Source organism: Amia ocellicauda, unplaced genomic scaffold (genome assembly GCF_036373705.1).
Source record: "Amia ocellicauda isolate fAmiCal2 unplaced genomic scaffold, fAmiCal2.hap1 HAP1_SCAFFOLD_108, whole genome shotgun sequence".
In the NCBI taxonomy this organism is placed as follows: Eukaryota; Metazoa; Chordata; class Actinopteri; order Amiiformes; family Amiidae; genus Amia; species Amia ocellicauda.
The window spans coordinates 119,339-260,795 of record NW_027102673.1 but is presented as its reverse complement, the minus strand read 5'-3'; the positions used below and the strand labels follow the sequence as shown (position 1 = coordinate 260,795).

Sequence of the window (141,457 nt, the reverse complement as noted above, 5' to 3'; positions counted from 1 at the left end):
AATATACTACTTGAGGCTCAGGAGAAATTTATACCAAAACTTAGCAAATTGAGGACCAAAAAACATTGGCCAAAATGGTTTAATGGAAGTATGCAAAAAAATTTGAAGAGAGAGAAAATGTGGTATAGCGCATACAAAAGGGATAGAGACTAAACAAAATACAAAGAATATGTTGAACTGCAAATAGATCTTAAGAAAGGGATCAGGAAAGCAAAGAGGGAAATAGAAAGAAACATAGCTCTATAACTAATGCAAAGAGCTTTTTTCAATACTACAACAGCAAGAGGTCAATAAAGGATGAAGTGAAACAGATAGAGGGCAAAAATTGAAGTATTTTGGAAAATGAACAAGATATGGTAAATGTTCTAAATGAGTATTTTAGAGGTTTTTACAAAAGAAAAAACAGATAACATGCCACAGGATAATAACCAGTCCAGTCAAACCCTAAGAGAGATCAGGAAAAATGAGGTGGAGGTACTACAGGGACTAGCAGAATTAAAAACAAACAAATCACCTAGGCCAGATGGTATATTTCCAACAGTACTTAAAGAAATGTGGGAAATTATTTACAGGCCGCTAACTCAAATATTCCAAAAGACACTTAGAACAGGGGATGTGCCAACTGACTGGAAGATAGCAAATGTCATACCAATCCACAAGAAAGGGGACAAAACTGAGCCAGGAAATTACAGACCAATCAGTCTCACCTGCATTACTTGTAAAATGTTGGAAAAAATGATTAGACAGAAATAGAGGAGCATTTTAATGAAAACCATATTCTTGGAGATAGTCAACATGGGTTTAGACGAGGCAGATCATGTCTTACAAATGTATTAGAGTTTTTTGAACATGCAACTGCAGCTGTAGATCATGTGAAAACACATGATATGATATACGTACATTTTCAAAAAGCTTCTGATAAGGTTCCACACCAAAGACTGATCCTCAAATTGGAAGCTGTAGGCATTCAGGGTAATGTAAGTAGTAGATTATGAACTGGTTGATGTAGAGGAAACAGAGGGTGTCGATTAGAGGAGTTGCTTCTATCTGGAGTGAGGTTGTTAGTGGAGATCCACAGGGATCAGTGTTAGGGCCATTGCTTTTAAATCAAGGGCAGTGATGTTCAGACTGTACGATGCACTAGTTAGAGCTGATGTCCTACTGAGATGTCCTACTGAGAGACTGAGGAACTGAACCTTTTCACCCTGGAACAGAGGAGACTACATGGGGACTTGATTCAAGTCTTCAAAATCATGAAAGGCATCGACCACATCAAACCAGAGGAGCTTTTCCAGATCAGCAGAGACACAAAAAGAAATTGGGCTTCAAAGCATTCAAGACGGAAAACAGGAGACACTTCTTCACACATAGAGTTGTCACAATCTGGAACAAACTCCCCAGTAGGGTTTCCAAAATCGGGGGAAAATTCCAGGCCAGGGTTTTTGGAGTTTAAATTTCATAAACCCTGGGTCCCCGGGGCATCTGTGATTGAAGCCAGATTATCTCATAGGCATATAAATTGAATAAATAATCAAAATGGAAACAAAATTAAATAAATAAAAAACACACTGTTAGACACATCAAACGTATGCTTGAACTCCTCGGATCTTAGTTTTCCCCCTTATTTTAATCATTAAACTACAACCTGGCCATATCATCAATGTTATTCTAAATAAGTAAAATAATACATGTCATTTTTGTGTCTGTATTTTATGTGAAGCTAAAATTAAACACGAACTCAGTTCATTCACAGAGTTATTATGTATTGATCATTTGTATGAACTGAAGTGACCTTGTAGAGCCCCCAGCTGTTTGCAATACGTTGTTTGCATACTTTTTGCATTTGTAGGAAGTAGAACCAAACCGAGCTTGGATCAGAACATTTTTTTTGAACTCCTCGTATTTTGCAACAGTGCTCAATTATATTGTAGGTTACGGAATGAACATCAATCTTCTCACCGAATGAAAAAACACAAGAGCTCACTGAGGCTCTGTGCACGCAAGTATGATTTTTGTTGGTTTGTTTCTCAGCCCCGGTTTTATACCCATGCCAAACCCGGGCTTGTGAGATTGACAAATCGTCCGGGTTGCCCGGGTTTTCGGTACCACGGGTCCCCGGGCTGGAAACACTACTCCCCAGTGATGTGGTTGAAGCTGAAAATTTGGGAACAATTAAAATCAGACTGGATAGGATCCTTGGATCACTTAGTTATTAATGGACACCAAACGAGCACGATGTGGCAAATGACCTCCTCTCGTTTGTAAACTTTCTTATGTTGTTATGTTAAATATTTGAAAAAGATTTGGAAATGCTTGTGCTCTGTGCAACGGAAATGATAACAGTGCTACTCTTGGGACAAGAAAAGGTTCACATATATGTCGCTTATGCTCACAATGTATTTAATTTACCAGCAATTCAATGAATTGTGCACTGTGCGGTAGATATACCAGATCACAGAGTGTGGAGGGGGTGATGTGGGGAAGTGTGGGCCCCTGCTTTGGACCCTGGGGCCCTGCAGAGGTCTGCGGCCCGGTGTGGGTGCCTAGGCTGGTGTTGGTGCCTGCTGACCACTGTCCACCCTTGACCAGGAGACGGCGCTACAATCAGGCCCTATTTAATGCATGGGATTACCGGCGCAGTTCTGTCCTATCAGAGTTGGTTTCTCTGCTTGAAGGTGGGACTAAGCAGACTGACAATCCAGAGAGCCTTTCACGGGTTCAATTACTGTAAAGACAAAGCGGGGGAAAGTAATAGCGAAGTTTGGAAACAGGACGGACATCAGCTCTCATCTCAAGAACCCCGATCCTGTGCTGTTGCTTCAGAGGAAACACTGCGCTGATCTAAGAGGATTTCACAGACGCAATGTCTCATTTCAAGGGATATATCAAAACTGCAAGCGCCTTGCTTCAGTCACTGCGTGAAAGAAGCTGCAATCTGTGGCCCGAAGGTGGACATTGCATTGCGCATATATGTCACTTTCCCAGTTGCGTGGCTGTGCAGGTCGCTCTGTGTGTAACCCGGCCTGTGCAGAACAGGGCGCCTCTACAGTGGGGCTGACAGACTGAGCGCTCACTCTGAAGCCCTTAAAGCACCACCTGGGTTTTGGTGACATCATCAAAGACTTGGCTTCCTGAAAATCCAGAGGAAAACACATGTAAGGTAGGCCCTCTCTCTAGACTTACAGCCTTGTATTGATGAATAGGGTTGTTCCGCTCATTTTACAGGAGGGGGTGCCAGCCTACTAGCTCTGCTGTTGATCGGGAGTTACAGGCCACTCGTGTGTGTTGTGGACTTGGACTGAGGGACACTTGTGCTGCTCGTTGCTTGTTGTGTTGGCGCTGATGTGATAAGCCATGCAGATCAAATGTTGATCCTTAATGATCAGTAGTGCGACTCTTCACCAGCAAAAGACAGCATCCAGGGAAAGCCACGCTGCCCGCCTCTCAGACTCGGGTCGGGTTGTAAAAGTGCGCAGTGTGAGCCTGGCTGAGGGACTGATTCTTTTGTGAGGCGATGCGAACCGATTGAGTGACTCGATTCAGTGTGTTTGGACACAAATGGAAATTGGGCTTCAAGCCATTCAAGACAGAAAACAGGAGACACTTGTTCACACAGAGAGTTATTACAATCTGGAACAGACTCCCCAGCGATGTGGTTGAAGCCACAATTTGGGAACATTCAGAAATAGACTGGATGTGATCCTTGGATCATTTAGTTATTAATGGACACCAAACGAGCTGATGGGTCGAGTGGCCTCTCGTTTCTGAACTGTATTATGTTGTTCTGATATGTGTTGGGTATGACGTCAGTTGTTGTCAGTTGCATACGTAACAGTTGCTGGAATTCGATTCTGTTTGCTCTGTGGATATTGCCTAATTAGAGCTGATAGTGTGTTTGGAGACGGAGTCGTACGGTTGATTGATTTTACCTCTGAGTAATTTCAGTGTTCCCGAGAGCCTTTTGGTTGTATTGAATTCAAAAGCATGGCAGCGATTGCAAACTTCAAGTTTTGTCTTGAAGACTCCGCAAGATTCAGGTAGGCCGTTTCATTAATCTATCTTTTTCTTTTCATTGCAGCAGGGTATGTATAGCCTACATTTTTTTAAATGACATATTGTGAATAATAATGTTCTTCACCAGTACAAGATCGTGTGAATTGCTCCTAAGCATAGGTGTGTAGCTACAAATTGAACCATTATTCTCGTTTATTGATTACTGTATGAGAGGATGTGAATATGGTGAACTGGATATGGTATAAATACAAAATAAACCTGGGTCATTTCAACGCCGAATGGTAGGGATTTTGAGCCGACGTCTAAAATGTATTGCTTTCATTATTTCGTAATCCTCGGCACAACCAAGACTCCTGTGGAAATGTTGTTGCTTTCAAATTATGTTGCAGGTGTAATTATGTCCCTGATGAGAAGGAGAAAAATGAGCGTCAGTTCCTGCTGGACTTAGAGTTCATCTGTGACAGGCTGCAGAAACTCCGCATTAGCGATGTGGTCCTGGCTAAGGTATGCAGCCCCCTGCTTGTCTAGGAGACCCTAGAGTTTTATTTTCATGTTTTTATATATAAATCCTTCTGATTGAGATGGTTACCTGCATTGTTCTGATGGATCTGTTTAATGCTGATCTTGGACATTTGTCTCATTTGTACTTTTTGTCAACTGCTGTCTAATTGCGATTGTTATTTAGATGACTGTATGTGTGTTACCTGCCTACAATTAAGAAGGCTCCCACAGTGGGTGATGACCCCGAGGTCATTAAGACCCAGGTATGTAGGAGCAGAGGACACGGTTCATGTTTGGGGGGGTGGGAATAATAATTTGCTAGTCTAGTAAAGGGGATTGTGGGTAAAATTTGAGCCCCACTGATGATCTATTTGTAGTGCATTGGTGTCTGGGCCACTGACCTCTACTGATGGAGAAGATGAACTGAGGGGCTGAGTACGCTCACATGCACCCACCTCTCCAGAACAAATAAAAACACGGACTTGGCCGAGGTTTGCAGAACTAACTCTTTTTCCTTCCTTCCCTCCTCCCCCCTTTCCCCTTCAACAGGAGCTCTTCCGCAGGGTGAGTGGTATTCTGAACAAGCTGACCCCACAGATGTTCCAGCCGTGGATGCGTCAAGTGAACGAGCTGACCATCGACACGGAGCAGCGACTCCAGGGTGTCATGGAGCTCATCTTCGAGAAGGCCGTCTCCGAACCCAACTTCTCCGCCTCATACGCCAATATGTGCCAGTGCCTTCTGAGGGTGAGAGAAGGAGGGTGACGGGGAGAGTGAAGTGAAAGAGGGAGGGAGGGAATGGTAGAGGATTGTGAAGATGCTATTTGTGTAAATTTGAACTTGTAAAATGTATTACGACTTGAACTGCTCTGTATTATTGCACTTTGTATTGCTCTTATATTGGACAAGGACATCTGCTAGGAAATAAATAATAATAATAATAATAATAATAATAATAATAATAATAATAATAATAATAATAATAATAATACATGGATCAGATTTGTTTAGCTCTGGAATTGTAATTTGTGGGAGTTCAGTTTTGAATGGACTAGCAGATGCCTGTCTTGTGATGCGCATATCAAGAGTTTTCACTCCGATACCTATTAAAGCTGGAAGCCAGCCTAGCACACCATCTTGCTTAGGGTTTATGTTGTTCCTGCTCCCCTTTCTGTAGCTCAAAGTCCCAGCCGTTGACAAGCCGGGAGAGACGGTGCCTTTCCGCTCTCTGCTTTTGAACCGCTGCCAGAAGGAGTTTGAGACGGAGGAGGATGGAGACGAGGTCTTGGAGAAGAAGCAGAAGTTGCTGGATGCATCCTTGGTGGTAGGAACATTTGAACGTATTTTTAGGGCTGCCTCGATTAATCAATTAATCGGGTCTATGAATCAACTAATTGAATTGACGATCAACATTTTTTCTATTTAATCGAGCTGATTTAAAAAACAAAAATGTCATAATAGTGATATACGGTTAACAGTAGAATCACAGAGTTTTTGAACCACCTACAACAGCCGATAGCTCTTTAAATGCTGTGGTATAATGAAAGGCAAACAATCAAATAAAACTAGCATAAGTAGTATTTACATTTAAATATGAACATAAAACATTCAAATGATTGGTATAAATAAGATCAAAGCACTTTGTTTTCTGAAGGCGTCCACAGCACAATCAAAACTAAAGAAACAAGTGTTTAATCACTCAATCTGACTACACCTGTAATGCTATACAATGCGTGTGTTTTTCAAGCACATGAAAGACTGTAGACTGTAGGTGAGGTAGAGATCGTGACAGCTAAAACGCTTCTTAGGCATATTTGATACATATATTTAGTAAAAGTAAAGAACGGGTCTGCACAGAGTATTCAGGAACCCAGAGTAATTAACATTAAATCAGTCAAACTGAGCAGCCCTGCGCTTGTATAGTGTTAATTATAATGATTTAGTGTTTTTTATTTAATATTCATTTATATATTTTTCTCCTTTCCCATTCAGCATTGTTCTACTGTATTATCAATGACTAGTATTTATTAAAGTATAACTGTGTGGCACAACCACTTAAAGACTGTAACACTTATTGTAATTTGAATCGACTGACAACCCAAGTATTTATTTTAAATATAAACAGGGTTTGTACGCTAGTCTGGATGTCTGGAAAAAGTCTGAAAAAAAAAAACTGATTTCCAGTGCTTGAAAATGCTTGTAGAATCATGCCTCTGTTATGATAGTATGTAATTAAGTGCCGTGTGTGCGCAGGGTGAGGAGTGGCAGCGTCTACGTGACGAGCTGCAGGAGGCCAAGTGCAAGGCCCAGCAGCGCTCACTAGGCAACATCAGGTTCATTGGGGAGCTGTTCAAGGTGAAGATGCTGATAAAGACCACCATGCACAATTGCATCGTCAAGCTGTTGAAGAACCACGAAGAGTCCCTGGAGTGCCTGTGCCTACTCCTCTCCACTATCGGCAAAGACCTGGACTTGGAAACCGCCAAGGTAAGGCAGTTCCGGCCGTCGTGCCAGACTGAGCCCTGGCTAAACATCCAGCAACGTGATGAGGCCTATTGACAGTGGTCTGAATAAGTGTTTCTGAGCATCTGCAGACGCCTTCTTGAAGGAATGCTGCTTCACTTGGTGGTATAAAGTTACTTTTGTACCTGCTGTCTGCTCAGTTTTCTAATCGACCTTTTCACCAGCCCCGCATGGACCAGTACTTCAGCCAGATGGAGCAGATCATCAAAGAAAGGAAGACCTCCTCTTGAATCCGCTTCATGCTGCAGGACGTCTTGGACCTGAGAAGAGTAAGTCATGAGTGTTGGGAGAATAGAAACCTTCCTTGCTTTCAGCTTCCCAGCCCCCCAATCCCTGTCTGCCTCTCGTTCTCTCTCTCTACCATGGTCACTGACTCTTTCTCCTCTTCTTCAGGATAACTGGGTGCCCAGGAGGGGTGACCAGGGTCCTAAGACAATCGACCAGGTCCACAAGGATGCAGAGCAGGAGGTGCACCGTGAGCAGATCAAGGTGCAGCAGAAGCTCATGATCAAGATGTACAACCGACGTGAAGTGAACTCCAGCGAAAGTGTCCTGTCACGCGTCGGTCAGGCCTGAGCAGAGCAGGCCAGGAAGAGAGGGCCTTTTGTGAAAGCACTAGAAATAGAAGCACCAGTCCTTCTCTGGCGAAGATGAAAGCATCAACATACAATCATTACATTTCTTTCCCTTCTCTGTCTAATCTACAAAATAAAATGAAAATGGATATCTATATCTATACTATATTGAATGGTGGTGCACTGTAGATCAGAGTGTGGAGGGAGGACTGTCTTCACAGCACCAGCTGCTGGTGGGTCAATCCTGTTTAAAATAATCTCGGTACAAAGAAGTACGTGGGGAGTGAAATATGTGTTATAATGTGGAGTTATTTCAAGTACAACAACGTTTCAGATACAAGCAGGCTACATATGTAGTTCAGACTACAGGACTTGCAGAAATAGTGTGATGATCACTGGCCAGAGATGTAAACTCAGTTTCACCGACCTCGGTTAGCACTAGTCTCGGAGTTCTCTACCTCATATAAAATCTGATAGTCAGAGACAAGTACTAAACTGTGTTTGTGAAGCCACCGGTAAGAAATTGTGAGCAGAAGCTCAATAGATGTACAGGGGGACAGGAACTGCTACAAATTAGAAAAAGGATGTTTTAAGACCAATTCAAATAGTATCTAATGAATGTAAGCAGTTCAGCATGTTAAATGCCTTTTAAATAATTGTAGCTTCAAAGCAGCTTTATAGCTTTTTTCTGGAAGGATTTATGAGAGGACTTTGAATTTGAGCTGACAGGAAGGTCAAAGGTCATCAGAAAGGGCATTTTCAGGTACATACATGGGTTCCTATATGTGCTCCATTGTAAGTATGAGCCTAAGTGCACTATGAAAGGAGTTATGAGTTAGTTCTCACTTTGATCTTAAGTAGAGGTCAATGGTCACAGTGGAGGACATTTGTGAACAGACCTCATATGAGTTACTATCTGAGTTCTGTAGCAATCATCAGCCTAAAGGAAGGGTCAAAGTTCAAGCATTTATTCAGAAGAACATATTTGGCACTTTATGACATGTATGATGACTGTGATGACTTTTGAAAGCTGTAAGCCAAAAATCAAAAAATCACCTTTGACCTGAAAGGAAAGGTCGGAGGTGAAGTTGAAGGTTGAAGAGCCGTTATTAATATTTTATATAAACTGTATTATGTTTTATATTAATAATAATATGCAGACAAGCAAAGTAAATGTATTATGGTAGCAACAACCATTTTGTAAGTTGTTCAGGGCATACCCTCTAGACATTCCTGTCAATAATAGAAAAGATCAAACTGCAGAGAGAGAGGGCCCACAGATGTTTGTTAAAAGTCTGTGGACTTAATCTTTTCTCCAGATAGGCAGGAACTGTTTTTGTTAATGAACGATTGACAGTTGTTAAATAAGATCCGTGGGATCGGACCTTTCCTAGTATATCAAAGGAAGACATCTGTTCTTTGAATCCCACACCTCTACCAAGGAAGACTACCATGAACATTACAAGGGTCAGAAATCTGACCTCAAGATAACACTCTGGCAAACCCCCAGTGACAGACTCCGGCCACAGACCCACATGTCCTGCAATGTATATAAGGCTGACCACTTGTGCTGTTCAATAAGTCTCTGCTGAGGTAGAGTGCTTCCATGCTGGGCCCCTTTCAGGCCTGGCATGTTAAATAAATAAATGTACCATCTATGCATCCAGACTGGGTTCTTCAAAGGTCATGCTTGGAAAGAGCCCATCTGGTTACATATATGTGTTCTATAGTGACAAACATTATATCTGCCACCCGTAAAGCGTTATAGGCTGTCAAATGTCAAAAAATTTTTTTTTACAGTATCCCATGATCCTTAGCTCCGATAGCAAGCTAGATAGCATTTTTGGAAGCTTCATACACACTTTTCTATCTATGTTCCATTCATATTACTCTTAAATGCATGCTGGAAGGAGAAATGAGATGTTCAACATCTGAAAACAAGTTCTAACATAAACAGCATGCAGTACTTGGCTCTCAGTGGGTCAAAGGATAGATATATATTCAGAAAGATAATCTATGGTTTACTATTAGTGTTAAATTGTAAGTATGGTGCTAAAAGTAAGCTATCAGCAGTTATTAGATGTAAAAAATGTTAGGGTCCTTGGGGGCCTCAAGAGGATCTGGACCTGGAGCAATAGCATACATTCTCAGATATTGTACAAAAAGTGTTTATCGTGATGTTTGAAAAACTGAAGGAGGAGACGCGTTTAAAAAAGTGGTCAGAAACGAGAAGACGGAAAAATTATTAAGAAACCAAGAAAGAACGAGATAACTAACTTAAATCCAATAACTATAACTAAATACAACTAGGATCAAAAATCGTTAACTATTAGTGTAACTATCCGAAAACCCATAACTAAACAACACTGCCCCTTACCAGGGGATTGAGAATGACTGGATGAAACCCAAGACAGCCTCCCAGGACCAGGATTGTGTGACAGCTGTTTCCTCTGAATCTGTCAGCATGACACATGTTAAAAAAAAGAGACTCATCCTGAGTTTTTGCTTTCCCTCACAGGAAAAGCACTGTAACTTCGAAGGTCACCTGGGATGGATTTCCTGGTATCACTCAACTTGAAGAGTGTAATTTTAGGACAGAATTGACCCATGTCTAAGGAGGTGTTCAGGCTGGCTTGTCCCCCACTAGGATGTCCAGAGTAAGGGATCCTGGCTCCTGCAGATGAGGAGGAGAGAATCAGGACAGTCAGGACCTCACACAGACGTCCAGAGGCCCAGAGTGGCCAACATGCTCTGTTGTGCACATCTGCCTTAAGCACAGAGAGCAGTCTTACACATCGCAGCTGTCTGGAATCAAGATACGGACCTGCCCTCCGCAAATCACCAAACCTCTTTGCTGGAATTTTTGTTTGGTGATGTTCCAATCCTGCAAAATATAAAAACATAGAAGCACTGAATGTCATTGCCAGAAATGATGGGACAGATGGGACTTCTCATTCCTGACGTTTAAATTACTAGACTAGATGGGGCGCTGTTGAGCATGGTTTCGGTGTAGACGTGTGAAGAGAGCTCCTGCGATATTTAGATTTTTTTTTCCAGCAAACAGGTTATTTTCTTTTATTTATTTTAAGCAATAAGCTGCAGTATATTATAAGTGTATTATTGTTTTAAAAACATGTCTAAACAAAAGAGCAAGAAGGGGCCAGCGACAGAGGCAACTCAACCCGAGTTAGATTCAGGCCTGACAGGGGGTGGCAATCCCTCACCAGAGAGTGGCGGAGACCTGGCCTTTCTTGTCGCAGCGGTGAGCAAAATACAGAGCTCCATTAAATCGTTTCAATCTGAGACGCGAGAGTCTATTGCTACTCTTCAGGGCTCCGTCGATTCGTATGGCAGCCGACTGCAGGAGGTAGAGAGATCTCTGAGCGACTGAAGACTCTGTATAGGAAGTTGAAGAAAGTGTGTTGTGATTATTATATAATGTTTTATATTAATACTAGCATTAGAAGTAGTTTTGTATACAGACTGAGCAGATTCGATTTAGCAGGACAAGTAAAGGGTCAACAAGGTCGATTTGTTAGAAACTCCTGTCAGTAATGAAAGATCACACAGTGCCGAAATAGCCTACAGCTGTCTGCTGAGAATTTGTTTATGACTTAATCGTTTCTCCAGATAGGCAGGAATTGTTTCTGTTAACGAGCGATTGACATTAGGTAAATGACGACCGTGGGATCGCATCTTCCTAGTGCACATCAAAGACGGACATCTGCTTTGGATCCATCACCTCTTCAGGGGAGAACAGATCATAAAACGGACCCGGACATGTATCTTCTGATTGGATGAACGGCCATAAGATGTTACGTCATTTTCCTATAAAGTTGTACTCATGTTTGTAAACATTAAGTCTCACTGAAGGAATTATTTCTGACGTGGAGCTTCCGAGCGGCTCGATTAAAGTTCTATTTGCTTTATCTCCACGACTTCTCCACTTATTTCCCATACGGTTCTACACATACATATATATATAACAGATCGGGCTTTTTTCTGGAAAACCATAACTCTGGTCTTGTCCAGATTGACTGCCAGGGCCCATTTCTGACAGTACTGCTCTAGTAGCGCCAGGTTCTGCTAAAGCCCCTGCTCTGTGGGCGACAGCAGCACCAGGTCGTCTGCGTAGAGCAGGAACTTGATCTCTGTGTCATGGAGAGTTAGGCCGTGGGCGTCAGACTGCTCCAACACTGTGGCCAACTCATTGATGTAGATGTTGCAGCCCTGTCTCACTCCCCGCCCCTGAGTGAAGAACTCTGTTCTTGAGTTGCCAATTTGAACTCTGCATTTGTTTTCAGAAAACATTGATTTAATGATGTCATAAACTTGACCCCCTACACCACTCTGTAGAAGTTTATAAAATAGTCCTTTGTGCCAGATTGAGTCAAATGCCTTTCTAAAGTCTACAAAACAGGCAAATATTTTTCCTTTATTGTTTTGGGTATATATATACATATATATATACGTATATATGTATATATACATATATATATATATATATATATATATACATATATATATATATATATATATATATATATATATATATATATATATACATACATACATTCATACATGCTAGAAAGTCATTACTATGTTATCTTAAAGGCTAACTAAGCAGAACATATATCATTATAGAACAGAGTTCATAGGTCTACACATGGTTTTAGGGAACAGGCACGTAGGTCATACCGTTTGACATTGTCTCCAAGGTTCTCATCGTTAAAATAACAAAGTGAAATCAAACTACCTTATGGCCTCCTGACCTTCTAGCTTGACCTTATCTTTCTGGAGTATGCAAGAGAGAAAAACAGGTGTGAGAAAAGAATTTCTAACTTTCCTTCCATATATACATACATACATACATACATACATACATACATACATACATACATACATACATACATACAGAAAATAAATAATAGAATTATGAATCACAATAAGATGTAATGAAGTACAGAAAAAGAAAATGTAATAAAAGGTGATCTTTAATACATACAAATAAAGAAAATAGGTTTACTATTTCCAGATTCCTTTTTTGAAATACAATGACATGCATTACAAACGAGTATTTACATTATAATTACAGCCGGTGCTCATGTGTCACTGTGTCCCTCAGGCTGTGGTAGGCGCTGACATATTGGGCAGCCAGGGTGGCTGTGTGTCCCTCCCCCAGGAGGACTGAGCGTTTTTCTTTTTTCTCAGTTTTGTCACAGGTTGGGTGGGCATCCATTATGTTGTTACAGAATGTGTCCCTTATTTTGGGCTAAAGTTTTCCGTGGAGGGGAACGTGAATCAGTTTGTACCATTTTTGGGAGGATCTGCCTTGTTGGGGCGGAGCTGTGATCCAGGTGAACAGCAGATCGGGCATAGGTGGGCATGTGGGCAGAGGAGTAGGAAGGCCGGTCAACCAAATAAGCTTGCTAAGGTACGCAGAAGCAGCAAACAGCCCCCCCATCCAGCCAGCCAGCCACTCTGGCTGGCAGTGACTGAGTGGTTGACAGACGGCAAGCAACGGAATGTACGTGCTCTGTGATGTCATAGCAGTCAGCTGAGAGAGGCTCGTGATGTCATCGCTGAGCTGGCTGGCTGGCGGGCTGGCTGGCTCTGTGTTTGTGTGTGTGTGTGTGTGTGTGTGTGTGTGTGTGTCTGTCTGTCTGTCTGTCAATTCATTTCAATTCAATTCAAAGGTGCTTTAATGGCATGATCTATCACAATATTGCCAAAGCAGATACAAATGTTCTATCAAACAAGACAAAACATTGCAATACAAGATTCAGTGGAACAAATATCAAACACATTGAAATAAAATTACGTAGAATATAAACCATATTTGTTGTTTGTATCAAAATTTGTGTCATGACATCAGAAAAATCACTGTTTTTATTTTGTTTTGCAAATGGAGTCCCACAGGCTGGTGTCTACACACTATCTCGCAGGCTGTGGCAGGTGGATACATATTGTGCTGCTAAGATGGCAGTGCGCTCCTCCTCTCCCAGCAGGACGGGGAGTTTGCAGCAATCGGGGATCATGTTGAACTCAGGGATTTGCATTTTGAATATTTTAAAGTATGTCTCCCTGATTTTTGTGTATTTAGGGCAGGACAGCAGGAAATGCGCCTCTGTTTCGACCTCCCCTAGGTCACACTGGCTGCACAGCCGCTCTTCTCTGGCAACCCAGAATTTTCTGTTGCGGCCTTTTTCAATGGCGAGGCTGTGGTCAGTGAGCCTGTATTTAGTTAGATTTTGTCTCTCTTTTATATTTTGGATTTTTAAGTATTCAGCCAATGTAATGTTTCTATTCTGGGCCCGGTAGCATTCTAATTTGTTTTGTAATTCTAATTCGTGTCTCCATTCTTTTGTGTATTTGCTTTTCAGGTACATGTCAATTTTCCCAATTGTTGTTGTTTTGGTCATTGTGTGTTCGGGCTCTGTGAGCCTCAGAGCCAGCCGGCCAAGGGGGTCCTTGTCTGGGGAGAGGTGGTTGCTCAGTGGAGCCTTGTATTGTTAGGACTGGGTCTCTGCTGTGTTTAGGTGCAGCCAGAACTTGGCTGCTCTTTCTTGTGCAGAGTGAAGAGTCCTAATTCGGCTCTGCAGGCGATGTTGGGGGCGTTTCTGTGTACGTGTAAGATGTTTTTAATAAATTCTAGGTGGAATATTTCCATGGGGCTTTTGTCCCAATTTTTGTTATTGAGGTTCATGAGGGGACCCCACACTTCGCTCCCATATAGCAGGATTGGTTAGATGATGGAGTTGAATATTTTAATCCAAATAGTTATTGGTATTGTTGTTTTCCCAAATCGTGTCTTTATGGCATAAAATGCCCGTCGTGCCTTGTCTTTTAATGCGTTTATATCCAGGCTGAAGCTCCCTGACACACTGATGGTCAGGCCAAGGTAGTTGTATCTGGTGCAGTGCTCAAATACAGTGCTGCCCAGAGTGAAGCAGTACCTGTTTCCCTGAGATCGGGCTTTTTTCTGGAAAACCATAACTCTGGTCTTGTCCAGATTGACTGCCAGGGCCCATTTCTGACAGTACTGCTCTAGCAGAGCCAGGTTCTGCTGAAGCCCCTGCTCTGTGGGCGACAGCAGCACCAGGTCGTCTGCGTAGAGCAGGAACTTGATCTCTGTGTCGTGGAGAGTGAGGCCGGGGGCGTCAGACTGCTCCAACACTGTGGCCAACTCGATGATGTAGATGTTGAACAGTGTTGGACTCAGACTGCAGCCCTGTCTCACTCCCCGCCTCTGAGTGAAGAACTCTGTTCTTGAGTTGCCAATTTGAACTCCGCATTTGTTTTCAGAATACATTGATTTAATGATGTCATAAACTATACCCCCTACACCACTCTGTAGAAGTTTATAAAATAGTCCTTTGTGCCAGATTGAGTCAAATGCCTTTCTAAAGTCTACAAAACAGGCAAATATTTTTCCTTTATTGTTTTGGGTATATTTATTTATGAGGGAGTGTAGAGTGTAAATATGATCGGTTGTGCGGTGTATTGGTAGGAAGCCAATCTGACTCTTATTCAGGACACTGTGCTCGGTAAGGAAGGCCAGTATCCGGGCGTTGATGATACTGCAGAACACCTTCCCCAGGTTACTGCTCACACAGATGCCCCGGTAGTTATTGGGGTCTAATTTGTCTCCACTTTTAAAAATCGGGGTGATCAATCCTTGATTCCAGACCTCAGGGAAACACCCGGCTCTCAGCACCAGGTTAAAGCGTTTGAGCAGAACCTCCTGCAGCTGCGGGCTGCTGTGCTTCAGCATCTCAGGGCTGATGCTGTCGGGGCCGCTGGCTTTCCTGGGTTTGAGGATTTTGAGTTGATGTTTTAGGTCCTGTATTTTGTAATTGGGTTATCTAAGGGATTTTGATTATTCTTAATGATTTCTTCCAATTTATTTAGGTTTTTTAATATTTTAACCTGTTCTGGGTTTGGATTGTTTTCAACATTTTGGTAAAGTTTTTCAAAGTGTGTTTTCCAGATTTCTCCATTTTGAATTGGTATTTCATTTTTTGTTTTTGGGGTATTTATTCTGCCCATATAGTGGTCTTTTTTCTTCCTGAAGAGTTGCTTGTAGTGCCGCAGGGCCTGGCAGTAGCTGGCCTGGTTGTCGGGCTCTCTGTGTTTAGTGTTGGAGAGATGTCTCAGGTGTTTCCTAGAAGTTTCACACTCCTGGTCACACCACTGTTCTTTTTTTCTTTTAGACGATTTTATATTTTGGTTTTTAATTGTTTTAATGTTTCATTTTAAAGCCAGTCTTTCAAATATTTCATTCAATGTTTTGGTGGCTGAGTTTATTCCGTTTTGGTTTATTTGATAGTGTGAGGATTGATATCTGTCTAACATGTTTTCAATCTCATCACTATTCAGGGCTCTTGTGTAGTTCTCTGTGCTGGGCTCTGACCATCTGTAACTGGGGGGCAGGGAGACCAGTTTTGTGGGAAGTTTGGCTCTGATTTGTGGCTGCGCTGATCTTTTTAGGTAAAGTGTTATTTGGCTGTGGTCTGATAGTGGAGATTGTTGTCTGACTATAAACGCATTGATGGCTTGTGGGTCCAGGTCACTTATGGCGTAGTCCACCACACTTCTGCCCAGAGCCGAGCAGTATGTGAATCTCCCCAGAGAGTCCCCCCTGGTCCTGCCATTGATGATATATAGACCCAGGCTTTTACATAGGCGCACTACCTGCTTCCCGCTCTTGTTTACCACGCTGTCCTGGCTGTGTCTCAGTGTGGAGGTGTGTGTGTGGCACAGCGGGGAGTCTCAGAACAGGTGTGTGTTCCCCTCTGCATTGATGTAGTCCATCTCTCTGCCAGTCCTGGCATTGAGATCGCCACACAGCAGTACAGAGCCCAGGGTCTGGAAGTGGCAGATTTCTTTTTGAATCTCTTGAAAGCCTTCCTCATTATAGTAGGGGGAGTCTGCGGGTGGCATATAAATTGCACATAGGTATATATCTGTGTTATTTTGTAGGGTGTCTTTTCTGATTTTCAACCGCAGGTGTGTGTCTCCTCTCTGTACTGGGCATAGGGCTGCTCGGAGCTCCTCCCTGTACCACACGATAATCCCCCCCGAGGCCCTGCCACACCTGACTTTGGGTTTTTTATAGGAGGGCACAATCAGCTCCCTGTATACATTGGGACAGGATGTAGACATATCTGCACAGCACCAAGTCTCTACAAGAATGAAAACATCTGAACTATTTACAGTGTTGATCAGTTCAGGGTCTGTGCTCTTCATTCCAAAAGTTGAGGAGCGTAAACCCTGGATATTCCAACTGCTTATTTTAAAGGACATGTTAATATATTTTATTATACTTGTCTCTTCTACATAAGAAAGTTTAATTTGTGGTCTACAACTGATATTATATTACTATTAATAATTATATATGGATATACATAATGTATAGAATTCTATTATTATTATTGGTAGCGTTATCACTCACAGATTTAATCTTTGCATCAAAATATCAGAATAATTAAATTACATTTTTTCTTACTCTCCATCTCCACAACCATATATATGTGTGTTGAGGCTCAGTTAACTCAGCAGTGTGGTACAGATGACACTGAGGAGTTGCCTTATCTGGGCCAGCTGGGCGGCATTGGGCCTCCAGGCTCTGGAAGCCGCTGCTGCGTGGCTGTGTGGCTGTGCTGGTCCCCGGCTGTCCGCTCTGCTGTGCTGGACGGGCCCTCTGGGGATGGGGGGTGGGGCCGCGGGGTCTCAGGGGCTGGGGCTGGAGTGGGGCCGGTGGCTGGGGATGCGGCCGGGGGCTGGGGGGTTTGCTCCTGGTCTCGAGGTGGGGGTGTGTAGGGTTTCGGCACAGGGTTGTGTCCTTGAGGACCTTTGCGAAGATCCTCACACCCGTCTTGTTGAGGTGGTCGTGGTCATACAGGTGATGTGGCTGGATGTCTCAGTGGTGTGCCAGGTGTACATTGGGGAGGAGGGCACATCTTCGGGACACATCTGCGTTGATGGCCTGGATGATGTGCAGGGGCATGTCTGTGCGCGGCAGCAGTGTGGAGATGGTGATTTTGGCAGTTGGGAATTCCTCTGTGGCTTTCGTTGCCACCTGTCTCAGGGCTGAGGCCACATCGCCCATGCGGGCACTCAGGTCGTTAGTGCCGGTGTGGATGAGGATGTGTTTGACCTGGCACAGCCTCCTCTTGGAGAGCAGCTCCAGGGCTCTCTGTGCTGTCGGGCACCAAAGCTTTTTCACTTTTCACCCAGGGAAGAGGCACCTCTCATCCAGGAACTTCCCATTGGAGTCGCTCAGAATGACCACCTCTGTGTTGACCTGCCACTCCGGGTTTGCGTCGGAAGTGGTGGGGGCAGCGGGTGTGTTTTGGGGGAGTGGCGTTTCAGGGGTTTGTGTATTAGTGGCAGGTCTGGTGATAGTGGGGGTGTCAGGAGTGGTGGGGAGTGTGGGTGGATCAGTGGGTGTGTCAGTGTTGGAGGTGTCAGGGGTTGGAGGTGTTGTGGGGTCAGTGCAGTGTAGTCTCTGTGCTCCAGTGATGTGTAGCTCCTCTCTTAGCTCCTCCAGCTGGCTCTGCAGGCTCCTTAGCTGGCTGTGCTGGGGTGTCCTGGTCAGCTCCTCCCTCGCTCTGCACAGCTCCGTCCTCAGGGTTTGACTCTGCTCCTCCAGGTCTCTCACTGCTGCTCTCAGCTCATGGATCTCAGCCTTGTGCTGCATCTTTAGTCTGTGCATCTCATCCCGGAGCTGCGCAAACTCCAGCTCCAGCACTGATAGGCATTCCTTTAGTGTTTTAATGTTGCTGGAGAGTTTTGGGTAGACAGGAGGGCAGTCTGTGGGAGATTGGGCACTGTCTGGCTCCGTGTGGCTGGGGGCAGACTGCAGGGTGGCCGGCTCTGGCACTTGTTTCTCTACCTCAGTCTGCTGCTTTGAGGTGTGGAAGCCGAGAGATAATTGGTCCAGGCTGCTCTCGCTGCCCTGCACCATGATGGTCCCATTGTGGTATACATTAAAAGTGAGCATCACACTGTCTGTGTCTTTCTCTACCAGCACTGAGATCTGCCTGCCTCTGCTAATGCCCCTCTTGTTGTTATTGGGGTATGTCTGGCACAGGGTTTTGTGAAAGGCGGTGTAGAACAGTAGATTGTTCTTGACCCTGTTTTCTCCTTTACCGGTGTAGTCTAGGATGAGGGTCTCAGGAGATGCTCTCATCACAGCTTGTTTGTAGTCCTTCTTAGCCTGTGTAGAGCGAATGTCTTCAGGGTATCGGATTTCAAAAGGCAGCTCTGCAGTCAGACTGCTGTTCGATAGATTTGTATCAGTCTCAGTGGCAGTTGGGCTCTCTCCTACTGTCACTCTATTCAAAGTGAGCTCTGCATTTTCATTAGCTGAGTCAACTACTGAGAATGCTTATTTATTTTATTTATATATATTGTTTTGTTTAATAATTTGTGTCTATAGGTGAAAGGTCTTACCTCCAATTCTTGTCTTCAGCTTTTCTTTTCTGACTTTTCTTCCTGAACTGTCTCTCTGCTTTCTACTTTTTGTGTTTTTATTAAAATTATTATTTTTTGAATACTTTTTCTTCTGAATTTCTATTCCATGTCTTCTGTGTATGTTTATAGTGCTATATATTCATTTGTAAATGACAAATTAAATCTGCTTATGTATAAAAACAAATGTTTTTTAGGAGCTCATATTCCTCTCTCTCTCTCTCTCTCTCTCTCTTTCTCTCTCTCCCTCTCAATTCAATTCATTTGTATTGTCAAAGCAATTGGACATACATACATATACATATATATATATATATATATATATATATACACACATACATACATACATATATACATATACACGGAAAATGAATAATAGAATTATGAATCACGTAATCAAGTACAGAAAAAGAAAATGTAATAAAATGTGATCTTTAATACATACAAATAAAGAAAATAGGTTTACTATTTCCAGATTCCTTTTTTGAAATACAACGACATGCATTACAAACGAGTATTTACATTATATTTACAGTCGGTGCTCGTGTGTCACTGTGTCCCTCAGGCTGTGGTAGGCGCTGACATATTGGGCAGCCAGGGTGGCTGTGTGTCCCTACCCCAGGAGGACTGAGCGTTTTTCTTTTTTCTCAGTTTTGTCACAGGTTGGGTGGGCATCCATTATGTTGTTACAGAATGTGTCCCTTATTTTGGGCTAAAGTTTTCCGTGGAGGGGAACGTGAATCAGTTTGTACCATTTTTGGGAGGATCTGCCTTGTTGGGGCGGAGCTGTGATCCAGGTGAACAGCAGATCGGGCATAGGTGGGCATGTGGGCAGAGGAGTAGGAAGGCCGGTCAAGCAAATAAGCTTGCTAAGGTACGCAGAAGCAGCAAGCAGCCCCCCCATCCAGCCAGCCAGCCAGTCTGGCTGGCAGTGACTGGGTGGTTGACAGACGGCAAGCAATGGAATGTACGTGCTCTGTGATGTCATAGAAGTCAGCTGAGAGAGGCTCGTGATGTCATCGCTGAGCTGGCTGGCTGGCTGGCTCTGTGTGTGTGTGTGTGTGTGTGTCTGTGTCTGTCTGTTTTTCTGTTTGTCAGTCTGTCTGTTTGTCTCTCTCTCTCTCTCCCTCTCAATTCTATTCATTTGTATTGTCAAAGCAATTGGACATACATACATTCATACATATATATATATATATATATATATATATATATATACATACATACATACATGCTAGAAAGTCATTACTATGTTATCTTAAAGGCTAACTAAGCAGAACATATATCATTATAGAACAGAGTTCATAGGTCTACACATGGTATTAGGGAACAGGCACGTAGGTCATTCTGTTTGACATTGTCTCCAAGGTTCTCATTGTAAATAACAAAGAGAAATCAAACTACCTTATGGCCTCCTGACCTTCTAGCTTGACCTTATCTTTCTTAAGTATACAAGAAAGAAAAACAGTTGTGAGAAAAGAAATTCTAACTTTCCTTCCACACATACATACATACATACATACATACATACATACAAACCAGAGGCATGCAAAAAAATATAAAGAGGAAGAAAATGTTGTATAGCACATACAAAAGGGATGGTGATGAAACAAAATACATAGAATATGTTGAGCTGCAAAGAGATCTTAAGAAAGGGATCAGGAAAGCAAAGAGGGAAATAGAAAGAAACATAGCTCTTGGAGCTACAACCAATGCAATGAGCTTTTTTCAAAATTACAACAGCAAGCGGTCAATTAAGGAGGAGGTGAAACAGATAAAGAGCAAAAATGGAGGTATCTTGGAAAACGAACAAGATGTGTCAAATATTCTAAATGAGTATTTCACAGAGGTTTTTAGAAAAGAAGAAACAGATGACATGCCACAGGTTGACAATCAATCCAGTCAAACCCTAAGAGAGATCAGGATAAATGAGGAGGAGGTACTAAAGGGACTAGCAGAATTAAAATCAAACAAATCACCTGGGCCAGATGGGATATTTCCAACAGTACTTAAAGAAATGAGGGAAATTATGTATAGGCTGCTAACTCGATTATTCCAAATGACACTTAGAACAGGGGATGTTCCCACTGACTGGAAGACAGCAAATTTCATACCAATCCACAAGAAAGGGGACAAAACTGAGCCAGGAAATTACAGACCAATCAGTCTCACCTGCATCACCTGTAAAATGTTGGAAAAAATGATTAGACAGAAAATAAGAGGAGCATCTCAATGAAAACCATATTCTTGGAGATAGTCAACTTGGGTTTAGACGAGGCAGATCATGTCTTACTTACTTAATAAATTTTTTTGAACATGCAACTGCAGCTGTAGATCACGTGAAAGCATATGATATGATATACTTAGATTTCCAAAAAGCTTTTGATAAGGTTCCACACCAAAGACTGATCCTCAAATTGGAAGCTGTAGGCATTCAGGGTAATGTAAGTAGATGGATTATGAACTGGTTGATGTATAGGAAACAGATTAGAGGAGTCACTTCTAACTGGAGTGAGGTTGTTAGTGGAGTTCCACAGGGATCAGTACTAGGGCCTTTGCTTTTTCTAATCTATATTAATGATCTGGACTCTGGGATACTTAGCAACCTTGTCAAATTTGCAGATGATACTAAAATAGGTGGCTCAGCAGATACAATCTTGGCAGCACATGCTATTCAGAGGAACTTAGATAAATTCAGTTGTGGGCTGACACCTCGCAAATGAAATTCAATGTGGACAAGTGCAAGGTAATACATGCAGGAAACAAAAATGTCCACTATAATTACACTATGGGAGGTACAGATCTAGATGAAGTAATGCATGAGAAAGACCTAGGAATCTATGTGGATTCACTTTCTCCATCCAAACAATGTGGGGAAGCAATACAAAAGGCATACAGAATGCTAGGGTATATCGTCAAAAGTGTAGAATTTAAAACAAGGGAAGTAATGTTAAGACTGTACAATGCGCTAGTTAAACCTCATCTGGAATACTGTGTACAGTTCTGGGCACCACACTTCAAGAAGGATATTGCTGCTTTAGAGGCAGTTCAGAGGAGAGCAACCAGACTTATTCCAGATCTGAAGGGAAAGTCCTACTCGGAGAGACTGAGGGAACTGAACCTTTTCACCCTGGAACAGAGGAGATTACGTGGGGACTTGATCCAAGTCTTCAAAATCATGAAAGGTTCCTCAAACCAGAGGAGCTTTTCCAGATCAGCAGGGACACACACACCAGGGGAGAACAAATGGAAATTGGGCTTCAAGGCATTCAAGATGGAAAGTGGTAGAAGCTGAAAGTTTGGGAACATTTAAAAATAGACTGGATAGGATCCATGGATCACTTAGATATTAATGGACACCAAACGAGCATGATGGGTCGAATGGCCTCCTCTCGTTTGTAAACTTTCTTATGTTCTTATGTTCTTATGTTCTTATGAATGTTCCCTAAGCATGTTTCAAATGTTCCCTAATTTATGTTACAAATGTGCCTTAGCACCTCTCTCTCTCTGTCTCTCTCTCTCTCTCTCTCTCTCTCTCTCTCTCTCTCTCTCTGTCTCAATTCAGTGCATTTGTATTGTCAAAGCAATTGGACATGCATACATACATACATACATATATATGGAAAATAAACAATATGTGTACATCTCTGCATTAATGGTGCCCTAACAGATGTGCAAGTTACATGACAGACAGACAGACAAACACTCACACACACTTTCACACACACACACACACACACACACTTTCACAGACAGACAGACAGACAGACAGACAGACACACACACACACTATCACAGACAGACACACACACTTACAGACACACACACAGACACACTTTCACACACACACAGGGGAATAGGCACCCCACCCTGACACGTATAGAAGACTGGATAGGGAGATATAAATAGCAACGGGGAGACTCTTGTACTTGGTGTGGCTCTATCCATATAGTGGGGCCAGCAGCCACTTAGCAGGTGTAGCAATAGAAGCTCAGCCTGGGGAGACTGGATTTAGCATTTCCTCTCCATTTTGATAAGTATCCTTAATCATTTCTGCAAAATACTTCTATGATACCTATGTATGTTTTTTACTTGTACTATATTATACTATCAAGTATCAGTGTACACATACAATGTGACCTGTTACATTAATACAGAGGCCATGGAAGGCCAGATCAGTAATAGCCACTGTCCCCTGATATTACACTTTTTTACAATCACTTTGGCACTCATTTCAGAACCTTGATGTCATTTTTCAAAACTCTAGACACAAAACTCACACCCAATGATCAAAATGCACATTTTTCAATTGCTTGGATACAATACACATCAACCTCAGATCATTTGTTCATTGAACTAAAATGACACAACTTAACATCAAAGAATTACCATTTCAAAATGCAATTCACACATTACATCTGAGATCACTGTCTATTCATTTCATTACAAAGATCTAACTATCAATTGATACAGCTGCTCAAAATGATAAGTGACTGTTGCATTACTCTTAATTCATAGTTTTATGGAAACTGACGAAGAGTATTCCATGTTTCGATAATGAAAGTTTCAGGATAATGAGATCCATTGACACCAATAACCGAGGAGCATGAACCAGTTGGACTACATTATCTATGGATGTAATATTTCATCATCATTCATCATCATGTAGCACTTTTCCACACCATGTTTTCAGTGTGGAAGGAAAGTTGGAAATTCTTTCTCTAATACCTGTTTTTCTTTCTTGTATACTTAAGAAAGATAAGGTCAAGCTAGAAGGTCAGGCCAGAAGGTAGTTTGATTTCTGTTTTTTATTTACGATGAGAATCTTGGAGACAATGTCAAACAGTATGATTGAAGTGCCTGCTCCCTAATCCATGTGTTGATCTATGAACTCTGTCCTATAATGATATAAATTCTGCTTAGCTAACTTTTAAGATAACATAGTAATGACTTTCTGATTATAACCAGCTCTTTGATTTTTGTGTATAAAAGCTCTGACTGTTAAAATGAAGGCAGAGTGACTTTGGGATCTTCTTGAGTCACTGTTCCTCTCCACGCTGCGTGTATTAAAGGCATTGCAACTAACGCTCCAACCTGGTTGAAGATGATTGTTCTTCCACATCAGATTTGACATTACTGTATGTATGCAGGCCCTTGTAATTGCTTTTCCAATACTGCCAACTGGTTATTGATGATTGATTTCACATTGTGGTACGAGTATCGAGTGAAATGAGTGCTATCCACCCCAGCAACACAGTGATAACATGGAGCCGGCAGGTCATCCAGGTCACAATAGAGGTAAAGCAGTGGGAGGAGGAAGACGTGGTGGTCAAAGGAATGGAAGGGGACATGCACCCCTTCTGAGAGGTGGTCATGGGCCTCGTCATAGAGGAGGGCTTAGGGCTCACCAGAGAGGCAGCCATGGGCCTCATTTGAGAGGTGTTGGGGGAACGTGGTAGAGGACAAGGCCACGGACCAGACAGCGGCAGCAACAGCAAATAGTGTCCAGTGAAATCCGAGAAATAGTTGTAGAGCATGTTGTAAATCATGGCATGACCATGACTGAGGCAGCTACAATGATTCAATCAAACCTCAGAATCAACTCAGGATCAACTGTGGCCTCAATCATCAGAAATTTCCGTACTGAGAAGCGGCAAGTCTTCAGCATGCACAAAACATTAGGCTACTCTCAATTGTCAAATGACTGTATACTGCATACCAATGTGTAGCACAGAGTATAGTGTGCCTTTTGAAAGAAATGCAGACAGAGTGAAGCAGCTGATGACTGAATATGTTCAGGTATGTTCAGTTTCAAGATGCCTCTTGTGAAAAATGGTTGTGAGAACCTGAACCTGAACACAGGGCTGATGGAAATTTAGAAGTACGGTAATCAATCCTTTGTTTTGCTTTTTACACTAAGCCAGGTGAGGAACACTGCAGTTGACATTTTACTGTAGTTTTGTTCTTTTTTGTAGCTAATTATTGTTGCATGGATTCAAAGAAACCTATGGTGTGATTTGATTGTATTGTATTGTATTGTATTTCAGATTTTGTTCAATGATTCCACTGTGTCTGTAGTATTCTCTCTACTAGTCCTTTTACAGTGATGTATTTATGTGTAGTACCATAATGAAACATGTATCACATATTTTGTACTACAATATTTAATGATTGTACGAACAACTACACAGTGAAACTATCGGTATCTTCTGTTTTACTATGTTACTATGGTATTTCATGATAAATGAGTTATTTGAACCAACAAGTCTGCAAGTGCAAGGTTTCTTTAAAGATATGAATGCACAATGCAATGTCTTGAACATTGGACAGCCTGTGTTACAAGTGATGACCGTTTTGAGTTTTGTGTCTAGAGTTTTGAAAAATGACATCAAGGTTCTGAAATTAGTGACAAAGTGATTGTAAAAAACTGTATATTCATCCTATTTAATGTGCTCTTTTAAAATGTACTTTTCTTTTTTATGTTGCCATTTCTGTTCTACCAATGTTTCAGTTGTTAGCCAAAGATTGACAGAGTACATCTCATACACACAGGCCAGACAGCAAGGATTTCTTTTTGAAATTCAATTAAAAATGCTGCATGAACTCATCAATACGATTAGAGCTCCTGAAAGCAATATAACTAACTCACTCTACAGCATCTCATTAGCAGTGAAAAGAAACCAAGAAAGTTGGGACAGTCGACTGTTTACCACTATGTAACATCACCTTTTCTTTTAATAACACTTATTAAGCACTTGGGCACTGAAGACACCACTTGGTTAAGTTTAGCAAGCGGGATTTTCCCCCATTCATCCATTATGCATTTCCTCAGCTGCGCAACTGCACAGGGCCTTCGTTGTCTTAATTTGCACTAGTGCGCCACACATTCTCAATTTGGAGACAGGTCAGGACTGCAGGCAGGCCATGCTAGCACCCGCACTCTCTGCCTATGCAACCATGCGCTTGAAATCTGGGCAGAATGTGGTTTGGCGTTATCCTGTATGTATGTGTGTGTGTGTGTGTGTCTGTCTCTGTGTGAAAGTTAGTGTGTGTGTCTGTACGTGTGTGTGCCTGTCTCTGTGTGAAAGTGAGTGTGTGTGTGTGTATGTCTCTCTGTGAAAGTGTGTGTGTGTGGGGGTGTGACAGTGTGTGTGAGTGTCTGTCTGTCTGTCTGTCTGTTTGTCTGTCATATAACTCGCACATCTGTGAGGGCACCATTTTTGCAGAAGAGATGTACACATTTTGGAGCAACATATGCTGCCATCCAGACCTCATCTTTTCCAGTGACGTCCCTGCATTTTCAAAAAGATCACATTTTATTACATTTTGATTATCTGTACTTTATTACATCTTATTGTGATTTATACTTGTAATGTTTCTTTTCCATATATATGTATGTACAGTGGGGGAAAAAAGTATTTGATCCCCTGCTGATTTTGTACGTTTGCCCACTGACAAAGAAATGATCAGTCTATAATTTTAATGGTAGGTGTATTTTAACAGTGAGAGACAGAATAACAGCCAAAAAATCCAGAAAAATGCATTTCAAAAAAGTTATAAATTGATTTGCATGTTAATGAAGGAAATAAGTATTTGATCCCCTATCAATCAGCAAGATTTCTGGCTCCCAGGTGTCTTTCATACTCTGTTGAAGTGCTCCTAATCTCAGCTCGTTACCTGTATAAAAGACACCTGTCCACAGAAGCAATCAATCAATCAGATTCCAAACTCTCCACCATGGCCAAGACCAAAGAGCTGTCCAAGGATGTCAGGGACAAGATTGTAGACCTACACAAGGCTGGAATGGGCTACAAGACCATCACCAAGCAGCTTGGTGAGAAGGTGACAACAGTTGGTGCGATTATTCGCAAATGGAAGAAACACAAAATAACTGTCAGTCTCCCTCAGTCTGGGGCTCCATGCAAGATCTCACCTCGTGGAGTTTCAATGATCATGAGAACGGTGAGGAATCAGCCCAGAACTACATGGGAGGATCTTGTTAATGATCTCAAGGGAGCTGGGACCATAGTCACCAAGAAAACAATTGGTAACACACTATGCCATGAAGGACTGAAATCCTGCAGCGCCCGCAAGGTCCCCCTGCTCAAGAAAGCACATATACAGGCCCGTCTGAAGTTTGCCAATGAACATCTGAATGATTCAGAGGAGAACTGGGTGAAAGTGGTCTCAGATGAGACCAAAATCAAGCTCTTTGCCATCAACTCAACTCGCCGTGTTTGGAGGAGGAGGAATGACCCCAAGAACACCATTCCCACCATCAAACATGGAGGTGGAAACATTATGCTTTGGGGCTGTTTGTCTGCTAAGGGGACAGGACAACTGCACCGCATCAAAGGGACGATGGACGGGGCCATGTACCGTCAAATCATGGGTGAGAACCTCCTTCCCTAAGCCAGGGCATTGAAAATGGGTCAAATACTTATTTCCCTCATTAACATGCAAATCAATTTATAACTTTTTTGAAATGCATTTTTCTGGATTTTCTTGTTGTTATTCTGTCTCTCACTGCTAAAATACACCTACCATTAAAATTATAGACTGATCATTTCTTTGTCAGTGGGCAAACGTACAAAATCAGCAGGGGATCAAATACTTTTTTCCCCCACTGTACATACATATATATGGAAAAGAAACATTACAAGTATAAATCACAATAAGATGTAATAAAGTACAGATAAACAAAATGTAATAAAATGTGATCTTTTTGAAAATGCAGGGACGTCACTGGAAAAGATGAGGTCTGGATGGCAGCATATGTTGCTCCAAAATGTGTACATCTCTTCTGCAAAAATGGTGCCCTCACAGATGTGCGAGTTATATGACAGACAACAAGACAGACAGACAGACAGACACTCACACACACTGTCACACCCCCACACACACACACTTTCACAGAGAGACATACACACACACACACTCACTTTCACACAGAGACAGGCACACACACGTACAGACACACACACTAACTTTCACACAGAGACAGACACACACACACACACATACATACATACATACATATGGAAAAGAAACAATACATTTATAAATCACAATAAGATGTAATAAAGTACAGAAAAACTAAATGTAAGAAAATGTGATCTTTAATACACACAAATATGTATGGCTGGTCGGATGCGTCTTGGACTCGGGTTCCTCTTCATTACGTATAACGCTTTTGCCTTTTGCTAAAGCTTTCCGTGGAGGGGATCGTGGGTGAGTTTGTACCATTTTTGGGAGGCTCTGCCTTGTTGGGGCGGAGCTGTGATCCAGGTGAACAGCAGATCGGGCATAGGTGGGCATGTGGGCGGAGGAGGAAGGCCGGTCAAGCAAATAAGCTTGCTAAGGTACGCAGCAGCAGCAAGCAGCCCCCCCATCCAGCCAGCCAGCCAGTCTGGCTGGCAGTGACTGAGTGGTTGACAGACGGCAAGCAACGGAATGTACATGCTCTGTGATGTCATAGCAGTCAGCTGAGAGAGGCTCGTGATGTCATCGCTGAGCTGGCTGGCTGGCTGGCTCTGTGTGTGTGTGTGTGTGTGTGTGTATCTGTGTCTGTCTGTTTTTCTGTTTGTCAGTCTGTCTGTCTGTCTGTCTCTCTCTCAATTCAATTCATTTGTATTGTCAAAGCAATTGGACATACATACATACATATATATATATGTAGCGTAAGGTACACTTATAAATTTCAATTAAAGAAGTGAATTCATAGTATCACCTTATCACGAATCCTGGAGTCTTTTAGAACTCAATTTCTGTAATAATTGGACGCAGACACCAATTCCAAAGATATAAATTGTCAAATTTATTTAAAAACAAAGACTAAATGTAGCACTACACTAATTATACAAAAGGGAAAAACTAATTAAAATTCAACTCTAGATCAACAAATCAAAGACAAATCACTTCCGTGACCAAATCAAAGACCATGGGATCACATAGGATAACACACAAATCGTTAAACAAAAAAGGTTATAAACACATTGACTACAATACCGGTTAGTAATTCTAGGAATCACTAAGAAACAGTTGAAAGTGCTAAATTGCAGTTTCAGAAGATGAAAAAAAACTGTAACTGATGGGATATGTAGTACTTTATACTCGAGTGGTCTATGCGATTACACCCTGTTGGTGTTATTAAGAACGCCAAGTACCAGAATGCAGAGCGGGACTGTTTTTTGTGCCGTGACTTGTCGGGGGAAAAACGCGCAGAAAAAACGGATGAGAAGGTGAAGGTAGTATGGCGGTGATGCACGCGTTGGTGAAGTGGGAAAGCGGGGTCGACAAAGACTCTTACAGCGTGATTCCCACTGCTTGCTTTCGCAATTTTGATTTATTCAGCATTGCTGATGATGACGAAGAGACGACTCGAAACTTCAGAGCAGAGTGGAGAGACATGAACAAACCTCCAAAAGGTGGATGGCCTGTCCATGAAGCGCAGATCATTATGACTGGTAAAAATGTTTATTTAAAAAAAAAAAACATTAAAGTCTTTACATGCTATTTGATATATACAATCACAGTATATTTGAAATGAATGTTTAAGTTATTAATGTGTTGTACTTCTAACATACTCTTATAACATGGTAGGTGGTGGTGAGGGCACTAAAAACTCGTCATACTTGACTGGCATTTGTAAGAACGATTTATTGTGTGTTGTGCTTTACAATAAAATCCCCCAAATCACAAAATAAATTAAACCAGATATAATTTAACTTCAGTTTTGATTCAGTGTTGGCTGTTCATCTTAATTTGTATGGTCAAAGCACAGTATTTTTATGACAAATAAATATAATCCCCAAATATCTGTGGACATAATGCAGGGTTTTATTTATTTTATTTTTATTTTAGGAAAAGAAGGTGAACTAAGAAGAAAACTTAATGACCTAACAAAAATGCCCTCTCCTAAAATGAAGAGAGTACCTAAAACAAACAAAAAACTTCAAATTTCAGATGATAGTGACCTTGATGAACCACAGTTACCGGTGAGATAATTACTGCAAATATTAAATAAATGTATTGCAGGATTGTTTTTTTTTAATCATTTTCATATATATATATATATATATATATATATATATATATATATATATATATATATAATCATTTTAAACTCTTTTTCTCTCTGAATACAGCACAAAATAAGAAAGAAAACCGATGGAGCTTCAAGAATTAGATCCCATCACATTCTACAGACATTTAAAGAGTCCAGTGAAGTTGAGCTACAGCAAAAAGTTAAGCAGCTCGAAAAGGAAAACACAAGACTTAAAAATGAAAACCAATGTCTTCGAAACCGTATGGTTGATGGTAAGTTTTTTTATTTATAGCAAATAATTCCTTACCTTGATAAATGTTATTCTTAAGTAATTTAGATTCCAGAGTAATGTATTATAGTTGATCATACTGAAGTAATCTAGAACCACAATACAGACTCGTAATGTGCACTGTCTAATAGTTTAATAATACTGATTATTAAATAAAGTTTTTCAACATAACTTCATAATCCTACATTAATGACTATATGCATTACATTAGACCTGGTAATTGTTGTATTTTATCTTTTTTATTTTTTTCGTAGCTAATGTTAATGACCCACAAAAAGGTCAGTTTGCCAATAACATAGAGCAAGTCTCTCAAGTATAATTGCAGGCATTGATGGTTTTGTTTTCACTTTGTATTAAATATATTACTAGAAATGATTATCAATCAATTTTGGACAATCTGAAAAAAATTGTAACAAAAGCCACATTTATCAGCAATGAAGACAAAAGTGTGTCACCATCAAGTGGTTCTGACAGCCCCACAGCAAATTGTTCTGAATCTGACAAAGAATCACCAAAACAGGTGTAACACTCTTGGTCTACAATATTACAAAGACAAGGTAAAAATATATATATTGAAAACAAATATTGGTTGTAAACAATCTAATGATGCTACATTATCAGGTATATTCATAGTTATAGTTGATAATAAGAATGTAATTGAATTATGGGTGTCACAGATTCACTGACTTTATTATGTCTGTAAATTAATAAACTTAGAATTGAGACATACTGTGGTCTTTAATAACACATTTCTGTAACAAAATCACAGCCTCACTGATAATGTCTGAGTATTCCACTTAACATAATATAAGAATAGTTTGGGGATAAACTTGTTTTTTATTTACCATTGTCTTTTAGGTGGAAATATTCCCAGGCACTGGAGTTTACATTGACAAACTGTCCTGGATCCTTGCAGAGAGGTGCAGCACGAATACGTCATATGCAAGAACCCTGACGGTTGCTGTCTTTGACTTTCCAACATTACTAAAGAGCAATCTTCGTGGTGGTGGCAGAAAGAGAGATCCAACTTCGGAGACATTAAGATCCTCATTGATGTTATTGAGGATCATATACAGCTGCCTTCGGAAGGACACGACGTGTTTCAGTTGCGGGGCTTTGCAGCCCAGCGGGACCCTCTTAATGCCGGACATCAGCTGCCCGAGCCGGTGCGGATGAACAGAGGGACGTTAGACAGCGTTACCTTCCGGGCAGGAGCAGCGAGCGGCAACACCGGGGTGAAAGTGTCGTCTAACACTGTGCCATTAGCCACTAGCTGATTGAGCAGATCAGTGGTTTTTAAGAAGATAACAATGGCAGCAGACTTGATATTTTCACACCCTGCTACCTCCCCAACCGCTAACACACACTGCTCTAGGGGGCAGAACTGCACCGGAGCGATCTTGACTCCATGGCGTCGGGTCAGTTTTTCTTATCAAAGACGCATTCAGGGGGTCCGACCCCCCGACCCGGGAAGAACTACCGGTACTCCCCCCTCCCCTCCCCTGTTCCCCCACAATAAGAAAAGCACTGAAAACAGAAGACAAAATAAACAAACTGAAAAAAGTAAAGCAACAAAAAAACGCAGCCAAAGGACAGAGCTCTCAGCAGCACTCCCGCTCACTGCAGACCCCTCCCACACACTCCCAGCTGAGAGAGAGAGAGAGAGAGAGTGTTAGTGTCTGTCTGTCTCTCTCTCTCTGTAGATGCATCATAGGGAACATATGTAACAATCTCTCTTTTTGTTTACCAAAAATGAGAATTAATGTATTTCAAGTGGGTGTTGCCTTGGTTGGAAACGTTTTAAGATTATTTATGAAGTGTAAAGTGGATTTGTCTCAGTTCTCTGTAGTTTTCAATGTATGTGCCATTCAGTAGCGTTCATGTTACAGATATGCCCTATGCAGTGGTAGGGTCAATAAAATGTCAGTAAAACTTTATTTTAGCAATTATGGAGGGGAAGAACTGCAAATAGAGGGTCCCCACTAATTATCTAACTTACCAACAACGTTTAAAATTAGGTCTTGCGAAGCTGCCAAATAATGCTGTATAATCGTATGTGTCTTCATACAACGGCTGCTATAGTCTGATAGCTTTGATTATATATATATATATATATATTTTCTTGTGAACCACAAATGCTATTTGCTTGATTTTTACAGAGTATGTTATAAATACCATTCTTATGAAGCCTGACAAATTGTATGCTGTAATTATGAATATTTTCAAATCATTTGTTTGTTTTTCCTAACATGTTACAAATGTTCCCTATGTGAAAGATGCATTATATCTTAATAATGTCTAAACAATTAAAGATATACAGATTATTATTTTTGGTAAAGTTATAATACATTGCTATTAACTATGTGTGTCAGTAAAAGTTTAAATTTCCTAAAGGATTTTTATTGATCTTGCAAAATAAGTGTTTAGGGAACATTTGTAACATAGAGGTGGGTTAGCCACCGAGTAAGGGCAGCGGCTCCGGCTCCAGCACCATCACCATGTCGCTGGAAAAGCACTAAGTGAGCTCACAGTGAGCTCAGTGTAATGTCTGCTCTGGTGAGCTCACAGTGTGACCTAGTCGTGAGTTCACGTCTTCACTGGGTAGTCCTTGACAACTTAATTGACTCAAATCTTGGGCTTAATTGGTCAAAATGACCATTGGTTGAAGGTACTCAGGGACTGATGTGTAGAGAGACTTATTAAACCTGCAGGATTGTGGTTTTCCCAGATCAGAATTAACCAGATCACCACAAAGGAACATGGTAGGTGCTATTGCAACACACATTACACAAATACATTGAAATCCAAGTTTGCAGTGGTCCTTGGGCCATTGTGTGGTGATCCAGATCACTTCAGCAGGAATTTTGCAGCGGTCTGGACTACCTCTCTCTCTCTCTCTCTCTCAATTCAGTGCATTTGTATTGTCAAAGCAATTGGACATGCATACATACATACATACGTCTGATGAGTCTCGATTTCAGAGTCAGAATTTGGTGTATACAGAATGAGAACATGGATCCATCATGCCTTGTTACCACTGTGCAGGCTGGTGGTGGTGGTGTAATGGTGTGGGGGATGTTTTCTTGGCACACTTTAGGCCCCTTAGTGCCAATCGGGCATCGTTTAAATGCCACGGCCCATTGTTTCTGACCATGTCCATCCCTTTATGACCACCATGTACCCGTCCTCTGATGGCTACTTCCAGCAGGATAATGCACCATGTCACAAAGGTCGAATCATTTCAAATTGGTTTCTTGAACATGACAATGAGTTCACTGTACTAAACTGGCAACCACAGTCACCAGATCTCAACCCAATAGAGCATCTTTGGGATGTGGTGTGTAGCGTTATGTTGGGTGTATTTGGATAAGAGTATTTGGGCTCTGAGCTGAAGCACGGATCTAAAGAAGACCTCTCCCCCCCAAAGTTATCAGATTTCCTTAGCGCATCAGCTTGGAACTGGTTTGCATCAAAGTGACAGTTTTGGGGAGGATGGCACCGAGAAGAGGCCAAATAGTTTGTTATTCTGCTATGAGATGTCTGGAGAAAGGGGCCTGTTGGTGATAAAAACTCTTTGAAGTGGATGAGAGCTGAAATCCCGACATAGAGCTACGAACCCAGGCCAACCGGCATTTCCAAAAGATGGCATGGATTGACATCAGTCATAAATCAAGCCCCCCTCCAATAGGACACTGGGGGCTGAAACCGAAATCCAATCTCAAGAACTCAGGAACCAATCACCTATTGATCTGACAGACTATAAAGGACAAACACGGCCTTTCTTTCTCTCTCTCTCTCACCTGAACCAGTAACTCGCTGCCACAGCATAACCTGTAGCTCTGTTGCCAGAACCGGAATCAGAAACCAACCAAGTCTTTGCCGGCAACAGAAGAGTTAAACTGGGAGAAGGAGATTGAGCCGTACGAAGAATTCTTTTAAAGGACTTTATTAAATAAAGAACTTTACAGACTGCACTGCCCGCCTGTGCCCACCTGATCAGTGGAGTTTTACAGCTGGACAATTGACTAAGTCGACTGAATACGAAAGTGTCAGTCATTTAAATAGCTATTTGAGTCTTAAGAAACTTGACCCTTGGAACAAACAGGGCCCTGCTTTCCTCAAAGACTTCATCTTCAAGTAACTACGGTGGAACCCCAGCTTACAAAGAAGATTTTGTGCACAACCTTGGAGCCTTCAAACCAGTGGAAAATCTGTTTGGAAACGACTCTACTTTCGCGAAACCCCAACTTCCAGGTGCATCGACTGAGTGGAAGTTCTTGGACAAAGCCGAACCGGACTGCCTTTGTTCCAACCACACGGAACTCGTGCCGTGTGCTGTTATCTGAGCCGGAAGCCAGAGAGGCCTATCTGCGACGAAGTTCACATAAGTTTAACAGTTTGGAGTTCATGATTCATGACATTTGAGAAATCAATTAGAAATGTTAATCTGTGATTCATAACTCTAGAATGTGTAATATCATTTAGTTTTCTTAAATATAAATGTGTGTTGCATTAAACTGTTTTGTTGATAATTTTAGAAATAAAATCTGTCAACGCCGAGAAATATCTTCTCATTCCTGTTTTACTGTTTATTCTGAAATTGACACAAGTTAATAGACATTAGATTAGTGGTGGCCCTGCCTATCCTTAATCATTGAATAATAATCAGTTAAGGGAAATTGTGGTAACAAGTAATGATAGGATCTTTCTTGGCACCTAAACGTAAATGAGACTGATATATATATATATATATATATATATATATATATATATATATATATATATAATGAGAAGTTACCTGACATAAATACTAACCTGCGTAGTTATTTAATGTGTGACTAATAATACTAACGAGAGACTCACCTTCGTCTTACTAACCGGTATTGTAGTCAATGTGTTTATAACCTTTTTTGTTTAACGATTTGTGTGTTATCATATGCGATCCCATGGTCTTTGATTTGGTCACGGAAGTGATTTGTCTTTGATTTGTTGATCTAGAGTTGAATTTTAATTAGTTTTTCCCTTTTGTATAATTAGTGTAGTGCTACATTTAGTCTTTGTTTTGAATAAATTTGACAATTTATATCTTTGGAAATGGTGTCTGCGTCAAATTATTACAGAAATTGAGTTCTACAAGATTCCAGGATTCGTGATAAGGTGATACTATAAATACACTTCTATAATTGAAATTTATAAGTGTACCTTACGCTACATAATTGGTGCCCCGTGAGAGGAATCTTAGACTGAAAAGAACTAAGTTCTGTAATAGTTATTGGAGAGCTTTGTCCAGAAATCCAGATTCCAAAGGTTAGTAACAAGAAAACTTTTGTAGGCACGATACACTGTTTGTACTCTAGGGGACGCTCTAGAATTGCCCACGTGGTATGTGTATTTTTCTTTTTTTTTTTTTTTTTGCTGGAAGTTCTGTCAATACCCTCCAGCCTTTAAGAGACATCATGCAGCCAGGCCTCTTGGCTTGCGGCCACACCGTTCTGAACGCGCCCGATTTCATCAGATCTCGGAAGCTAAATGGAGCAGCGCCTGATCAGTACTTGGATGGGAGACCTCCTGGAAATACCAGGTACTGCAAGCTTTTTACGTCTCCTGGGTAACTTCATCGTAGATCTTAATACTCTCTTTCTGTCTGGAGGAGATATAATTGATGAAATGTACACGTACCCGGCTACTTTCAACACCCTTTGCTGCACTGATATTTTTTCCTCCATTATTCTTTTTCTTTTTTCTTTTTTCTGGAAGTTCCGTCAATATCCGCCAGCCTTTAAGAGACATCATGCAACCAGGCCTCTCGGCTTGCGGACACACAGTCCTGAACGCGCCCGATCTCGTCAGATCTCGGAAACTAAACGGGGCAGGACCTGGTCAGTACTTGGATGGGAGATCTCCAGGAAATACCAGGTGCTGCCAGCTTTTTACGTCTCCTGGGGAACTTCATCGTAGCTCTTAATACTCTCTTTCTGTCTGGAGAAGATATAATTGAAGAATTGTACACGTACCCGGCTACTTTCAACACCCTTTGCTGCACTGGTATTTTTCCCTCTATTTTTCTTTTTTTTTTTGCTGGAAGTTCCGTCAATACCCGCCAGCCTTTAAGAGACATCATGCAGCCAGGCATCTTGGCTTGCGGCCACACCATCCTGAACGCGACCGATCTCGTCAGATCTCGGAAGCTAAACGGGGCAGGACCTGGTCAGTACTTGAATGTGAGACCTCCTGGAAATACCTGGTGCTGCAAGCTTTTACGTCTCCTGGGAAACTTCATCGTAGCTCTTAATACTCTCTTTCTGTCTGGAGAAGATATAATTGAAGAATTGTACACGTACCCGGCTACTTTCAACACCCTTTGCTGCACTGGTATTTTTCCCTCTATTTTTCTTTTTTTTTTTGCTGGAAGTTCCGTCAATACCCGCCAGCCTTTAAGAGACATCATGCAGCCTGGCCTCTTTGCTTGCGGCCACACTGTCCTGAACGCGCCCAATCTTGTGAGATCTTGGAAGCAAATCGTGGCAGGGCCTGGTCAGTATTTGGATGGGTGACCTCCTGGAAATACCAGGTACTGCAAACTTTTTACGTCTCCTGGGTTACTTCATCGTAGTTCTTAATTCTCTCTTTCTGTCAGGAGGAGATATAATTGAAGAATTGTACACGTACCCGGCTACTGTCAACACCCTTTGCTGCACTGATATTTTTCCCTCCATTTTTCATTTTTTTTTTTTTTTTGCTGGAAGTTACGTCAATACCCGCCAGCCATTAAGAGACATCATGCAGCCTGGCCTCTTGGCTTGCGGCCTCACCGTCCTGAACACGCCCGATCTCATCAGATCTCGGAAGCTAAACGGGGCAGGGCCTGATCAGTACTTGCATGGGAGACCTCCTGGAAATACCAGGTACTGCAAGCTTTTTACGTCTCCTGGGTAACTTCATTGTAGCTCTTAATTCTCTCTTTCTGTCTGGAGGAGATATAATTGAAGAATTGTACACGTACCCGGCTTCTTTCAACACCCTTTGCTGCACTGATATTTTTCCATCCATTTTTCTTTTTTTTTTTTTTTTTTTTGCTGGAAGTTCCGTCAATACCCGCCAGCCTTTAAGAGACATCATGCAGCCAGGCGTCTCGGCTTGCGGCCTCACCGTCCTGAACGCTACCGATCTTGTCAGATCTCGGAAGCTAAACGGGGCAGGGCCTGGTCAGTACTTGGATGGGTGACCTCCTGGAAATACCAGGTGCTGCAAGCTTTTTATGTCTCCTGGGTAACTTCATTGTAGCTCTTAATTCTCTCTTTCTGTCTGGAGGAGATATAATTGAAGAAATGTACACGTACCCGGCTACTTTCAACACCCTTTGCTGAACTGATATTTTTCCCTCCATTTTTCTTTTTTTATTTGCTGGAAGTTCCGTCAACACCCGTCTGCCTTAAAGAGACATCATGCAGCCAGGCCTCTCGGCTTGCGGCTACACCGTCCTGGACGCACCCCGTCTCGTCAGATCTCGGAACTTAAACGGGTCAGGGCCTGGTCAGTACTTGGATGGGAGACCTCCTGGAAATACCAGGTGCTGCAAGCTTTTTACGTCACTTGGGTAACTTCATCGTAGCTCTTAATACTCTCTTTCTGTCTGGAGGAGATATAATTGAAGAATTTTACACGTACCCCGCTACTTACAACACCCTTTGCTGCACTGATATTGTTCCCTCCATTTTTTTTTTTTTTTTTTTTTTTTTTGCTGGAAGTTCCGTCAATACCCACCAGCCTTTAAGCGACATCATGCAGCCAGGCCTCTCTGCTTTTGGCCACACCATCCTGAACGCGCCCGATCTCGTCAGATCTCGGAAGCTAAACGGGGCAGGCGACCGATTGTCATTTCTCACTACTTCTTTCTTAGCAGACGCCCTCTTCCTGTGCGACTTGCCAAGGCACAAGAGATTTTTATAATGGTGCAATTCAGAATCAAATTACCCACCAAGGCTTAGTACCAATGACGTGTTCAAGACGTTACACAGGTGCAGTGGAGAAATCTACAGGTCACGCACGTCCTGCAGCCCACATTGTGAGCTAATCATTGCAGACCAGGTATGGAGTCATCGTTAATGGCTCAGGGGAGGGGGGCTGTAAGGGAACATCAAGATACGATACGATACGATACGATACACCTCACCTCACCAGCGCAGCCCCGGCCGCTCCGCCTGGCGGCTGGCAGGGGGGAAGCATCTCTGCCCACTACTTCGGCGTATCGGGGATTGTAGTGGATTTCTGCTCCGTTTTCCAATGACACTTGGGATTACGGTTGATTGATTACCTCTCCGGATTTGCACATTCCCCCAGCATGCCTCTGCCCGGCATGGGGATGGGGTGAAGTGTCCCTGTCTGCCATGGTGGTACGGACGTTTGGTGAAAGAGAGGCGCTAGAGTCTCTCCAGGGAAGGCCCCCGGCCTCACCGCCAACGAGCAGGGAGTGGGACAGGCTTCCCGGCCCCAAACAGCGAGTCGCCTCGCTCCCCCGGCCCACCTGGGTACAAAGGCGGGTGCTCTCTAACCCAGCCCTTGTGTTCGCGACGGCAATACGTATAATAAAACTGGAACGATACAGAGAAGATTTGCATGGCCCCTGTGCAAGGATGACACGCAAATTCGTGAAGCGTTCCATATCTTGGTCAGTTTCTCGGTAGCGCGCCGGTTCCCATTGTCCTTGCGGGCATCTGGTGCTTGCGTCGCGGGCGGTTTCTCACACCGTGGGTATCTCTCCCTCTCGCGCCCGTGCTCGGTGGTGTCGAGTCCTCTCGCACTCCTGCGTCACAGCGGATCTCTCGACCCCGTTCGGCGCAAGCGAATTTTCCCTCCGTTTTTGTTCTTTCCACTGCTAGCGCTGCCTCTGTGAAGGCGGATGGTGCTTGTGAGAAGTCAACAGCGTGTCCACCGAAAAGGGTGTCTGACTCCTGGTTTTGGATCCGGAAGGGTTGATAACAGACCGAAACGGTTACAATATGATACTGCTTAGATTAATTGTGAATATGTATTGTGATCGTGCTCGGCTCAGGTGTGCGTTCAGTCCGCACACAAAACATTTCGGTCGCGAAACGTCTAATCAAATCGAATAAAATGGCGGGGATAGCATGTTTGATCCGTGTGCTATTGTTTTTCAACAATTGTAATGCCCTTTGTAACGTTTAACCACTTCGTTACATACAGCTTGTTATAGGATATTTTGAACTGAACCTATTTTGCTGTGAATTTATATTTACTGCGAATAGTTTATTGTGGCTGGTCTTGGTCTGTCTGCACTAAATAAATGATTTGTATCAAGGGATTATTTAGTTTGTCTGTGTACTTTTTTACCTAACCACTAAAGGCCACTCCTTGCACTTCACACATTTGCCCTTTTAATTACTCCCTTACTGACATACATTAACATGCAATGTGCGTGTGATAATAGTTTTAGCAGCCTGTTGCCATTCAGCTGAGACAATAACTAGTAAATCCTTTTATTTATTTTTTCATGTTGGTGCGCCGCGAAGGTTTTTGGTCTCAGCAAAGTGTGCCGTGGCATTACAACGCTTGGGAACCACTGGCTTGGCTTGTTGGGCATCCAGGTATGCACTGAGATTACGATCGGCACGATGATTGTCGTTCTCAGGAGAATTGTGTTTCTTTGCTGATCACGTTCTCTGTCGCTTTTTACACAGTTCTTACAAGTGGCACATTGGGGATGAGGAGCAGAGCATGCTGACACGCATAGCTGTGGACTTCTGCATGGCATGGGGCCACAGGTCATTCCAAGTATTTCAAGACGCCTGCAAATGTGTGGACACGTTGTGTTGGCCCAACCCTCACAGATTGTGCCAAGTCAAGTAGAGATGCATGTTGTGCTGTTCTAAAGTGACACGTCGTCAACGGCAAAAACATCTCTCAGAGTTCCTGGCTTGACTTGCCTCTGGAAGACAACAGGCTGGATATTTGCCGAAAGAAGCAAAGAGGACTAGACACCTCGCCTAGACGCAACTGCAGATTTCATTGTCATTTTACCATCATGGCCCTCGGTCAACAAGGCACCCAAACAGGGACTTGAACCCTGGACCCTCGGATTAAAAGTCTGATGCTCTACCGGCTGAACTACCCGGGCTTCAGTGAGGTGCTTCACAATGTGTTGGCTTCATGATATTTCCAGACCGCTTTCTGGACGGTTTAGAAAACTGGGCTCAGGGTGAAAAGGGTCACATGCATATGAGATGTGTGGGCAATGCGAGTTCTCCACAACAAATCCGAATTTCCGGGGTTTTTTCCTTGTCCTCATGCAATTCCAATGGCTTGACATTTGGGAGCTCGTCCAAAACCGATGTCAAACCATAATCACGCCTTTCTTCGAGCCGGAATTGAACCAGCGACCTAAGGAAGCCCGCTGCCTGAAACCTACAGTCCTCCACTCTACCAACTGAGCTATCAAAGGGAAGCTTCTCACCGTCTTCCTCTGGAAGTCTCTGTGGCCGTGCAAAGCCAAGAAGCACCGTGGCTTGGCTCAGTGGTTTTCAACCCGTGTACCGTGAGTACTACCCAATTGTGTCGTGAGATTTTTATCCCCTGAAAAATATTATGTCATTTTGTTTGGTCAACTTCATAAATCTTGTATCAAATCAAACTTATTCAAATGTGTGAAAATATTACATTTATACATCACCTGTAGAAAGCGTTTCATAACTGAAATGTTGTGTTTGACGGACTGAACGCACACCTACACTGAGTTGCAGTGCTATCAGTTGTATCGTAAGGTACACTTATAAATTTCAATTTAAGAAGTGAATTTATAGTATCACCTTATCACGAATCCTGGAATCTTGTAGAACTCAATTTCTGTAATAATTGGACACAGACACCAATTCCAAAGATATAAATTGTTAAATTTATTCAAAACCAAAGACTAAATGTAGCACTACACTAATTATACAAAAGGGAAAAGCTAATTAAAATTCAACTCTAGATCAACAAATCAAAGACAAATCACTTCCGTGACCAAATCAAAGACCATGGGATCGCATATGATAACACACAAATCGTTAAACAAAAAAGGTTATAAACACATTAACTACAATACCGGTTAGTAAGACGAAGGTGAGTCTCTCGTTAGTATTGTTAGTCAGACATTAAATAACTACGCAGGTTAGTATTTATGTCAGGTAACTTCTCGTGATATATATATCAGTCTCATTTACGTTTAGGTGCCGAGAAAGATCCTATCATTACTTGTTACCACAATTTCCCTTAACTGATTATTATTCAATGATCAAGGATAGGCAGGGCCACCAATAATCTAACGTCTATTGACTTGTGTCAATTTCAGACTAAACAGTTAAACAGGAATGAGAAGATATTTCTCGGGGTTGACAGATTTTATTTCTAAAATTATCAACAAAACAGTTTAATGCATCACACATTTATATTTAAGAAAACTAAATGATATTACACATTCAAGAGTTATGAATCACAGAATAACATTTCTAATTGATTTCTCAAATGTCATGAATCATGAACTCCAAACTGTTAAACTTATCTGAACTTCGTCGCAGAGAGGCCTCTCTGTCTTCGGGCTCAGATCACAGCACACGGCACATGGTCCGTGTGGTTTGGAACAAAGGCAGTGCGGTTCGGCTTTGTCCAAGAACTTCCACTCAGTCGATGCACCTGGAAGTTGGGGTTTCGCGAAATTAGAGTCTTTTCCAAACAGATTTTCCACTGGTTTGAAGGCTCCAAGGTTGTGCACAAAATCTTCTTTGTAAGCAGGGTTCCACCGTAGTTACTTGAAGACAAAGTCTTTGAGGAAAGCAGGGCCCTGTTCGTTCCAAGGGTCAAGTTTCTTAAGACTCAAATAGCTATTTAAATGACTGAACACTTTCATATACATTCGACTTACTCAATTGTCCAGCTGTAAAACTCCACTGATCAGGTGGGCACAGGCGGGCATGCGCAGTCTGTAAAGTTCTTTATTTAATAAAGTCCTTTAAAAGAATTCTTCGTACGGCTCAATCTCCTTCTCCCAGTTTAACTCTTCTGTTGCTGGCAAAGACTTGGTTGGTTTCTGGTTCCGGTTCGGGCAACAGAGCTACAGGTTGAGCTGTGGCAGCGAGTTACTGGTTCAGGTGAGAGAGAAAGAGAGAGAGAGAGAGAGAGAGAGAGAGAGAGAGACTGTGCACTGTTCCTTATAGTCTGTCAGATCAATAGGTGATTGGTTCTTGAGTTCTTGAGATTGGATTTCGGTTTCAGCCCCCAGTGTCCTAATGGAGGGGGGCTTGATTTATGACTGATGTCAATCCATGCCATCTTTTGGAAATGCCGGTTGGCCCGGGTTCGTAGCTCTATGTCGGGATTTCGGCTCTCGTCCACTTCAAAGAGTTTTTATCACCTACAGGCCCCTTTCTCCAGACATCAAATAGCAGGTTTCAACCTATTTGGCCTCTTCTCGGTGCCATCCTCCCCAAAACTGTCACTTTGTCTCATTTGGCTTTGGTTTCCCCCCTCTGTGTTGAATAATCGGGCTCTAAATAGCCCCGGCGTTTCTCCTGCAGTTCTTCGTTCTTTCCACTGCTAGTGCTGCCTTTGTGAAGGCAGATGGTGCTTGTGAGAAGTCAACAGCGTGTCCACCGAAAAGGGTGTCTGACTCCTGGTTTTGGATCCGGAAGGGTTGATAACAGACCGAAACGGTTACAATATGATACTGCTTAGATTAACTGTGGATATGTATTGTGATCGTGCTCGGCTCAGGTGTGCATTCAGTCTGCACACAAAACATTTCGGTCGCGAAACGTCTAATCAAATCGAATAAAACGGCGGGGATAGCATGTTTGATCCGTGTGCTATTGTTTTTCAACAATTGTAATGCCCTTTGTAACGTTTAACCACTTCGTTAAATACAGCTTGTTATAGGATATTGTGAACTGAACCTATTTTGCTGTGAATTTATATTTACTGCGAATAGTTTATTGTGGCTGGTCTTGGTCTGTCTGCACTAAATAAATGATTTGTATCAAGGGATTATTTAGTTTGTCTGTGTACTATTTTACCTAACCACTAAGGGCCACTCCTTGCACTTCACACATTTGCCCTTTTAATTACTCCCTTACTGACATACTTTAACATGCAATGTGCATGTGATAATAGTTTTAGCAGCCTGTTGCCATTCAGGTGAGACAATACCTAGTAAATCCTTTTTTTTTTTTTTCATGTTGGTGCGCCGCGAAGGTTTTTGGTCTCAGCAAAGTGTGCCGTGGCATTACAACGCTTGGGAACCACTGGCTTGGCTTGTTGGGCATCCAGGTATGCACTGAGATTACGATCGGCACGATGATTGTCGTTCTCAGGAGAATTGTGTTTCTTTGCTGATCACGTTCTCTGTCGCTTTTTACACAGTTCTTACAAGTGGCACATTGGGGATGAGGAGCAGAGCATGCTGACACGCATAGCTGTGGACTTCTGCATGGCATGGGGCCACAGGTCATTCCAAGTATTTCAAGACGCCTGCAAATGTGTGGACACGTTGTGTTGGCCCAACCCTCACAGATTGTGCCAAGTCAAGTAGAGATGCATGTTGTGCTGTTCTAAAGTGACACGTCGTCAACGGCAAAAACATCTCTAAGAGTTCCTGGCTTGACTTGCCTCTGGAAGACAACACTTGCCCAGGCTGGATATTGAAAAGGGTCACATGCATATGAGATGTTTGGCCAATGCGAGTTTTCCACAGCAAATCCGAATTTCCGGTGTTTTCTCCTTGTCCTCATGCAATTCCAATGGCTTGACATTTGGGAGCTCGTCAAAAAACCGATGTCAAACCATAATCACGCCTTCCTTCGAGCAGGAATTGAACCAGCGACCTAAGGATGCCCGCTGCCTGAAACCTACAGTCCTCCACTCTACCAACTGAGCTATCAAAGGGAAGCTTCTCACTGTCTTCCCCTGGCAGTCTCAGTGGCCGTGCAACGCCAAGAAGCACCGTGGCTTTGCTCAGTGGTTTTCAACCCGTGTGCCGTGAGGACTACCCAATTGTGTCGTGAGATTTTTATCCCCTGAAAAATATTATGTCATTTTGTTTGGTCAACTTCATAAATCTTGTATCAAATCAAACTTATTCAAATGTGTGAAAATATTACATTTATACATCACCTGTAGAAAGCGTTTCATAACTGAAATTTTGTGTTTGCCGGACTGAACGCACACCTACACTGAGTTGCAGTGCTATCAGTTGTATCGTAAGGTACACTTATAAATTTCAATTTAAGAAGTGAATTTATAGTATCACCTTATCACGAATCCTGGAATCTTGTAGAACTCAATTTCTGTAATAATTGGACACAGACACCAATTCCAACGATATAAATTGTTAAATTTATTCAAAACCAAAGACTAAATGTAGCACTACACTAATTATACAAAAGGGAAAAGCTAATTAAAATTCAACTCTAGATCAACAAATCAAAGACAAATCACTTCCGTGACCAAATCAAAGACCATGGGATCGCATATGATAACACACAAATCGTTAAACAAAAAAGGTTATAAACACATTAACTACAATACCGGTTAGTAAGACGAAGGTGAGTCTCTCGTTAGTATTGTTAGTCAGACATTAAATAACTACGCAGGTTAGTATTTATGTCAGGTAACTTCTCGTTATATATATATCAGTCTCATTTACGTTTAGGTGCCGAGAAAGATCCTATCATTACTTGTTACCACAATTTCCCTTAACTGATTATTATTCAATGATCAAGGATAGGCAGGGCCACCAATAATCTAACGTCTATTGACTTGTGTCAATTTCAGACTAAACAGTTAAACAGGAATGAGAAGATATTTCTCGGGGTTGACAGATTTTATTTCTAAAATTATCAACAAAACAGTTTAATGCAACACACATTTATATTTAAGAAAACTAAATGATATTACACATTCTAGAGTTATGAATCACAGAATAACATTTCTAATTGATTTCTCAAATGTCATGAATCATGAACTCCAAACTGTTAAACTTATCTGAACTTCGTCGCAGAGAGGCCTCTCTGTCTTCGGGCTCAGATCACAGCACACGGCACATGGTCCGTGTGGTTTGGAACAAAGGCAGTGCGGTTCGGCTTTGTCCGAGAACTTCCACTCAGTCGATGCACCTGGAAGTTGGGGTTTCGCGAAATTAGAGTCTTTTCCAAACAGATTTTCCACTGGTTTGAAGGCTCCAAGGTTGTGCACAAAATCTTCTTTGTAAGCAGGGTTCCACCGTAGTTACTTGAAGACAAAGTCTTTGAGGAAAGCAGGGCCCTGTTCGTTCCAAGGGTCAAGTTTCTTAAGACTCAAATAGCTATTTAAATGACTGAACACTTTCATATACATTCGACTTACTCAATTGTCCAGCTGTAAAACTCCACTGATCAGGTGGGCACAGGCGGGCATGCGCAGTCTGTAAAGTTCTTTATTTAATAAAGTCCTTTAAAAGAATTCTTCGTACGGCTCAATCTCCTTCTCCCAGTTTAACTCTTCTGTTGCCGGCAAAGACTTGGTTGGTTTCTGGTTCCGGTTTGGGCAACAGAGCTACAGGTTGAGCTGTGGCAGCAAGTTACTGGTTCAGGTGAGAGAGAAAGAGAGAGAGAGAGAGAGAGAGAGAGAGAGACTGTGCACTGTTCCTTATAGTCTGTCAGATCAATAGGTGATTGGTTCTTGAGTTCTTGAGATTGGATTTCGGTTTCAGCCCCCAGTGTCCTAATGGAGGGGGGCTTGATTTATGACTGATGTCAATCCATGCCATCTTTTGGAAATGCCGGTTGGCCCGGGTTCGTAGCTCTATGTCGGGATTTCGGCTCTCGTCCACTTCAAAGAGTTTTTATCACCTACAGGCCCCTTTCTCCAGACATCTCATAGCAGGATTCAACCTATTTGGCCTCTTCTCGGTGCCATCCTCCCCAAAACTGTCACTTTGATGCAAACCAGTTCCAAGCTGATGAGCAAAGGAAATCTGATAACTTTGGGGGTGGAGAGGTCTTCTTTAGATCAGTGCTTCAGCTCAGAGCCCGAATGCTCTTATCAAAATACACCCAACATAATGCTACACAGTGGAACTGCAAGGCAATTGATTAAAGGGACATGTGGTGAATTCCTTTTTATCTTTATACTGTTGTTGGATGTCTCCTGTTCCTCTAAGTCTCATTTGGCCCTGGTTTTCCCCCTCTGTGTTGAATAATCGGGCTCTAAATAGCCCCGGCGTTTCTCCTGCAGTTCTTCGTTCTTTCCACTGCTAGCGCTGCCTTTGTGCAGCTTGTTATAGGATATTGTGAACTGAACCTATTTTGCTGTGAATTTATATTTACTGCGAATAGTTTATTGTGGCTGGTCTTGGTCTGTCTGCACTAAATAAATGATTTGTATCAAGGGATTATTTAGTTTGTCTGTGTACTTTTTTACCTAACCACTAAGTGCCACTCCTTGCACTTCACACATTTGCCCTTTTAATTACTCCCTTACTGACATACTTTAACATGCAATGTGCGTGTGATAATAGTTTTAGCAGCCTGTTGCCATTCAGGTGAGACAATACCTAGTAAATCCTTTTTTTTTTTTTTCATGTTGGTGCGCCGCGAAGGTTTTTGGTCTCAGCAAAGTGTGCCGTGGCATTACAACGCTTGGGAACCACTGGCTTGGCTTGTTGGGCATCCAGGTATGCACTGAGATTACGATCGGCACGATGATTGTCGTTCTCAGGAGAATTGTGTTTCTTTGCTGATCACGTTCTCTGTCGCTTTTTACACAGTTCTTACAAGTGGCACATTGGGGATGAGGAGCAGAGCATGCTGACACGCATAGCTGTGGACTTCTGCATGGCATGGGGCCACAGGTCATTCCAAGTATTTCAAGACGCCTGCAAATGTGTGGACACGTTGTGTTGGCCCAACCCTCACAGATTGTGCCAAGTCAAGTAGAGATGCATGTTGTGCTGTTCTAAAGTGACACGTCGTCAACGGCAAAAACATCTCTCAGAGTTCCTGGCTTGACTTGCCTCTGGAAGACAACACTTGCCCAGGCTGCATATTTGCCGAAAGAAGCAAAGAGGACTAGACACCTTGCCTAGACGCAACTGCATATTTCATTGTCACCTGGAAGGCCATCCAGGCTTTTCACCATCATGGCCCTCGGTCAACAAGGCGCCCGAACAGAGACTCGAACCCTGGACCCTCAGATTAAGAGTCTGATGCTCTACCGGCTGAGCTACCCGGGCTTCAGTGAAGTGCTTCATGATTGTTCCAGACCGCTTTCTGGCCGGTTTAGAAAACTGGGCTCAGGGTGAAAAGGGTCACATGCATATGAGATGTTTGGGCAATGCGAGTTCTCCACAGCAAATCCAAATTTCCGGTGTTTTCTCCTTGTCCTCATGCAATTCCAATGGCTTGACATTTGGGAGCTCGTCCAAAACCGATGTCAAACCATAATCACGCCTTCCTTCGAGCCGGAATTGAACCAGCGACCTAAGGATGCCCGCTGCCTGAAACCTACAGTCCTCCGCTATACCAACTGAGCTATCGAAGGGAAGCTTCTCAACGTCTTCCCCTGGCAGTCTCAGTGGCCGTGCAAAGCCAAGAAGCACCGTGGCTTGGCTCAGTGGTTTTCAACCCGTGTGCCGTGAGGACTACCCAATTGTGTCGTGAGATTTTTATCCCCTGAAAAATATTATGTCATTTTGTTTGGTCAACTTCATAAATCTTGTATCAAATCAAACTTATTCAAATGTGTGAAAATATTACATTTATACATCACCTGTAGAAAGCGTTTCATAACTGAAATGTTGTGTTTGCCGGACTGAACGCACACCTACACTGAGTTGCAGTGCTATCAGTTGTATCGTAAGGTACACTTATAAATTTCAATTTAAGAAGTGAATTTATAGTATCACCTTATCACGAATCCTGGAATCTTGTAGAACTCAATTTCTGTAATAATTGGACACAGACACCAATTCCAAAGATATAAATTGTTAAATTTATTCAAAACCAAAGACTAAATGTAGCACTACACTAATTATACAAAAGGGAAAAGCTAATTAAAATTCAACTCTAGATCAACAAATCAAAGACAAATCACTTCCGTGACCAAATCAAAGACCATGGGATCGCATATGATAACACACAAATCGTTAAACAAAAAAGGTTATAAACACATTAACTACAATACCGGTTAGTAAGACGAAGGTGAGTCTCTCGTTAGTATTGTTAGTCAGACATTAAATAACTACGCAGGTTAGTATTTATGTCAGGTAACTTCTCGTTATATATATATCAGTCTCATTTACGTTTAGGTGCCGAGAAAGATCCTATCATTACTTGTTACCACAATTTCCCTTAACTGATTATTATTCAATGATCAAGGATAGGCAGGGCCACCAATAATCTAACGTCTATTGACTTGTGTCAATTTCAGACTAAACAGTTAAACAGTAATGAGAAGATATTTCTCGGGGTTGACAGATTTTATTTCTAAAATTATCAACAAAACAGTTTAATGCAACACACATTTATATTTAAGAAAACTAAATGATATTACACATTCTAGAGTTTTGAATCACAGAATAACATTTCTAATTGATTTCTCAAATGTCATGAATCATGAACTCCAAACTGTTAAACTTATCTGAACTTCGTCGCAGAGAGGCCTCTCTGTCTTCGGGCTCAGATCACAGCACACGGCACATGGTCCGTGTGGTTTGGAACAAAGGCAGTGCGGTTCGGCTTTGTCCGAGAACTTCCACTCAGTCGATGCACCTGGAAATTGGGGTTTCGCGAAATTAGAGTCTTTTCCAAACAGATTTTCCACTGGTTTGAAGGCTCCAAGGTTGTGCACAAAATCTTCTTTGTAAGCAGGGTTCCACCGTAGTTACTTGAAGACAAAGTCTTTGAGGAAAGCAGGGCCCTGTTCGTTCCAAGGGTCAAGTTTCTTAAGACTCAAATAGCTATTTAAATGACTGAACACTTTCATATACATTCGACTTACTCAATTGTCCAGCTGTAAAACTCCACTGATCAGGTGGGCACAGGCGGGCATGCGCAGTCTGTAAAGTTCTTTATTTAATAAAGTCCTTTAATAGAATTCTTCGTACGGCTCAATCTCCTTCTCCCAGTTTAACTCTTCTGTTGCCGGCAAAGACTTGGTTGGTTTCTGGTTCCGGTTCGGGCAACAGAGCTACAGGTTGAGCTGTGGCAGCGAGTTACAGGTTCAGGTGAGAGAGAAAGAGAGAGAGAGAGAGAGAGAGACTGTGCACTGTTCCTTATAGTCTGTCAGATCAATAGGTGATTGGTTCTTGAGTTCTTGAGATTGGATTTCGGTTTCAGCCCCCAGTGTCCTAATGGAGGGGGGCTTGATTTATGACTGATGTCAATCCATGCCATCTTTTGGACATGCCGGTTGGCCCGGGTTCGTAGCTCTATGTCGGGATTTCGGCTCTCGTCCACTTCAAAGAGTTTTTATCACCTACAGGCCCCTTTCTCCAGACATCTCATAGCAGGATTCAACCTATTTGGCCTCTTCTCGGTGCCATCCTCCCCAAAACTGTCACTTTGATGCAAACCAGTTCCAAGCTGATGAGCAAAGGAAATCTGATAACTTTGGGGGTGGAGAGGTCTTCTTTAGATCAGTGCTTCAGCTCAGAGCCCGAATGCTCTTATCAAAATACACCCAACATAACGCTACACAGTGGAACTGCAAGGCAATTGATTAAAGGGACATGTGGTGAATTCCTTTTTATCTTTATACTGTTGTTGGATGTCTCCTGTTCCTCTAAGTCTCATTTGGCCTTGGTTTTCCCCCTCTGTGTTGAATAATCGGGCTCTAAATAGCCCCGGCGTTTCTCCTGCAGTTCTTCGTTCTTTCCACTGCTAGCGCTGCCTTTGTGCAGCTTGTTATAGGATATTGTGAACTGAACCTATTTTGCTGTGAATTTATATTTACTGCGAATAGTTTATTGTGGCTGGTCTTGGTCTGTCTGCACTAAATAAATGATTTGTATCAAGGGATTATTTAGTTTGTCTGTGTACTTTTTTACTTAACCACTAAGGGCCACTCCTTGCACTTCACACATTTGCCCTTTTAATTACTCCCTTACTGACATACTTTAACATGCAATGTGCGTGTGATAATAGTTTTAGCAGCCTGTTGCCATTCAGGTGAGACAATACCTAGTAAATCCTTTTTTTTTTTTTTCATGTTGGTGCGCCGCGAAGGTTTTTGGTCTCAGCAAAGTGTGCCGTGGCATTACAACGCTTGGGAACCACTGGCTTGGCTTGTTGGGCATCCAGGTATGCACTGAGATTACGATCGGCACGATGATTGTCGTTCTCAGGAGAATTGTGTTTCTTTGCTGATCACGTTCTCTGTCGCTTTTTACACAGTTCTTACAAGTGGCACATTGGGGATGAGGAGCAGAGCATGCTGACACGCATAGCTGTGGACTTCTGCATGGCATGGGGCCACAGGTCATTCCAAGTATTTCAAGACGCCTGCAAATGTGTGGACACGTTGTGTTGGCCCAACCCTCACAGATTGTGCCAAGTCAAGTAGAGATGCATGTTGTGCTGTTCTAAAGTGACACGTCGTCAACGGCAAAAACATCTCTCAGAGTTCCTGGCTTGACTTGCCCAGGCTGGATATTTGCCGAAAGAAGCAAAGAGGACTAGACACCTTGCCTAGACGCAACTGCATATTTCATTGTCACCTGGAAGGCCATCCAGGCTTTTCACCATCATGGCCCTCAGTCAACAAGGCACCCGAACAGGGACTCAAACCCTGGACCCTCAGATTAAAAGTCTGATGCCCTCCTGGCTGAGCTACCCGAGCTTCAGTGAAGTGCTTCACAATGTGTTGGCTTCATGATTGTTCCAGACCGCTTTCTGGCCGGTTTAGAAAACTGGGCTCAGGGTGAAAAGGGTCACATGCATATGAGATGTTTGGGCAATGCGAGTTCTCCACAGCAAATCCAAATTTCCGGTGTTTTCTCCTTGTCCTCATGCAATTCCAATGGCTTGACATTTGGGAGCTCGTCCAAAACCGATGTCAAACCATAATCACGCCTTCCTTCGAGCCGGAATTGAACCAGCGACCTAAGGATGCCCGCAGCCTGAAACCTCCAGTCCTCCGCTCCACCAGCTGAGCTATCAAAGGGAAGCTTCTCACCGTCTTCCCCTGGCAGTCTCAGTGGCCGTGCAAAGCCAAGAAGCACCGTGGCTTGGCTCAGTGGTTTTCAACCCGTGTGCCGTGAGGACTACCCAATTGTGTCGTGAGATTTTTATCCCCTGAAAAATATTATGTCATTTTGTTTGGTCAACTTCATAAATCTTGTATCAAATCAAACTTATTCAAATGTGTGAAAATATTACATTTATACATCACCTGTAGAAAGCGTTTCATAACTGAAATGTTGTGTTTGCCGGACTGAACGCACACCTACACTGAGTTGCAGTGCTATCAGTTGTATCGTAAGGTACACTTAAAAATTTCAATTTAAGAAGTGAATTTATAGTATCACCTTATCACGAATCCTGGAATCTTGTAGAACTCAATTTCTGTAATAATTGGACACAGACACCAATTCCAAAGATATAAATTGTTAAATTTATTCAAAAACAAAGACTAAATGTAGCACTACACTAATTATACAAAAGGGAAAAGCTAATCAAAATTCAACTCTAGATCAACAAATCAAAGACAAATCACTTCCGTGACCAAATCAAAGACCATGGGATCGCATATGATTACACACAAATCGTTAAACAAAAAAGGTTATAAACACATTAACTACAATACCGGTTAGTAAGACGAAGGTGAGTCTCTCGTTAGTATTGTTAGTCAGACATTAAATAACTACGCAGGTTAGTATTTATGTCAGGTAACTTCTCGTTATATATATATCTGTCTCATTTACGTTTAGGTGCCGAGAAAGATCCTATCGTTACTTGTTACCACAATTTCCCTTAACTGATTATTATTCAATGATCAAGGATAGGCAGGGCCACCAATAATCTAACGTCTATTGACTTGTGTCAATTTCAGACTAAACAGTTAAACAGGAATGAGAAGATATTTCTCGGGGTTGACAGATTTTATTTCTAAAATTATCAACAAAACAGTTTAATGCAACACACATTTATATTTAAGAAAACGAAATGATATTACACATTCTAGAGTTTTGAATCACAGAATAACATTTCTAATTGATTTCTCAAATGTCATGAATCATGAACTCCAAACTGTTAAACTTATCTGAACTTCGTCGCAGAGAGGCCTCTCTGTCTTCGGGCTCAGATCACAGCACACGGCACATGGTCCGTGTGGTTTGGAACAAAGGCAGTGCGGTTCGGCTTTGTCCAAGAACTTCCACTCAGTCGATGCACCTGGAAATTGGGGTTTCGCGAAATTAGAGTCTTTTCCAAACAGATTTTCCACTGGTTTGAAGGCTCCAAGGTTGTGCACAAAATCTTCTTTGTAAGCAGGGTTCCACCGTAGTTACTTGAAGACAAAGTCTTTGAGGAAAGCAGAGCCCTGTTCGTTCCAAGGGTCAAGTTTCTTAAGACTCAAATAGCTATTTAAATGACTGAACACTTTCATATACATTCGAGTTACTCAATTGTCCAGCTGTAAAACTCCACTGATCAGGTGGGCACAGGCGGGCATGCGCAGTCTGTAAAGTTCTTTCTTTAATATAGTCCTTTAATAGAATTCTTCGTACGGCTCAATCTCCTTCTCCCAGTTTAACTCTTCTGTTGCCGGCAAAGACTTGGTTGGTTTCTGGTTCCGGTTCGGGCAACAGAGCTACAGGTTGAGCTGTGGCAGCGAGTTACTGGTTCAGGTGAGAGAGAAATAGAGCGAGAGAGAGAGAGAGAGAGAGAGAGAGAGAGAGAGAGAGAGAGAGAGAGACTGTGCACTGTTCCTTATAGTCTGTCAGATCAATAGGTGATTGGTTCTTGAGTTCTTGAGATTGGATTTCGGTTTCAGCCCCCAGTGTCCTAATGGAGGGGGGCTTGATTTATGACTGATGTCAATCCATGCCATCTTTTGGAAATGCCGGTTGGCCCGGGTTCGTAGCTCTATGTCGGGATTTCGGCTCTCGTCCACTTCAAAGAGTTTTTATCACCTACAGGCCCCTTTCTCCAGACATCTCATAGCAGGATTCAACCTATTTGGCCTCTTCTCGGTGCCATCCTCCCCAAAACTGTCACTTTGATGCAAACCAGTTCCAAGCTGATGAGCAAAGGAAATCTGATAACTTTGGGGGTGGAGAGGTCTTCTTTAGATCAGTGCTTCAGCTCAGAGCCCGAATGCTCTTATCAAAATAAACCCAACATAACGCTACACAGTGGAACTGCAAGGCAATTGATTAAAGGGACATGTGGTGAATTCCTTTTTATCTTTATACTGTTGTTGGATGTCTCCTGTTCCTCTAAGTCTCATTTGGCCTTGGTTTTCCCCCTCTGTGTTGAATAATCGGGCTCTAAATAGCCCCGGCGTTTCTCCTGCAGTTCTTCGTTCTTTCCACTGCTAGCGCTGCCTTTGTGCAGCTTGTTATAGGATATTGTGAACTGAACCTATTTTGCTGTGAATTTATATTTACTGCGAATAGTTTATTGTGGCTGGTCTTGGTCTGTCTGCACTAAATAAATGATTTGTATCAAGGGATTATTTAGTTTGTCTGTGTACTTTTTTACCTAACCACTAAGGTCCACTCCTTGCACTTCACACATTTGCCCTTTTAATTACTCCCTTACTGACATACTTTAACATGCAATGTGCGTGTGATAATAGTTTTAGCAGCCTGTTGCCATTCAGGTGAGACAATACCTAGTAAATCCTTTTTTTTTTTTTCATGTTGGTGCGCCGCGAAGGTTTTTGGTCTCAGCAAAGTGTGCCGTGGCATTACAACGCTTGGGAACCACTGGCTTGGCTTGTTGGGCATCCAGGTATGCACTGAGATTACGATCGGCACGATGATTGTCGTTCTCAGGAGAATTGTGTTTCTTTGCTGATCACGTTCTCTGTCGCTTTTTACACAGTTCTTACAAGTGGCACATTGGGGATGAAGAGCAGAGCATGCTGACACGCATAGCTGTGGACTTCTGCATGGCATGGGGCCACAGGTCATTCCAAGTATTTCAAGACGCCTGCAAATGTGTGGACACGTTGTGTTGGCCCAACCCTCACAGATTGTGCCAAGTCAAGTAGAGATGCATGTTGTGCTGTTCTAAAGTGACACGTCGTCAACAGCAAAAACATCTCTCAGAGTTCCTGGCTTGACTTGCCTCTGGAAGACAACACTTGCCCAGGCTGGATATTTGCCGAAAGAAGCAAAGAGGACTAGACACCTTGCCTAGACGCAACTGCATATTTCATTGTCACCTGGAAGGCCATCCAGGCTTTTCACCATCATGGCCCTCGGTCAACAAGGCGCCCGAACAGGGACTCGAACCCTGGACCCTCAGATTAAAAGTCTGATGCTCTAACACACAAATCGTTAAACAAAAAAGGTTATAAACACATTAACTACAATACCGGTTAGTAAGACGAAGGTGAGTCTCTCGTTAGTATTGTTAGTCAGACATTAAATAACTACGCAGGTTAGTATTTATGTCAGGTAACTTCTCGTTATATATATATCAGTCTCATTTACGTTTAGGTGCCGAGAAAGATCCTATCGTTACTTGTTACCACAATTTCCCTTAACTGATTATTATTCAATGATCATGGATAGGCAGGGACACCAATTATCTAACGTCTATTGACTTGTGTCAATTTCAGACTAAACAGTTAAACAGGAATGAGAAGATATTTCTCGGGGTTGACAGATTTTATTTCTAAAATTATCAACAAAACAGTTTAATGCAACACACATTTATATTTAAGAAAACTAAATGATATTACACATTCTAGAGTTATGAATCACAGAATAACATTTCTAATTGATTTCTCAAATGTCATGAATCATGAACTCCAAACTGTTAAACTTATCTGAACTTCGTCGCAGAGAGGCCTCTCTGTCTTCGGGCTCAGATCACAGCACACGGCACATGGTCCGTGTGGTTTGGAACAAAGGCAGTGCGGTTCGGCTTTGTCCAAGAACTTCCACTCAGTCGATGCAGCTGGAAGTTGGGGTTTCGCGAAATTAGAGTCTTTTCCAAACAGATTTTCCACTGGTTTGAAGGCTCCAAGGTTGTGCACAAAATCTTCTTTGTAAGCAGGGTTCCACCGTAGTTACTTGAAGACAAAGTCTTTGAGGAAAGCAGGGCCCTGTTCGTTCCAAGGGTCAAGTTTCTTAAGACTCAAATAGCTATTTAAATGACTGAACACTTTCATATACATTCGACTTACTCAATTGTCCAGCTGTAAAACTCCACTGATCAGGTGGGCACAGGCGGGCATGCGCAGTCTGTAAAGTTCTTTATTTAATAAAGTCCTTTAAAAGAATTCTTCGTACGGCTCAATCTCCTTCTCCCAGTTTAACTCTTCTGTTGCCGGCAAAGACTTGGTTGGTTTCTGGTTCCGGTTCAGGCAACAGAGCTACTGGTTGAACTGTGGCAGCGAGTTACTGGTTCAGGTGAGAGAGAAAGAGAGAGAGAGAGAAAGAGAGAGAGAGAGAGAGAGAGACTGTGCACTGTTCCTTATAGTCTGTCAGATCAATAGGTGATTGGTTCTTGAGTTCTTGAGATTGGATTTCGGTTTCAGCCCCCAGTGTCCTAATGGAGGGGGGCTTGATTTATGACTGATGTCAATCCATGCCATCTTTTGGAAATGCCGGTTGGCCCGGGTTCGTAGCTCTATGTCGGGATTTCGGCTCTCGTCCACTTCAAAGAGTTTTTATCACCTACAGGCCCCTTTCTCCAGACATCTCATAGCAGGATTCAACCTATTTGGCCTCTTCTCGGTGCCATCCTCCCCAAAACTGTCACTTTGATGCAAACCAGTTCCAAGCTGATGAGCAAAGGAAATCTGATAACTTTGGGGGTGGAGAGGTCTTCTTTAGATCAGTGCTTCAGCTCAGAGCCCAAATGCTCTTATCAAAATACACCCAACATAATGCTACACAGTGGAACTGCAAGGCAATTGATTAAAGGGACATGTGGTGAATTCCTTTTTATCTTTATACTGTTGTTGGATGTCTCCTGTTCCTCTAAGTCTCATTTGGCCTTGGTTTTCCCCCTCTGTGTTGAATAATCGGGCTCTAAATAGCCCCGGCGTTTCTCCTGCAGTTCTTCGTTCTTTCCACTGCTAGCGCTGCCTTTGTGCAGCTTGTTATAGGATATTGTGAACTGAACCTATTTTGCTGTGAATTTATATTTACTGCGAATAGTTTATTGTGGCTGGTCTTGGTCTGTCTGCACTAAATAAATGATATGTATCAAGGGATTATTTAGTTTGTCTGTGTACTTTTTTACTTAACCACTAAGGGCCACTCCTTGCACTTCACACATTTGCCCTTTTAATTACTCCCTTACTGACATACTTTAACATGCAATGTGCGTGTGATAATAGCTTTAGCAGCCTGTTGCCATTCAGGTGAGACAATACCTAGTAAATCCTTTTTTTTTTTTTTCATGTTGGTGCGCCGCGAAGGTTTTTGGTCTCAGCAAAGTGTGCCGTGGCATTACAACGCTTGGGAACCACTGGCTTGGCTTGTTGGGCATCCAGGTATGCACTGAGATTACGATCGGCACGATGATTGTCGTTCTCAGGAGAATTGTGTTTCTTTGCTGATCACGTTCTCTGTCGCTTTTTATACAGTTCTTACAAGTAGCACATTGGGGATGAGGAGCAGAGCATGCTGACACGCATAGCTGTGGACTTCTGCATGGCATGGGGCCACAGGTCATTCCAAGTATTTCAAGACGCCTGCAAATGTGTGGACACGTTGTGTTGGCCCAACCCTCACAGATTGTGCCAAATCAAGTAGAGATGCATGTTGTGCTGTTCTAAAGTGACACGTCGTCAACGGCAAAAACATCTCTCAGAGTTCCTGGCTTGACTTGCCCAGGCTGGATATTTGCCGAAAGAAGCAAAGAGGACTAGACACCTTGCATAGACGCAACTGCATATTTCATTGTCACCTGGAAGGCCATCCAAGCTTTTCACCATCATGGCCCTCGGTCAACAAGGCGCCCGAACAGGGACTCGAACCCTGGACCCTCAGATTAAAAGTCTGATGCTCTACCGGCTGAGCTACCCGGGCTTCAGTGAAGTGCTTCACAATGTGTTGGCTTCATGATTGTTCCAGACCGCTTTCTGGCCGGTTTAGAAAACTGGGCTCAGGGTGAAAAGGGTCACATGCATATGAGATGTTTGGGCAATGCGAGTTCTACACAGCAAATCCGAATTTCCGGTGTTTTCTCCTTGTCCTCATGCAATTCCAATGGCTTGACATTTGGGAGCTCGTCCAAAACCGATGTCAAGCCATAATCACGCCTTCCTTCGAGCCGGAATTGAACCAGCGACCTAAGGATGCCCGCTGTCTGAAACCTACAGTCCTCCGCTCTACCAACTGAGCTATCGAAGGGAAGCTTCTCACCGTCTTCCCCTGGCAGTCTCAGTGGCCGTGCAAAGCCAAGAAGCACCGTGGCTTGGCTCAGTGGTTTTCAACCCGTGTGCCGTGAGGACTACCCAATTGTGTCGTGAGATTTTTATCCCCTGAAAAATATTATGTCATTTTGTTTGGTCAACTTCATAAATCTTGTATCAAATCAAACTTATTCAAATGTGTGAAAATATTACATTTATACATCACCTGTAGAAAGCGTTTCATAACTGAAATGTTGTGTTTGCCGGACTGAACGCACACCTACACTGAGTTGCAGTGCTATCAGTTGTATCGTAAGGTACACTTATAAATTTCAATTTAAGAAGTGAATTTATAGTATCACCTTATCACGAATCCTGGAATCTTGTAGAACTCAATTTCTGTAATAATTGGACACAGACACCAATTCCAAAGATATAAATTGTTAAATTTATTCAAAAACAAAGACTAAATGTAGCACTACACTAATTATACAAAAGGGAAAAGCTAATTAAAATTCAACTCTAGATCAACAAATCAAAGACAAATCACTTCCGTGACCAAATCAAAGACCATGGGATCGCATATGATAACACACAAATCGTTAAACAAAAAAGGTTATAAACACATTAACTACAATACCGGTTAGTAAGACGAAGGTGAGTCTCTCGTTAGTATTGTTAGTCAGACATTAAATAACTACGCAGGTTAGTATTTATGTCAGGTAACTTCTCGTTATATATATATCAGTCTCATTTACGTTTAGGTGCCGAGAAAGATCCTATCGTTACTTGTTACCACAATTTCCCTTAACTGATTATTATTCAATGATCAAGGATAGGCAGGGCCACCAATAATCTAACGTCTATTGACTTGTGTCAATTTCAGACTAAACAGTTAAACAGGAATGAGAAGATATTTCTCGGGGTTGACAGATTTTATTTCTAAAATTATCAACAAAACAGTTTAATGCAACACACATTTATATTTAAGAAAACTAAATGATATTACACATTCTAGAGTTTTGAATCACAGAATAACATTTCTAATTGATTTCTCAAATGTCATGAATCATGAACTCCAAACTGTTAAACTTATCTGAACTTCGTCGCAGAGAGGCCTCTCTGTCTTCGGGCTCAGATCACAGCACACGGCACATGGTCCGTGTGGTTTGGAACAAAGGCAGTGCGGTTCGGCTTTGTCCAAGAACTTCCACTCAGTCGATGCACCTGGAAATTGGGGTTTCGCGAAATTAGAGTCTTTTCCAAACAGATTTTCCACTGGTTTGAAGGCTCCAAGGTTGTGCACAAAATCTTCTTTGTAAGCAGGGTTCCACCGTAGTTACTTGAAGACAAAGTCTTTGAGGAAAGCAGGGCCCTGTTCGTTCCAAGGGTCAAGTTTCTTAAGACTCAAATAGCTATTTAAATGACTGAACACTTTCATATACATTCGACTTACTCAATTGTCCAGCTGTAAAACTCCACTGATCAGGTGGGCACAGGCGGGCATGCGCAGTCTGTAAAGTTCTTTATTTAATAAAGTCCTTTAATAGAATTCTTCGTACGGCTCAATCTCCTTCTCCCAGTTTAACTCTTCTGTTGCCGGCAAAGACTTGGTTGGTTTCTGGTTCCGGTTCGGGCAACAGAGCTACAGGTTGAGCTGTGGCAGCGAGTTACTGGTTCAGGTGAGAGAGAAAGAGAGAGAGAGAGAGAGAGAGAGAGAGAGACTGTGCACTGTTCCTTATAGTCTGTCAGATCAATAGGTGATTGGTTCTTGAGTTCTTGAGATTGGATTTCGGTTTCAGCCCCCAGTGTCTTAATGGAGGGGGGCTTGATTTATGACTGATGTCAATCCATGCCATCTTTTGGAAGTGCCGGTTGGCCCGGGTTCGTAGCTCTATGTCGGGATTTCGGCTCTCGTCCACTTCAAAGAGTTTTTATCACCTACAGGCCCCTTTCTCCAGACATCTCATAGCAGGATTCAACCTATTTGGCCTCTTCTCGGTGCCATCCACCCCAAAACTGTCACTTTGATGCAAACCAGTTCCAAGCTGATGAGCAAAGGAAATCTGATAACTTTGGGGGTGGAGAGGTCTTCTTTAGATCAGTGCTTCAGCTCAGAGCCCAAATGCTCTTATCAAAATACACCCAACATAACGCTACACAGTGGAACTGCAAGGCAATTGATTAAAGGGACATGTGGTGAATTCCTTTTTATCTTTATACTGTTGTTGGATGTCTCCTGTTCATCTAAGTCTCATTTGGCCCTGGTTTTCCCCCTCTGTGTTGAATAATCGGGCTCTAAATAGCCCCGGCGTTTCTCCTGCAGTTCTTCGTTCTTTCCACTGCTAGCGCTGCCTTTGTGCAGCTTGTTATAGGATATTGTGAACTGAACCTATTTTGCTGTGAATTTATATTTACTGCGAATAGTTTATTGTGGCTGGTCTTGGTCTGTCTGCACTAAATAAATGATTTGTATCAAGGGATTATTTAGTTTGTCTGTGTACTTTTTTACCTAACCACTAAGGGCCACTCCTTGCACTTCACACATTTGCCCTTTTAATTACTCCCTTACTGACATACTTTAACATGCAATGTGCGTGTGATAATAGTTTTAGCAGCCTGTTGCCATTCAGGTGAGACAATACCTAGTAAATCCTTTTTTTTTTTTTTCATGTTGGTGCGCCGCAAAGGTTTTTGGTCTCAGCAAAGTGTTCCGTGGCATTACAACGCTTGGGAACCACTGGCTTGGCTTGTTGGGCATCCAGGTATGCACTGAGATTACGATCGGCACGATGATTGTCGTTCTCAGGAGAATTGTGTTTCTTTGCTGATCACGTTCTCTGTCGCTTTTTACACAGTTCTTACAAGTGGCACATTGGGGATGAAGAGCAGAGCATGCTGACACGCATAGCTGTGGACTTCTGCATGGCATGGGGCCACAGGTCATTCCAAGTATTTCAAGACGCCTGCAAATGTGTGGACACGTTGTGTTGGCCCAACCCTCACAGATTGTGCCAAGTCAAGTAGAGATGCATGTTGTGCTGTTCTAAAGTGACACGTCGTCAACGGCAAAAACATCTCTCAGAGTTCCTGGCTTGACTTGCCTCTGGAAGACAACACTTGCCCAGGCTGGATATTTGCCGAAAGAAGCAAAGAGGACTAGACACCTTGCCTAGACGCAACTGCATATTTCATTGTCACCTGGAAGGCCATCCAGGCTTTTCACCATCATGGCCCTCGGTCAACAATGCGCCCGAACAGGGACTCGAACCCTGGACCCTCAGATTAAAAGTCTGATGCTCTAACACACAAATCGTTAAACAAAAAAGGTTATAAACACATTAACTACAATACCGGTTAGTAAGACGAAGGTGAGTCTCTCGTTAGTATTGTTAGTCAGACATTAAATAACTACGCAGGTTAGTATTTATGTCAGGTAACTTCTCGTTATATATATATCAGTCTCATTTACGTTTAGGTGCCGAGAAAGATCCTATCATTACTTGTTACCACAATTTCCCTTAACTGATTATTATTCAATGATCAAGGATAGGCAGGGCCACCAATAATCTAACGTCTATTGACTTGTGTCAATTTCAGACTAAACAGTTAAACAGGAATGAGAAGATATTTCTCGGGGTTGACAGATTTTATTTCTAAAATTATCAACAAAACAGTTTAATGCAACACACATTTATATTTAAGAAAACGAAATGATATTACACATTCTAGAGTTTTGAATCACAGAATAACATTTCTAATTGATTTCTCAAATGTCATGAATCATGAACTCCAAACTGTTAAACTTATCTGAACTTCGTCACAGAGAGGCCTCTCTGTCTTCGGGCTCAGATCACAGCACACGGCATATGGTCCGTGTGGTTTGGAACAAAGGCAGTGCGGTTCGGCTTTGTCCAAGAACTTCCACTCAGTCGATGCACCTGGAAATTGGGGTTTCGCGAAATTAGAGTCTTTTCCAACAGATTTTCCACTGGTTTGAAGGCTCCAAGGTTGTGCACAAAATCTTCTTTGTAAGCAGGGTTCCACCGTAGTTACTTGAAGACAAAGTCTTTGAGGAAAGCAGGGCCCTGTTCGTTCCAAGGGTCAAGTTTCTTAAGACTCAAATAGCTATTTAAATGACTGAACACTTTCATATACATTCGACTTACTCAATTGTCCAGCTGTAAAACTCCACTGATCAGGTGGGCACAGGCGGGCATGCGCAGTCTGTAAAGTTCTTTCTTTAATATAGTCCTTTAATAGAATTCTTCGTACGGCTCAATCTACTTCTCCCAGTTTAACTCTTCTGTTGCCGGCAAAGACTTGGTTGGTTTCTGGTTCCGGTTCGGGCAACAGAGCTACAGGTTGAGCTGTGGCAGCGAGTTACTGGTTCAGGTGAGAGAGAAAGAGAGAGAGAGAGAGAGAGACTGTGCACTGTTTCTTATAGTCTGTCAGATCAATAGGTGATTGGTTCTTGAGTTCTTGAGATTGGATTTCGGTTTCAGCCCCCAGTGTCCTAATGGAGGGGGGCTTGATTTATGACTGATGTCAATCCATGCCATCATTTGGAAATGCCGGTTGGCCCGGGTTCGTAGCTCTATGTCGGGATTTCGGCTCTCGTCCACTTCAAAGAGTTTTTATCACCTACAGGCCCCTTTCTCCAGACATCTCATAGCAGGATTCAACCTATTTGGCCTCTTCTCGGTGCCATCCTCCCCAAAACTGTCACTTTGATGCAAACCAGTTCCAAGCTGATGAGCAAAGGAAATCTGATAACTTTGGGGGTGGAGAGGTCTTCTTTAGATCAGTGCTTCAGCTCAGAGCCCAAATGCTCTTATCAAAATACACCCAACATAACGCTACACAGTGGAACTGCAAGGCAATTGATTAAAGGGACATGTGGTGAATTCCTTTTCATCTTTATACTGTTGTTGGATGTCTCCTGTTCCTCTAAGTCTCATTTGGCTTTGGTTTCCCCCCTCTGTGTTGAATAATCGGGCTCTAAATAGCCCCGGCGTTTCTTCTGCAGTTCTTCGTTCTTTCCACTGCTAGCGCTGCCTTTGTGAAGGCAGATGGTGCTTGTGAGAAGTCAACAGCATGTCCACCGAAAAGGGTGTCTGACTCCTGGTTTTGGATCCGGAAGGGTTGATAACAGACCGAAATGGTTACAATATGATACTGCTTAGATTAACTGTGGATATGTATTGTGATCGTGCTCGGCTCAGGTGTGCGTTCAGTCTGCACACAAAACATTTCGGTCGCGAAACGTCTAATCAAATCGAATAAAATGGCGGGGATAGCATGTTTGATCCGTGTGCTATTGTTTTTCAACAATTGTAATGCCCTTTGTAACGTTTAACTACTTCGTTAAATACAGCTTGTTATAGGATATTGTGAACTGAACCTATTTTGCTGTGAATTTATATTTACTGCGAATAGTTTATTGTGGCTGGTCTTGGTCTGTCTGCACTAAATAAATGATTTGTATCAAGGGATTATTTAGTTTGTCTGTGTACTTTTTTACCTAACCACTAAGGGCCACTCCTTGCACTTCACACATTTGCCCTTTTAATTACTCCCTTACTGACATACTTTAACATGCAATGTGCGTGTGATAATAGTTTTAGCAGCCTGTTGCCATTCAGGTGAGACAATACCTAGTAAATCCTTTTTTTTTTTTTTCATGTTGGTGCGCCGCGAAGGTTTTTGGTCTCAGCAAAGTGTGCCGTGGCATTACAACGCTTGGGAACCACTGGCTTGGCTTGTTGGGCATCCAGGTATGCACTGAGATTACGATCGGCACGATGATTGTCGTTCTCAGGAGAATTGTGTTTCTTTGCTGATCATGTTCTCTGTCGCTTTTTACAAAGTTCTTACAAGTGGCACATTGGGGATGAGGAGCAGAGCATGCTGACACGCATAGCTGTGGACTTCTGCATGGCATGGGGCCACAGGTCATTCCAAGTATTTCAAGACGCCTGCAAATGTGTGGACACGTTGTGTTGGCCCAACCCTCACAGATTGTGCCAAGTCAAGTAGAGATGCATGTTGTGCTGTTCTAAAGTGACACGTCGTCAACGGCAAAAACATCTCTCAGAGTTCCTGGCTTGACTTGCCTCTGGAAGACAACACTTGCCCAGGCTGGATATTTGCAGAAAGAAGCAAAGAGGACTAGACACCTTGCCTAGACACAACTGCATATTTCATTGTCACCTGGAAGGCCATCCAGGCTTTTCACCATCATGGCCCTCGGTCAACAAGGCACCCGAACAGGGACTCGAACCCTGGACCCTCAGATTAAAAGTCTGATGCTCTACCGGCTGAGCTACCCGGGCTTCAGTGAAGTGCTTCACAATGTGTTGGCTTCATGATTGTTCCAGACCGCTTTCTGGCCGGTTTAGAAAACTGGGCTCAGGGTGAAAAGGGCCACATGCATATGAGATGTTTGGGCAATGCGAGTTCTCCACAGCAAATCCGAATTTCCGGTGTTTTCTCCTTGTCCTCATGCAATTCCAATGGCTTGACATTTGGGAGCTCGTCCAAAACCGATGTCAAACCATAATCACGCCTTCCTTCGAGCCGGAATTGAACCAGCGACCTAAGGATGCCCGCTGTCTGAAACCTACAGTCCTCCGCTCTACCAACTGAGCTATCGAAGGGAAGATTCTCACTGTCTTCCCCTGGCAGTCTCAGTGGCCGTGCAAAGCCAAGAAGCACCGTGGCTTGGCTCAGTGGTTTTCAACCCGTGTGCCGTGAGGACTACCCAATTGTGTCGTGAGATTTTTATCCCCTGAAAAATATTATGTCATTTTGTTTGGTCAACTTCATAAATCTTGTATCAAATCAAACTTATTCAAATGTGTGAAAATATTACATTTATACATCACCTGTAGAAAGCGTTTCATAACTGAAATGTTGTGTTTGCCGGACTGAACGCACACCTACACTGAGTTGCAGTGCTATCAGTTGTATCGTAAGGTACACTTATAAATTTCAATTTAAGAAGTGAATTTATAGTATCACCTTATCACGAATCCTGGAATCTTGTAGAACTCAATTTCTGTAATAATTGGACACAGACACCAATTCCAAAGATATAAATTGTTAAATTTATTCAAAAACAAAGACTAAATGTAGCACTACACTAATTATACAAAAGGGAAAAGCTAATTAAAATTCAACTCTAGATCAACAAATCAAAGACAAATCACTTCCGTGACCAAATCAAAGACCATGGGATCGCATATGATAACACACAAATCGTTAAACAAAAAAGGTTATAAACACATTAACTACAATACCGGTTAGTAAGACGAAGGTGAGTCTCTCGTTAGTATTGTTAGTCAGACATTAAATAACTACGCAGGTTAGTATTTATGTCAGGTAACTTCTCGTTATATATATATCAGTCTCATTTACGTTTAGGTGCCGAGAAAGATCCTATCGTTACTTGTTACCACAATTTCCCTTAACTGATTATTATTCAATGATCAAGGATAGGCAGGGCCACCAATAATCTAACGTCTATTGACTTGTGTCAATTTCATACTAAACAGTTAAACAGGAATGAGAACATATTTCTCGGGGTTGACAGATTTTATTTCTAAAATTATCAACAAAACAGTTTAATGCAACACACATTTATATTTAAGAAAACTAAATGATATTACACATTCTAGAGTTATGAATCACAGAATAACATTTCTAATTGATTTCTCAAATGTCATGAATCATGAACTCCAAACTGTTAAACTTATCTGAACTTCGTCGCAGAGAGGCCTCTCTGTCTTCGGGCTCAGATCACAGCACACGGCACATGGTCCGTGTGGTTTGGAACAAAGGCAGTGCGGTTCGGCTTTGTCCAAGAACTTCCACTCAGTCGATGCAGCTGGAAGTTGGGGTTTCGCGAAATTAGAGTCTTTTCCAAACAGATTTTCCACTGGTTTGAAGGCTCCAAGGTTGTGCACAAAATCTTCTTTGTAAGCAGGGTTCCACCGTAGTTACTTGAAGACAAAGTCTTTGAGGAAAGCAGGGCCCTGTTCGTTCCAAGGGTCAAGTTTCTTAAGACTCAAATAGCTATTTAAATGACTGAACACTTTCATATACATTCGACTTACTCAATTGTCCAGCTGTAAAACTCCACTGATCAGGTGGGCACAGGCGGGCATGCGCAGTCTGTAAAGTTCTTTATTTAATAAAGTCCTTTAAAAGAATTCTTCGTACGGCTCAATCTCCTTCTCCCAGTTTAACTCTTCTGTTGCCGGCAAAGACTTGGTTGGTTTCTGGTTCCGGTTCGGGCAACAGAGCTACAGGTTGAGCTGTGGCAGCGAGTTACTGGTTCAGGTGAGAGAGAAAGAGAGAGAGAGAGAAAGAGAGAGAGAGAGAGAGAGAGAGAGACTGTGCACTGTTCCTTATAGTCTGTCAGATCAATAGGTGATTGGTTCTTGAGTTCTTGAGATTGGATTTCGGTTTCAGCCCCCAGTGTCCTAATGGAGGGGGGCTTGATTTATGACTGATGTCAATCCATGCCATCTTTTGAAAATGCCGGTTGGCCCGGGTTCGTAGCTCTATGTCGGGATTTCGGCTCTCGTCCACTTCAAAGAGTTTTTATCACCTACAGGCCCCTTTCTCCAGACATCTCATAGCAGGATTCAACCTATTTGGCCTCTTCTCGGTGCCATCCTCCCCAAAACTGTCACTTTGATGCAAACCAGTTCCAAGCTGATGAGCAAAGGAAATCTGATAACTTTGGGGGTGGAGAGGTCTTCTTTAGATCAGTGCTTCAGCTCAGAGCCCAAATGCTCTTATCAAAATACACCCAACATAACGCTACACAGTGGAACTGCAAGGCAATTGATTAAAGGGACATGTGGTGAATTCCTTTTTATCTTTATACTGTTGTTGGATGTCTCCTGTTCCTCTAAGTCTCATTTGGCCTTGGTTTTCCCCCTCTGTGTTGAATAATCGGGCTCTAAATACCCCCGGCATTTCTCCTGCAGTTCTTCGTTCTTTCCACTGCTAGCGCTGCCTTTGTGCAGCTTGTTATAGGATATTGTGAACTGAACCTATTTTGCTGTGAATTTATATTTACTGCGAATAGTTTATTGTGGCTGGTCTTGGTCTGTCTGCACTAAATAAATGATTTGTATCAAGGGATTATTTAGTTTGTCTGTGTACTTTTTTACCTAACCACTAAGGGCCACTCCTTGCACTTCACACATTTGCCCTTTTAATTACTCCCTTACTGACATACTTTAACATGCAATGTGCGTGTGATAATAGTTTTAGCAGCCTGTTGCCATTCAGGTGAGACAATACCTAGTAAATCCTTTTTTTTTTTTTTCATGTTGGTGCGCCGCGAAGGTTTTTGGTCTCAGCAAAGTGTGCCGTGGCATTACAACGCTTGGGAACCACTGGCTTGGCTTGTTGGGCATCCAGGTATGCACTGAGATTACGATCGGCACGATGATTGTCGTTCTCAGGAGAATTGTGTTTCTTTGCTGATCACGTTCTCTGTCGCTTTTTACACAGTTCTTACAAGTGGCACATTGGGGATGAAGAGCAGAGCATGCTGACACGCATAGCTGTGGACTTCTGCATGGCATGGGGCCACAGGTCATTCCAAGTATTTCAAGACGCCTGCAAATGTGTGGACACGTTGTGTTGGCCCAACCCTCACAGATTGTGCCAAGTCAAGTAGAGATGCATGTTGTGCTGTTCTAAAGTGACACGTCGTCAACGGCAAAAACATCTCTCAGAGTTCCTGGCTTGACTTGCCTCTGGAAGACAACACTTGCCCAGGCTGGATATTTGCCGAAAGAAGCAAAGAGGACTAGACACCTTGCCTAGACGCAACTGCATATTTCATTGTCACCTGGAAGGCCATCCAGGCTTTTCACCATCATGGCCCTCGGTCAACAAGGCGCCCGAACAGGGACTCGAACCCTGGACCCTCAGATTAAAAGTCTGATGCTCTAACACACAAATCGTTAAACAAAAAAGGTTATAAACACATTAACTACAATACCGGTTAGTAAGACGAAGGTGAGTCTCTCGTTAGTATTGTTAGTCAGACATTAAATAACTACGCAGGTTAGTATTTATGTCAGGTAACTTCTCGTTATATATATATCAGTCTCATTTACGTTTAGGTGCCGAGAAAGATCCTATCGTTACTTGTTACCACAATTTCCCTTAACTGATTATTATTCAATGATCAAGGATAGGCAGGGCCACCAATAATCTAACGTCTATTGACTTGTGTCAATTTCATACTAAACAGTTAAACAGGAATGAGAACATATTTCTCGGGGTTGACAGATTTTATTTCTAAAATTATCAACAAAACAGTTTAATGCAACACACATTTATATTTAAGAAAACTAAATGATATTACACATTCTAGAGTTATGAATCACAGAATAACATTTCTAAATGATTTCTCAAATGTCATGAATCATGAACTCCAAACTGTTAAACTTATCTGAACTTCGTCGCAGAGAGGCCTCTCTGTCTTCGGGCTCAGATCACAGCACACGGCACATGGTCTGTGTGGTTTGGAACAAAGGCAGTGCGGTTCGGCTTTGTCCAAGAACTTCCACTCAGTCGATGCAGCTGGAAGTTGGGGTTTCGCGAAATTAGAGTCTTTTCCAAACAGATTTTCCACTGGTTTGAAGGCTCCAAGGTTGTGCACAAAATCTTCTTTGTAAGCAGGGTTCCACCGTAGTTACTTGAAGACAAAGTCTTTGAGGAAAGCAGGGCCCTGTTCGTTCCAAGGGTCAAGTTTCTTAAGACTCAAATAGCTATTTAAATGACTGAACACTTTCATATACATTCGACGTACTCAATTGTCCAGCTGTAAAACTCCACTGATCAGGTGGGCACAGGCGGGCATGCGCAGTCTGTAAAGTTCTTTCTTTAATATAGTCCTTTAATAGAATTCTTCGTACGGCTCAATCTCCTTCTCCCAGTTTAACTCTTCTGTTGCCGGCAAAGACTTGGTTGGTTTCTGGTTCCGGTTCGGGCAACAGAGCTACAGGTTGAGCTGTGGCAGCGAATTACTGGTTCAGGTGAGAGAGAAAGAGAGAGAGAGAGAGAGAGAGACTGTGCACTGTTCCTTATAGTCTGTCAGATCAATAGGTGATTGGTTCTTGAGTTCTTGAGATTGGATTTCGGTTTCAGCCCCCAGTGTCCTAATGGAGGGGGGCTTGATTTATGACTGATGTCAATCCATGCCATCTTTTGGAAATGCCGGTTGGCCCGGGTTCGTAGCTCTATGTCGGGATTTCGGCTCTCGTCCACTTCAAAGAGTTTTTGTCACCTACAGGCCCCTTTCTCCAGACATCTCATAGCAGGATTCAACCTATTTGGCCTCTTCTCGGTGCCATCCTCCCCAAAACTGTCACTTTGATGCAAACCAGTTCCAAGCTGATGAGCAAAGGAAATCTGATAACTTTGGGGGTGGAGAGGTCTTCTTTAGATCAGTGCTTCAGCTCAGAGCCCAAATGCTCTTATCAAAATACACCCAACATAACGCTACACAGTGGAACTGCAAGGCAATTGATTAAAGGGACATGTGGTGAATTCCTTTTTATCTTTATACTGTTGTTGGATGTCTCCTGTTCCTCTAAGTCTCATTTGGCCTTGGTTTTCCCCCTCTGTGTTGAATAATCGGGCTCTAAATAGCCCCGGCGTTTCTCCTGCAGTTCTTCGTTCTTTCCACTGCTAGCGCTGCCTTTGTGCAGCTTGTTATAGGATATTGTGAACTGAACCTATTTTGCTGTGAATTTATATGTACTGCGAATAGTTTATTGTGGCTGGTCTTGGTCTGTCTGCACTAAATAAATGATTTGTATCAAGGGATTATTTAGTTTGTCTGTGTACTTTTTTACCTAACCACTAAGGGCCACTCCTTGCACTTCACACATTTGCCCTTTTAATTACTCCCTTACTGACATACTTTAACATGCAATGTGCGTGTGATAATAGTTTTAGCAGCCTGTTGCCATTCAGGTGAGACAATTCCTAGTAAATCCTTTTTTTTTTTTTTCATGTTGGTGCGCCGCGAAGGTTTTTGGTCTCAGCAAAGTGTGCCGTGGCATTACAACGCTTGGGAACCACTGGCTTGGCTTGTTGGGCATCCAGGTATGCACTGAGATTACGATCGGCACGATGATTGTCGTTCTCAGGAGAATTGTGTTTCTTTGCTGATCACGTTCTCTGTCGCTTTTTACACAGTTCTTACAAGTGGCACATTGGGGATGAAGAGCAGAGCATGCTGACACGCATAGCTGTGGACTTCTGCATGGCATGGGGCCACAGGTCATTCCAAGTATTTCAAGACGCCTGCAAATGTGTGGACACGTTGTGTTGGCCCAACCCTCACAGATTGTGCCAAGTCAAGTAGAGATGCATGTTGTGCTGTTCTAAAGTGACTCGTCGTCAACGGCAAAAACATCTCTCAGAGTTCCTGGCTTGACTTGCCTCTGGAAGACAACACTTGCCCAGGCTGGATATTTGCCGAAAGAAGCAAAGAGGACTGGACACCTTGCCTAGACGCAACTGCATATTTCATTGTCACCTGGAAGGCCATCCAGGCTTTTCACCATCATGGCCCTCGGTCAACAAGGCGCCCGAACAGGGACTCGAACCCTGGACCCTCAGATTAAAAGTCTGATGCTCTAACACACAAATCGTTAAACAAAAAAGGTTATAAACACATTAACTACAATACCGGTTAGTAAGACGAAGGTGAGTCTCTCGTTAGTATTGTTAGTCAGACATTAAATAACTACGCAGGTTAGTATTTATGTCAGGTAACTTCTCGTTATATATATATCAGTCTCATTTACGTTTAGGTGCCGAGAAAGATCCTATCGTTACTTGTTACCACAATTTCCCTTAACTGATTATTATTCAATGATCAAGGATAGGCAGGGCCACCAATAATCTAACGTCTATTGACTTGTGTCAATTTCAGACTAAACAGTTAAACAGGAATGAGAAGATATTTCTCGGGGTTGACAGATTTTATTTCTAAAATTATCAACAAAACAGTTTAATGCAACACACATTTATATTTAAGAAAACTAAATGATATTACACATTCTAGAGTTATGAATCACAGAATAACATTTCTAATTGATTTCTCAAATGTCATGAATCATGAACTCCAAACTGTTAAACTTATCTGAACTTCGTCGCAGAGAGGCCTCTCTGTCTTCGGGCTCAGATCACAGCACACGGCACATGGTCCGTGTGGTTTGGAACAAAGGCAGTGCGGTTCGGCTTTGTCCAAGAACTTCCACTCAGTCGATGCAGATGGAAGTTGGGGTTTCGCGAAATTAGAGTCTTTTCCAAACAGATTTTCCACTGGTTTGAAGGCTCCAAGGTTGTGCACAAAATCTTCTTTGTAAGCAGGGTTCCACCGTAGTTACTTGAAGACAAAGTCTTTGAGGAAAGCAGGGCCCTGTTCGTTCCAAGGGTCAAGTTTCTTAAGACTCAAATAGCTATTTAAATGACTGAACACTTTCATATACATTCGACTTACTCAATTGTCCAGCTGTAAAACTCCACTGATCAGGTGGGCACAGGCGGGCATGCGCAGTCTGTAAAGTTCTTTATTTAATAAAGTCCTTTAAAAGAATTCTTCGTACGGCTCAATCTCCTTCTCCCAGTTTAACTCTTCTGTTGCCGGCAAAGACTTGGTTGGTTTCTGGTTCCGGTTCGGGCAACAGAGCTACAGGTTGAGCTGTGGCAGCGAGTTACTGGTTCAGGTGAGAGAGAAAGAGAGAGAGAGAGAAAGAGAGAGAGAGAGAGAGAGAGAGACTGTGCACTGTTCCTTATAGTCTGTCAGATCATTAGGTGATTGGTTCTTGAGTTCTTGAGATTGGATTTCGGTTTCAGCCCCCAGTGTCCTAATGGAGGGGGGCTTGATTTATGACTGATGTCAATCCATGCCATCTTTTGGAAATGCCGGTTGGCCCGGGTTCGTAGCTCTATGTCGGGATTTCGGCTCTCGTCCACTTCAAAGAGTTTTTATCACCTACAGGCCCCTTTCTCCAGACATCTCATAGCAGGATTCAACCTATTTGGCCTCTTCTCGGTGCCATCCTCCCCAAAACTGTCACTTTGATGCAAACCAGTTCCAAGCTGATGAGCAAAGGAAATCTGATAACTTTGGGGGTGGAGAGGTCTTCTTTAGATCAGTGCTTCAGCTCAGAGCCCAAATGCTCTTATCAAAATACACCCAACATAACGCTACACAGTGGAACTGCAAGGCAATTGATTAAAGGGACATGTGGTGAATTCCTTTTTATCTCTATACTGTTGTTGGATGTCTCCTCTTCCTCTAAGTCTCATTTGGCCTTGGTTTTCCCCCTCTGTGTTGAATAATCGGGCTCTAAATAGCCCCGGCGTTTCTCCTGCAGTTCTTCGTTCTTTCCACTGCTAGCGATGCGTTTGTGCAGCTTGTTATAGGATATTGTGAACTGAACCTATTTTGCTGTGAATTTATATTTACTGCGAATAGTTTATTGTGGCTGGTCTTGGTCTGTCTGCACTAAATAAATGATTTGTATCAAGGGATTATTTAGTTTGTCTGTGTACTTTTTTACCTAACCACTAAGGGCCACTCCTTGCACTTCACACATTTGCCCTTTTAATTACTCCCTTACTGACATACTTTAACATGCAATGTGCGTGTGATAATAGTTTTAGCAGCCTGTTGCCATTCAGGTGAGACAATACCTAGTAAATCCTTTTTTTTTTTTTTCATGTTGGTGCGCCGCGAAGGTTTTTGGTCTCAGCAAAGTGTGCCGTGGCATTACAACGCTTGGGAACCACTGGCTTGGCTTGTTGGGCATCCAGGTATGCACTGAGATTACGATCGGCACGATGATTGTCGTTCTCAGGAGAATTGTGTTTCTTTGCTGATCATGTTCTCTGTCGCTTTTTACAAAGTTCTTACAAGTGGCACATTGGGGATGAGGCATAGCTGTGGACTTCTGCATGGCATGGGGCCACAGGTCATTCCAAGTATTTCAAGACGCCTGCAAATGTGTGGACACGTTGTGTTGGCCCAACCCTCACAGATTGTGCCAAGTCAAGTAGAGATGCATGTTGTGCTGTTCTAAAGTGACACGTCGTCAACGGCAAAAACATCTCTCAGAGTTCCTGGCTTGACTTGCCTCTGGAAGACAACACTTGCCCAGGCTGGATATTTGCCGAAAGAAGCAAAGAGGACTAGACACCTTGCCTAGACGCAACTGCATATTTCATTGTCACCTGGAAGGCCATCCAGGCTTTTCACCATCATGGCTCTCGGTCAACAAGGCGCCCGAACAGGGACTCGAACCCTGGACCCTCAGATTAAAAGTCTGATGCTCTACCGGCTGAGCTACCCGGGCTTCAGTGAAGTGCTTCACAATGTGTTGGCTTCATGATTGTTCCAGACCGCTTTCTGGCCGGTTTAGAAAACTGGGCTCAGGGTCACATGCATATGAGATGTTTGGGCAATGCGAGTTCTCCACAGCAAATCCGAATTTCCGGTGTTTTCTCCTTGTCCTCATGCAATTCCAATGGCTTGACATTTGGGAGCTCGTCCAAAACCGATGTCAAACCATAATCACGCCTTCCTTCGAGCCGGAATTGAACCAGCGACCTAAGGATGCCCGCTGCCTGAAACCTACAGTCCTCCGCTCTACCAACTGAGCTATCGAAGGGAAGCTTCTCACCGTCTTCCCCTGGCAGTCTCAGTGGCCGTGCAAAGCCAAGAAGCACCGTGGCTTGGCTCAGTGGTTTTCAACCCGTGTGCCGTGAGGACTACCCAATTGTGTCGTGAGATTTTTATCCCCTGAAAAATATTATGTCATTTTGTTTGGTCAACTTCATAAATCTTGTATCAAATCAAACTTATTCAAATGTGTGAAAATATTACATTTATACATCACCTGTAGAAAGCGTTTCATAACTGAATTGTTGTGTTTGCCGGACTGAACGCACACCTACACTGAGTTGCAGTGCTATCAGTTGTATCGTAAGGTACACTTATAAATTTCAATTTAAGAAGTGAATTTATAGTATCACCTTATCACGAATCCTGGAATCTTGTAGAACTCAATTTCTGTAATAATTGGACACAGACACCAATTCCAAAGATATAAATTGTTAAATTTATTCAAAAACAAAGACTAAATGTAGCACTACACTAATTATACAAAAGGGAAAAGCTAATTAAAATTCAACTCTAGATCAACAAATCAAAGACAAATCACTTCCGTGACCAAATCAAAGACCATGGGATCGCATATGATAGCACACAAATCGTTTAACAAAAAAGGTTATAAACACATTAACTACAATACCGGTTAGTAAGACGAAGGTGAGTCTCTCGTTAGTATTGTTAGTCAGACATTAAATAACTACGCAGGTTAGTATTTATGTCAGGTAACTTCTCGTTATATATATATCAGTCTCATTTACGTTTAGGTGCCGAGAAAGATCCTATCGTTACTTGTTACCACAATTTCCCTTAACTGATTATTATTCAATGATCAAGGATAGGCAGGGCCACCAATAATCTAACGTCTATTGACTTGTGTCAATTTCAGACTAAACAGTTAAACAGGAATGAGAAGATATTTCTCGGGGTTGACAGATTTTATTTCTAAAATTATCAACAAAACAGTTTAATGCAACACACATTTATATTTAAGAAAACTAAATGATATTACACATTCTAGAGTTTTGAATCACAGAATAACATTTCTAATTGATTTCTCAAATGTCATGAATCATGAACTCCAAACTGTTAAACTTATCTGAACTTCGTCGCAGAGAGGCCTCTCTGTCTTCGGGCTCAGATCACAGCACACGGCACATGGTCCGTGTGGTTTGGAACAAAGGCAGTGCGGTTCGGCTTTGTCCAAGAACTTCCACTCAGTCGAAGCACCTGGAAGTTGGGGTTTCGCGAAATTAGAGTCTTTTCCTAACAGATTTTCCACTGGTTTGAAGGCTCCAAGGTTGTGCACAAAATCTTCTTTGTAAGCAGGGTTCCACCGTAGTTACTTGAAGACAAAGTCTTTGAGGAAAGCAGGGCCCTGTTCGTTCCAAGGGTCAAGTTTCTTAAGACTCAAATAGCTATTTAAATGACTGAACACTTTCATATACATTCGACTTACTCAATTGTCCAGCTGTAAAACTCCACTGATCAGGTGGGCACAGGCGGGCATGCACAGTCTGTAAAGTTCTTTATTTAATAAAGTCCTTTAAAAGAATTCTTCGTACGGCTCAATCTCCTTCTCCCAGTTTAACTCTTCTGTTGCCGGCAAAGACTTGGTTGGTTTCTGGTTCCGGTTCGGGCAACAGAGCTACAGGTTGAGCTGTGGCAGCGAGTTACTGGTTCAGGTGAGAGAGAAAGAGAGAGAGAGAGATAGAGAGAGAGAGAGAGAGAGAGAGAGACTGTGCACTGTTCCTTATAGTCTGTCAGATCAATAGGTGATTGGTTCTTGAGTTCTTGAGATTGGATTTCGGTTTCAGCCCCCAGTGTCCTAATGGAGGGGGGCTTGATTTATGACTGATGTCAATCCATGCCATCTTTTGGAAATGCCGGTTGGCCCGGGTTCGTAGCTCTATGTCGGGATTTCGGCTCTCGTCCACTTCAAAGAGTTTTTATCACCTACAGGCCCCTTTCTCCAGACATCTCATAGCAGGATTCAACCTATTTGGCCTCTTCTCGGTGCCATCCTCCCCAAAACTGTCACTTTGATGCAAACCAGTTCCAAGCTGATGAGCAAAGGAAATCTGATAACTTTGGGGGTGGAGAGGTCTTCTTTAGATCAGTGCTTCAGCTCAGAGCCCAAATGCTCTTATCAAAATACACCCAACATAACGCTACACAGTGGAACTGCAAGGCAATTGATTAAAGGGACATGTGGTGAATTCCTTTTCATCTTTATACTGTTGTTGGATGTCTCCTGTTCCTCTAAGTCTCATTTGGCCTTGGTTTTCCCCCTCTGTGTTGAATAATCGGGCTCTAAATAGCCCCGGCGTTTCTCCTGCAGTTCTTCGTTCTTTCCACTGCTAGCGCTGCCTTTGTGCAGCTTGTTATAGGATATTGTGAACTGAACCTATTTTGCTGTGAATTTATATGTACTGCGAATAGTTTATTGTGGCTGGTCTTGGTCTGTCTGCACTAAATAAATGATTTGTATCAAGGGATTATTTAGTTTGTCTGTGTACTTTTTTACCTAACCACTAAGGGCCACTCCTTGCACTTCACACATTTGCCCTTTTAATTACTCCCTTACTGACATACTTTAACATGCAATGTGCGTGTGATAATAGTTTTAGCAGCCTGTTGCCATTCAGGTGAGACAATACCTAGTAAATCCTTTTTTTTTTTTTTCATGTTGGTGCGCCGCGAAGGTTTTTGGTCTCAGCAAAGTGTGCCGTGGCATTACAACGCTTGGGAACCACTGGCTTGGCTTGTTGGGCATCCAGGTATGCACTGAGATTACGATCGGCACGATGATTGTCGTTCTCAGGAGAATTGTGTTTCTTTGCTGATCATGTTCTCTGTCGCTTTTTACAAAGTTCTTACAAGTGGCACATTGGGGATGAGGAGCAGAGCATGCTGACACGCATAGCTGTGGACTTCTGCATGGCATGGGGCCACAGGTCATTCCAAGTATTTCAAGACGCCTGCAAATGTGTGGACACGTTGTGTTGGCCCAACCCTCACAGATTGTGCCAAGTCAAGTAGAGATGCATGTTGTGCTGTTCTAAAGTGACACGTCGTCAACGGCAAAAACATCTCTCAGAGTTCCTGGCTTGACTTGCCTCTGGAAGACAACACTTGCCCAGGCTGGATATTTGCCGAAAGAAGCAAAGAGGACTAGACACCTTGCCTAGACACAACTGCATATTTCATTGTCACCTGGAAGGCCATCCAGGCTTTTCACCATCATGGCTCTCGGTCAACAAGGCGCCCGAACAGGGACTCAAACCCTGGACCCTCAGATTAAAAGTCTGATGCTCTACCGGCTGAGCTACCCGGGCTTCAGTGAAGTGCTTCACAATGTGTTGGCTTCATGATTGTTCCAGACCGCTTTCTGGCCGGTTTAAAAAACAGGGCTCAGGGTGAAAAGGGTCACATGCATATGAGATGTTTGGGCAATGCGAGTTCTCCACAGCAAATCCGAATTTCCGATGTTTTCTCCTTGTCCTCATGCAATTCCAATGGCTTGACATTTGGGAGCTCGTCCAAAACCGATGTCAAACCATAATCACGCCTTCCTTCGAGCCGGAATTGAACCAGCGACCTAAGGATGCCCGCTGTCTGAAACCTACAGTCCTCCGCTCTACCAACTGAGCTATCGAAGGGAAGCTTCTCACCGTCTTCCCCTGGCAGTCTCAGTGGCCGTGCAAAGCCAAGAAGCACCGTGGCTTGGCTCAGTGGTTTTCAACCCGTGTGCCGTGAGGACTACCCAATTGTGTCGTGAGATTTTTATCCCCTGAAAAATATTATGTCATTTTGTTTGGTCAACTTCATAAATCTTGTATCAAATCAAACTTATTCAAATGTGTGAAAATATTACATTTATACATCACCTGTAGAAAGCGTTTCATAACTGAAATGTTGTGTTTGCCGGACTGAACGCACACCTACACTGAGTTGCAGTGCTATCAGTTGTATCGTAAGGTACACTTATAAATTTCAATTTAAGAAGTGAATTTATAGTATCACCTTATCACGAATCCTGGAATCTTGTAGAACTCAATTTCTGTAATAATTGGACACAGACACCAATTCCAAAGATATAAATTGTTAAATTTATTCAAAAACAAAGACTAAATGTAGCACTACACTAATTATACAAAAGGGAAAAGCTAATTAAAATTCAACTCTAGATCAACAAATCAAAGACAAATCACTTCCGTGACCAAATCAAAGACCATGGGATCGCATATGATAACACACAAATCGTTAAACAAAAAAGGTTATAAACACATTAACTACAATACCGGTTAGTAAGACGAAGGTGAGTCTCTCGTTAGTATTGTTAGTCAGACATTAAATAACTAGGCAGGTTAGTATTTATGTCAGGTAACTTCTCGTTATATATATATCAGTCTCATTTACGTTTAGGTGCCGAGAAAGATCCTATCGTTACTTGTTACCACAATTTCCCTTAACTGATTATTATTCAATGATCAAGGATAGGCAGGGCCACCAATAATCTAACGTCTATTGACTTGTGTCAATTTCAGACTAAACAGTTAAACAGGAATGAGAAGATATTTCTCAGGGTTGACAGATTTTATTTCTAAAATTATCAACAAAACAGTTTAATGCAACACACATTTATATTTAAGAAAACTAAATGATATTACATATTCTAGAGTTTTGAATCACAGAATAACATTTCTAATTGATTTCTCAAATGTCATGAATCATGAACTCCAAACTGTTAAACTTATCTGAACTTCGTCGCAGAGAGGCCTCTCTGTCTTCGGGCTCAGATCACAGCACACGGCACATGGTCCGTGTGGTTTGGAACAAAGGCAGTGCGGTTCGGCTTTGTCCAAGAACTTCCACTCAGTCGATGCACCTGGAAATTGGGGTTTCGCGAAATTAGAGTCTTTTCCAAACAGATTTTCCACTGGTTTGAAGGCTCCAAGGTTGTGCACAAAATCTTCTTTGTAAGCAGGGTTCCAACGTAGTTACTTGAAGACAAAGTCTTTGAGGAAAGCAGGGCCCTGTTCGTTCCAAGGGTCAAGTTTCTTAAGACTCAAATAGCTATTTAAATGACTGAACACTTTCATATAAATTCGACTTACTCAATTGTCCAGCTGTAAAACTCCACTGATCAGGTGGGCACAGGCGGGCATGCGCAGTCTGTAAAGTTCTTTATTTAATAAAGTCCTTTAATAGAATTCTTCGTACGGCTCAATCTCCTTCTCCCAGTTTAACTCTTCTGTTGCCGGCAAAGACTTGGTTGGTTTCTGGTTCTGGTTCGGGCAACAGAGCTACAGGTTGAGCTGTGGCAGCGAGTTACTGGTTCAGGTGAGAGAGAAAGAGAGAGAGAGAGAGAGAGAGAGAGAGAGAGAGAGACTGTGCACTGTTCCTTATAGTCTGTCAGATCAATAGGTGATTGGTTCTTGAGTTCTTGAGATTGGATTTCGGTTTCAGCCCCCAGTGTCCTAATGGAGGGGGGCTTGATTTATGACTGATGTCAATCCATGCCATCTTTTGGAAATGCCGGTTGGCCCGGGTTCGTAGCTCTATGTCGGGATTTCGGCTCTCGTCCACTTCAAAGAGTTTTTATCACCTACAGGCCCCTTTCTCCAGACATCTCATAGCAGGATTCAACCTATTTGGCCTCTTCTCGGTGCCATCCTCCCCAAAACTGTCACTTTGATGCAAACCAGTTCCAAGCTGATGAGCAAAGGAAATCTGATAACTTTGGGGGTGGAGAGGTCTTCTTTAGATCAGTGCTTCAGCTCAGAGCCCAAATGCTCTTATCAAAATACACCCAACATAACGCTACACAGTGGAACTGCAAGGCAATTGATTAAAGGGACATGTGGTGAATTCCTTTTTATCTTTATACTGTTGTTGGATGTCTCCTGTTCCTCTAAGTCTCATTTGGCCCTGGTTTTCCCCCTCTGTGTTGAATAATCGGGCTCTAAATAGCCCCGGCGTTTCTCCTGCAGTTCTTCGTTCTTTCCACTGCTAGCGCTGCCTTTGTGCAGCTTGTTATAGGATATTGTGAACTGAACCTATTTTGCTGTGAATTTATATTTACTGCGAATAGTTTATTGTGGCTGGTCTTGGTCTGTCTGCACTAAATAAATTATTTGTATCAAGGGATTATTTAGTTTGTCTGTGTACTTTTTTACCTAACCACTAAGGGCCACTCCTTGCACTTCACACATTTGCCCTTTTAATTACTCCCTTACTGACATACTTTAACATGCAATGTGCGTGTGATAATAGTTTTAGCAGCCTGTTGCCATTCGAGACACACACGAGATTACGATCGGCACGATGATTGTCGTTCTCAGGAGAATTGTGTTTCTTTGCTGATCATGTTCTCTGTCGCTTTTTACAAAGTTCTTACAAGTGGCACATTGGGGATGAGGAGCAGAGCATGCTGACACGCATAGCTGTGGACTTCTGCATGGCATGGGGCCACAGGTCATTCCAAGTATTTCAAGACGCCTGCAAATGTGTGGACACGTTGTATTGGCCCAACCCTCACAGATTGTGCCAAGTCAAGTAGAGATGGATGTTGTGCTGTTCTAAAGTGACACGTCGTCAACGGCAAAAACATCTCTCAGAGTTCCTGGCTTGACTTGCCTCTGGAAGACAACACTTGCCCAGGCTGGATATTTGCCGAAAGAAGCAAACAGGACTAGACACCTTGCCTAGACGCAACTGCATATTTCATTGTCACCTGGAAGGCCATCCAGGCTTTTCACCATCATGGCCCTCGGTCAACAAGGCACCCGAACAGGGACTCGAACCCTGGACCCTCAGATTAAAAGTCTGATGCTCTACCGGCTGAGCTACCCGGGCTTCAGTGAAGTGCTTCACAATGTGTTGGCTTCATGATTGTTCCAGACCGCTTTCTGGCCGGTTTAGAAAACTGGGCTCAGGGTGAAAAGGGTCACATGCATATGAGATGTTTGGGCAATGCGAGTTCTCCACAGCAAATCCGAATTTCCGGTGTTTTCTCCTTGTCCTCATGCAATTCCAATGGCTTGACATTTGGGAGCTCGTCCAAAACCGATGTCAAACCATAATCACGCCTTCCTTCGAGCCGGAATTGAACCAGCGACCTAAGGATGCCCGCTGCCTGAAACCTACAGTCCTCCGCTCTACCTACTGAGCTATCGAAGGGAAGCTTCTCACCATCTTCCCCTGGCAGTCTCAGTGGCCGTGCAAAGCCAAGAAGCACCGTGGCTTGGCTCAGTGGTTTTCAACCCGTGTGCCGTGAGGACTACCCAATTGTGTCGTGAGATTTTTATCCCCTGAAAAATATTATGTCATTTTGTTTGGTCAACTTCATAAATCTTGTATCAAATCAAACTTATTCAAATGTGTGAAAATATTACATTTATACATCACCTGTAGAAAGCGTTTCATAACTGAAATGTTGTGTTTGCCGGACTGAACGCACACCTACACTGAGTTGCAGTGCTATCTGTTGTATCGTAAGGTACACTTATAAATTTCAATTTAAGAAGTGAATTTATAGTATCACCTTATCACGAATCCTGGAATCTTGTAGAACTCAATTTCTGTAATAATTGGACACAGACACCAATTCCAAAGATATAAATTGTTAAATTTATTCAAAAACAAAGACTAAATGTAGCACTACACTAATTATACAAAAGGGAAAAGCTAATCAAAATTCAACTCTAGATCAACAAGTCAAAGACAAATCACTTCCGTGACCAAATCAAAGACCATGGGATCGCATATGATAACACACAAATCGTTAAACAAAAAAGGTTATAAACACATTAACTACAATACCGGTTAGTAAGACGAAGGTGAGTCTCTCGTTAGTATTGTTAGTCAGACATTAAATAACTACGCAGGTTAGTATTTATGTCAGGTAACTTCTCGTTATATATATATCAGTCTCATTTACGTTTAGGTGCCGAGAAAGATCCTATCGTTACTTGTTACCACAATTTCCCTTAACTGATTATTATTCAATGATCAAGGATAGGCAGGGCCACCAATAATCTAACGTCTATTGACTTGTGTCAATTTCAGACTAAACAGTTAAACAGGAATGAGAAGATATTTCTCGGGGTTGACAGATTTTATTTCTAAAATTATCAACAAAACAGTTTAATGCAACACAAATTTATATTTAAGAAAACTAAATGATATTACACATTCTAGAGTTATGAATCACAGAATAACATTTCTAATTGATTTCTCAAATGTCATGAATCATGAACTCCAAACTGTTAAACTTATCTGAACTTCGTCGCAGAGAGGCCTCTCTGTCTTCGGGCTCAGATCACAGCACACGGCACATGGTCCGTGTGGTTTGGAACAAAGGCAGTGCGGTTCAGCTTTGTCCAAGAACTTCCACTCAGTCGATGCACCTGGAAGTTGGGGTTTCGCGAAATTAGAGTCTTTTCCAAACAGATTTTCCACTGGTTTGAAGGCTCCAAGGTTGTGCACAAAATCTTCTTTGTAAGCAGGGTTCCACCGTAGTTACTTGAAGACAAAGTCTTTGAGGAAAGCAGGGCCCTGTTCGTTCCAAGGGTCAAGTTTCTTAAGACTCAAATAGCTATTTAAATGACTGAACACTTTCATATACATTCGACTTACTCAATTGTCCAGCTGTAAAACTCCACTGATCAGGTGGGCACAGGCGGGCATGCGCAGTCTGTAAAGTTCTTTATTTAATAAAGTCCTTTAAAAGAATTCTTCGTACGGCTCAATCTCCTTCTCCCAGTTTAACTCTTCTGTTGCCGGCAAAGACTTGGTTGGTTTCTGGTTCCGGTTCGGGCAACAGAGCTACAGGTTGAGCTGTGGCAGCGAGTTACTGGTTCAGGTGAGAGAGAAAGAGAGAGAGAGAGAGAGACTGTGCACTGTTCCTTATAGTCTGTCAGATCAATAGGTGATTGGTTCTTGAGTTCTTGAGATTGGATTTCGGTTTCAGCCCCCAGTGTCCTAATGGAGGGGGGCTTGATTTATGACTGATGTCAATCCATGCCATCTTTTGGAAATGCCGGTTGGCCCGGGTTCGTAGCTCTATGTCGGGATTTCGTCTCGTCCACTTCAAACAGTTTTTATCACCTACAGGCCCCTTTCTCCAGACATCTCATAGCAGGATTCAACCTATTTGGCCTCTTCTCGGTGCCATCCTCCCCAAAACTGTCACTTTGATGCAAACCAGTTCCAAGCTGATGAGCAAAGGAAATCTGATAACTTTGGGGGTGGAGAGGTCTTCTTTAGATCAGTGCTTCAGCTCAGAGCCCAAATGCTCTTATCAAAATACACCCAACATAACGCTACACAGTGGAACTGCAAGGCAATTGATTAAAGGGACATGTGGTGAATTCCTTTTTATCTTTATACTGTTGTCGGATGTCTCCTGTTCCTCTAAGTCTCATTTGGCCCTGGTTTTCCCCCTCTGTGTTGAATAATCGGGCTCTAAATAGCCCCGGCGTTTCTCCTGCAGTTCTTCGTTCTTTCCACTGCTAGCGCTGCCTTTGTGAAGGCAGATGGTGCTTGTGAGAAGTCAACAGGGTGTCCACCGAAAAGGGTGTCTGACTCCTGGTTTTGGATCCGGAAGGGTTGATAACAGACCGAAACGGTTACAATATGATACTGCTTAGATTAACTGTGGATATGTATTGTGATCATGCTCGGCTCAGGTGTGCGTTCAGTCTGCACACAAAACATTTCGGTCGCGAAACGTCTAATCAAATCGAATAAAACGGCGGGGATAGCATGTTTGATCCGTGTGCTATTGTTTTTCAACAATTGTAATGCCCTTTGTAACGTTTAACCACTTCGTTAAATACAGCTTGTTATAGGATATTGTGAACTGAACCTATTTTGCTGTGAATTTATATTTACTGCGAATAGTTTATTGTGTCTGGTCTTGGTCTGTCTGCACTAAATAAATTATTTGTATCAAGGGATTATTTAGTTTGTCTGTGTACTTTTTTACCTAACCACTAAGGGCCACTCCTTGCACTTCACACATTTGCCCTTTTAATTACTCCCTTACTGACATACTTTAACATGCAATGTGCGTGTGATAATAGTTTTAGCAGCCTGTTGCCATTCAGGTGAGACAATACCTAGTAAATCCTTTTTTTTTTTTTTCATGTTGGTGCGCCGCGAAGGTTTTTGGTCTCAGCAAAGTGTGCCGTGGCATTACAACGCTTGGGAACCACTGGCTTGGCTTGTTGGGCATCCAGGTATGCACTGAGATTACGATCGGCACGATGATTGTCGTTCTCAGGAGAATTGTGTTTCTTTGCTGATCACGTTCTCTGTCGCTTTTTACACAGTTCTTACAAGTGGCACATTGGGGATGAAGAGCAGAGCATGCTGACACGCATAGCTGTGGACTTCTGCATGGCATGGGGCCACAGGTCATTCCAAGTATTTCAAGACGCCTGCAAATGTGTGGACACGTTGTGTTGGCCCAACCCTCACAGATTGTGCCAAGTCAAGTAGAGATGCATGTTGTGCTGTTCTAAAGTGACACGTCGTCAACGGCAAAAACATCTCTCAGAGTTCCTGGCTTGACTTGCCTCTGGAAGACAACACTTGCCCAGGCTGGATATTTGCCGAAAGAAGCAAAGAGGACTAGACACCTTGCCTAGACGCAACTGCATATTTCATTGTCACCTGGAAGGCCATCCAGGCTTTTCACCATCATGGCCCTCGGTCAACAAGGCGCCCGAACACGGACTCGAACCCTGGACCCTCAGATTAAGAGTCTGATGCTCTAACACACAAATCGTTAAACAAAAAAGGTTATAAACACATTAACTACAATACCGGTTAGTAAGACGAAGGTGAGTCTCTCGTTAGTATTGTTAGTCAGACATTAAATAACTACGCAGGTTAGTATTTATGTCAGGTAACTTCTCGTTATATATATATCAGTCTCATTTACGTTTAGGTGCCGAGAAAGATCCTATCGTTACTTGTTACCACAATTTCCCTTAACTGATTATTATTCAATGATCAAGGATAGGCAGGGCCACCAATAATCTAACGTCTATTGACTTGTGTCAATTTCATACTAATCAGTTAAACAGGAATGAGAAGATATTTCTCGGGGTTGACAGATTTTATTTCTAAAATTATCAACAAAACAGTTTAATGCAACACACATTTATATTTAAGAAAACTAAATGATATTACACATTCTAGAGTTATGAATCACAGAATAACATTTCTAATTGATTTCTCAAATGTCATGAATCATGAACTCCAAACTGTTAAACTTATCTGAACTTCGTCGCAGAGAGGCCTCTCTGTCTTCGGGCTCAGATCACAGCACACGGCACATGGTCCGTGTGGTTTGGAACAAAGGCAGTGCGGTTCGGCTTTGTCCAAGAACTTCCACTCAGTCGATGCAGCTGGAAGTTGGGGTTTCGCGAAATTAGAGTCTTTTCCAAACAGATTTTCCACTGGTTTGAAGGCTCCAAGGTTGTGCACAAAATCTTCTTTGTAAGCAGGGTTCCACCGTAGTTACTTGAAGACAAAGTCTTTGAGGAAAGCAGGGCCCTGTTCGTTCCAAGGGTCAAGTTTCTTAAGACTCAAATAGCTATTTAAATGACTGAACACTTTCATATACATTCGACTTACTCAATTGTCCAGCTGTAAAACTCCACTGATCAGGTGGGCACAGGCGGGCATGCGCAGTCTGTAAAGTTCTTTATTTAATAAAGTCCTTTAAAAGAATTCTTCGTACGGCTCAATCTCCTTCTCCCAGTTTAACTCTTCTGTTGCCGGCAAAGACTTGGTTGGTTTCTGGTTCCGGTTCGGGCAACAGAGCTACAGGTTGAGCTGTGGCAGCGAGTTACTGGTTCAGGTGAGAGAGAAAGAGAGAGAGAGAGAAAGAGAGAGAGAGAGAGAGAGAGAGAGACTGTGCACTGTTCCTTATAGTCTGTCAGATCAATAGATGATTGGTTCTTGAGTTCTTGAGATTGGATTTCGGTTTCAGCCCCCAGTGTCCTAATGGAGGGGGGCTTGATTTATGACTGATGTCAATCCATGCCATCTTTTGGAAATGCCGGTTGGCCCGGGTTCGTAGCACTATGTCGGGATTTCGGCTCTCGTCCACTTCAAAGAGTTTTTATCACCTACAGGCCCCTTTCTCCAGACATCTCATAGCAGGATTCAACCTATTTGGCCTCTTCTCGGTGCCATCCTCCCCAAAACTGTCACTTTGATGCAAACCAGTTCCAAGCTGATGAGCAAAGGAAATCTGATAACTTTGGGGGTGGAGAGGTCTTCTTTAGATCAGTGCTTCAGCTCAGAGCCCTAATGCTCTTATCAAAATACACCCAACATAACGCTACACAGTGGAACTGCAAGGCAATTGATTAAAGGGACATGTGGTGAATTCCTTTTTATCTTTATACTGTTGTTGGATGTCTCCTGTTCCTCTAAGTCTCATTTGGCCTTGGTTTTCCCCCTCTGTGTTGAATAATCGGGCTCTAAATAGCCCCGGCGTTTCTCCTGCAGTTCTTCGTTCTTTCCACTGCTAGCGCTGCCTTTGTGCAGCTTGTTATAGGATATTGTGAACTGAACCTATTTTGCTGTGAATTTATATTTACTGCGAATAGTTTATTGTGGCTGGTCTTGGTCTGTCTGCACTAAATAAATGATTTGTATCAAGGGATTATTTAGTTTGTCTGTGTACTTTTTTACCTAACCACTAAGGGCCACTCCTTGCACTTCACACATTTGCCCTTTAAATTACTCCCTTACTGACATACTTTAACATGCAATGTGCGTGTGATAATAGTTTTAGCAGCCTGTTGCCATTCAGGTGAGACAATACCTAGTAAATCCGTTTTTTTTTTTTTCATGTTGGTGCGCCGCGAAGGTTTTTGGTCTCAGCAAAGTGTGCCGTGGCATTACAACGCTTGGGAACCACTGGCTTGGCTTGTTGGGCATCCAGGTATGCACTGAGATTACGATCGGCACGATGATTGTCGTTCTCAGGAGAATTGTGTTTCTTTGCTGATCATGTTCTCTGTCGCTTTTTACAAAGTTCTTACAAGTGGCACATTGGGGATGAGGAGCAGAGCATGCTGACACGCATAGCTGTGGACTTCTGCATGGCATGGGGCCACAGGTCATTCCAAGTATTTCAAGACGCCTGCAAATGTGTGGACACGTTGTGTTGGCCCAACCCTCACAGATTGTGCCAAGTCAAGTAGAGATGCATGTTGTGCTGTTCTAAAGTGACACGTCGTCAACGGCAAAAACATCTCTCAGAGTTCCTGGCTTGACTTGCCTCTGGAAGACAACACTTGCCCAGGCTGGATATTTGCCGAAAGAAGCAAAGAGGACTAGACACCTTGCCTAGACGCAACTGCATATTTCATTGTCACCTGGAAGGCCATCCAGGCTTTTCACCATCATGGCCCTCGGTCAACAAGGCGCCCGAACAGGGACTCGAACCCTGGACCCTCAGATTAAGAGTCTGATGCTTTACCGGCTGAGCTACCCGGGCTTCAGTGAAGTGCTTCACAATGTGTTGGCTTCATGATTGTTCCAGACCGCTTTCTGGCCGGTTTAGAAATTTGGGCTCAGGGTGAAAAGGGTCACATGCATATGAGATGTTTGGGCAATGCGAGTTCTCCACAGCAAATCCGAATTTCTGGTGTTTTCTCCTTGTCCTCATGCAATTCCAATGGCTTGACATTTGGGAGCTCGTCCAAAACCGATGTCAAACCATAATCACGCCTTCCTTCGAGCCGGAATTGAACCAGCAACCTAAGGATGCCCGCTGCCTGAAACCTACAGTCCTCCGCTCTACCAACTGAGCTATCGAAGGGAAGCTTCTCACCGTCTTCCCCTGGCAGTCTCAGTGGCCGTGCAAAGCCAAGAAGCACCGTGGCTTGGCTCAGTGGTTTTCAACCCGTGTGCCGTGAGGACTACCCAATTGTGTCGTGAGATTTTTATCCCCTGAAAAATATTATGTCATTTTGTTTGGTCAACTTCATAAATCTTGTATCAAATCAAACTTATTCAAATGTGTGAAAATATTACATTTATACATCACCTGTAGAAAGCGTTTCATAACTGAAATGTTGTGTTTGCCGGACTGAACGCACACCTACACTGAGTTGCAGTGCTATCAGTTGTATCGTAAGGTACACTTATAAATTTCAATTTAAGAAGTGAATTTATAGTATCACCTTATCACGAATCCTGGAATCTTGTAGAACTCAATTTCTGTAATAATTGGACACAGACACCAATTCCAAAGATATAAATTGTTAAATTTATTCAAAAACAAAGACTAAATGTAGCACTACACTAATTATACAAAAGGGAAAAGCTAATCAAAATTCAACTCTAGATCAACAAATCAAAGACAAATCACTTCCGTGACCAAATCAAAGACCATGGGATCGCATATGATAACACACAAATCGTTAAACAAAAAAGGTTATAAACACATTAACTACAATACCGGTTAGTAAGACGAAGGTGAGTCTCTCGTTAGTATTGTTAGTCAGACATTAAATAACTACGCAGGTTAGTATTTATGTCAGGTAACTTCTCGTTATATATATATCAGTCTCATTTACGTTTAGGTGCCGAGAAAGATCCTATCGTTACTTGTTACCACAATTTCCCTTAACTGATTATTATTCAATGATCAAGGATAGGCAGGGCCACCAATAATCTAACGTCTATTGACTTGTGTCAATTTCAGACTAAACAGTTAAACAGGAATGAGAAGATATTTCTCGGGGTTGACAGATTTTATTTCTAAAATTATCAACAAAACAGTTTAATGCAACACACATTTATATTTAAGAAAACTAAATGATATTACACATTCTAGAGTTATGAATCACAGAATAACATTTCTAATTGATTTCTCAAATGTCATGAATCATGAACTCCAAACTGTTAAACTTATCTGAACTTCGTCGCAGAGAGGCCTCTCTGTCTTCGGGCTCAGATCACAGCACACGGCACATGGTCCGTGTGGTTTGGAACAAAGGCAGTGCGGTTCGGCTTTGTCCAAGAACTTCCACTCAGTCGATGCACCTGGAAGTTGGGGTTTCGCGAAATTAGAGTCTTTTCCAAACAGATTTTCCACTGGTTTGAAGGCTCCAAGGTTGTGCACAAAATCTTCTTTGTAAGCAGGGTTCCACCGTAGTTACTTGAAGACAAAGTCTTTGAGGAAAGCAGGGCCCTGTTCGTTCCAAGGGTCAAGTTTCTTAAGACTCAAATAGCTATTTAAATGACTGAACACTTTCATATACATTCGACTTACTCAATTGTCCAGCTGTAAAACTCCACTGATCAGGTGGGCACAGGCGGGCATGCGCAGTCTGTAAAGTTCTTTATTTAATAAAGTCCTTTAAAAGAATTCTTCGTACGGCTCAATCTCCTTCTCCCAGTTTAACTCTTCTGTTGCCGGCAAAGACTTGGTTGGTTTCTGGTTCCGGTTCGGGCAACAGAGCTACAGGTTGAGCTGTGGCAGCGAGTTACTGGTTCAGGTGAGAGAGAAAGAGAGAGAGAGAGAGAGAGAGAGAGAGAGAGAGACTGTGCACTGTTCCTTATAGTCTGTCAGATCAATAGGTGATTGGTTCTTGAGTTCTTGAGATTGGATTTCGGTTTCAGCCCCCAGTGTCCTAATGGAGGGGGGCTTGATTTATGACTGATGTCAATCCATGCCATCATTTGGAAATGCCGGTTGGCCCGGGTTCGTAGCTCTATGTCGGGATTACGGCTCTCGTCCACTTCAAAGAGTTTTTATCACCTACAGGCCCCTTTCTCCAGACATCTCATAGCAGGATTCAACCTATTTGGCCTCTTCTCGGTGCCATCCTCCCCAAAACTGTCACTTTGATGCAAACCAGTTCCAAGCTGATGAGCAAAGGAAATCTGATAACTTTGGGGGTGGAGAGGTCTTCTTTAGATCAGTGCTTCAGCTCAGAGCCCAAATGCTCTTATCAAAATACACCCAACATAACGCTACACAGTGGAACTGCAAGGCAATTGATTAAAGGGACATGTGGTGAATTCCTTTTCATCTTTATACTGTTGTTGGATGTCTCCTGTTCCTCTAAGTCTCATTTGGCTTTGGTTTCCCCCCTCTGTGTTGAATAATCGGGCTCTAAATAGCCCCGGCGTTTCTTCTGCAGTTCTTCGTACTTTCCACTGCTAGCGATGCCTTTGTGCAGCTTGTTATAGGATATTGTGAACTGAACCTATTTTGCTGTGAATTTATATTTACTGCGAATAGTTTATTGTGGCTGGTCTTGGTCTGTCTGCACTAAATAAATGATTTGTATCAAGGGATTATTTAGTTTGTCTGTGTACTTTTTTACCTAACCACTAAGGGCCACTCCTTGCACTTCACACATTTGCCCTTTTAATTACTCCCTTACTGACATACTTTAACATGCAATGTGCGTGTGATAATAGTTTTAGCAGCCTGTTGCCATTCAGGTGAGACAATACCTAGTAAATCCTTTTTTTTTTTTTTCATGTTGGTGCGCCGCGAAGGTTTTTGGTCTCAGCAAAGTGTGCCGTGGCATTACAACGCTTGGGAACCACTGGCTTGGCTTGTTGGGCATCCAGGTATGCACTGAGATTACGATCGGCACGATGATTGTCGTTCTCAGGAGAATTGTGTTTCTTTGCTGATCATGTTCTCTGTCGCTTTTTACAAAGTTCTTACAAGTGGCACATTGGGGATGAGGCATAGCTGTGGACTTCTGCATGGCATGGGGCCACAGGTCATTCCAAGTATTTCAAGACGCCTGCAAATGTGTGGACACGTTGTGTTGGCCCAAACCCTCACAGATTGTGCCAAGTCAAGTAGAGATGCATGTTGTGCTGTTCTAAAGTGACACGTCGTCAACGGCAAAAACATCTCTCAGAGTTCCTGGCTTGACTTGCCTCTGGAAGACAACACTTGCCCAGGCTGGATATTTGCCGAAAGAAGCAAAGAGGACTAGACACCTTGCCTAGACGCAACTGCATATTTCATTGTCACCTGGAAGGCCATCCAGGCTTTTCACCATCATGGCTCTCGGTCAACAAGGCGCCCGAACAGGGACTCGAACCCTGGACCCTCAGATTAAAAGTCTGATGCTCTACCGGCTGAGCTACCCGGGCTTCAGTGAAGTGCTTCACAATGTGTTGGCTTCATGATTGTTCCAGACCGCTTTCTGGCCGGTTTAGAAAACTGGGCTCAGGGTGAAAAGGGTCACATGCATATGAGATGTTTGGGCAATGCGAGTTCTCCACAGCAAATCCGAATTTCCGGTGTTTTCTCCTTGTCCTCATGCAATTCCAATGGCTTGACATTTGGGAGCTCGTCCAAAACCGATGTCAAACCATAATCACGCCTTCCTTCGAGCCGGAATTGAACCAGCGACCTAAGGATGCCCGCTGCCTGAAACCTACAGTCCTCCGCTCTACCTACTGAGCTATCGAAGGGAAGCTTCTCACCATCTTCCCCTGGCAGTCTCAGTGGCCGTGCAAAGCCAAGAAGCACCGTGGCTTGGCTCAGTGGTTTTCAACCCGTGTGCCGTGAGGACTACCCAATTGTGTCGTGAGATTTTTATCCCCTGAAAAATATTATGTCATTTTGTTTGGTCAACTTCATAAATCTTGTATCAAATCAAACTTATTCAAATGTGTGAAAATATTACATTTATACATCACCTGTAGAAAGCGTTTCATAACTGAAATGTTGTGTTTGCCGGACTGAACGCACACCTACACTGAGTTGCAGTGCTATCAGTTGTATCGTAAGGTACACTTATAAATTTCAATTTAAGAAGTGAATTTATAGTATCACCTTATCACGAATCCTGGAATCTTGTAGAACTCAATTTCTGTAATAATTGGACACAGACACCAATTCCAAAGATATAAATTGTTAAATTTATTCAAAAACAAAGACTAAATGTAGCACTACACTAATTATACAAAAGGGAAAAGCTAATCAAAATTCAACTCTAGATCAACAAATCAAAGACAAATCACTTCCGTGACCAAATCAAAGACCATGGGATCGCATATGATAACACACAAATCGTTAAACAAAAAATGTCATAAACACATTAACTACAATACCGGTTAGTAAGACGAAGGTGAGTCTCTCGTTAGTATTGTTAGTCAGACATTAAATAACTACGCAGGTTAGTATTTATGTCAGGTAACTTCTCGTTATATATATATCAGTCTCATTTACGTTTAGGTGCCGAGAAAGATCCTATCGTTACTTGTTACCACAATTTCCCTTAACTGATTATTATTCAATGATCAAGGATAGGCAGGGCCACCAATAATCTAACGTCTATTGACTTGTGTCAATTTCATACTAAACAGTTAAACAGGAATGAGAAGATATTTCTCGGGGTTGACAGATTTTATTTCTAAAATTATCAACAAAACAGTTTAATGCAACACACATTTATATTTAAGAAAACTAAATGATATTACACATTCTAGAGTTATGAATCACAGAATAACATTTCTAATTGATTTCTCAAATGTCATGAATCATGAACTCCAAACTGTTAAACTTATCTGAACTTCGTCGCAGAGAGGCCTCTCTGTCTTCGGGCTCAGATCACAGCACACGGCACATGGTCCGTGTGGTTTGGAACAAAGGCAGTGCGGTTCGGCTTTGTCCAAGAACTTCCACTCAGTCGATGCACCTGGAAGTTGGGGTTTCGCGAAATTAGAGTCTTTTCCAAACAGATTTTCCACTGGTTTGAAGGCTCCAAGGTTGTGCACAAAATCTTCTTTGTAAGCAGGGTTCCACCGTAGTTACTTGAAGACAAAGTCTTTGAGGAAAGCAGGGCCCTGTTCGTTCCAAGGGTCAAGTTTCTTAAGACTCAAATAGCTATTTAAATGACTGAACACTTTCATATACATTCGACTTACTCAATTGTCCAGCTGTAAAACTCCACTGATCAGGTGGGCACAGGCGGGCATGCGCAGTCTGTAAAGTTCTTTATTTAATAAAGTCCTTTAAAAGAATTCTTCGTACGGCTCAATCTCCTTCTCCCAGTTTAACTCTTCTGTTGCCGGCAAAGACTTGGTTGGTTTCTGGTTCCGGTTCGGGCAACAGAGCTACAGGTTGAGCTGTGGCAGCGAGTTACTGGTTCAGGTGAGAGAGAAAGAGAGAGAGAGAGAAAGAGAGAGAGAGAGAGAGAGAGAGAGAGACTGTGCACTGTTCCTTATAGTCTGTCAGATCAATAGGTGATTGGTTCTTGAGTTCTTGAGATTGGATTTCGGTTTCAGCCCCCAGTGTCCTAATGGAGGGGGGCTTGATTTATGACTGATGTCAATCCATGCCATCTTTTGGAAATGCCGGTTGGCCCGGGTTCGTAGCTCTATGTCGGGATTTCGGCTCTCGTCCACTTCAAAGAGTTTTTATCACCTACAGGCCCCTTTCTCCAGACATCTCATAGCAGGATTCAACCTATTTGGCCTCTTCTCGGTGCCATCCTCCCCAAAACTGTCACTTTGATGCAAACCAGTTCCAAGCTGATGAGCAAAGGAAATCTGATAACTTTGGGGGTGGAGAGGTCTTCTTTAGATCAGTGCTTCAGCTCAGAGCCCAAATGCTCTTATCAAAATACACCCAACATAACGCTACACAGTGGAACTGCAAGGCAATTGATTAAAGGGACATGTGGTGAATTCCTTTTTATCTTTATACTGTTGTTGGATGTCTCCTGTTCCTCTAAGTCTCATTTGGCCTTGGTTTTCCCCCTCTGTGTTGAATAATCGGGCTCTAAATAGCCCCGGCGTTTCTCCTGCAGTTCTTCGTTCTTTCCACTGCTAGCGCTGCCTTTGTGCAGCTTGTTATAGGATATTGTGAACTGAACCTATTTTGCTGTGAATTTATATTTACTGCGAATAGTTTATTGTGGCTGGTCTTGGTCTGTCTGCACTAAATAAATGATTTGTATCAAGGGATTATTTAGTTTGTCTGTGTACTTTTTTACCTAACCACTAAGGGCCACTCCTTGCACTTCACACATTTGCCCTTTTAATTACTCCCTTACTGACATACTTTAACATGCAATGTGCGTGTGATAATAGTTTTAGCAGCCTGTTGCCATTCAGGTGAGACAATACCTAGTAAATCCTTTTTTTTTTTTTTCATGTTGGTGCGCCGCGAAGGTTTTTGGTCTCAGCAAAGTGTGCCGTGGCATTACAACGCTTGGGAACCACTGGCTTGGCTTGTTGGGCATCCAGGTATGCACTGAGATTACGATCGGCACGATGATTGTCGTTCTCAGGAGAATTGTGTTTCTTTGCTGATCACGTTCTCTGTCGCTTTTTACACAGTTCTTACAAGTGGCACATTGGGGATGAAGAGCAGAGCATGCTGACACGCATAGCTGTGGACTTCTGCATGGCATGGGGCCACAGGTCATTCCAAGTATTTCAAGACGCCTGCAAATGTGTGGACACGTTGTGTTGGCCCAACCCTCACAGATTGTGCCAAGTCAAGTAGAGATGCATGTTGTGCTGTTCTAAAGTGACACGTCGTCAACGGCAAAAACATCTCTCAGAGTTCCTGGCTTGACTTGCCTCTGGAAGACAACACTTGCCCAGGCTGGATATTTGCCGAAAGAAGCAAAGAGGACTAGACACCTTGCCTAGACGCAACTGCATATTTCATTGTCACCTGGAAGGCCATCCAGGCTTTTCACCATCATGGCCCTCGGTCAACAAGGCGCCCGAACAGGGACTCGAACCCTGGACCCTCAGATTAAAAGTCTGATGCTCTAACACACAAATCGTTAAACAAAAAAGGTTATAAACACATTAACTACAATACCGGTTAGTAAGACGAAGGTGAGTCTCTCGTTAGTATTGTTAGTCAGACATTAAATAACTACGCAGGTTAGTATTTATGTCAGGTAACTTCTCGTTATATATATATCAGTCTCATTTACGTTTAGGTGCCGAGAAAGATCCTATCATTACTTGTTACCACAATTTCCCTTAACTGATTATTATTCAATGATCAAGGATAGGCAGGGCCACCAATAATCTAACGTCTATTGACTTGTGTCAATTTCAGACTAAACAGTTAAACAGGAATGAGAAGATATTTCTCGGGGTTGACAGATTTTATTTCTAAAATTATCAACAAAACAGTTTAATGCAACACACATTTATATTTAAGAAAACTAAATGATATTACACATTCTAGAGTTATGAATCACAGAATAACATTTCTAATTGATTTCTCAAATGTCATGAATCATGAACTCCAAACTGTTAAACTTATCTGAACTTCGTCGCAGAGAGGCCTCTCTGTCTTCGGGCTCAGATCACAGCACACGGCACATGGTCCGTGTGGTTTGGAACAAAGGCAGTGCGGTTCGGCTTTGTCCAAGAACTTCCACTCAGTCGATGCACCTGGAAGTTGGGGTTTCGCGAAATTAGAGTCTTTTCCAAACAGATTTTCCACTGGTTTGAAGGCTCCAAGGTTGTGCACAAAATCTTCTTTGTAAGCAGGGTTCCACCGTAGTTACTTGAAGACAAAGTCTTTGAGGAAAGCAGGGCCCTGTTCGTTCCAAGGGTCAAGTTTCTTAAGACTCAAATAGCTATTTAAATGACTGAACACTTTCATATACATTCGACTTACTCAATTGTCCAGCTGTAAAACTCCACTGATCAGGTGGGCACAGGCGGGCATGCGCAGTCTGTAAAGTTCTTTATTTAATAAAGTCCTTTAAAAGAATTCTTCGTACGGCTCAATCTCCTTCTCCCAGTTTAACTCTTCTGTTGCTGGCAAAGACTTGGTTGGTTTCTGGTTCCGGTTCGGGCAACAGAGCTACAGGTTGAGCTGTGGCAGCGAGTTACTGGTTCAGGTGAGAGAGAGAGAGAGAGAGAGAGAGAGAGACTGTGCACTGTTCCTTATAGTCTGTCAGATCAATAGGTGATTGGTTCTTGAGTTCTTGAGATTGGATTTCGGTTTCAGCCCCCAGTGTCCTAATGGAGGGGGGCTTGATTTATGACTGATGTCAATCCATGCCATCTTTTGGAAATGCCGGTTGGCCCGGGTTCGTAGCTCTATGTCGGGATTTCGGCTCTCGTCCACTTCAAAGAGTTTTTATCACCTACAGGCCCCTTTCTCCAGACATCTCATAGCAGGATTCAACCTATTTGGCCTCTTCTCGGTGCCATCCACCCCAAAACTGTCACTTTGATGCAAACCGGTTCCAAGCTGATGAGCAAAGGAAATCTGATAACTTTGGGGGTGGAGAGGTCTTCTTTAGATCAGTGCTTCAGCTCAGAGCCCAAATGCTCTTATCAAAATACACCCAACATAACGCTACACAGTGGAACTGCAAGGCAATTGATTAAAGGGACATGTGGTGAATTCCTTTTTATCTTTATACTGTTGTTGGATGTCTCCTGTTCCTCTAAGTCTCATTTGGCCCTGGTTTTCCCCCTCTGTGTTGAATAATCGGGCTCTAAATAGCCCCGGCGTTTCTCCTGCAGTTCTTCGTTCTTTCCACTGCTAGCGCTGCCTTTGTGCAGCTTGTTATAGGATATTGTGAACTGAACCTATTTTGCTGTGAATTTATATTTACTGCGAATAGTTTATTGTGGCTGGTCTTGGTCTGTCTGCACTAAATAAATGATTTGTATCAAGGGATTATTTAGTTTGTCTGTGTACTTTTTTACCTAACCACTAAGGGCCACTCCTTGCACTTCACACATTTGCCCTTTTAATTACTCCCTTACTGACATACTTTAACATGCAATGTGCGTGTGATAATAGTTTTAGCAGCCTGTTGCCATTCAGGTGAGACAATACCTAGTAAATCCTTTTTTTTTTTTTTCATGTTGGTGCGCCGCGAAGGTTTTTGGTCTCAGCAAAGTGTTCCGTGGCATTACAACGCTTGGGAACCACTGGCTTGGCTTGTTGGGCATCCAGGTATGCACTGAGATTACGATCGGCACGATGATTGTCGTTCTCAGGAGAATTGTGTTTCTTTGCTGATCACGTTCTCTGTCGCTTTTTACACAGTTCTTACAAGTGGCACATTGGGGATGAAGAGCAGAGCATGCTGACACGCATAGCTGTGGACTTCTGCATGGCATGGGGCCACAGGTCATTCCAAGTATTTCAAGACGCCTGCAAATGTGTGGACACGTTGTGTTGGCCCAACCCTCACAGATTGTGCCAAGTCAAGTAGAGATGCATGTTGTGCTGTTCTAAAGTGACATGTCGTCAACGGCAAAAACATCTCTCAGAGTTCCTGACTTGACTTGCATCTGGAAGACAACACTTGCCCAGGCTGGATATTTGCCGAAAGAAGCAAAGAGGACTAGACACCTTGCCTAGACGCAACTGCATATTTCATTGTCACCTGGAAGGCCATCCAGGCTTTTCACCATCATGGCCCTCGGTCAACAAGGCGCCCGAACAGGGACTCGAACCCTGGACCCTCAGATTAAAAGTCTGATGCTCTAACACACAAATCGTTAAACAAAAAAGGTTATAAACACATTAACTACAATACCGGTTACTAAGACGAAGGTGAGTCTCTCGTTAGTATTGGCCTCTTCTCGGTGCCATCCACCCCAAAACTGTCACTTTGATGCAAACCGGTTCCAAGCTGATGAGCAAAGGAAATCTGATAACTTTGGGGGTGGAGAGGTCTTCTTTAGATCAGTGCTTCAGCTCAGAGCCCAAATGCTCTCATCAAAATACACCCAACATAACGCTACACAGTGGAACTGCAAGGCAATTGATTAAAGGGACATGTGGTGAATTCCTTTTTATCTTTATTCTGTTGTTGGATGTCTCCTGTTCCTCTAAGTCTCATTTGGCCTTGGTTTTCCCCCTCTGTGTTGAATAATCGGGCTCTAAATAGCCCCGGCGTTTCTCCTGCAGTTCTTCGTTCTATCCACTGCTAGCGCTGCCTTTGTGCAGCTTGTTATAGGATATTGTGAACTGAACCTATTTTGCTGTGAATTTATATTTACTGCGAATAGTTTATTGTGGCTGGTCTTGGTCTGTCTGCACTAAATAAATGATTTGTATCAAGGGATTATTTAGTTTGTCTGTGTACTTTTTTACCTAACCACTAAGGGCCACTCCTTGCACTTCACACATTTGCCCTTTTAATTACTCCCTTACTGACATACTTTAACATGCAATGTGCGTGTGATAATAGTTTTAGCAGCCTGTTGCCATTCAGGTGAGACAATACCTAGTAAATCCTTTTTTTTTTTTTTCATGTTGGTGCGCCGCGAAGGTTTTTGGTCTCAGCAAAGTGTGCCGTGGCATTACAACGCTTGGGAACCACTGGCTTGGCTTGTTGGGCATCCAGGTATGCACTGAGATTACGATCGGCACGATGATTGTCATTCTCAGGAGAATTGTGTTTCTTTGCTGATCATGTTCTCTGTCGCTTTTTACAAAGTTCTTACAAGTGGCACATTGGGGATGAGGAGCAGAGCATGCTGACACGCATACCTGTGGACTTCTGCATGGCATGGGGCCACAGGTCATTCCAAGTATTTCAAGACGCCTGCAAATGTGTGGACACGTTGTGTTGGCCCAACCCTCACAGATTGTGCCAAGTCAAGTAGAGATGGATGTTGTGCTGTTCTAAAGTGACACGTCGTCAACGGCAAAAACATCTCTCAGAGTTCCTGGCTTGACTTGCCTCTGGAAGACAACACTTGCCCAGGCTGGATATTTGCCGAAAGAAGCAAAGAGGACTAGACACCTTGCCTAGACGCAACTGCATATTTCATTGTCACCTGGAAGGCCATCCAGGCTTTTCACCATCATGGCCCTCGGTCAACAAGGCACCCGAACAGGGACTCGAACCCTGGACCCTCAGATTAAAAGTCTGATGCTCTACCGGCTGAGCTACCCGGGCTTCAGTGAAGTGCTTCACAATGTGTTGGCTTCATGATTGTTCCACACCGCTTACTGGCCGATTTAGAAAACTGGGCTCAGGGTGAAAAGGGTCACATGCATATGAGATGTTTGGGCAATGCGAGTTCTTCACAGCAAATCCGAATTTCCGGTGTTTTCTCCTTGTCCTCATGCAATTCCAATGGCTTGACATTTGGGAGCTCGTCCAAAACCGATGTCAAACCATAATCACGCCTTCCTTCGAGCCGGAATTGAACCAGCGACCTAAGGATGCCCGCTGCCTGAAAACTACAGTCCTCCGCTCTACCAACTGAGCTATCGAAGGGAAGCTTCTCATCGTCTTCCCCTGGCAGTCTCAGTGGCCGTGCAAAGCCAAGAAGCACCGTGGCTTGGCTCAGTGGTTTTCAACCCGTGTGCCGTGAGGACTACCCAATTGTGTCGTGAGATTTTTATCCCCTGAAAAATATTATGTCATTTTGTTTGGTCAACTTCATAAATCTTGTATCAAATCAAACTTATTCAAATGTGTGAAAATATTACATTTATACATCACCTGTAGAAAGCGTTTCATAACTGAAATGTTGTGTTTGCCGGACTGAACGCACACCTACACTGAGTTGCAGTGCTATCAGTTGTATCGTAAGGTACACTTATAAATTTCAATTTAAGAAGTGAATTTATAGTATCACCTTATCACGAATCCTGGAATCTTGTAGAACTCAATTTCTGTAATAATTGGACACAGACACCAATTCCAAAGATATAAATTGTTAAATTTATTCAAAAACAAAGACTAAATGTAGCACTACACTAATTATACAAAAGGGAAAAGTTAATCAAAATTCAACTCTAGATCAACAAATCAAAGACAAATCACTTCCGTGACCAAATCAAAGACCATTGGGATCGCATATGATAACACACAAATCGTTAAACAAAAAAGGTTATAAACTTCGTCGCAGAGAGGCCTCTCTGTCTTCGGGCTCAGATCACAGCACACGGCACATGGTCCGTGTGGTTTGGAACAAAGGCAGTGCGGTTCGGCTTTGTCCAAGAACTTCCACTCAGTCGATGCACCTGGAAGTTGGGGTTTCGCGAAATTAGAGTCTTTTCCAAACAGATTTTCCACTGGTTTGAAGGCTCCAAGGTTGTGCACAAAATCTTCTTTGTAAGCAGGGTTCCACCGTAGTTACTTGAAGACAAAGTCTTTGAGGAAAGCAGGGCCCTGTTCGTTCCAAGGGTCAAGTTTCTTAAGACTCAAATAGCTATTTAAATGACTGAACACTTTCATATACATTCGACTTACTCAATTGTCCAGCTGTAAAACTCCACTGATCAGGTGGGCACAGGCGGGCATGCGCAGTCTGTAAAGTTCCTTATTTAATAAAGTCCTTTAATAGAATTCTTCGTACGGCTCAATCTCCTTCTCCCAGTTTAACTCTTCTGTTGCCGGCAAAGACTTGGTTGGTTTCTGGTTCCGGTTCGGGCAACAGAGCTACAGGTTGAGCTGTGGCAGCGAGTTACTGGTTCAGGTGAGAGAGAAAGAGAGAGAGAGAGAGAGAGAGAGAGAGAGACTGTGCACTGTTCCTTATAGTCTGTCAGATCAATAGGTGATTGGTTCTTGAGTTCTTGAGATTGGATTTCGGTTTCAGCCCCCAGTGTCCTAATGGAGGGGGGCTTGATTTATGACTGATGTCAATCCATGCCATCTTTTGGAAATGCCGGTTGGCCCGGGTTCGTAGCTCTATGTCGGGATTTCGGCTCTCGTCCACTTCAAAGAGTTTTTATCACCTACAGGCCCCTTTCTCCAGACATCCTATAGCAGGATTCAACCTATTTGGCCTCTTCTCGGTGCCATCCTCCCCAAAACTGTCACTTTGATGCAAACCAGTTCCAAGCTGATGAGCAAAGGCAATCTGATAACTTTGGGGGTGGAGAGGTCTTCTTTAGATCAGTGCTTCAGCTCAGAGCCCAAATGCTCTTATCAAAATACACCCAACATAACGCTACACAGTGGAACTGCAAGGCAATTGATTAAAGGGACATGTGGTGAATTCCTTTTCATCTTTATACTGTTGTTGGATGTCTCCTGTTCCTCTAAGTCTCATTTGGCTTTGGTTTCCCCCCTCTGTGTTGAATAATCGGGCTCTAAATAGCCCCGGCGTTTCTCCTGCAGTTCTTCGTTCTTTCCACTGCTAGCGCTGCCTTTGTGAAGGCAGATGGTGCTTGTGAGAAGTCAACAGCATGTCCACCGAAAAGGGTGTCTGACTCCTGGTTTTGGATCCGGAAGGGTTGATAACAGACCGAAACGGTTACAATATGATACTGCTTAGATTAACTGTGGATATGTATTGTGATCGTGCTCGGCTCAGGTGTGCGTTCAGTCCGCACACAAAACATTTCGGTCGCGAAACGTTTAATCAAATCGAATAAAATGGCGGGGATAGCATGTTTGATCCGTGTGCTATTGTTTTTCAACAATTGTAATGCCCTTTGTAACGTTTAACCACTTCGTTACATACAGCTTGTTATAGGATATTTTGAACTGAACCTATTTTGCTGTGAATTTATATTTACTGCGAATAGTTTATTGTGGCTGGTCTTGGTCTGTCTGCACTAAATAAATGATTTGTATCAAGGGATTATTTAGTTTGTCTGTGTACTTTTTTACCTAACCACTAAAGGCCACTCCTTGCACTTCACACATTTGCCCTTTTAATTACTCCCTTACTGACATACATTAACATGCAATGTGCGTGTGATAATAGTTTTAGCAGCCTGTTGCCATTCAGCTGAGACAATAACTAGTAAATCCTTTTATTTATTTTTTCATGTTGGTGCGCCGCGAAGGTTTTTGGTCTCAGCAAAGTGTGCCGTGGCATTACAACGCTTGGGAACCACTGGCTTGGCTTGTTGGGCATCCAGGTATGCACTGAGATTACGATCGGCACGATGATTGTCGTTCTCAGGAGAATTGTGTTTCTTTGCTGATCACGTTCTCTGTCGCTTTTTACACAGTTCTTACAAGTGGCACATTGGGGATGAGGAGCAGAGCATGCTGACACGCATAGCTGTGGACTTCTGCATGGCATGGGGCCACAGGTCATTCCAAGTATTTCAAGACGCCTGCAAATGTGTGGACACGTTGTGTTGGCCCAACCCTCACAGATTGTGCCAAGTCAAGTAGAGATGCATGTTGTGCTGTTCTAAAGTGACACGTCGTCAACGGCAAAAACATCTCTCAGAGTTCCTGGCTTGACTTGCCTCTGGAAGACAACAGGCTGGATATTTGCCGAAAGAAGCAAAGAGGACTAGACACCTCGCCTAGACGCAACTGCAGATTTCATTGTCATTTTACCATCATGGCCCTCGGTCAACAAGGCACCCAAACAGGGACTTGAACCCTGGACCCTCGGATTAAAAGTCTGATGCTCTACCGGCTGAACTACCCGGGCTTCAGTGAGGTGCTTCACAATGTGTTGGCTTCATGATATTTCCAGACCGCTTTCTGGACGGTTTAGAAAACTGGGCTCAGGGTGAAAAGGGTCACATGCATATGAGATGTGTGGGCAATGCGAGTTCTCCACAACAAATCCGAATTTCCGGGGTTTTTTCCTTGTCCTCATGCAATTCCAATGGCTTGACATTTGGGAGCTCGTCCAAAACCGATGTCAAACCATAATCACGCCTTTCTTCGAGCCGGAATTGAACCAGCGACCTAAGGAAGCCCGCTGCCTGAAACCTACAGTCCTCCACTCTACCAACTGAGCTATCAAAGGGAAGCTTCTCACCGTCTTCCTCTGGAAGTCTCTGTGGCCGTGCAAAGCCAAGAAGCACCGTGGCTTGGCTCAGTGGTTTTCAACCCGTGTACCGTGAGTACTACCCAATTGTGTCGTGAGATTTTTATCCCCTGAAAAATATTATGTCATTTTGTTTGGTCAACTTCATAAATCTTGTATCAAATCAAACTTATTCAAATGTGTGAAAATATTACATTTATACATCACCTGTAGAAAGCGTTTCATAACTGAAATGTTGTGTTTGCCGGACTGAACGCACACCTACACTGAGTTGCAGTGCTATCAGTTGTATCGTAAGGTACACTTATAAATTTCAATTTAAGAAGTGAATTTATAGTATCACCTTATCACGAATCCTGGAATCTTGTAGAACTCAATTTCTGTAATAATTGGACACAGACACCAATTCCAAAGATATAAATTGTTAAATTTATTCAAAACCAAAGACTAAATGTAGCACTACACTAATTATACAAAAGGGAAAAGCTAATTAAAATTCAACTCTAGATCAACAAATCAAAGACAAATCACTTCCGTGACCAAATCAAAGACCATGGGATCGCATATGATAACACACAAATCGTTAAACAAAAAAGGTTATAAACACATTAACTACAATACCGGTTAGTAAGACGAAGGTGAGTCTCTCGTTAGTATTGTTAGTCAGACATTAAATAACTACGCAGGTTAGTATTTATGTCAGGTAACTTCTCGTTATATATATATCAGTCTCATTTACGTTTAGGTGCCGAGAAAGATCCTATCGTTACTTGTTACCACAATTTCCCTTAACTGATTATTATTCAATGATCAAGGATAGGCAGGGCCACCAATAATCTAACGTCTATTGACTTGTGTCAATTTCATACTAAACAGTTAAACAGGAATGAGAAGATATTTCTCGGGGTTGACAGATTTTATTTCTAAAATTATCAACAAAACAGTTTAATGCAACACACATTTATATTTAAGAAAACTAAATGATATTACACATTCTAGAGTTATGAATCACAGAATAACATTTCTAATTGATTTCTCAAATGTCATGAATCATGAACTCCAAACTGTTAAACTTATCTGAACTTCGTCGCAGAGAGGCCTCTCTGTCTTCGGGCTCAGATCACAGCACACGGCACATGGTCCGTGTGGTTTGGAACAAAGGCAGTGCGGTTCGGCTTTGTCCAAGAACTTCCACTCAGTCGATGCACCTGGAAGTTGGGGTTTCGCGAAATTAGAGTCTTTTCCAAACAGATTTTCCACTGGTTTGAAGGCTCCAAGGTTGTGCACAAAATCTTCTTTGTAAGCAGGGTTCCACCGTAGTTACTTGAAGACAAAGTCTTTGAGGAAAGCAGGGCCCTGTTCGTTCCAAGGGTCAAGTTTCTTAAGACTCAAATAGCTATTTAAATGACTGAACACTTTCATATACATTCGACTTACTCAATTGTCCAGCTGTAAAACTCCACTGATCAGGTGGGCACAGGCGGGCATGCGCAGTCTGTAAAGTTCTTTATTTAATAAAGTCCTTTAAAAGAATTCTTCGTACGGCTCAATCTCCTTCTCCCAGTTTAACTCTTCTGTTGCTGGCAAAGACTTGGTTGGTTTCTGGTTCCGGTTCGGGCAACAGAGCTACAGGTTGAGCTGTGGCAGCGAGTTACTGGTTCAGGTGAGAGAGAAAGAGAGAGAGAGAGAGAGAGAGAGACTGTGCACTGTTCCTTATAGTCTGTCAGATCAATAGGTGATTGGTTCTTGAGTTCTTGAGATTGGATTTCGGTTTCAGCCCCCAGTGTCCTAATGGAGGGGGGCTTGATTTATGACTGATGTCAATCCATGCCATCTTTTGGAAATGCCGGTTGGCCCGGGTTCGTAGCTCTATGTCGGGATTTCGGCTCTCGTCCACTTCAAAGAGTTTTTATCACCTACAGGCCCCTTTCTCCAGACATCTCATAGCAGGTTTCAACCTATTTGGCCTCTTCTCGGTGCCATCCTCCCCAAAACTGTCACTTTGTCTCATTTGGCTTTGGTTTCCCCCCTCTGTGTTGAATAATCGGGCTCTAAATAGCCCCGGCGTTTCTCCTGCAGTTCTTCGTTCTTTCCACTGCTAGTGCTGCCTTTGTGAAGGCAGATGGTGCTTGTGAGAAGTCAACAGCGTGTCCACCGAAAAGGGTGTCTGACTCCTGGTTTTGGATCCGGAAGGGTTGATAACAGACCGAAACGGTTACAATATGATACTGCTTAGATTAACTGTGGATATGTATTGTGATCGTGCTCGGCTCAGGTGTGCATTCAGTCTGCACACAAAACATTTCGGTCGCGAAACGTCTAATCAAATCGAATAAAACGGCGGGGATAGCATGTTTGATCCGTGTGCTATTGTTTTTCAACAATTGTAATGCCCTTTGTAACGTTTAACCACTTCGTTAAATACAGCTTGTTATAGGATATTGTGAACTGAACCTATTTTGCTGTGAATTTATATTTACTGCGAATAGTTTATTGTGGCTGGTCTTGGTCTGTCTGCACTAAATAAATGATTTGTATCAAGGGATTATTTAGTTTGTCTGTGTACTATTTTACCTAACCACTAAGGGCCACTCCTTGCACTTCACACATTTGCCCTTTTAATTACTCCCTTACTGACATACTTTAACATGCAATGTGCATGTGATAATAGTTTTAGCAGCCTGTTGCCATTCAGGTGAGACAATACCTAGTAAATCCTTTTTTTTTTTTTTCATGTTGGTGCGCCGCGAAGGTTTTTGGTCTCAGCAAAGTGTGCCGTGGCATTACAACGCTTGGGAACCACTGGCTTGGCTTGTTGGGCATCCAGGTATGCACTGAGATTACGATCGGCACGATGATTGTCGTTCTCAGGAGAATTGTGTTTCTTTGCTGATCACGTTCTCTGTCGCTTTTTACACAGTTCTTACAAGTGGCACATTGGGGATGAGGAGCAGAGCATGCTGACACGCATAGCTGTGGACTTCTGCATGGCATGGGGCCACAGGTCATTCCAAGTATTTCAAGACGCCTGCAAATGTGTGGACACGTTGTGTTGGCCCAACCCTCACAGATTGTGCCAAGTCAAGTAGAGATGCATGTTGTGCTGTTCTAAAGTGACACGTCGTCAACGGCAAAAACATCTCTAAGAGTTCCTGGCTTGACTTGCCTCTGGAAGACAACACTTGCCCAGGCTGGATATTGAAAAGGGTCACATGCATATGAGATGTTTGGCCAATGCGAGTTTTCCACAGCAAATCCGAATTTCCGGTGTTTTCTCCTTGTCCTCATGCAATTCCAATGGCTTGACATTTGGGAGCTCGTCAAAAAACCGATGTCAAACCATAATCACGCCTTCCTTCGAGCAGGAATTGAACCAGCGACCTAAGGATGCCCGCTGCCTGAAACCTACAGTCCTCCACTCTACCAACTGAGCTATCAAAGGGAAGCTTCTCACTGTCTTCCCCTGGCAGTCTCAGTGGCCGTGCAACGCCAAGAAGCACCGTGGCTTGGCTCAGTGGTTTTCAACCCGTGTGCCGTGAGGACTACCCAATTGTGTCGTGAGATTTTTATCCCCTGAAAAATATTATGTCATTTTGTTTGGTCAACTTCATAAATCTTGTATCAAATCAAACTTATTCAAATGTGTGAAAATATTACATTTATACATCACCTGTAGAAAGCGTTTCATAACTGAAATGTTGTGTTTGCCGGACTGAACGCACACCTACACTGAGTTGCAGTGCTATCAGTTGTATCGTAAGGTACACTTATAAATTTCAATTTAAGAAGTGAATTTATAGTATCACCTTATCACGAATCCTGGAATCTTGTAGAACTCAATTTCTGTAATAATTGGACACAGACACCAATTCCAACGATATAAATTGTTAAATTTATTCAAAACCAAAGACTAAATGTAGCACTACACTAATTATACAAAAGGGAAAAGCTAATTAAAATTCAACTCTAGATCAACAAATCAAAGACAAATCACTTCCGTGACCAAATCAAAGACCATGGGATCGCATATGATAACACACAAATCGTTAAACAAAAAAGGTTATAAACACATTAACTACAATACCGGTTAGTAAGACGAAGGTGAGTCTCTCGTTAGTATTGTTAGTCAGACATTAAATAACTACGCAGGTTAGTATTTATGTCAGGTAACTTCTCGTTATATATATATCAGTCTCATTTACGTTTAGGTGCCGAGAAAGATCCTATCATTACTTGTTACCACAATTTCCCTTAACTGATTATTATTCAATGATCAAGGATAGGCAGGGCCACCAATAATCTAACGTCTATTGACTTGTGTCAATTTCAGACTAAACAGTTAAACAGGAATGAGAAGATATTTCTCGGGGTTGACAGATTTTATTTCTAAAATTATCAACAAAACAGTTTAATGCAACACACATTTATATTTAAGAAAACTAAATGATATTACACATTCTAGAGTTATGAATCACAGAATAACATTTCTAATTGATTTCTCAAATGTCATGAATCATGAACTCCAAACTGTTAAACTTATCTGAACTTCGTCGCAGAGAGGCCTCTCTGTCTTCGGGCTCAGATCACAGCACACGGCACATGGTCCGTGTGGTTTGGAACAAAGGCAGTGCGGTTCGGCTTTGTCCGAGAACTTCCACTCAGTCGATGCACCTGGAAGTTGGGGTTTCGCGAAATTAGAGTCTTTTCCAAACAGATTTTCCACTGGTTTGAAGGCTCCAAGGTTGTGCACAAAATCTTCTTTGTAAGCAGGGTTCCACCGTAGTTACTTGAAGACAAAGTCTTTGAGGAAAGCAGGGCCCTGTTCGTTCCAAGGGTCAAGTTTCTTAAGACTCAAATAGCTATTTAAATGACTGAACACTTTCATATACATTCGACTTACTCAATTGTCCAGCTGTAAAACTCCACTGATCAGGTGGGCACAGGCGGGCATGCGCAGTCTGTAAAGTTCTTTATTTAATAAAGTCCTTTAAAAGAATTCTTCGTACGGCTCAATCTCCTTCTCCCAGTTTAACTCTTCTGTTGCCGGCAAAGACTTGGTTGGTTTCTGGTTCCGGTTTGGGCAACAGAGCTACAGGTTGAGCTGTGGCAGCAAGTTACTGGTTCAGGTGAGAGAGAAAGAGAGAGAGAGAGAGAGAGAGAGAGAGAGAGAGACTGTGCACTGTTCCTTATAGTCTGTCAGATCAATAGGTGATTGGTTCTTGAGTTCTTGAGATTGGATTTCGGTTTCAGCCCCCAGTGTCCTAATGGAGGGGGGCTTGATTTATGACTGATGTCAATCCATGCCATCTTTTGGAAATGCCGGTTGGCCCGGGTTCGTAGCTCTATGTCGGGATTTCGGCTCTCGTCCACTTCAAAGAGTTTTTATCACCTACAGGCCCCTTTCTCCAGACATCTCATAGCAGGATTCAACCTATTTGGCCTCTTCTCGGTGCCATCCTCCCCAAAACTGTCACTTTGATGCAAACCAGTTCCAAGCTGATGAGCAAAGGAAATCTGATAACTTTGGGGGTGGAGAGGTCTTCTTTAGATCAGTGCTTCAGCTCAGAGCCCGAATGCTCTTATCAAAATACACCCAACATAACGCTACACAGTGGAACTGCAAGGCAATTGATTAAAGGGACATGTGGTGAATTCCTTTTCATCTTTATACTGTTGTTGGATGTCTCCTGTTCCTCTAAGTCTCATTTGGCCTTGGTTTTCCCCCTCTGTGTTGAATAATCGGGCTCTAAATAGCCCCGGCGTTTCTCCTGCAGTTCTTCGTTCTTTCCACTGCTAGCGCTGCCTTTGTGCAGCTTGTTATAGGATATTGTGAACTGAACCTATTTTGCTGTGAATTTATATGTACTGCGAATAGTTTATTGTGGCTGGTCTTGGTCTGTCTGCACTAAATAAATGATTTGTATCAAGGGATTATTTAGTTTGTCTGTGTACTTTTTTACCTAACCACTAAGGGCCACTCCTTGCACTTCACACATTTGCCCTTTTAATTACTCCCTTACTGACATACTTTAACATGCAATGTGCGTGTGATAATAGTTTTAGCAGCCTGTTGCCATTCAGGTGAGACAATACCTAGTAAATCCTTTTTTTTTTTTTTCATGTTGGTGCGCCGCGAAGGTTTTTGGTCTCAGCAAAGTGTGCCGTGGCATTACAACGCTTGGGAACCACTGGCTTGGCTTGTTGGGCATCCAGGTATGCACTGAGATTACGATCGGCACGATGATTGTCGTTCTCAGGAGAATTGTGTTTCTTTGCTGATCATGTTCTCTGTCGCTTTTTACAAAGTTCTTACAAGTGGCACATTGGGGATGAGGAGCAGAGCATGCTGACACGCATAGCTGTGGACTTCTGCATGGCATGGGGCCACAGGTCATTCCAAGTATTTCAAGACGCCTGCAAATGTGTGGACACGTTGTGTTGGCCCAACCCTCACAGATTGTGCCAAGTCAAGTAGAGATGCATGTTGTGCTGTTCTAAAGTGACACGTCGTCAACGGCAAAAACATCTCTCAGAGTTCCTGGCTTGACTTGCCTCTGGAAGACAACACTTGCCCAGGCTGGATATTTGCCGAAAGAAGCAAAGAGGACTAGACACCTTGCCTAGACACAACTGCATATTTCATTGTCACCTGGAAGGCCATCCAGGCTTTTCACCATCATGGCTCTCGGTCAACAAGGCGCCCGAACAGGGACTCAAACCCTGGACCCTCAGATTAAAAGTCTGATGCTCTACCGGCTGAGCTACCCGGGCTTCAGTGAAGTGCTTCACAATGTGTTGGCTTCATGATTGTTCCAGACCGCTTTCTGGCCGGTTTAAAAAACAGGGCTCAGGGTGAAAAGGGTCACATGCATATGAGATGTTTGGGCAATGCGAGTTCTCCACAGCAAATCCGAATTTCCGATGTTTTCTCCTTGTCCTCATGCAATTCCAATGGCTTGACATTTGGGAGCTCGTCCAAAACCGATGTCAAACCATAATCACGCCTTCCTTCGAGCCGGAATTGAACCAGCGACCTAAGGATGCCCGCTGTCTGAAACCTACAGTCCTCCGCTCTACCAACTGAGCTATCGAAGGGAAGCTTCTCACCGTCTTCCCCTGGCAGTCTCAGTGGCCGTGCAAAGCCAAGAAGCACCGTGGCTTGGCTCAGTGGTTTTCAACCCGTGTGCCGTGAGGACTACCCAATTGTGTCGTGAGATTTTTATCCCCTGAAAAATATTATGTCATTTTGTTTGGTCAACTTCATAAATCTTGTATCAAATCAAACTTATTCAAATGTGTGAAAATATTACATTTATACATCACCTGTAGAAAGCGTTTCATAACTGAAATGTTGTGTTTGCCGGACTGAACGCACACCTACACTGAGTTGCAGTGCTATCAGTTGTATCGTAAGGTACACTTATAAATTTCAATTTAAGAAGTGAATTTATAGTATCACCTTATCACGAATCCTGGAATCTTGTAGAACTCAATTTCTGTAATAATTGGACACAGACACCAATTCCAAAGATATAAATTGTTAAATTTATTCAAAAACAAAGACTAAATGTAGCACTACACTAATTATACAAAAGGGAAAAGCTAATTAAAATTCAACTCTAGATCAACAAATCAAAGACAAATCACTTCCGTGACCAAATCAAAGACCATGGGATCGCATATGATAACACACAAATCGTTAAACAAAAAAGGTTATAAACACATTAACTACAATACCGGTTAGTAAGACGAAGGTGAGTCTCTCGTTAGTATTGTTAGTCAGACATTAAATAACTACGCAGGTTAGTATTTATGTCAGGTAACTTCTCGTTATATATATATCAGTCTCATTTACGTTTAGGTGCCGAGAAAGATCCTATCGTTACTTGTTACCACAATTTCCCTTAACTGATTATTATTCAATGATCAAGGATAGGCAGGGCCACCAATAATCTAACGTCTATTGACTTGTGTCAATTTCAGACTAAACAGTTAAACAGGAATGAGAAGATATTTCTCGGGGTTGACAGATTTTATTTCTAAAATTATCAACAAAACAGTTTAATGCAACACACATTTATATTTAAGAAAACTAAATGATATTACATATTCTAGAGTTTTGAATCACAGAATAACATTTCTAATTGATTTCTCAAATGTCATGAATCATGAACTCCAAACTGTTAAACTTATCTGAACTTCGTCGCAGAGAGGCCTCTCTGTCTTCGGGCTCAGATCACAGCACACGGCACATGGTCCGTGTGGTTTGGAACAAAGGCAGTGCGGTTCGGCTTTGTCCAAGAACTTCCACTCAGTCGATGCACCTGGAAATTGGGGTTTCGCGAAATTAGAGTCTTTTCCAAACAGATTTTCCACTGGTTTGAAGGCTCCAAGGTTGTGCACAAAATCTTCTTTGTAAGCAGGGTTCCAACGTAGTTACTTGAAGACAAAGTCTTTGAGGAAAGCAGGGCCCTGTTCGTTCCAAGGGTCAAGTTTCTTAAGACTCAAATAGCTATTTAAATGACTGAACACTTTCATATACATTCGACTTACTCAATTGTCCAGCTGTAAAACTCCACTGATCAGGTGGGCACAGGCGGGCATGCGCAGTCTGTAAAGTTCTTTATTTAATAAAGTCCTTTAATAGAATTCTTCGTACGGCTCAATCTCCTTCTCCCAGTTTAACTCTTCTGTTGCCGGCAAAGACTTGGTTGGTTTCTGGTTCCGGTTCGGGCAACAGAGCTACAGGTTGAGCTGTGGCAGCGAGTTACTGGTTCAGGTGAGAGAGAAAGAGAGAGAGAGAGATAGAGAGAGAGAGAGAGAGAGACTGTGCACTGTTCCTTATAGTCTGTCAGATCAATAGGTGATTGGTTCTTGAGTTCTTGAGATTGGATTTCGGTTTCAGCCCCCAGTGTCCTAATGGAGGGGGGCTTGATTTATGACTGATGTCAATCCATGCCATCTTTTGGAAATGCCGGTTGGCCCGGGTTCGTAGCTCTATGTCGGGATTTCGGCTCTCGTCCACTTCAAAGAGTTTTTATCACCTACAGGCCCCTTTCTCCAGACATCTCATAGCAGGATTCAACCTATTTGGCCTCTTCTCGGTGCCATCCTCCCCAAAACTGTCACTTTGATGCAAACCAGTTCCAAGCTGATGAGCAAAGGAAATCTGATAACTTTGGGGGTGGAGAGGTCTTCTTTAGATCAGTGCTTCAGCTCAGAGCCCAAATGCTCTTATCAAAATACACCCAACATAACGCTACACAGTGGAACTGCAAGGCAATTGATTAAAGGGACATGTGGTGAATTCCTTTTCATCTTTATACTGTTGTTGGATGTCTCCTGTTCCTCTAAGTCTCATTTGGCCTTGGTTTTCCCCCTCTGTGTTGAATAATCGGGCTCTAAATAGCCCCGGCGTTTCTCCTGCAGTTCTTCGTTCTTTCCACTGCTAGCGCTGCCTTTGTGCAGCTTGTTATAGGATATTGTGAACTGAACCTATTTTGCTGTGAATTTATATGTACTGCGAATAGTTTATTGTGGCTGGTCTTGGTCTGTCTGCACTAAATAAATGATTTGTATCAAGGGATTATTTAGTTTGTCTGTGTACTTTTTTACCTAACCACTAAGGGCCACTCCTTGCACTTCACACATTTGCCCTTTTAATTACTCCCTTACTGACATACTTTAACATGCAATGTGCGTGTGATAATAGTTTTAGCAGCCTGTTGCCATTCAGGTGAGACAATACCTAGTAAATCCTTTTTTTTTTTTTTCATGTTGGTGCGCCGCGAAGGTTTTTGGTCTCAGCAAAGTGTGCCGTGGCATTACAACGCTTGGGAACCACTGGCTTGGCTTGTTGGGCATCCAGGTATGCACTGAGATTACGATCGGCACGATGATTGTCGTTCTCAGGAGAATTGTGTTTCTTTGCTGATCATGTTCTCTGTCGCTTTTTACAAAGTTCTTACAAGTGGCACATTGGGGATGAGGAGCAGAGCATGCTGACACGCATAGCTGTGGACTTCTGCATGGCATGGGGCCACAGGTCATTCCAAGTATTTCAAGACGCCTGCAAATGTGTGGACACGTTGTGTTGGCCCAACCCTCACAGATTGTGCCAAGTCAAGTAGAGATGCATGTTGTGCTGTTCTAAAGTGACACGTCGTCAACGGCAAAAACATCTCTCAGAGTTCCTGGCTTGACTTGCCTCTGGAAGACAACACTTGCCCAGGCTGGATATTTGCCGAAAGAAGCAAAGAGGACTAGACACCTTGCCTAGACACAACTGCATATTTCATTGTCACCTGGAAGGCCATCCAGGCTTTTCACCATCATGGCTCTCGGTCAACAAGGCGCCCGAACAGGGACTCAAACCCTGGACCCTCAGATTAAAAGTCTGATGCTCTACCGGCTGAGCTACCCGGGCTTCAGTGAAGTGCTTCACAATGTGTTGGCTTCATGATTGTTCCAGACCGCTTTCTGGCCGGTTTAAAAAACAGGGCTCAGGGTGAAAAGGGTCACATGCATATGAGATGTTTGGGCAATGCGAGTTCTCCACAGCAAATCCGAATTTCCGATGTTTTCTCCTTGTCCTCATGCAATTCCAATGGCTTGACATTTGGGAGCTCGTCCAAAACCGATGTCAAACCATAATCACGCCTTCCTTCGAGCCGGAATTGAACCAGCGACCTAAGGATGCCCGCTGTCTGAAACCTACAGTCCTCCGCTCTACCAACTGAGCTATCGAAGGGAAGCTTCTCACCGTCTTCCCCTGGCAGTCTCAGTGGCCGTGCAAAGCCAAGAAGCACCGTGGCTTGGCTCAGTGGTTTTCAACCCGTGTGCCGTGAGGACTACCCAATTGTGTCGTGAGATTTTTATCCCCTGAAAAATATTATGTCATTTTGTTTGGTCAACTTCATAAATCTTGTATCAAATCAAACTTATTCAAATGTGTGAAAATATTACATTTATACATCACCTGTAGAAAGCGTTTCATAACTGAAATGTTGTGTTTGCCGGACTGAACGCACACCTACACTGAGTTGCAGTGCTATCAGTTGTATCGTAAGGTACACTTATAAATTTCAATTTAAGAAGTGAATTTATAGTATCACCTTATCACGAATCCTGGAATCTTGTAGAACTCAATTTCTGTAATAATTGGACACAGACACCAATTCCAAAGATATAAATTGTTAAATTTATTCAAAAACAAAGACTAAATGTAGCACTACACTAATTATACAAAAGGGAAAAGCTAATCAAAATTCAACTCTAGATCAACAAATCAAAGACAAATCACTTCCGTGACCAAATCAAAGACCATGGGATCGCATATGATAACACACAAATCGTTAAACAAAAAAGGTTATAAACACATTAACTACAATACCGGTTAGTAAGACGAAGGTGAGTCTCTCGTTAGTATTGTTAGTCAGACATTAAATAACTACGCAGGTTAGTATTTATGTCAGGTAACTTCTCGTTATATATATATCAGTCTCATTTACGTTTAGGTGCCGAGAAAGATCCTATCGTTACTTGTTACCACAATTTCCCTTAACTGATTATTATTCAATGATCAAGGATAGGCAGGGCCACCAATAATCTAACGTCTATTGACTTGTGTCAATTTCAGACTAAACAGTTAAACAGGAATGAGAAGATATTTCTCGGGGTTGACAGATTTTATTTCTAAAATTATCAACAAAACAGTTTAATGCAACACACATTTATATTTAAGAAAACTAAATGATATTACACATTCTAGAGTTATGAATCACAGAATAACATTTCTAATTGATTTCTCAAATGTCATGAATCATGAACTCCAAACTGTTAAACTTATCTGAACTTCGTCGCAGAGAGGCCTCTCTGTCTTCGGGCTCAGATCACAGCACACGGCACATGGTCCGTGTGGTTTGGAACAAAGGCAGTGCGGTTCGGCTTTGTCCAAGAACTTCCACTCAGTCGATGCACCTGGAAATTGGGGTTTCGCGAAATTAGAGTCTTTTCCAAACAGATTTTCCACTGGTTTGAAGGCTCCAAGGTTGTGCACAAAATCTTCTTTGTAAGCAGGGTTCCAACGTAGTTACTTGAAGACAAAGTCTTTGAGGAAAGCAGGGCCCTGTTCGTTCCAAGGGTCAAGTTTCTTAAGACTCAAATAGCTATTTAAATGACTGAACACTTTCATATACATTCGACTTACTCAATTGTCCAGCTGTAAAACTCCACTGATCAGGTGGGCACAGGCGGGCATGCGCAGTCTGTAAAGTTCTTTATTTAATAAAGTCCTTTAATAGAATTCTTCGTACGGCTCAATCTCCTTCTCCCAGTTTAACTCTTCTGTTGCCGGCAAAGACTTGGTTGGTTTCTGGTTCCGGTTCGGGCAACAGAGCTACAGGTTGAGCTGTGGCAGCGAGTTACTGGTTCAGGTGAGAGAGAAAGAGAGAGAGAGAGAGAGAGAGAGAGAGAGACTGTGCACTGTTCCTTATAGTCTGTCAGATCAATAGGTGATTGGTTCTTGAGTTCTTGAGATTGGATTTCGGTTTCAGCCCCCAGTGTCCTAATGGAGGGGGGCTTGATTTATGACTGATGTCAATCCATGCCATCTTTTGGAAATGCCGGTTGGCCCGGGTTCGTAGCACTATGTCGGGATTTCGGCTCTCGTCCACTTCAAAGAGTTTTTATCACCTACAGGCCCCTTTCTCCAGACATCTCATAGCAGGATTCAACCTATTTGGCCTCTTCTCGGTGCCATCCTCCCCAAAACTGTCACTTTGATGCAAACCAGTTCCAAGCTGATGAGCAAAGGAAATCTGATAACTTTGGGGGTGGAGAGGTCTTCTTTAGATCAGTGCTTCAGCTCAGAGCCCAAATGCTCTTATCAAAATACACCCAACATAACGCTACACAGTGGAACTGCAAGGCAATTGATTAAAGGGACATGTGGTGAATTCCTTTTTATCTTTATACTGTTGTTGGATGTCTCCTGTTCCTCTAAGTCTCATTTGGCCTTGGTTTTCCCCCTCTGTGTTGAATAATCGGGCTCTAAATAGCCCCGGCGTTTCTCCTGCAGTTCTTCGTTCTTTCCACTGCTAGCGCTGCCTTTGTGCAGCTTGTTATAGGATATTGTGAACTGAACCTATTTTGCTGTGAATTTATATTTACTGCGAATAGTTTATTGTGGCTGGTCTTGGTCTGTCTGCACTAAATAAATGATTTGTATCAAGGGATTATTTAGTTTGTCTGTGTACTTTTTTACCTAACCACTAAGGGCCACTCCTTGCACTTCACACATTTGCCCTTTAAATTACTCCCTTACTGACATACTTTAACATGCAATGTGCGTGTGATAATAGTTTTAGCAGCCTGTTGCCATTCAGGTGAGACAATACCTAGTAAATCCGTTTTTTTTTTTTTCATGTTGGTGCGCCGCGAAGGTTTTTGGTCTCAGCAAAGTGTGCCGTGGCATTACAACGCTTGGGAACCACTGGCTTGGCTTGTTGGGCATCCAGGTATGCACTGAGATTACGATCGGCACGATGATTGTCGTTCTCAGGAGAATTGTGTTTCTTTGCTGATCATGTTCTCTGTCGCTTTTTACAAAGTTCTTACAAGTGGCACATTGGGGATGAGGAGCAGAGCATGCTGACACGCATAGCTGTGGACTTCTGCATGGCATGGGGCCACAGGTCATTCCAAGTATTTCAAGACGCCTGCAAATGTGTGGACACGTTGTGTTGGCCCAACCCTCACAGATTGTGCCAAGTCAAGTAGAGATGCATGTTGTGCTGTTCTAAAGTGACACGTCGTCAACGGCAAAAACATCTCTCAGAGTTCCTGGCTTGACTTGCCTCTGGAAGACAACACTTGCCCAGGCTGGATATTTGCCGAAAGAAGCAAAGAGGACTAGACACCTTGCCTAGACGCAACTGCATATTTCATTGTCACCTGGAAGGCCATCCAGGCTTTTCACCATCATGGCCCTCGGTCAACAAGGCGCCCGAACAGGGACTCGAACCCTGGACCCTCAGATTAAAAGTCTGATGCTCTACCGGCTGAGCTACCCGGGCTTCAGTGAAGTGCTTCACAATGTGTTGGCTTCATGATTGTTCCAGACCGCTTTCTGGCCGGTTTAGAAAACTGGGCTCAGGGTGAAAAGGGTCACATGCATATGAGATGTTTGGGCAATGCGAGTTCTCCACAGCAAATCCGAATTTCCGGTGTTTTCTCCTTGTCCTCATGCAATTCCAATGGCTTGACATTTGGGAGCTCGTCCAAAACCGATGTCAAACCATAATCACGCCTTCCTTCGAGCCGGAATTGAACCAGCGACCTAAGGATGCCCGCTGCCTGAAACCTACAGTCCTCCGCTCTACCAACTGAGCTATCGAAGGGAAGCTTCTCACCGTCTTCCCCTGGCAGTCTCAGTGGCCGTGCAAAGCCAAGAAGCACCGTGGCTTGGCTCAGTGGTTTTCAACCCGTGTGCCGTGAGGACTACCCAATTGTGTCGTGAGATTTTTATCCCCTGAAAAATATTATGTCATTTTGTTTGGTCAACTTCATAAATCTTGTATCAAATCAAACTTATTCAAATGTGTGAAAATATTACATTTATACATCACCTGTAGAAAGCGTTTCATAACTGAAATGTTGTGTTTGCCGGACTGAACGCACACCTACACTGAGTTGCAGTGCTATCAGTTGTATCGTAAGGTACACTTATAAATTTCAATTTAAGAAGTGAATTTATAGTATCACCTTATCACGAATCCTGGAATCTTGTAGAACTCAATTTCTGTAATAATTGGACACAGACACCAATTCCAAAGATATAAATTGTTAAATTTATTCAAAAACAAAGACTAAATGTAGCACTACACTAATTATACAAAAGGGAAAAGCTAATCAAAATTCAACTCTAGATCAACAAATCAAAGACAAATCACTTCCGTGACCAAATCAAAGACCATGGGATCGCATATGATAACACACAAATCGTTAAACAAAAAAGGTTATAAACACATTAACTACAATACCGGTTAGTAAGACGAAGGTGAGTCTCTCGTTAGTATTGTTAGTCAGACATTAAATAACTACGCAGGTTAGTATTTATGTCAGGTAACTTCTCGTTATATATATATCAGTCTCATTTACGTTTAGGTGCCGAGAAAGATCCTATCGTTACTTGTTACCACAATTTCCCTTAACTGATTATTATTCAATGATCAAGGATAGGCAGGGCCACCAATAATCTAACGTCTATTGACTTGTGTCAATTTCAGACTAAACAGTTAAACAGGAATGAGAAGATATTTCTCGGGGTTGACAGATTTTATTTCTAAAATTATCAACAAAACAGTTTAATGCAACACACATTTATATTTAAGAAAACTAAATGATATTACACATTCTAGAGTTATGAATCACAGAATAACATTTCTAATTGATTTCTCAAATGTCATGAATCATGAACTCCAAACTGTTAAACTTATCTGAACTTCGTCGCAGAGAGGCCTCTCTGGCTTCGGGCTCAGATCACAGCACACGGCACATGGTCCGTGTGGTTTGGAACAAAGGCAGTGCGGTTCGGCTTTGTCCAAGAACTTCCACTCAGTCGATGCACCTGGAAGTTGGGGTTTCGCGAAATTAGAGTCTTTTCCAAACAGATTTTCCACTGGTTTTAAGGCTCCAAGGTTGTGCACAAAATCTTCTTTGTAAGCAGGGTTCCACCGTAGTTACTTGAAGACAAAGTCTTTGAGGAAAGCAGGGCCCTGTTCGTTCCAAGGGTCAAGTTTCTTAAGACTCAAATAGCTATTTAAATGACTGAACACTTTCATATACATTCGACTTACTCAATTGTCCAGCTGTAAAACTCCACTGATCAGGTGGGCACAGGCGGGCATGCGCAGTCTGTAAAGTTCTTTATTTAATAAAGTCCTTTAAAAGAATTCTTCGTACGGCTCAATCTCCTTCTCCCAGTTTAACTCTTCTGTTGCCGGCAAAGACTTGGTTGGTTTCTGGTTCCGGTTCGGGCAACAGAGCTACAGGTTGAGCTGTGGCAGCGAGTTACTGGTTCAGGTGAGAGAGAAAGAGAGAGAGAGAGAAAGAGAGAGAGAGAGAGAGACTGTGCACTGTTCCTTATTGTCTGTCAGATCAATAGGTGATTGGTTCTTGAGTTCTTGAGATTGGATTTCGGTTTCAGCCCCCAGTGTCCTAATGGAGGGGGGCTTGATTTATGACTGATGTCAATCCATGCCATCTTTTGGAAATGCCGGTTGGCCCGGGTTCGTAGCACTATGTCGGGATTTCGGCTCTCGTCCACTTCAAAGAGTTTTTATCACCTACAGGCCCCTTTCTCCAGACATCTCATAGCAGGATTCAACCTATTTGGCCTCTTCTCGGTGCCATCCTCCCCAAAACTGTCACTTTGATGCAAACCAGTTCCAAGCTGATGAGCATTTCTCCTGCAGTTCTTCGTTCTTTCCACTGCTAGCGCTGCCTTTGTGCAGCTTGTTATAGGATATTGTGAACTGAACCTATTTTGCTGTGAATTTATATTTACTGCGAATAGTTTATTGTGGCTGGTCTTGGTCTGTCTGCACTAAATAAATGATTTGTATCAAGGGATTATTTAGTTTGTCTGTGTACTTTTTTACCTAACCACTAAGGGCCACTCCTTGCACTTCACACATTTGCCCTTTAAATTACTCCCTTACTGACATACTTTAACATGCAATGTGCGTGTGATAATAGTTTTAGCAGCCTGTTGCCATTCAGGTGAGACAATACCTAGTAAATCCGTTTTTTTTTTTTTCATGTTGGTGCGCCGCGAAGGTTTTTGGTCTCAGCAAAGTGTGCCGTGGCATTACAACGCTTGGGAACCACTGGCTTGGCTTGTTGGGCATCCAGGTATGCACTGAGATTACGATCGGCACGATGATTGTCGTTCTCAGGAGAATTGTGTTTCTTTGCTGATCATGTTCTCTGTCGCTTTTTACAAAGTTCTTACAAGTGGCACATTGGGGATGAGGAGCAGAGCATGCTGACACGCATAGCTGTGGACTTCTGCATGGCATGGGGCCACAGGTCATTCCAAGTATTTCAAGACGCCTGCAAATGTGTGGACACGTTGTGTTGGCCCAACCCTCACAGATTGTGCCAAGTCAAGTAGAGATGCATGTTGTGCTGTTCTAAAGTGACACGTCGTCAACGGCAAAAACATCTCTCAGAGTTCCTGGCTTGACTTGCCTCTGGAAGACAACACTTGCCCAGGCTGGATATTTGCCGAAAGAAGCAAAGAGGACTAGACACCTTGCCTAGACGCAACTGCATATTTCATTGTCACCTGGAAGGCCATCCAGGCTTTTCACCATCATGGCCCTCGGTCAACAAGGCGCCCGAACAGGGACTCGAACCCTGGACCCTCAGATTAAAAGTCTGATGCTCTACCGGCTGAGCTACCCGGGCTTCAGTGAAGTGCTTCACAATGTGTTGGCTTCATGATTGTTCCAGACCGCTTTCTGGCCGGTTTAGAAAACTGGGCTCAGGGTGAAAAGGGTCACATGCATATGAGATGTTTGGGCAATGCGAGTTCTCCACAGCAAATCCGAATTTCCGGTGTTTTCTCCTTGTCCTCATGCAATTCCAATGGCTTGACATTTGGGAGCTCGTCCAAAACCGATGTCAAACCATAATCACGCCTTCCTTCGAGCCGGAATTGAACCAGCGACCTAAGGATGCCCGCTGCCTGAAACCTACAGTCCTCCGCTCTACCAACTGAGCTATCGAAGGGAAGCTTCTCACCGTCTTCCCCTGGCAGTCTCAGTGGCCGTGCAAAGCCAAGAAGCACCGTGGCTTGGCTCAGTGGTTTTCAACCCGTGTGCCGTGAGGACTACCCAATTGTGTCGTGAGATTTTTATCCCCTGAAAAATATTATGTCATTTTGTTTGGTCAACTTCATAAATCTTGTATCAAATCAAACTTATTCAAATGTGTGAAAATATTACATTTATACATCACCTGTAGAAAGCGTTTCATAACTGAAATGTTGTGTTTGCCGGACTGAACGCACACCTACACTGAGTTGCAGTGCTATCAGTTGTATCGTAAGGTACACTTATAAATTTCAATTTAAGAAGTGAATTTATAGTATCACCTTATCACGAATCCTGGAATCTTGTAGAACTCAATTTCTGTAATAATTGGACACAGACACCAATTCCAAAGATATAAATTGTTAAATTTATTCAAAAACAAAGACTAAATGTAGCACTACACTAATTATACAAAAGGGAAAAGCTAATCAAAATTCAACTCTAGATCAACAAATCAAAGACAAATCACTTCCGTGACCAAATCAAAGACCATGGGATCGCATATGATAACACACAAATCGTTAAACAAAAAAGGTTATAAACACATTAACTACAATACCGGTTAGTAAGACGAAGGTGAGTCTCTCGTTAGTATTGTTAGTCAGACATTAAATAACTACGCAGGTTAGTATTTATGTCAGGTAACTTCTCGTTATATATATATCAGTCTCATTTACGTTTAGGTGCCGAGAAAGATCCTATCATTACTTGTTACCACAATTTCCCTTAACTGATTATTATTCAATGATCAAGGATAGGCAGGGCCACCAATAATCTAACGTCTATTGACTTGTGTCAATTTCAGACTAAACAGTTAAACAGGAATGAGAAGATATTTCTCGGCGTTGACAGATTTTATTTCTAAAATTATCAACAAAACAGTTGAATGCAACACACATTTATATTTAAGAAAACTAAATGATATTACACATTCTAGAGTTATGAATCACAGATTAACATTTCTAATTGATTTCTTAAATGTCATGAATCACAAACTCCAAACTGTTAAACTTATCTGAACTTCGTCGCAGAGAGGCCTCTCTGGCTTCGGGCTCAGATAACAGCACACGGCACGAGGTCCGTGTGGTTGGAACAAAGGCAGTCCGGTTCAGCTTTGTCCAAGAACTTCCACTCAGTCGATGCACCTGGAAGTTGGGGTTTCGCGAATGTAGAGTCTTTTCCAAACAGATTTTCCATTGGTTTGAAGGCTCCAAGGTTGTGCACAAAATCTTCTTTGTAAGCAGGGTTCCACCGTAGTTACTTGAAGACAAAGTCTTTGAGGAAAGCAGGGCCCTGTTCGTTCCAAGGGTCAAGTTTCTTAAGACTCAAATAGCTATTTAAATGACTGGCACTTTCGTATTCAGTCGACTTAGTCAATTGTCCAGCTGTAAAACTCCACTGATCAGGTGGGTCTGTAAAGTTCTTTATTTAATAAAGTCCTTTAAAAGAATTCTTCGTACGGCTCAATCTCCTTCTCCCAGTTTAATTCTTCTGTTGCCGGCAAAGACTTGGTTGGTTTCTGGTTCCGGTTCTGGCAACAGAGCTACAGGTTGCGAGTTTCTGGTTCAGGTGAGAGAGAGAGTAAGAGAGAGAGACCGTGCGCTGTTCTTTATAGTCTGTCAGATCAATAGGTGATTGGTTCTTGATTTTTTTAGATTGGATTTCGGTTTCAGCCCCCAGTGTCCTATTGGAGGGGGGCTTGATTTATGACTGATGTCAATCCATGCCATCTTTTGGAAATGCCGGTTGGCCCGGGTTCGTAGCTCTATGTCGGGATTTCGGCTCTCGTCCACTTCAAAGAGTTTTTATTACCTACAGGCCCCTTTCTCCTATCTCATAGCAGGATTCCAAACTATTTGGCCTATTCTCGGTGCCATCCTCCCCAAAACTGTCACTTTGATGTAAACCAGTTCCAAGCTGATGAGTTAAGGAAATCTGATAACTTTTGGTGGGGGGAGAGGTCTTCTTTAGATCAGTGCTTCAGCTCAGAGCTAAAATGCTCTTATCAAAATACACCCAACATAACACTACAATAATATATGGTTTGCTAAGTTGTAAATAATGGCTAAAATGCATTTACTGTGCATTCGGTTAATCATTAATTACTAGGTTTATGTTTATTTATTGCATGAATGTGGATCCTTCAAATGTTTAATAAATAATGACTAATATGTAAAGTTAAAAATTAATTACGAGTGTGTTTGTGCTTAACTAATGCATACTTCTGGCCCCTTAAAATAAAGTGTTATCAGATCTCCTTTGAGATATGACTCCCTCCCCTTCAGGTTCTGCAACGTTGAATAAATAAACTTAGATAGCCGCGACTGTTTCCCAAAAATGTATTGTTTCAAATATGCCGTTTAACAGCATTTGTTAGGGGTGTAACGTTACGGTACACAAAACTGACAGTTCGGTACGTACCTCGGTTTTGAAGTCTCGGTTCGTTATGGGTTCGGTACAGCGGGGGGGGGAACTAAACATTAATTCCTTTGTGCATGTTTCTAAGCTATGCAAAAGAGATTTCACTTGTTTCTCAGTCTGTCTGGTGATGCATAGCCCACATAGGGCACGTGCAACACATAACACAACATTTAGAAAGCGGGTGACACTTATTTTGTTACATATAAGAGCGACACTACTCCAGACACTCCCTTGCTCGTGATCTAAAGTTAGACAGAGATGCTGTGCTTGGCTGGGGTCACCTATCAGACAGGCCTCACACTTATCAACTAATTCACGGCCAATACAATGTTGTAACACTAGCGCAATAATGCCCTTTATGGTGTGTGTCATCACTAGTGTTACATGATCATCATAGTTTTTACAATTATATCTCGGAACTTCCCTGTCTGAATCAAAACTCTTGTGGGTTCTAGCAAGGCAAGAACAGAAGCATGCAATGTTCAATCTTGTTTGGGGTCTTAAAGAGTTGACAGAGGAATCAATATCACTGGTGTCTGGTACTCCACTATTCTAATGAAGAGAAAAGAAAATAACACTTAAAACTGTAATGTGTGTCGGTCAGTAAAGAAGTACACAACTAAACACAGTTGTAGGACCTCTATATTTACCTCTCTTTCCATTGATGGTCCAACTCCATCATCAGTGTCTGAGGTTTTATCCTCCCTGCCATGTTCATGGTCCTTGTCATCATCTTCAGACTCATCACCAGTGTTGACACCTTCGTCTTCATCAGACATTGGGAGAGCATCCCTGGGGCTCAGAGGAGGAGCGCTGACACTATTCTTTTGATAAACATACAAAGAAGAAAACATGCATTTAAATTCACTTTGCATTGAAATTCATATATACACACATACGGCCTAACAGCATGTAAACACCGGCATACGTTTAAAATTAATAATAATATTCTAAACACGTTTTTAAAGTAAAATAAAGTGTTACCTCTTTTGGGTCCCTGTCTTCCGACCATCTTAATTTTGTGTTAGGTGCCCCCGCATCTTCATCAGCAGCGTGGTCGCTAGGGGGTGTCTTCTTAGCTGGTGTAGCCATAGTGCGCTATGGGGGTTTCCACCAGTTACCGCAGACCTGTTCTGTCCCGAACGGGTGACATGTTTTCTGTGTTTACCAGCATGCTCTTTATACTGTAAATGGTGGCCGGCGGCTCTACAGAGGAGGCGGGGTGTGGGCGGGGTTGGGGGCGTGTGTGGGGACACGTGGGTAAATGGGGGGCAGTGGCTATACAGAGGAGGAGGAGTGTGGACGGAGTTGGGTGCGTGTATGGGTGCCACGTGGGTACAGTCATTTGTACCCATTAGGCTCGTGTCCATAACAAATATGTGATAACAATTTATCTCTCCAAATGGTCACCTCACCCAGTGTGTACACGTTGTTTTGAACGTGAGACCATGACCATAGCACGCATAGATACAGATGTCTGTTGGAGATCAACTTTATCGGAGTGAAATAGACACCCCAACATTCCGCCCCAACTGAATTCTGTAATGAGAACAACATTTTTGGCGGTTTCCTGGTATGTTATGTGGAATACAATTTTGTGTGATTCTTAGAAAAATTATGAAATACCATTTTGCCCCCCCATAAATAAGCCGCTCCAAGCAGTTAATTTTACACATCCAATATAATATATGAAGGGACACACTCTTCATAATGGCATCTGACTGGGGTCCATTTGATGATGATGGGGTCCGTTTAATGGCCAGTTTTATTCAGATTCCATGGTATGCCATAGAACAAGTTGTTATATATTATAAATTAATTACATCTTCTAAAACATTATATTGTGTACATTTATGGGACCAATGTTTGTTTTTTGAATTGACAGTTGTTTAACCCACATAACTAAGCACTCCCCCACCCACCCCAAGTCACAGAGCAAACTTTGAATGGAGGTGTGTAACATTCACCATTTTTACCAATGTTATTAATAATAATAATAATAATAATATTATTATATTTTGTATTTGTTCGAAATGTAGTGAAAAGTCACTGTATAAAGTGTAATTGACATGTTTGTTTTATTATAGCTAAAAATGCGGCACAGCCTGCATTGCCCTGCTTGAGAGGCGTGTCAAGTGGAAAACAGCTGAAGAGATCCGATCGTGCTGATAAAGGGAGGTCCGTTCTACAGCGGGGGAGACAGCCACCAGTCACACAAAGGGGAAACACAGCGCCCAGAAAAGCCCTGAGTAAGACAAACCGGGTGGCACACGACACCACCGATGTGGGGGTGCAATGTGTGAAAGTGAACCGACCGAGCTCCGCTACTGTAAAAAGAGGTAAACGGGGTAAAAGCACGGTTAAAGCCACCACTAGTGGGGATACTGAGATGAAATGTGATCAATCACCCTGTGTTGACATACAGACCCCTGGTGATTGTAGGGCCCTGGTGTTTAGCAAGCAAGCAAGTCAGCTTGTGGAGGCGTTAAACACCGCTCAGTGCAAAATACATGTTTTGACAAATTTGTTAAAACAAATAGGGAATTGCCCCGTTTCTGATGAGAGTTTGATGAATCTGTAATTAACACTGTGAATCAATCAGTCTCTGCACGATCGAGAAGGGTTGTTACAAAAAACAACCAATTCTGAAAACAACAATTGACAAACAATGAAAAAGGAGAAGCACAAAAACTGTCAGTCTGCTTGTGTAATTAGGGGGGTAATGAGAAATAAAATTAATGCTGCGAAAAGAATGCTGCGTAGGCTTAAATTTAGAACAAATGTGTCACAATTAGCACGGTCACAGACACTGTTGCACACTCTCCAGACGGGAGGCCATCCGGTAAACTTGGAAATTCAGGAATATATAGATCAGGATGTATCTAAGGAACTAGCATCGGTAGCTAATAACAATGATAATCAGATTGGGGGTGGTGATGCTGCAATGTTAGAGATGAATAATGAAAATGATGAACAAATGGCTGAGGGTGGCGTTGGCGGGGACCCTCCTCGGGGGTTTTTGGAGATTATTCGTCGCTATGACCGAGAAATTAATAGGTTTCGGGATATGGAGTTTTATGAAGAATTCAGGTTTGTGAACCTGGATCTGGTACAATCTTATATGAATGCTGTCCGTATTGTGCATGGAGCTGTGCAAGGATTGCTAAATGAAATATCACACAATGTGGGTCCTAATGATTTTGTACAGCTGAGACCGAGCTCGGGGTCATTAAATAATCCTTTCTAATCGAGGAGGCGAAATGTGGGGGAGCTGGACGCTGCAGATTTCTTAGAGAGCATAGCTAATTTACTACAAAGTCACACCGAAATTCTAACACATGGGAGTTTGCGAATAACGGTCACTGTGATTAGAAATATGCAAGGTGGTGGTGGTGCGCGGAGGCGCTTAAAAGGTATTTTATTTAGTAAAATAATAGACATAAACCAAGGTAACAATTTATGTTTTGCTGCCAGTGTGTACCGCCTGTGGAAGGGTAAAGAATGCACAGATTCCGAAATGTTAGATGGTGCCAAACGAATGCATAGCCAGCTAGGGTTTTCAATTCAGAAAAAAAAATGTTTATCAGATATTCTGGCATTTGAAAGACTATTGGGGGTCATTATCAAAGTATTGTACCATGAAAACGGATGGGAATATTTTACTACGGGGCCTACACCTATAAATTCTAAGTATCCGTTGCTCTTATCCTGTATCAAGTGTTGCTCATTGCTTCGCTGTCCTCGTCCTGTACCCTCAGTGTTTTCAGAGCCCGTTCTTGATCTTGTAGAAATATATTGCAGAAGAGCAGAACTACAATCACACTTTTTCAATGCTATTGCTGTTTTCTACCTCCCTGGTGAGGTACCAATGCGGGAAGTTTGAGAGAGTATTTCTAAAATGTGTATGATCCAATACACACAGTTATTTAAAAAGCTGACGTCTTGTACATGCTCACCAGAACCAAGCCTAATTAAATAACACATTTAATATAAAATAAGTACATGTGCAGTAGCCACTTGGACAATTACAGATCCCCAGGTCAAAACACAACAGAAAGACATGGAAGATCGTTTTTTCAAATCACACCTGTGGCCCCCCTAACTGTAATTTGGTATTAGTGGGTCAAAGGATTTATTTAGTTCAAGTCATAATAAGATCATATTTTGAAAGGAAACACTACAGGATGTAATATTTAAAATGACTGTGAGTACCTTTCATTAACATTGTTTTAAAGGCTGGGACCAATATGGTGGAATATCTCCAACACACGGACATTGAGAGACTCGACCCCTTTGTGCTGCTGCTCAGAGACCAACTCTCAGTTGTCTCTGAGTAGGCTATGGATCAACTTCCTTTCCTAATATGAAGGAGACAATGGATACAAAACTACAAAACCTATAGGCAACTATGAAAAACAGGTGATTATTGTTATTCTTCTCATTATAAACTACTTAATACATCTCTCCCATAAAGTACAACAGGATAGTGGTGACGTCATTCAGGATTGGATTGCCATTGGTCAAAAGCCCTCTGAGAGAAATTGTGTGGCGACACTCCACACTCTTAGAAGAAATTGTTCTGCACAGAACCATAAAGGGTTCCTCGAGTAATCGCTCTGGTGGATCCCTTTATGGCTCTATGTAGAACCCCTTCAAAGGGGTTACATGAAGAACCCCCAAACATAGCGTTCTATACAGAATCATTCGTTTTAAAATGTTATATATAGAACCCATTCAAAAGGGGGACACGTGCTATACCTGAATTTGTTTTCCAAATACAATCTTTAAAAAATGTATGAGTTCATATATACAAACACACATACACAACGTAGAAATCACACTACTAGTGAAGTAACTTCATTTACATTATATGCCACAACTCCTCAATTTGGAAAGCAAAAACAAGACATCTGATGTAAAAGTGTAAACTAATTACGAACAGCACTTTTGATTTTTATCTTCAATTCAGGGGCTACTTATTCGCACAGTAAACTGTATTCTCTCTTCAGAGTGACTGGAATGTTTTTACCTACATTCAACTTAAATATGAAAGTTTCCAAAAACGGCATAGTTTTCTTTAAGGCTATTCAATGCCAAACACAAAATTCTCTCTGCTTTCAGTGCTTGTCCTTCAGCATAATTACACAGGTTCATGATGTTCTCATTTCAATACATTGTTTTCTTATTTAAACTATTTGACTTTGAGCTTACATTGAGAATAAAATCACTTTTGCAAGTAAAACCTGGCCAAGAAAGGAAGCAGCACTACAATAAAACAATACACAGAATACAAAGCAGTTCCTTCAAAAGTGAAAGTGATAAAGAGTGATGTCTATCAGTAAATGACGTTGAGATCTATTGCATAATCTACAACACCTTATACATCAAACCCAATTTACTAATATTATTGTTATGCATTCATTTGTCACATCTGCCTTTGTTGGTAAGGATAACAGTACAGGATCATCAATATGTACTGTAACGAAACCTGTCCTAGTAAGGTCGTGTCCTAACTGGATTTGACAGAGGAGCGTGTAGCTGCCACCACCTTTGGTTTACCGGACGGTCCGGTCGAATAACCCTGGAAGCTAAAATTAGTGATGTAAAGGGAGAGTGAAAAGCCAAGAGGAAGTATATAACCAAGTCTTTTTAATAACCAATTTAATACGCTGGGTACACAATGTGCAATTTAGGCAAATAGAATAACAATCACAGTATCACTAAACAATCCATAAAAAGTCAATATCCATTAAACAGTTAAGTTAATTTCTCCCTCAAATACATACGACCAATTATTATAATAAAACCGCAATTGACCTTCATTAAAGAAATACTAAAAAAAAACATACAATAAACACCAATGTAAGTGAAAAGAAACCACAATATAAACATCAGATAAACCATACAATAAACACACCAATATAAGTTACCACAATTACAACAGCAATTTCAACTAAAAAAGAACACAATACAAACTCTTCAATGTAAAGCCAAAATTCACAACAATCCAAAAAAAAAAAAAGACAGAATAAAAGTATGAATGTTGTGTTTATGTGCTGCGTATGATGACATTGTCCCGGTGCTCCCGTTTGGTGCAGCACACACACCTCAACACAACATTCAGTCAGTGCGAGTGGTGCGGCCGAGCAGTGTGGCGAAAAAAAAATACGATCTTCCAACAGCAATTTCAACTAAAAAAAAAACACAATACAAACTCTTCAATGTAAAGCCAAAATTCACAACAAGCCAAAAAAAAACAAAAAAAAAACGGGTTAATTGCTGTTTTAGATCAATTGATTGGAATATAGCTAATAGGATCAGCAAAATCCAATCAATCAATCACTCACTTGGCCCTGTTACACAGACTGATTAATAGCAGTATGTTTAAGTCTAACCATAAATTCATAAATTAAAGCAAAGAAACTGTTACTATGGGCAAGGACTTGTATAAAACCAAGTTTAAACAATGAAAACATGTAATCAAATACACATAATCCCACAAACAAACACATATAGATTTAAAATAGAGTCAGAGAGCTCCCGTCAACTGAACAGCTCCCCAGTGGCTCCAGAGGTTCAGCTCCAGGCTGGATCTAAACATTTAACTGTATATAGAGTGCATATAGAGTGCATAAGGCATCACAAATTATAAATAAATTATATATTCTATTATGAGAATAATGTTAAAGTAATACACAATATACACTAAATAATAAAAATAAAGTAATAATAAAGTAAATAAATAGTAATGGTGTCGTCTAAGACCCAGAAGGACAAGGATTTGTTTGTTAAAAATCATATTATGGACAAATTCTATAAAGTCAAATTAAAGGGAAATGAAAGGCTGAAATCCACAGGAGCAGCACTCTGGTGCAGCCCTGACAGCCTGATGTAAAATCCAGGCAGGAGAATGTAAACAGAATAGTTATATATTATAGTCTTATTTTCAGAAAATGTTTGGGGCCAGCATAAAATACCTGAAATAAATGTTAAAATTAGACCTTGGATTTAAGATGAGTGAAATAGTCAAAGGGTACGAATTTGAAGGATACTATAGAAATATAAAATGACAAGCATTGAATAAGTGAGCTAAATTAACATTGAACCATTTAAAGGAGAAAATAAAAATAAAATACTATTTTACAAACCAGAACTACAAAATAAAATGTTGAAAATTGAATTTGAGCTAATTTCTGAAATGGGAATCTGAGGAAACAGTAAAATATGGTGAAGATATGAATACATAGATGTAGAACCGTCTCGGAAATAAGTGGAGAAATCGTGGAGATAAAGCAAATAGAACTTTAATCAAGCCGCTCGGAAGCCCCACGTCAGGCATAATTCCTTCAGTGAGAACTTAATGTTTACCAACATGAGTGCAGCTTTATAGGAAAATGACGTAACATCTTATGGCCGTTCATCCAATCAGAAGATACAGGTCCGGGTCCGTTTTATGATCTGTCCTCCCGTGAAGAGGTGATGGATCCAAAGCAGATGTCCGTCTTTGATGTGCACTAGGAAGATGCGATCCCACGGTCGTCATTTACCTAGTGTCAATCGCTCGTTAACAGAAACAATTCCTGCCTATCTGGAGAAATGATTAAGTCATAAACAAATTCTCAGCAGACATCTGTAGGCTATTTCGGCACTGGGTGATCTTTCATTTCTGACAGGAGTTTCTAACAAATCAACCTTGTTGACCCTTTACTTGTCCTGCTAAATCGAATCTGCTCAGTCTGTATACAAAACTACTTCTAATGCTAGTATTAATATAAAACATTATATAATTATCACAAAACACTTTCTTCAACTTCCTATACAGAGTCTTCAATAGATAACCAGATACTCCAGGAAATTAAAGGGTCATTTGGTAGCTGTGAGTTCCACAATGAAGAGTTTTTGAAATTCCCAGATATAAGATCCCTAAATACAGTGTGTAGGTAAGAAATTAACTATTGATCAGTTCAATCTGGTTTCGGGAACAGTTCTTCTGAACATGTACCGGTGTAGATTGGACTTCAATAGGAGGAAGTTGACACAATAAGGACATATGAGCCGCGCAGGTGGACAGTCTTAGTGCTCACGCAAACTCTTCATTGGGGAAATCATTGACTGGACACATTTTTTGAAACTTTGTTTTCCTGAGGTACCTGGGAATCATTATTGAAATCAATTAAAAGGCTTATTTTCTAAAAGATATTTTGTTAAGTAAATATTTTAGTTAAAATAATGGAGTGAAATGTGTGTATAAATAGTAATAATACATGTCAATAAATATAACTTGAATTTTCTTGTAAGAAATTAGGAAAAGGAGAAAGAACAGCTGTTAGGATACAGAGCAATTTAGTGGGTCTGAGCGATGTTGAGGAAGGTTTGAGGAAGTTGACGAGGGGTTTAAGAGTTAATAAGGCTTGGGAAGCTGGAAAAAGGGAGTTTGATATGTGTGAAAGACATGTGCTGCCACTTTCAGCATGAGAGTTGTGATGGTGGTTGAATGGAATATGAGGGAAAATAAGGAAGCTACTGAAGGTATAACTTAATGTAAAATAAATAAATCATTGAATGAGATATAGTTTAAAGTCTAAAGTCATGAAATTGTATGGAAATAGTCCTTTCACTAACAGAAATACCCTATCAATTAGGAAGGGATTCACCCCCCAGGAAGGAGGGGGGGGTCAGTGAAAGTGTCTGTGAGCTCAGCTGGGAAATTGAGAATAGTTACATTACTAATGCTAATAATATTGATGTTGATAGTCTTTGGCAAGATGGGCAAGATGGGCACTGCCTGTGGTATCTGTTCCAACAGAGCTCTCGATTGCTTAATTGAACCTTAATCAGAGCATTTTCATTATTTTTAACTGTAGAGGGTTTAAGTTAAGCATAGAATTGTATGAATAACATATTAAAGAACCAACTCTTTTTTACACAATTTGAAAAGTACAATCTAAGCCGGTTGTTCATTCAATGGAGTCATTAAGTGTCCGGTTGAACAGAAAGCAGCAGGTCGGGGCCTAACCGATGAGCCGCTGCCCTCTGCTCAAACCTGCAGCTCGCCAGGCAGGCGAGTAGATTCAACACAATTCATATTAAAGATGCGACTCGGGTCCGAGACCGGCAGCAGCCAATGAGAGTCGAGCACATCCACGAAAACAAGTTACATTATTTTGAGTTTTTGATTTTGATTTTCATAAGTATTGATTCAAATACCTCAAATAACAATAGTTGTTTTGGGGCATCATGATGCAAAAGACCTAAATTCCGTGAAATCCTGCCTGTCATTAAATGTGAGCAGCCCACCATTTTAAATATCGTCTGGGATTTAAAGAATCGCGTTAGCGTGGGTCTAGCTTTAATTTCAACACTTGTCAAGACACTTTTGGACTTTTGCACTTTTTTTACACGACATGTAATGAAAGCTTTTACTTTGCAGAACAATCTGAAGCAGAGTGACCATGATTTCACTTCGCTGTAAAATCATGGTTGCTCTGCGTCAGATTGTTGTACAGAGTAAAAGTGTGGAAGTGGAAACAGTGTAGCTCATTGCCAGAGCCAGGGATCGGACCTGGGGCTTCATACCTTCAGTCTGACGCGCTCCCGACTGAGCTACTCGGGCAACTCCGGAAAGACCCGGAAGAGCGCTATTAAGTGTGCGCTGTTTCTGCTGTCACTCATCTCCTGCAACAGGCCCGTAGCCAGCCTAGTGGAAGGGGGGTTCTTTTTTTCAAAAAGTGGACCTTTTTGCAGTTTTTCCCCTCATTTTGTATTCAATTATGAGGTTTAAATACTTCATTTTGGTTACTTTTTATGCAATAATTTGTGCTGGATTAGCTTGTCTGCTGGTATCTTAACGAGGACGCTTTTTGATGCACCGAAAATATTTACTACAATGCTGTCAAATTGCTTACCAAGATCATGTACCACCTTTTTCAGTCCAAACACACGCATGCACGCACACAGACACACAGACACATGCACACACACACACACACACACACACGTGAATGGAGCACCGACACATCACACATATTCAGGGTAAAAATCTTCTGAATCGGTCACTGTAGCTAGCTAGTCCCACTGGATGGATAATGGTCAGAATTTACTGTGTTCTTCCTTGACCCATGCTACACCCCTCCACTGAGTTTTGTGAAAATCGGTCTTGTAGTTTTTGTGTAATCCTGACAGACACAGACACACACGAGTAAAAACATTAGCTACCTTCTGCGTGGAGTTGACGACTGTTTGCTAGCACGTAGTTAGCGTTATCTATCTCAACTGTTAGATTAGGTAGTACATATAACAACCTTACCCTGTTTGGCAGTGTTTTTGAACATATGTTCAATATTCTGCGACAATGACGCTGCTGCCTGCTTTCTCTCCCGTCTCTCCTGCTCTTTTCACCCCATACTCACTATCCAGCTGGATGTCGTTTGCATAACGTCAGTTGCTGCGCACAGGGCCAATTTGGTGCCCTAGGCAAGATTTTAAGTGGTGCCCCCTGCATCGCAGGGTCATTGTGTTCATACACTCACAGACTGCATAGCTTTATGTCTTTGAGATCTTCTTTATTTTAGAAACAAAACCCCCACACAAACAGTATAAAAACATAATTTAAAGAAACAAGTGACATAAAATGAATTATAAATACAGTATTAAAAAAGTATTGCACGAAAAAATGATATTACAGACACCTTAGTGCAATATGCATAATGTAGCAATGTTCTACAGCAGGGGTAGTCAATTATGTTGTGTCAGGGTCCACATTTCTTGGTCAAGGTATAGTCAAGGTCCAGACATGGACTAAATCTGTGAATTAGTCATTTACCCCGTTGCTTATATTTAGTACATTCATTTCACAAAGTACAAAAATCAACTGGTTAAATAAATGTATATATTTGTATTAAAACTGTTTCAGACCACTTACATTTTAATTTGTTAAAGATTATTGTAGTCATATAGATAAACATAATAGAAACTTTCAAGCATTTTGTGTCTTATTAGATTAAAGTCTGTACCATTTCCCTTTGTCCCACTGTGCACTGCACAAAATTAGTGTTGAAAAATGAGGGCGAAGACGATTGAGTAATTCAGGGTGCGGGTTCTGGGGAAGATTTTAACAACTGGAGACAAGTCAAAAAACAGCTCAAAATCTCCATGAAATCAGGCAGATTTGGACTCAAACATATCTTTGCTTCACAACCACACATCAGCAGCGGAAAATCCCATATCAAGCAACATTATATATGCAAACTGGACGCGGTGCCGGTGGGTGTGATGGAAACGTGTCGCTGCTGAAACGCGTCTGCACTGAAATCCGCTGTGTCCGCCGCTGCCGGACGAGTTTCTAGGTGAACACAAGCTATGGCACCGTGACCCCCGGTCGTGTGCGCACTTTTATATTTTAGAGGCGAGGTTGACAATGTCCAATTTTAGCTGCTTATGTATAGAAATCAGCAAAACCCAATAGCTGTTTTTGTGTTGTTTTTGACAGTACAAAGTGCCGCTGTTGCCCAGTGCAACTCACTGACTGACTCCCTAACAGCAGCTCTATACAGGACATCCCATATTAACACTCACATCCTATTGGCTAATAACCAGGAATTGCTGTGACTTGGTTCCACACAATAACAAGCACTGAGTGCAACAAACCTCCGTACAAATGTTCACTCTTTCGGGCGCCCCTAGCATTTGCCTATTCCGATAGGGCCGGCCTTGGCTTCGCATGTAATACTCCTGTAAAGGATCATTTTAATGAAGACAAAAAAACGGACTTTGGCTACAGGCATGTGCAATGCCGTGTTTATGTGAGAGCTGTGACGCGCTGTAGCAGCAACTACATGTTTTCTACATCTCATCTCTAATGTGAGACAATAAATACATGCATGTGCAAATAGTGCTACATGTTCAATGAATCGCCAACATTGGAATCGGCAGGGACATGTATCTATGTATTTAATATTCGTTTAGTTATTTATTCCTGTAGTGTAAAATAAAAACCGCAAGAGTAGAAAAAGCATTTTTGCACGACCACGGTGTATTTCTGGACTCGATCATTGTAGCAGTGAATGACGTCATACAAACCCGCTGTGTCAATCACAGCCAATGGGCGGTGTCCAGTGCGCTTATTGGCCGACATTATACTTCAGCGTTTAGTGTCACCGTCTCACAAACACTGAAACCCCAGAGGAGATGAGATGTAGTAAACATGTAGTTGCTGCTACAGCGCGTCACAGCTCTCACATAAACACGGCATTGCAGGAGATGAGTGACGGCAGAAACAGCGCACAGTTAATAGCGCCCTTCCGCGCCGATGTTCCGTTGCCGGAGTAGCTCAGCTGGAGAGCAGCAGGGTGATGATCCGGAGGATCCGGGTTTGAGGTCTGGCCCGGCAATGTGTGACTTGACATCCAGCCAATGTTTTTTTATTTGCAGGACGATGTCAAGCAGCGACCATGATTGCACTGCGCTGTATAAGTCATGCTCGCACTGTCCCGGGCCTTTGCTTTTGTATGCAGGATAATCCATGCCAGAATTAAAAATGAATACACAGAGAAAATCATCAATGAATCAATACATGTTGAAATAAATAAATGAATACATCAATAAATAAATAGACATTTAGACAATAGACATAGGTCAATATGCAGCGGCTCGTTTGGAAAACCGAGCTCAACATCCTTCCCCAACAAATAGGCCACGACTTGCCGCAGCCCTGTAGACGGGGCGTCCATTTTCCACATGAATTTACTAGCTAAGAGTTGTATTGTTGTGCAGAAGCTATTTTTGACTTTGTTCTGAATCGCACTGTCTGTTACACGTGGCTCGAAGCCCAATGTTTGCGCTACAATGTTAACGTTCATATTTCACACTTTCTATTTTTGTCTTTTTTTTAGCCCAAGTGTCCAGGCTTTTCGCGCATGTAGACGATGTGCAAAAAGAAGCGCACTTTCCCGCTCCAGCGCCACGCTGTTATGTCATGCTGTAAATATAGTAGTACTGTGATGAGCCAGTCGGCTCTGTCACTGATTGAATTGGCTCTTATTAACCCTAATTGGACTGAGCATTGCGACCAATCACGGGATGTCATACCGGGAGCAGATGGGGATATAAGCAGTGCTCAGAAGACACAAGAGAGACTCTTTCTATGGCTAGCATTGCTTGTGTTGGTTTGTGTGCAGATAATAGGGGGCTGCTTGTTTTTACATGTGCAGTGTGCAGTGTGCAGTGTGCGCCAAATGCTGGGGAGCTGTTCAGTTGACGGGAGCTCTCTGACTCTATTTTAAATCTATATGTATTTGTTTGTGGGATTATGTGTATTTGATTACATGTTTTCATTGTTTAAACTTGATTTTATACAAGTCCTTGCCCATAGTAATAGTTTCTTTGCTTTAATTTATGAATTTATGGTTAGACTTAAACATACTGCTATTAATCAGTCTGTGTAACAGGGCCAAGTGAGTGAGTGATTGATTGATTGGATTGTGCTGATCCTATTAGCTATATTCCAATCAATTGATCTAAAACAACAATTAACCCGTTTTTTATTTTTTTTTGGCTTGTTGTGAATTTTGGCTTTACATTGAAGAGTTTGTATTGTGTTCCTTTTTTAGTTGAAATTGCTGTTGGAAGATCGTATTTTTTTTTCGCCACACTGCTCGGCCGCACCACTCGCACTGACTGAATCTTGTGTTGAGGTGTGTGTGCTGCACCAAACGGGAGCACCGGGACAATGTCATCATACGCAGCACATCAACACAACATTCATACTTTTTTTCTGTCTTGTATTCATTTATAAGAAATAAAAACATAAGAACAGACATCCTTTCTCAGACGGGACCCGGCACATTCGCGAACGACATCACTATTCTGTCCCTGTGCGCCGTGTTGATCTGGGTCCTGCTCCCAGGTCTGCCACCTCCCCTCCTGTCTGCTGTAGTCCACTTTCCAATGTGGGAGGTCTCTGCGGCTCGTATCAGACGCTCCCTCCTCTCCTCTCCCAGGGCAGGGTGATTAAGTGGGGACGCGTGTGAAGAGTGCAGGTGGACCCAGGTGAGTTGTGCGGTGGTGATTGGCTCAAAGAAACACAAATAATAAGGCACGCGTGCAAACAATCAAAATAATACTAAGTGAATAACAAATTAAACAATAAAGTGAAAGATAATCAACACACAAAATAATGGCAATATAGAACCAAACAAAATACACAAGCCATATTGCATAAAGTGAAGTGAAATATAAATATAATAAGTAATGGTGATTAAGGAGCTAATTAACACCGTCCGTGACATTTACATTGGTTGGGTGTGTGGATACCAGTAATAATTTTTGTTTTATTGAAATACAAAATAATTCTATTTTTCCGAAGTGCTGAACTTTAATACAGTCTAGAAAGATTAATATTTTTTGTCTTGGGCTATATTATTATTACCATAGTTTTTCTATTGTATAAGTATCTTGGAGTAGGGGCATCTCACCTGTCCTCTCCTGTAAGATTTGGGAGGGTAGGAATAGTGTAGTTATTTTCTCTGTTTACTTGTTGTGTGCCCCATTACTGTTAGTTCAGGTAGCCACTGTGAATTTAAATCCTGAACCCTACTTTGCCAAATAAGGTCACAGCTTTACTTTGGTATGTAAAAAAAAAAAGAAATAAGAAAAAAAAGAAAACGCAGGATAGGCACATACCTCAAATTTGGCACATACCCCCTGTGGCCCCCCTAACTGGCACCGTGGACAAAACACTGTCAGCACCCCCCCCACCACTAACATCATGGACAATACACCCCCCCGATGATGGCCCCGCTACGATTACAACTGGCCCCAGCCATGCCCCCCGAGATGAAAGGGGCTAGAACCACCGCTGAATGGCTTGTTAGTGAGTTTGACTTAGGATCATGTTTTTAGTGGTTTAATATCTGCAATATGAATAGCCTACAATCATTACACATAAGTTTGATTTAAAATAACTAATTAAAGGTTAGATATACTGTATAACTTTGAATACTATTCTATACGGAGACATTATGTATTCTTACCATGGCAACTTCGATATTCTTGTTTCTATTAACTTTTGCATGTAAAGATTACATATTGTGGTTATGGGATACTTCGTTGCATTTTTTGGCATGTTGTTGTCTTCTTTCATGTGTGACTTTTAACTTCATACCCTATAGGATCCAATAACTTTAAACAGTATAACAATAATAATATTATAAGAGAAGAACAGCTAATGTATTGTTTACATGCAAAACCTTGGAAAAACATACTATAGTAAGCAAATGTAAACTATGAGGAAATATAATATTTGCACCCACAGTATAATGGACTGGGGGATAATCAGTATTTAAAAACTTTAAACTTTCAATATTTCCTTAAGTGACATTACGTGTACATCTAGATTGGTGATTGTTTCGTTACTCTGTAGTATTTCCTTCTTTGTGTCATCCTGCCGAGCTCATGAATTCTTGCCAAGGATGTTTTTCCTTGACTCCTTTATTCTCCGCAGTGAGGCTGACTGGGACGAAGTATGGCTGTGGAGATGGGGGTGTGGGGCCTGCACGGTCATGGTCTCGCAATACCAGCCCCAGTCCAAGAGGATACTGTATATTTTCTGTGACATCTTCCGAGGAACAGTGCCTTCATTGAAACTGTGGCGACATAGAAACTAAAGCAATCTTCTGTCCTGTCTCGAAGCAGTACAAGGAGAAGCTGACATGGGAGACGTCAAACAGCAGCTAGATTATTTATTATTATTTGTAAACCTAATAAACTGCCTGGCTTGAAATGTCTCTATGGTGACATAGTGAAAAAAGGTGTTACGAGTTGGACGCCATGGCGTAACAAACTGAAAAAAACAGTTTTCGGCTAGAGAACATTTGACAGTACCTGATATTATGGCAACTGCCCTGTTTTGGAAATTACAACATTTAATATCTTTGGTTTATATTTACAATAGGGCTATTTAGAAACATTAAGGCAGATTGCATGCTTCTCCTGAAACCTCCGAAGTTTGCTTACTAATTACAGACTATAAAACATTTTTCACGACTTCAAAATCAATCAACAACTTTCGTTCAACAAACACAATACATTTTATTTAGCTTCATTGAGAGATTGACTAAAGTTAATCAAAGTAAAAACATTTCTGTGTGAATCTCAATTGTCAGATATAAGAGTAAAGTGGGTTACAGATAATCATATCATTATGTTATCTTTCAAGTCGGAAGCACTGCCCAAGGGGGAGGGGTTTCTGCGCACTTCCGTAGGAACCCGATCGAAACATCACTCTATCAAAGCTGGCATTGGCACCTGCGCGCGTCACTCAGAACAGGTCCCTTCCCACTTCCTGTTCTATAAAATGTGACGTCAGCGGAGGTTCATCCTCTTTTGCCTCTTCGCTGGACTCAGGAATGTAAGCTCTCTGTGTTTGTAATAAACATTCAAACTGCGTATTTCATCTGGCTAGCTGGCTCACTTCATAGTGTTGTTCACCACCGTTTTTCACTACACATAGTCTCTGTCTGGTGTGTGTTTAGTTATTATTGATAGCTAATCCCAATTCTGCCCCTTTCGGTTTCAGTTTCGTTCACAAGAAGACCCTTTAAAAAATAATAGTCGTATTTATATAGTTCTATATATATTCCGACTGCTTGCTGTGTTGGTTGTTTGTCCACAGGGCTTTTTCCTCCACAGCAGGAGTGCTAGCAGCGGCAGTAAAATCCATGAAGGTCTTCCTGTCATGCGATATGTTTATATTGTATATTGTTCAGCTCGGCTACTCTGCTGATTAGCCAGCTATGTATTATATTGTATTTTTCTCATTGGGTCTGTGACCCGCTCCTATTGGATCAGGGGTCCACTGCCATGATATTGCACGGAGGCCGCACAAGTGCTTGATTGCCTACACCAGACATTGTGCAAGTAGATTACGGCCTCGCTCCTAGCTGCACTAGTAGAGCAGCCGGCCTTGTTCTTGTAAGTGGAGGGCATAAGAGTTAACCTCTGTAGCCCCGCTTTGTATATGCTGATAGCAGACAGCTCCCGGTAGAGCGTGACTATGGTCCTCGCTCCTGGACGGCTCAGGTGCGGCCCTACGGGATCCCTGAGGTAACTGTCTGGAGTTGTGTTGCCTAGGCACACTTGCGGTGCACCTCGTGGCAGGCTCCCTTATCAGCTCGCTGCCTCTGCCCCTGCGACAGCTTTGTTATACAGCAACCCCTCCCCCTTGGGCAGTGCTTCCGACTTGAAAGATAACGATAGGTTGCGTATGCAATACAGTACACACAAACCATTATTTGAATAGGCACACAAAGCGCCAACTAAGCATGAATGATAGTATAAATGAAAAACACTTGTGGCTTTTGCTTTTTCATGTACAGGGCATAGCAGTTTGCAATAAAGTTTATTCATACATGTAGTAAACACACATACACACAGGCATCCAAATGTGTAAAGTATGCTTCCAACAAGGCCGACTTCATCTCCGCCTTCGCCTCCCACCACTCTCTGGATTTCCTTGCTCTCACTGAGACATGGATTTCCCCGGAGAACTCATCCACCCCTGCTGCCTTATCCTCTGTGTTTGTCCTGTCCCACTCCCCCTGTCTTACTGGGTGGGGGGGGAATAGGGCTCCTGATCTCCCCTTCTCTGCTCTTCTCTGTGCCACCCCCTTCTCTCTCCTCTATCGCCTCCAACAGCTTTGAATTCCCTCTCACCTCTTTCTTCTAGTTCTCTACTGTCCTCCTGGTCCACTCACCACCTTCCTGGATGAACTCGACTTTCTTCTCTCCTCCCTCCCCTCGCTGTCCTCACCTACCATCCTCTCCAAACCCTCCCACTCTGCCGGATTTCTTCCTCTCTTTTACTCCTTTAACTTCTCTCTTCGTCTCCACCCACTCACAGTGCAGGTTGCCAGTTAGACCTCATCTTGTCTAGAGGCTGTTCCCCTTCGCAACTCTTCGTGACACCCCTGGACATCTCAGACTCAGAATCACCACCGAGACGGCTCTCCTGGCAGTCACTGACTCCCCCCGGTGTGCTCGGGCGGCCTCCCTCTCCTCAGTCCTCATCCTCCTTGATCTCTCTGCAGCATTTGACACTGTCGATCACTCCATCCTCCTCTCCTACCTTGCTGACCTCGGTATCTCTGGAACTGCTCTCACCTGGATCTCCTCCTACCTCAACGACTGGACCTACCAAGTGACATGGCAAGGTTCCTCATCCACCCCCCAACCTCTCCTCATAGACGTACCCCAAGGCTCCATCCTGGGCCCGCTCCTGTTCTCTCTCTACACTCGCTCCCTGGGCCCCCTCATCGCATCCCATGGTTTCTCCTACCACTTCTATGCAGATGATGCCCAGATCTTCCTGTCTTTTCCCTCTTCTTACCCTCTCATCCCTTCTCGCATCTCTTCCTGTTTGTCTGCTATCTCCGCCTGGATGCAGTCACACCACCTCAAGCTCAACCTCTCTAAATCGGATCTCCTCTTTTTCCCCCACTCTTCCTCACCTTCTGCTGATCTCCCCATCTCAATCCCCTTGGAATCCACCACACTTTCTCCTGCTTCTTCCGCTAAAAATCTAGGAGTCATCCTTGATCCTGCGCTCTCCTACACCCAGCACATCACCACACTGACAGGCACCTGCAGATTCTTCCTGAGCAACATACGCCGAATCCGTCCCTTCCGCACCAACTTCTTGACTCAGCTGCTCGTCCAGTC

General features: G+C 42.4%; 36 non-coding genes and 7 pseudogenes across 36 annotated transcripts; 10 read left to right on the top strand and 33 right to left on the bottom strand.

Moving 5' to 3' along the window:
- Positions 1 to 4,869: 4,869 nt before the first annotated feature.
- LOC136720705 (small nucleolar RNA SNORD66) lies at positions 4,870 to 4,946 on the top strand. The gene has a single exon (XR_010805613.1). It is a non-coding gene; the product is annotated as a small nucleolar RNA SNORD66 (small nucleolar RNA).
- A 23,301-nt stretch (positions 4,947 to 28,247) lies between these two features.
- LOC136720701 (U5 spliceosomal RNA) lies at positions 28,248 to 28,362 on the top strand. Its single transcript, XR_010805609.1, has one exon. It is a non-coding gene; the product is annotated as a U5 spliceosomal RNA (small nuclear RNA).
- Positions 28,363 to 35,898: 7,536 nt separating this feature from the next.
- LOC136720692 (uncharacterized) lies at positions 35,899 to 36,017 on the top strand (annotated as a pseudogene).
- Positions 36,018 to 36,233: 216 nt separating this feature from the next.
- On the top strand, positions 36,234 to 36,352 carry LOC136720698 (uncharacterized; annotated as a pseudogene).
- Positions 36,353 to 36,561: 209 nt separating this feature from the next.
- On the top strand, positions 36,562 to 36,680 carry LOC136720689 (uncharacterized; annotated as a pseudogene).
- Positions 36,681 to 36,888: 208 nt separating this feature from the next.
- LOC136720696 (uncharacterized) lies at positions 36,889 to 37,007 on the top strand (annotated as a pseudogene).
- A 215-nt stretch (positions 37,008 to 37,222) lies between these two features.
- Positions 37,223 to 37,341, top strand: LOC136720688 (uncharacterized; annotated as a pseudogene).
- Positions 37,342 to 37,559: 218 nt separating this feature from the next.
- Positions 37,560 to 37,678, top strand: LOC136720706 (uncharacterized; annotated as a pseudogene).
- Positions 37,679 to 37,887: 209 nt separating this feature from the next.
- Positions 37,888 to 38,006, top strand: LOC136720694 (uncharacterized; annotated as a pseudogene).
- A 979-nt stretch (positions 38,007 to 38,985) lies between these two features.
- On the top strand, positions 38,986 to 39,092 carry LOC136720703 (U6 spliceosomal RNA). The gene has a single exon (XR_010805611.1). It is a non-coding gene; the product is annotated as a U6 spliceosomal RNA (small nuclear RNA).
- Positions 39,093 to 40,486: 1,394 nt separating this feature from the next.
- On the bottom strand, positions 40,487 to 40,559 carry trnak-uuu (transfer RNA lysine (anticodon UUU)). The gene has a single exon. It is a non-coding gene; the product is annotated as a tRNA-Lys (tRNA).
- A 235-nt stretch (positions 40,560 to 40,794) lies between these two features.
- Positions 40,795 to 40,883, bottom strand: trnay-gua (transfer RNA tyrosine (anticodon GUA)). The gene is given in 2 exon segments: positions 40,795 to 40,830; positions 40,847 to 40,883. It is a non-coding gene; the product is annotated as a tRNA-Tyr (tRNA).
- Positions 40,884 to 44,267: 3,384 nt separating this feature from the next.
- Positions 44,268 to 44,356, bottom strand: trnay-gua (transfer RNA tyrosine (anticodon GUA)). The gene is given in 2 exon segments: positions 44,268 to 44,303; positions 44,320 to 44,356. It is a non-coding gene; the product is annotated as a tRNA-Tyr (tRNA).
- Positions 44,357 to 47,608: 3,252 nt separating this feature from the next.
- On the bottom strand, positions 47,609 to 47,681 carry trnak-cuu (transfer RNA lysine (anticodon CUU)). The gene has a single exon. It is a non-coding gene; the product is annotated as a tRNA-Lys (tRNA).
- Positions 47,682 to 47,900: 219 nt separating this feature from the next.
- On the bottom strand, positions 47,901 to 47,989 carry trnay-gua (transfer RNA tyrosine (anticodon GUA)). Its single transcript is given in 2 exon segments — positions 47,901 to 47,936; positions 47,953 to 47,989. It is a non-coding gene; the product is annotated as a tRNA-Tyr (tRNA).
- A 3,532-nt stretch (positions 47,990 to 51,521) lies between these two features.
- On the bottom strand, positions 51,522 to 51,610 carry trnas-gga (transfer RNA serine (anticodon GGA)). The gene is given in 2 exon segments: positions 51,522 to 51,557; positions 51,574 to 51,610. It is a non-coding gene; the product is annotated as a tRNA-Ser (tRNA).
- A 5,979-nt stretch (positions 51,611 to 57,589) lies between these two features.
- trnak-uuu (transfer RNA lysine (anticodon UUU)) lies at positions 57,590 to 57,662 on the bottom strand. Its single transcript has one exon. It is a non-coding gene; the product is annotated as a tRNA-Lys (tRNA).
- A 235-nt stretch (positions 57,663 to 57,897) lies between these two features.
- On the bottom strand, positions 57,898 to 57,986 carry trnay-gua (transfer RNA tyrosine (anticodon GUA)). Its single transcript is given in 2 exon segments — positions 57,898 to 57,933; positions 57,950 to 57,986. It is a non-coding gene; the product is annotated as a tRNA-Tyr (tRNA).
- Positions 57,987 to 64,250: 6,264 nt separating this feature from the next.
- trnak-uuu (transfer RNA lysine (anticodon UUU)) lies at positions 64,251 to 64,323 on the bottom strand. The gene has a single exon. It is a non-coding gene; the product is annotated as a tRNA-Lys (tRNA).
- Positions 64,324 to 64,558: 235 nt separating this feature from the next.
- On the bottom strand, positions 64,559 to 64,647 carry trnay-gua (transfer RNA tyrosine (anticodon GUA)). The gene is given in 2 exon segments: positions 64,559 to 64,594; positions 64,611 to 64,647. It is a non-coding gene; the product is annotated as a tRNA-Tyr (tRNA).
- Positions 64,648 to 73,322: 8,675 nt separating this feature from the next.
- On the bottom strand, positions 73,323 to 73,395 carry trnak-uuu (transfer RNA lysine (anticodon UUU)). The gene has a single exon. It is a non-coding gene; the product is annotated as a tRNA-Lys (tRNA).
- Positions 73,396 to 73,621: 226 nt separating this feature from the next.
- trnay-gua (transfer RNA tyrosine (anticodon GUA)) lies at positions 73,622 to 73,710 on the bottom strand. The gene is given in 2 exon segments: positions 73,622 to 73,657; positions 73,674 to 73,710. It is a non-coding gene; the product is annotated as a tRNA-Tyr (tRNA).
- A 3,264-nt stretch (positions 73,711 to 76,974) lies between these two features.
- On the bottom strand, positions 76,975 to 77,047 carry trnak-uuu (transfer RNA lysine (anticodon UUU)). Its single transcript has one exon. It is a non-coding gene; the product is annotated as a tRNA-Lys (tRNA).
- A 235-nt stretch (positions 77,048 to 77,282) lies between these two features.
- On the bottom strand, positions 77,283 to 77,371 carry trnay-gua (transfer RNA tyrosine (anticodon GUA)). The gene is given in 2 exon segments: positions 77,283 to 77,318; positions 77,335 to 77,371. It is a non-coding gene; the product is annotated as a tRNA-Tyr (tRNA).
- Positions 77,372 to 80,497: 3,126 nt separating this feature from the next.
- Positions 80,498 to 80,570, bottom strand: trnak-uuu (transfer RNA lysine (anticodon UUU)). The gene has a single exon. It is a non-coding gene; the product is annotated as a tRNA-Lys (tRNA).
- A 235-nt stretch (positions 80,571 to 80,805) lies between these two features.
- trnay-gua (transfer RNA tyrosine (anticodon GUA)) lies at positions 80,806 to 80,894 on the bottom strand. Its single transcript is given in 2 exon segments — positions 80,806 to 80,841; positions 80,858 to 80,894. It is a non-coding gene; the product is annotated as a tRNA-Tyr (tRNA).
- A 6,273-nt stretch (positions 80,895 to 87,167) lies between these two features.
- Positions 87,168 to 87,240, bottom strand: trnak-cuu (transfer RNA lysine (anticodon CUU)). Its single transcript has one exon. It is a non-coding gene; the product is annotated as a tRNA-Lys (tRNA).
- Positions 87,241 to 87,475: 235 nt separating this feature from the next.
- trnay-gua (transfer RNA tyrosine (anticodon GUA)) lies at positions 87,476 to 87,564 on the bottom strand. Its single transcript is given in 2 exon segments — positions 87,476 to 87,511; positions 87,528 to 87,564. It is a non-coding gene; the product is annotated as a tRNA-Tyr (tRNA).
- A 3,238-nt stretch (positions 87,565 to 90,802) lies between these two features.
- trnak-uuu (transfer RNA lysine (anticodon UUU)) lies at positions 90,803 to 90,875 on the bottom strand. Its single transcript has one exon. It is a non-coding gene; the product is annotated as a tRNA-Lys (tRNA).
- Positions 90,876 to 91,110: 235 nt separating this feature from the next.
- trnay-gua (transfer RNA tyrosine (anticodon GUA)) lies at positions 91,111 to 91,199 on the bottom strand. Its single transcript is given in 2 exon segments — positions 91,111 to 91,146; positions 91,163 to 91,199. It is a non-coding gene; the product is annotated as a tRNA-Tyr (tRNA).
- Positions 91,200 to 98,571: 7,372 nt separating this feature from the next.
- trnak-uuu (transfer RNA lysine (anticodon UUU)) lies at positions 98,572 to 98,644 on the bottom strand. The gene has a single exon. It is a non-coding gene; the product is annotated as a tRNA-Lys (tRNA).
- A 235-nt stretch (positions 98,645 to 98,879) lies between these two features.
- Positions 98,880 to 98,968, bottom strand: trnay-gua (transfer RNA tyrosine (anticodon GUA)). Its single transcript is given in 2 exon segments — positions 98,880 to 98,915; positions 98,932 to 98,968. It is a non-coding gene; the product is annotated as a tRNA-Tyr (tRNA).
- A 3,057-nt stretch (positions 98,969 to 102,025) lies between these two features.
- Positions 102,026 to 102,098, bottom strand: trnak-uuu (transfer RNA lysine (anticodon UUU)). Its single transcript has one exon. It is a non-coding gene; the product is annotated as a tRNA-Lys (tRNA).
- Positions 102,099 to 102,333: 235 nt separating this feature from the next.
- Positions 102,334 to 102,422, bottom strand: trnay-gua (transfer RNA tyrosine (anticodon GUA)). The gene is given in 2 exon segments: positions 102,334 to 102,369; positions 102,386 to 102,422. It is a non-coding gene; the product is annotated as a tRNA-Tyr (tRNA).
- A 3,374-nt stretch (positions 102,423 to 105,796) lies between these two features.
- On the bottom strand, positions 105,797 to 105,885 carry trnay-gua (transfer RNA tyrosine (anticodon GUA)). Its single transcript is given in 2 exon segments — positions 105,797 to 105,832; positions 105,849 to 105,885. It is a non-coding gene; the product is annotated as a tRNA-Tyr (tRNA).
- Positions 105,886 to 109,141: 3,256 nt separating this feature from the next.
- Positions 109,142 to 109,214, bottom strand: trnak-uuu (transfer RNA lysine (anticodon UUU)). The gene has a single exon. It is a non-coding gene; the product is annotated as a tRNA-Lys (tRNA).
- Positions 109,215 to 109,449: 235 nt separating this feature from the next.
- trnay-gua (transfer RNA tyrosine (anticodon GUA)) lies at positions 109,450 to 109,538 on the bottom strand. The gene is given in 2 exon segments: positions 109,450 to 109,485; positions 109,502 to 109,538. It is a non-coding gene; the product is annotated as a tRNA-Tyr (tRNA).
- Positions 109,539 to 112,796: 3,258 nt separating this feature from the next.
- trnak-uuu (transfer RNA lysine (anticodon UUU)) lies at positions 112,797 to 112,869 on the bottom strand. The gene has a single exon. It is a non-coding gene; the product is annotated as a tRNA-Lys (tRNA).
- Positions 112,870 to 113,104: 235 nt separating this feature from the next.
- trnay-gua (transfer RNA tyrosine (anticodon GUA)) lies at positions 113,105 to 113,193 on the bottom strand. Its single transcript is given in 2 exon segments — positions 113,105 to 113,140; positions 113,157 to 113,193. It is a non-coding gene; the product is annotated as a tRNA-Tyr (tRNA).
- A 3,252-nt stretch (positions 113,194 to 116,445) lies between these two features.
- Positions 116,446 to 116,518, bottom strand: trnak-uuu (transfer RNA lysine (anticodon UUU)). Its single transcript has one exon. It is a non-coding gene; the product is annotated as a tRNA-Lys (tRNA).
- Positions 116,519 to 116,753: 235 nt separating this feature from the next.
- Positions 116,754 to 116,842, bottom strand: trnay-gua (transfer RNA tyrosine (anticodon GUA)). The gene is given in 2 exon segments: positions 116,754 to 116,789; positions 116,806 to 116,842. It is a non-coding gene; the product is annotated as a tRNA-Tyr (tRNA).
- A 3,000-nt stretch (positions 116,843 to 119,842) lies between these two features.
- trnak-uuu (transfer RNA lysine (anticodon UUU)) lies at positions 119,843 to 119,915 on the bottom strand. Its single transcript has one exon. It is a non-coding gene; the product is annotated as a tRNA-Lys (tRNA).
- Positions 119,916 to 120,150: 235 nt separating this feature from the next.
- On the bottom strand, positions 120,151 to 120,239 carry trnay-gua (transfer RNA tyrosine (anticodon GUA)). The gene is given in 2 exon segments: positions 120,151 to 120,186; positions 120,203 to 120,239. It is a non-coding gene; the product is annotated as a tRNA-Tyr (tRNA).
- Positions 120,240 to 141,457: the final 21,218 nt, after the last annotated feature.